Below are 139,468 nucleotides of genomic sequence, written 5' to 3' on the forward strand. Positions count from 1 at the left end.
CTTAGACTATGACACCAAAAGCACAAGCGGCAAAAGAGAAAAACAGATCAGCGGGACATCATTACGGAATTACTCTTATGCTTCAAAGGACACCATCAAGCCAGTGAAAAGACAGCCCACAGAATGGGAGAACATGAAAAGGTGCTCAATGTGAAAAGCCATCAAGAAGACGTAAATCAAAACCACCACGATTAGATCCCGACTCACACCCATGAGGATGGCTGCGATTGAGAAGTCAGTTAATAGCAAGTGTTGTTGGCCAGAAGGTGGAGAAATAGGAACGCTCGGACACGGTCAGTGGGAACGTCGATTGGCGAGCCACTCTGCCAAACTGTCGGGCCGTTCCTCCAAAAGCTAATTGTCGAGTTACCATTAGGCGGGCCGATTCCACTCCTGGGTGTACGTGCCAAAGAAATAAGAACGTGTCCATAGAAAAACGTGTATGCGCGCATTCACAGCCCGTAACACAGATGTCCATGAACTGATGAATGGATAAACAAAATGTTGCCTCTCCATCCAATCAACTATTACTCAGCAATTAAAGGGATGAGGCCCTGATACACAATGCAACATGGAGGAACCTGGAAAACATCGTCTAGGCGCACATTAAACGCGCGTGTGTATCTAACGCACGTATACACAAATGTCACATGTTACATGATTCCGTGTATATGAAATGTCCAGAATTGGCAAGTCACAGAGATAGAGAGTAGATTAGAGGCTGCCTAGGGCTGAGACAGTTGGGCAGAAACGGGGAATGAGTGCCAGGAGATATATGGTTTCTTGTCGGGGTGATAAAAATGTTCTAAATTGGTATTGGAGATGGTCGCATCACCCAGTGAACGCACTAAAAGCCAGTGAATTTTGCTCTGTGAATGGGTGAATTAGATAGTTGGTGAATTATATCTTAGTAAAGCTATTAGTAAAAAGTTCTCAAGATCCTGGACAGTCAGGAGGATTTGAGAGTCTGGAAAGTGATCGTTTGTGGTAGGCAGAATAATGACTCCCTGAGGATCTCCAGGCCCTAATGCCTGGGCCCTGGGAGAATGTCACCTTCCACGGTAATAGGGACTTTGCAGATGTGACTAAGGGTATGGACTCTGAAAATGGGATATTGTCCTGGATTATTCGAGTGTGCCCAGTCTAATCATGTGAGTTCTTAAAGGCAGAGGCCTTAAAAAAATGGGCACCTGGATGATGCAGTTGGTTAAGTGTCTGACTCTTAATTTCAACTTGGATCATGATCTCAGGGTCATGGGTTCAAGCCCCATGTTGACCTCCGTGCTCAGCAGGCAGTCTGCCTCTCTCTCTCTCTCTCCCCCTGTCCCCCTTCCTCTGCTCTCTCTCTCTCCCCAAAATAAATAAATAAATCTTAAAAAAAAAAAAAAGGCAGAAGTCCTTTCTCAGAAAGGTCAGAGAGATGAACCCAAAAAAGGAGAAATCAAAGCATTCAACCTTCTGCGGCTGGCTTTGAAGACGGAAGAATGGGACCATACGTCAGGGAATGTGATAGCTTCTAGAAGCTGGGAGTAGCTTCAGCTGACAGCCAACCAGGGGATAGGAATCTCAGTTGTAAGCCTCAAGGAGCTGACTTCTAGTAGCATCCACATGAGCAAGGAAAGTGCTGCCTTAGAAAGGAACACAGCCCTGGAGCCCCGGGGTGTTAGCCCCCTGACACCCTTGCCAGACTTCTTCTGATCTATAGGGCTGTGAGATAACACATTTGTGTTAAGTCACTAAATGGGGGTACACTGTCATGGCAGCAGCAGAAAAACCGTGTGAAGCTACCTCATGTGGACTTGACGAAGCACATCTTCAGGGGGAGAAAAGTGCTGAGCTTTTTCCTTCCTCCTGCCTGGGGATGAAAAGATCTACTTGTGGCTGAAAATCCACAACACCTGTTCTCCCCCTCCCCACCCGGTGCAAAACGCCGAGTGAACGGGCAGAGCTGACTTAGTGAGTGGTTCTGAAAATAGAAACTGCAACGTGATTTTATTTCTAACTCCACAGACATCTCTTGTGAGTCATTCATCTTTCTGGGTCTCACTTTCCATGCCTGAGAAGCAGGCTGAGTTAACCCTGACTTCTGCCTACTCCCCAGTTTAGGAAGAGGAAAAAATCAGCTTCACGAAGAGAGCCAGAGGGTGCTGCTGGAGAGGTGGGAAGCCACCGAGGCAGTCTGGGTTGCGGGAGGCCCCAGGGGGGCTTTGTTCCTTTCTTCTGGCTCCCTCTAGGGTGCTTGGGGCTCAGCTGGACCCCCATGATGTAGCTTAGAGTGTCTTGTAGCTGCTGGGAGTACAGAAATGAGAAAAGCTTCAGGGAGGCAAATGTCAGAGGCCCAAATGGACAAGGTTTTAGGTTTGTGTGTTTGGAGGGAGGCAATACTCTTGCACCTGAATGAGACCAAATTATTTGCATGATGGAAAGAAAGAGAAGCAATGGTCCGGATCAGACTAGAAGGTTACAGAGTCAGGACGAGCCTGAGATAAGGCCTTTGAAAGTGAGGGAGGAGGGTAGAGAAATGAAAACATCACAAGATCCCTGTGTGGGAGTGGAAGGACCAGTGGGGCGCACAGGAATGAACATCCGAGGTTCATTTCACGGCAGTCTTCAGACCCCGCCCCCCGACACCTAAGTGGGCGCACGCATTTTCTTAATAATCTGCTTGTAACTGGGGCACCCGGGTGGCTCAGTTGGTTAAGTGGATGACTTCTGCTTTCCGCTCGGGTCATGATCTTGGAATGCCTGAATCAAGCCCCCTGTGTGTGTGGCGGGGGGTGGTCTGGGCTCAGCCTGCAGTCTGCTTCAGAATTCTCTCTCCCTCTCCCACTGCTTGCGGGTGCCTGTGGTCTTTCTCCAAGATAAATTAATAAATCGTTTTAAAAAGGACTTGAGGGGGGCGCCTGGGTGGCTCAGTGCATTAAAGCCTCTGCCTTTGGCTCAGGTCATGATTTCAGGGTCCTGGTATCAAGCTCCGCATCGGGCTCTCTGCTCGGCAGGGAGCCTGCTTCCTCCTCTCTCTCTGCCGGCCTCTCTGCCTACTTGTGATCTCTGTCAAATAAATAAATAAATAAATCTTTAAAAAAAAAAAAAAGGACTTGAGGGGTGTCTGGGTGGCTCAGTCAGTTAAACGTCTGCCTTCGGTTCAGGTCATGACCTCGGGGTCCTGGGGTTGAGCCCCGCATCGGGCTCCCGTTTCAGTGGAGCCTGCTTCCTCCCTTTCCCACTCCCCTTGCTTGTGTGTTCCGTCTCTCGCTATCTCTCTCACCCTGTCAAATAAATAAATGAAGTCTTTAAAAAAATTAATTAAAAAAAAAGAATTTGACTTGGCTATGGGATATTTTCTTTATGATTTTATTTATTTATTTGACACAGAGAGAGAGAGAGTGAGCACAAGTAGGGAGAGTGGGAGAGGGAGAAGCAGGCTCCCCACTGAGCAGGAAGCCCAATGTGGGGCTTGATCCCAGGACCCTGGGAAGATTATGACCTGAGCTGAAGGCTGATGCTTAACCGACTGAGCCACCCAGTTGCCCCCATGGGATTTTTTAAAAAAAATGCCCTCAAGGTACCCACAAATCACCCTTGTGATGGTCGTATTAGGGACCTGGGAAACATCCCCTGGGCTCAACTCAGTTTGGGGCACCTGCCTTCTCCCATCTGTACCTCCCTTGGCCTCAGTTTACACCGCTGTGTGAGGTATGGCGCATGCAGGGTTACAGAACATGGGAAGGGCTCTTGGCCACGAGTCCCAGCATTATCCAGACTTGTTTGGCCCGCCCTGCCCCAGACCCTCTTGCCTCCTTCTAGCCCAGTGGGTACCAGGCTCCTTGACCCTCCACCCGGGTCCCACCCAGGATGGCCTTAATTCTTCCTGGAGCCTGGAAGCTCCCTGCAGGCTCCCAGATGGCCCCCTGGCCTTGGTTGCAGTGGGGCCCCACCCCCTTCAGCCTCCCGGCCTTCCTGGAACCCTCTTGCCCAATATCCTGTGTGGTAATCATGCCTGTTGGCCCCGCTCAGCTTTGCTGGCCACTGCCAAGTTCCCTCAGCTAGTTCTCGATGCTCTATCTCTAAAGGAACCTTCCTGAACTAAAAAGCTGCTACAGGCTTTTCCTCTCCGGTCAGAATCCCCCTCCTGGGTGGTCTGCACCCTTCAGCAGAAGTGACCCTGCATTCTCCTGTCCCTGTGTTGGGAAGAAGGTGGGTCTGGAGGAGGGACAGAAAGAAGATGCTCCAGGAGTAGGGATGAGGGGCTGGGGGGTGGGTGGTCTACATCCAGGAAGCGGTCCTGGGTGGCCCTGCCTTCATTAACCCGAGGTCACTCGGGATCTTCACTCGGGAAGGAGGAGCTGCCTCGCTCATGGCGGGGCGCCACGAGGGGCGCTGATAGCTCTATGGGGTTGGGAGAAAAGCAGGCACGAGGTGGCTGCGTGGTGAGGACAGGGGTAGAGCACTGGCGCACTGTCCACTGTGTGCTGAAAGACGCCGCTGACCATGTCATCTCACGTACACACCCCGCCACCACCCTGCAGAGAAGGCCGAGTCCCTTTTACTCTCTTGCAAATCAGGCCACCCAGGTGCAAGCGCCCATTTACTGAGTACTTGTCACAGGCCGGGTCCCCGCTGAGGCACACCGTCCCACTGCCCCCACTGTACAGGTTTGGGTCTTCAGGTCACATGGGTGTAAGCAGAGATGGCCCTAGCGTGCTCTGCGACCCCTGAATCACCACTTCGGTGAGTCAGAGGTGGGACGAGCCCAGCTACTCTGCGGATGGAGAAAGGCAAGGCCAGAGGAGGTCGGGGAACCGGGTCCACAGCTCACGCCAGGTCCCAGGGAGGACCCAGCCACCCGACCTCCCGGCGCCCTCCACGACACCACCACGCCCCGGGCGGTTGGGGTATCTCGGACGCACAGCGGAACCCAGCGCGCGGGGGGCAGGGCAGGAGGCCGGAGCGCAGGAGGCCCGCTTGCCCGCCCACGTGGCTCTGAAGTCCCGGCCTATCCACGCTCTACGAGAAATCCTTCGGGAGGCCCCGCCTCCCCCACCCCCGCTCCGGCGACCCAGAGGTGGGGGGCGTGGCTTCGCCTGCGCCTCCGCCCCTCGCCCCTCTCCGGGGACCCGACTGCGCGCGCGCTCCTGAGCCGCCCCACTGCGCGCGCGCGCGCGAGGCCACCGGGGTCTGGGGCCCAGGCCCACCGGGCCCCACGCGCTGCCCGGCCCGACGCGTCTCGGGTGCGGCAGGGAAGGGGCGGCCGGGCGGACTCGGTCCCGCGCCCCCCGCGCCCGTCGCCCCTCCTCCCCGGCTCCTCTCGGCGAAACCCGAGCGCGCGTCCGACGCGGGGCCGCGTGACGCGCACCTGTCGGGGCGGGCGGCGCTTGCGGAAGAGGATGCGCGGGGCCCCGGCCTGGCCCGAGCCCGGCCCGCCGAGCCCCGCGCCCAGCGCCGCCGCCGCCCACGTTTCCCGGAGAAGCGGCCGGCCGTGACGGGCGAGATGAAGTAAGCTGCCTCCCCCGCTTGGTCTCTGGCTCCTTCGGCCGCGGGCGTCGCCGGTGGCGGCCGGCGGCTGCGCGCTCGCGCGGGGCCGAGCCCGAGGTCGGTGGGCCCCGTGGCCCGGGAGGCTGGGCGCGCGCGGCGGGAGCTCCTGGGCTTCTGGCTGGGAAGCGTCTCGCGTCTGCCCGAGTTCCTTCCCAACCCCGCGCCCTCAAAATAAATCCTTCACTTCCCCCGGTGCAGACCCCTTGGCTGCAGGGGGCAGCCAGGTCCCTAGGCTTTCTGGAAAGCAGCTCGACCAGAGGAGGAACTCCGGTGCTTTTCCCCCTGGGATCCGCTTAATCTTGGGCATTAGTCCTCAGGTTTCAGTCAGCTTGGGCAAGACCCCATCCAGTGAATAGTTGCCCAGAAGTGAACCGATCTGCATCTCTGAAAACCAGCTCGCTTAAACTTGAATGTAGTCGGAAGTGAGAACTTCTGGAAAGATCATAAACCTAAATTCTTTGCCCACCCAACCCCCTGTCCTCCCAACAGGGCCCGTGGCTCATGAAAGGGAGCGGACTGGGGGAGACGGGTGTAGAGTGGGCATATTTTAAATTATTTTCTACATTCTTTGCGGTGATGGATGGTGGGCAGACTTTTTGAGCTTATGAGGCTAATCTTTTGGGAAGTTTTGGGAGCACCTGAGATGAAAATGCTCCCTGTTTGGCACGAACAGAGCTCATTTTTCCGAGAGTACTTTGTGTAACTTTTCTTTGAGGTACATGACCGCCCAACCAATAACCACTCTAGGCAAACCTTCAAGTTATTTTTATCCAAAGACTGGAGTTCACTAAGTCACTTTTACAGTCAAATGGTCTTAGGTCATCTAAAAGGGAAGCCAGGAGGCACCTGTGGTTATCAGTGGCTTAGCCACTTCTCACTTTTTTGGTGGAATTTGAACAAGGTAAGATGTCAGGTCGGATTCCAGATTTCCTTGTGGATTCTGCCAGACCCTGATCCAGGGGCAGAGCGGGAAGTCTGTTTTTTGCTTTTTGTTTTCCCTGAGTTGGGAGCCAGGTGGCTCTCTGTCTGGGAGAGCTCTTAACACCATTGCCCCCTAAAGTATTTTTCACAGCCATGATCTGAGCTTTTTTGGCCCAATGTGGAAATGCGGTGGATGGATCCCCATTTCACAGCCGGAGAAGAGGTCCTGGGGTCGTTAGGTGAAAGACCTGTGGCTACAGAGTGAAGGGGTTTGCCACCCCTATTCTTAAGGCCAGATTATAAATCCTTCGAGGGCTGGGGTGGGGATTTTGAACCTTTTTAACATAGTATGTCTTTGATTTTTTGTCAGTATGACTGGGAGGTCATGAAGCTGTTGATGAGCTGTTCCTTGGCATTTTTTTTTTTGTGTTGTGGGCTACTCACTTCATCTTGTAGCCGTTCCAAGAAGCTAGCAAGAAAAGTACCTTTACCCATGCTGCTGTGGGTTTAATCATAACAGAAGCTAACGTTTCTGGGGAGCTTACTGCATGCCAAGCATTGTGGCACGTGCTTTACAGGGACTGCCGGTTTCTGCTGCTTATCCGCTTGTTTTCCTACTCTGTGGTTGCAACACGCGAGACAAATAGACTCTGTACACCCCTGTTGGAGCAGAATCGGGTGTCGACGCCAATACAGTGTTTTAAATTTCACCACTGGGGGTTGTGGTCCCGCGTTTTCCTGCTAGGCGGGAGGTCTGTGCTGAGGCCAGAAGGCCTGTGTTCATATCCCATCACCTCTGAGCTGCCTGCCCTGCCAACAGTTCCTTTCCCCTCCATGCACTTTGGTTTCCTCTGTACTCCGTTCTAAAAATGGGCATAATAATGATACCTACCTCATAGGTTGTGGCAAGAATTTAACTCCAGTGATGGATGTGAAGCTCTCGTATCCGGCGTATGGGACATACTCTGTAAATGTTTCTCTTACTAGTAATAGTGTTGGTAGAGTTAGGAAGCTGCTGTGCCTGGGTGCCGGGTCACAGTGCTTGAAGTCAGCTGTAGACACGTTTTCCTTCGTGCCATCGTTTAGATGCAAATGGCTCCTACACGGGTGACAGGAACCTTCTACTGATGGGATTTTATTGGTTCATTCAGCACATCCTTAGAGTGTAACCTCTGTGTGTGCCGGGCCCCGTTTTGGATACTGAAGATAAACACAAAACCCCCTGCCCTTGTTGGCACTTACATTCTTGAGGGAAGGGGCAGCGGAGAATAAACCAAACAAATACACTTTCCACAGTCAGTATATTAGAGACCGATACGTACTGCGGAGAGAAAGCAGGGAGCGAGAGGGGGCTGGGAGGTTTGCAGTTTTCCGGAGTCGGCTGAGAAAGCCTCACGGAGAAGGTGACATTTCAACGAAGAATTCAAGTCAGTGAGGGAGTGAAGCGTGTGGACATCAGCAGGGAAAAGTAGGTCAGGGAGAGTGAATAGCAAGTACAAAGGCCCTGAGGCAGGAGGATGGGAAGCTGGAGCCTAGAGAGGGGCAAGGGGCAGAGGAGAGCGAGGAGGTAATATAATAGGTGGAAGGCACTGAAGAGGCCATTGAGTGTCATGTGGACAGAAACAGAAGGCCAGTTAGAGGTTCTACAGTAATCCAAACAGAGGTGATGGTGGCTGGGAGCAGAGTGCGGTGGCGGAAGGTGGTGAGTAGTTGTGTTCTGGGTAAATTTGGGTGACAGAAATTATAGGATGTGCTAACAGATCCCACGACACCCCCCCCCCCCGCCAAGTTTCTACTCTCAGCACCTGGAAGGATAGAGTTGTCATTCACCGAGGCTGGGGAAATTTGCATTTGGAGCAGGCTGGGGGAGAAGTCTGCTCAGTTTTGAACAGAGTTCAGTCTTGTAGGCACGCAGCTGTTGGTGTCGGAGTACCGGCTGATGGTGTGAGCCTGGAGTTGGGGGGGAGAAAGCCCAGAATGGAGATGAAGGCCTGGTGTTGTGTGCTGGTAAATGTGTAACGACTCAGCGCGGGCGGGGCTTGGTGATGGGGAAGGAGCCCGATTTACAGCATTTGCCGATATCTGTGGTGCAATATTCTTGCGCTGGCCACGGCAAGCCTCTCAGTATGGAGTATCTTCACCTTACAGATACCATAGCTGCCAATGATGTCAGGAGCACAGGTGGAGAGGAAAAAGCAGTCAAATCATTAGGAAATGATGAGCAGTAATAAGTATTTATTACTTTTGTTTTTAATACAGTTTATTTGCTTATAAGTTTGCGTGATTTGGTTTTTAATAATGGCTGTATTTAACACCTGGCTTGAAAAATTCCTGAAAATGCAGCATCTGAATCTTGTGTCCTGGTGCAGGGTGGCTTGAACACACCCCTGGGGTCACGGGAACCCAAGACAACGAAAACGAAAGAGGTGATAGGTGAAGGCTTCTCTGAGATCAGGGAGGGAAAAGGGTCCCAGAGCCTGGTCTTAAAACTCTTGTCCCCAGTCTCGCCCCAAGGGGGACAAGTAGGGAATGGTTACAGGTCTCACAGCAGCTGAAGGGCTTGACTCGCACCAAACGTGACTGTGTTTGGTGCCGATGGGCCCGAACAAGGCGGACACAGGAAAAACCCTGGAGTCAGTGACCCTAGAGGGGACTAGGCATGGGTCCCCTCACCCTCTTTGGTTAGAAATGATCTCCAGTTTGAAGTCTGGTTTTACTCCCATGCATTCTTTCAAAAAATTCCAAACTCCCAGGCTGTGATTGGGAGAAAACGTCCCTCCTTCCTGCTTGGCAGACAGAAGGTAGAGGTCAAAGGTATCCATCCGTGCGGCATTGGGAAAGAAGACGGGGCTGCGGCAGCCTCCGACCTTTACCTCCTCGCCCCTTTCTCCCGCCCCTTGTTGGCTGGGACTAGAGGACCAGAGCCGTTTCCTCCCGTGGTTCGCCAGAAACCACCCTGCCCTGGGAGCACCAGCACACGCTGTGTCCCTGCTCGGACGGGGCAGGCACGGCTGTGGGGGTGCTCCCCAGAAACAAAGGCGGGAACCCTGGTTCTAATCCAAACCTTCTGGCTGGCCAGGTCAGCGCTCACAGCTCTGGGAATGTTGGCCGAGCTGTACTTTAAAAGGTGAGTCTACCAGATGCCTGATGGGAGCCCCTCCGGCTGGGCTGGGGTGGGGTGGGGGGTTGCCTGGAATGTGCCCCGGACTGTGGCTGCAAGCCCCGTCAGGCCTGCTGCTAAGAGGAGCCTGTCCGAAGAAGGTCTTCCTCCGGCCCCACAGCCGCATGCCTGCGCTTCCTGGTGCAGTGTTTCCGGCAAGGACCTTGAATAGCAATTGTTATAAATGAAACTGCATCCTCCCTGAAGGTAAAGCTTCAGAGAGGTTTGTCTGAACTTCTGAATGACCCAAGTTAGCCACTCCTTGCTCCCCGCCGAGTGCTCTTTCCCTGGCCCTGCCGCGGGGCTGAGGTCTCAACCCCTGACCGCCCCGTGGACAGGCGTGGACAGGCGGAGCCGGCGTCTCCCTGATAGGAAGGGGCTTGTCTCCTTTCCGTGGAGAGCTCGGGATCCGGGGGCAGCCAGGTGGCGGTCCTCCAGCCAAGTGTCTTCCTGTCGTAGACGAGGAGCGGCGGCCGGGCCGGACCCGTGGTCCTTCCGGGCGGGAGCTCTTCCAGCAGCGGTTTTCTTACTGACTTGTTAATTAAAAATAGAAACCGCTCCGGGCAGTCTCGGCTGTTGGAACGCCACATCCATGCTTTGGGGCTCACTTCGAGTGTGTAACGTTAGGAGGCGTCCCCAGGCCTGTTCTCCCGGAGCAGGAGGCGGGAGGCAGGGCCGCAGAGGGACCTTCGAGAACCTCGCGGCACAGCAGAGGCGAGAGCAGCGCTGGGGGTCGGAGCCATCTGCCTACCCTGTGGCCTCTCCCCTGCTCCCAGGCTGGGACCCTGATCTTGACTTGGGTGGGCGGCTCCTCTGAGCCTGTTTATGTCCCTGTGGGGGCAGCAGGGGGGACAGCTGTACCCGTCGCTGGCCGCCCCTTCTCAGGGCCGGGCATCGGGATGGGGCTGGGCAGTGGGACGGGTCTGTCCCTCCACGCTGCCTTCTGCAGCCCCTGAGACGGGGGCCGTGCGTGGGTTCTTCTGACACTAGTGGCACTGTGTCCCTTAGGAGCCACGAGGGGCCTTCCATTTAGCTCAGGTAGTCAACATAGGGGTTTGTCACCTGTGTCACCTCAGCTCATCCTTCCAACCCCCCATTTAGTTTGGTGGTATTGGCTCTGTTCTGTAGTTAGGGCATGAGGGCCCAGACTGAGCAGGTGACTTAAGTAGATCCCACAGCTCAGAGGAGGTGGTCTTGAGCCTGATCCTCGGCCCGAAATGCCACATTCCTGCACTGGACTGCAGAAACTGCTGGGCACAGTGACTGGGGGCTCCGGCTTTGGGACATGCCAGTTCAGCAGTCTTCTGGGGTGGGGGGTAGAGGTCCTGGCCCCTGGGGCTCCCTCACCTGCCTGTCCAGGCTCTCTGAGGTTCCCGAGCTCCGCCTCTTGTCCCTGGCATGTCCAGGGTCCTGGCTGCCGGTGCCGGATCAGGAGCCCTGAGCCGCCGCCTGCCAACTGGAGGCTCCTCCTTCCCCAGGCTCTTCTCCGGGCTTCGGATTTCTGCCGCCTCTTTCCCGCACTGACCTTGCAGCTTTTTCTTCCCTCTGGATGGGGCGATTGCCAGTTCAGAAAGAAACGCATGAAGGGCCAAGGACAGGAATTGGGAAGCGGGAGAAGAGAGTAGAATGGTCTCGCGGCCCATCTGATTTGGGAGTGAGCATGCGGGGGTGGGGGGGAGAGTGGAAGGTGAGGCCCGGGAGGCCGCTCAGCTGGCCCCAGGAGCCTCTGCTTAGAGCCCCGGTGGTGGACATGTCCGGTGTGCGGACACTGCTGTGGCCCCCTCCCCTTGGTTCGGCCACTGACCCAGAGATGAGGAGACAGGGGAAGGTGGGCTGCGGGGTGCTGCTGTCAGAGGGCATCTCCGGTCCCTCGAGATGGAGGACAGCATAGGCGTGCAGGAAGGCAGGCTGGCCAGGTATCTCTTTAAACCTCAGTTTCCCTACCTGAACAACAGATTAGAGCCTCCGGGTCGAGGGTTGGGCTAGTCCTTCATCTGGGAATGCCTGCTGTCTGGGATCTTGAGTCCTCCAGCGCCGCTCCGGTGCCCCCCGCTGGGCCCCAGTGCCCCGTGATTTTGGAGAGCCAAGTCGCTGGCCACCATGACTTTCCCCGTCACCACTTCTCCCTTTCCGCCAAAGCATTGGCCTTGCTGGGAAACGAACAGGGGAGCTGAGGAGTAGGAATGGGGCACATTAAGCCCCACAGCCTTGGTCAGAGCAGAAAGCAACGGAAAGCAAATTCACTGGTGACTTTGTGGCAAGTCCGAGGCCTCTGGCCTTTCCTGTGTGTCAGCTGCTGTAAGCGAGGCTGGAAACCAGCCCAGGGGAGGCCCCCTCAGGGAGGTTACAGCAGGCATTTGCTGGGTGGCAGCTCAGGGGACAGAGAGCCCGGTGCCTGTCCCGCTGCCCCTTCCTCGCCCGGGCCCCTTCACCACCCAGGCCTTGGCTTTGCCGTCCGCGGAAGGGAAACTGTCACGGAATCCATGCCGCTGGTCCTTTTCCAGGGCTTTCCTCCGGATGCAGCAAGCTCTTCTGTGCACAAGGACGGAGCTGAGTGCTGCTGCTGTCACTGGCCGACCACCGTGACGGCCGCTGCTTCTCGAGTGCTTCCTGGGCCCTAGGCCGTGTCCTGAGCATTTGTAAATATCAGCTCATTTGTCCTTGTAATAACCATGTGGCGTAGGTCACTGTTACCCCACTGCAGATGAGGAAGCTGAGGCACGGAGAGGTTAAGTACTTGTTCAAGGTCCAACAGTAAGGAGTTGAGCTGGGATTCAACCTCAGCTGGTTCTAGAGATTGTGTTTTTGGTTTAGTGTTTTGTTTTAATTAAATTCATGCCCAGTGTGGAGCCCCGTGTTGGGCCTGAGCTCACGACCCTGAGATCAAGACCTGAGTTTATCCGACTGAGCCACCCAGGTGCCCCCAGTGTCTTTGTTTTTTATCACTGCACTGTAGCAGTGGCTGATGATCATTTTGTGCGCGGAGCCCAGAGAACGTGGGGAGAACAAAGGGAGGAGGGAGAGGGGGTGATCGTAGCTTCTCATAGTTCTGGCCCGTCTCGCCTGAAGGCCTGCTCCCTATTCCCCACGTGCCCCAGTGGTCCTGGCGCCCTGTGCTCACAGACGAGCCTGCCTGTGGTCGGAGAGTGGACAGCTCCAATCCCATGGCTACCCTGAGGGCCTCTCTGGTGCTTCCCGCTCACCGTGGCCCGTCTCTAGCAAGGAGCCTACCACCTTCGCAGGCATAGTCCCTGTTTACACAGGTAGGCTCCCGACCCACCAGCTTCCTGGCACAGAAGCCAGCCTGCTGCAGAGGGAGGGGCAGGCTGTGGGATTATAACATTTTCTGAGAAAACACGTGGTGGTTTTTTGCCAGGCAGGAAATGTTCGATGACCTAGAAATGTGTTTACCTCCAGATCCCAGCCACCTGACCCATGTCTGATCCTTCCTTGTTCCTTGTGTGTCTTAACTCTGCCCAGGCGGCCTGGCTGTTGGAAGATGCTCGCAGTGGCAGTGTGCATGGTCCTTCTGGCCGGCCTGCAGGCCCAGGATCTCCAGGGCCATGTCTCCATAATCCTGCTGGGAGCGACTGGAGACCTGGCCAAGAAATACTTATGGCAGGGACTGTTCCAGCTGTACCTGGATGAGGTGGGGAAGGGCTACAGTTTCAGCTTCCACGGGGCTGCTCTGACATCCACCAAGCAGGGCCAGGAGTTCGTTGCCAAGGTCCTGCAGTCCCTCTCCTGTCCTGAGGACGTGGCGCCTGAGCGCTGTGCTGAACTCAGGGGCCGGTTCCAGCAGCTGAGCCAGTACCGCCGCCTGAGGACGAGTGAGGACTATATGGCCCTGAGCAAGGACATCGAGGCACAGCTCCAACACGAAGGCCTCCAGGAGGCTGGCAGGATTTTCTACTTCTCGGTGCCCCCCTTCGCCTATGCAGACATTGCCCGCAGCATCAACAGCAGCTGCCGCCCAGGCCCTGGCGCCTGGCTGCGGGTTGTCCTGGAGAAGCCCTTTGGCCACGACCGCCTTTCAGCCCAGCAGCTGGCCACGGAACTTAGGAGCTTTTTCCAAGAGGAGGAGATGTACCGGGTGGACCACTACCTGGGCAAGCAGGTGAGCTTCAGCGGGAAGCGTGCCAGGGATGGCGTGAGCTGGGCATGGGAGACCCCACTGACACAGCCACGCTGCTGCTTGTGGGATGAAGCCCAGAGCCCTTGTGAAATCAGAGCTCCCGTGGCTGTCCCGCAGGTGGGCAGGTGGCGGGAGGCTGAAGGAAGAGCCGAGCAGCCAGGCCAGGATGCGTGGCCCTCATTCGCGTGGCCCTCGTCCACGTGGCCAGTGCTTTTTTTCTCGTTGCCCTGTGGCCTCTGCACAGGTGTCTGCCTGGCTTCCTGTGGGTCGTGGGGTGGGAATTAGAATGAACTTATTCCATACCCATCTACCTTTTCTTAGTGTCTCTGTCCTCCTGAGTTCTGTTTTGAGCCAGAAGGCTGGCGATGAGATCTTCCAGTGAGCAGGGACCCTACGGTTCCATGGCGGAGCCTGGGGCTGAGCTCCCGGGTGAGGGGGGCCGCGTGGTCACCTCGCTCTGAGCCTGCCCTGCCCTCCAGGTGCCAATGGTGCGTCTCTTTCTAGAAACCGCAGCAGAGAGCGCACAGCACAGTCTTCCTCAGTACTGACCAGGCTGGTGGGCCCGCGGCCATGTGGGGGGGACACCTCCCAGTCCTCCAGGACAGAGGTGTCGCCATCTAGCCAGCCCTGTCTGCAGCTGCAGCATTCCTGAAGAGCGCGCCTCAGACCAGGGTCTGACCTGGAGAGCTTTTCCCCTTGCTTCTGGGAAAACGAGAAAAGCGCACTTCCTGAATGCATCCAGTCCGAAGCTTTTCTTGCTCCTTTTTTGGCGTTAAAGTAGCTTTCTTTTATGAGAAGTTGACGGTGATAGAAGGTAAGTAATCTTAAATCTGCTTTTCCTTGCAAAATAAAATGCTGCTGACCCTGTGGAGGTCACTTAACAGTTCTTGGAGTCTGCACAGAGCGAGGACGTCCTGAGGCCCAGGGACGGGGTCTCCTGAGAGCGTCTGGGAGCAGGGGGTAGAGGAGTTGGGGCCCTTCCTTGGAGTCAGGATTCGTTCTTCATCTTGAAAACCGGCGGCATAACCGGTCTCCTTCCCTGGCAGGCCGTGGCTCAGATCCTGCCTTTCCGAGACCAGAACCGCAAGGCCTTGGACGGCCTCTGGAACCGGCACCACGTGGAGCGGGTGGAGATCATCATGAAGGAGACGGTGGACGCAGAAGGTGCGTGAGGGTCGCCCGCTCCGTGGCCTCCGCCGGCCCTGTGCCTGATGAGGTGGTGGGCTGAAGGCTCCCATGGCCAGTGCTTCTGGGAGGGAGGTTTTGCCTGGCGTGTGGTCTCAGCTCTGGACTGGGCTAAGCCCTGGGGTGCCTGCAGGTGAAGCCCTCGTGGTCCTCGCTGCCCTCCGGGAGCACATACCTGAGTTTCACGTGGACATGGTACAGACCCTCTGGGCGGCATGAGGGCCCCTCGGACTTTGAGGTCGTGCAGGGGGCGCCGGCTGTCTCGATGCTGCTCCTCACCTGCTCCTTTCCTCCCTGCTCCTGTTTGCCGGTTCCGGCTCAGCTGCCGCTCTCTTCGGGAGCTTTGCTCAGGGGCCTTCTCCACGAGGCCGGCTCCCATCGGGCTCTCCGATGGCCACGTGCCTCCCTTCTGTGCCCTCCAGGCTTTTCTGGGTCTTCTCCGGCGCGTGCGTGTCTTTGCAGACCCTGGGCGCCAGGGGCCTGGGGCCTCTCTCTGCCAGGTGACCCCGGCACATGTCGCTTCCCTGCTCGGTGAGGCGGTGCGGACACGGCTGTGGCTCCCGAGGCTGCCCGGAGCTCTGGCCTTCGGGGAGTTCTTCACCTGCTGGGAGCGTGTTGTTTCGTTCAAAGCATCTGTTCTTACCCAAGACTGTAGAAGCTGATTATTCTTGTGTCCGTCCCCCCAGGGGCCGAATGAGGTGGGTTCTCATTAGCCTCCACCTACAGGTGCGGTTTGAGGACGTGCCCGAGGTCACGGGGCAGGAGGTGGTGGACCAGGCCCTCGGGGCGCGGTCCGGCTCTGGCCCCCAGGTTGGGCACCGCTGCCTCCCGTTTGTCCCATGGTCTGCTCTCTGCAGCCCGAGCTGGAGGATCCGAGGCGGCTGACCCACCCAGGCCCAGGTTGGGGGATCCGGGAGGTCTGTGTCCTTCTATTAGCCTTTTCCTCTTCTTTCTCCTTCCCTTGGTTACTCTCTCCAGCTTCCCTCCCTTCTAGTGTGTCCAGTGCTAGAGGCTCTGTGTGAGGAAGGTGGCCGTGCGGAGGGTATGAGGCCTGGCTCTGCCCCCGCCACCGCGCAGGTTCACTGGGGGGAGGGTCTCTTGGGAGAGACTCCAAAATGAACCCCACAGGCAGGCAGTGGGAGGACTGGGGGCCTGGGGCCTGGGAGCCACGGCTCTGAGGGCATCGCTGTCTTTGAGAGGAGCTTGGTTTCTCCGGTTGGGAGCGCATACCGGAACAGAGGCCCTTTCTCCACTGCGCTGAGCCTTTGTGAGTCTCAGGAACCTGCCTCGACCCTCTCAGCTTTCCCTCCTGTCCTAGGCAGGGCTCAGGCTGAGCTTCCTTGTGCCTGTCCTTGTGGGGGCGAGTGCAGGGCATCATTCTTGCTTTATCTGCAGAGGGAGGAGCTTCAGACCCGGGGCTGAGAGCCTGGGGCAGGCTGGGAAGGTGCCGCTGTCACCCCTTCTGTAGGCCAGCACCAGTTCCTGCAGGGCTGGGACACTGGGTCCCCGCCCCCGTTTCTGGCAAGTCCTTCCTGGGCCCACGCTGGGCTGGGGAGGGGCTGTGGTGTCCGGGTTACCAGTTGTGCTGTTGCCCCTTATTCCTTCCAACCCTCTTGCCCCTTTCTTTTCCTTTTGGTTTCTCACATCATTTGTAGGTTTGGGTTTTGTTTTCTTTTTTTTTTTGCGGGAACCCTGCAGAGCCAGGGGCCAGGCAAACTGCACGCCGGCTCATCCTAGCAAAGGTACTTTGGGATTTTGGAAAAAGGAAAGGAGAAAGTAAGACCGAAAGGCAGGCAGAGGCCTGGGCAGGTCTGTTTGCCAAGGCCTGGCCCGAGGCAGGGAGAATCTCCGGTTTGGAGAGCAGCGCACAGCGGTGCTCCAGGAGGGAGGGGACAGTGGCTCTGCCTTCCAGACTGCCGTGTGGGACCCAGGCAGAGGCCCAACTGCCTGCAGGGTGTGGGGTCTGAGGGGAAGGTCTCCCTGCTGCCATGCCCCAGAGCACAAGGCTTTTTCACTTGGTGGGCCCTGTGCTTTCAGCCCAGAGGCACAGAGAGACCCAGAGCAAGCAGGCAGCAGGGGACCCACTAGCCCCGGAGGGGCTTAGGACCAGTAAGGGCGTGGCCAGCGGGCTCCTTCAGCTGCTTGTGCTTGTCGAAGATGGCCCGTGGGACTGCAGCTGTCCTGGGGGTTGGCTCTCCTTGGTCGGGCTGTTCGCCTGCGGGTCGCATACTTGGGCCCAGACCAGGTTCATGGGGGCTGACTTCCCACTACTGTGCTCGTCCCCATAGCAAGTGAGGCCTCTGGCAACTGTGTGCCCTCCCTGATTCCTGAGCACTGGGGACCCAGAAGGACAAGCGTTCTCTGCATGCTGGGAAAGTGGCCCGGTGCCGCTCTGGGGCCTTAAACACTAATCCTCGCTGTCCCCTCTGGGTCCTGCTTTGGAGCCCGTCCCTCGGGGGCCCCTTACGGACAGACTTTAGTTGAGGCCGGAGGGAGAGGGCAGGAGATGTGGGCCCTGCACTCACCTTCCATGCCCAGGGAGCCCCGTGACCAGCACATCCGGGCCTGGGCTGGGCCTTCTGCTGGGGTTGGGGCTGGGAAGGGCAGGAGGAAGGACTGCGCTCCTGCTGGAGGTCACCATGCCTTGCTGCGGTTCAGTGTGCTTAGCAGGCCAGCTGCTGCAGTGACACTGAGCGTGGTCTGGAAGTTTCGGAGGCGGGCTTTAGAGCCCAGTATTCTGATGTGAAGCTGCAGAAGGGCAGAGCGCAGTGGCCGTCTCCCTTCTCCGGATTCCCCACCCCTGCCCGGGGCCTGCGCAGCCCTTGCTGACTCCTGGGCAGGGAGGCTCCAGGGTGGCCCGGCTGTTGGGGACACGCCAGGCCTGGGAACAGGAGGACTCCGGTTCCAAGCTTCTGCAGGCCCTGGGAAGGGGACTTCCGAGTGGCAAGGTCGTTTGGATGTCTCCTCTCACCCCCTAAACATCCGAGCGGGTGAGGCTGGCTGCCCCCCCTTCTTGGGGCTGTGTGAGCAGCTCTCTCCTTCCCTGCCGCAGCCTGGAGCTGGAGTCGCCTGTCTGCCTTGTCACTGCACAGCAGGAGGGGGAGAGCAGGAAGGGGGGAAGGAAGGGAAGAGCATCCTTCCCGGTCCCAGGTCCCTGCTCCTCTCAGTCTCTCAGAGCCACAGAAACCCTGGGGGGCTGGGCTGGCCTGAAGCTGCAGCACCCTGGGCGGTAGGAGGAGTGACCTTGGCTGGGCCGCTCAGCTGCCGAGGCGTGGAGAGGACCCCTGCTGGCCCTCCCTGTGGCCACCGGGGGGCCCCGTGGGAAGGAGGGCTGCGTTGCGAGTGGCCCGAGGAACAGCCGTCCAGGCTGGGCTGCCCTCTCTTCTGGGGGCGCAGGAATGTGATCCAAGGTCTCTGGCCCCTCAGAACCCCAGTTTCTGACCATTATGCCTGTGGCCACAGGATCTGCCCAGGCCCTTGGCAGTTGGCCTTCCTGCCGGGATGTGCTCGGAGCATCTCTGCGTCTCTTTGCTGCCCTACTTTCTCCTTTGCGTGGAAGGCTTTTTTTTTTTTTTTTTTTTTTTTTGGCAGGAAGAAAGAGGGAGACTTCGTGAGGATGGTGTAGCTGTCCTGCCTGAGAGGGTCCCTGTTCCCATGGGGGGGAAGGAGCGTGGTGCATGCTGACCTCTGAGGGTCAGAGGGGCTGCATCGTGCCTCTCACACAGGGACCAAGGCGGCCTGGGTCCTCCCAGCTGCGTGCCCGCTGTCCCGCCGTCCAGCCTGGTGCGTGTCCTCCTGCAGGGCTGTCTTCAGGGTGAGCTCAGGGAGCTGCCAGGCCTCCTGACTGGAGAGAACCCCGGCCAGCCCGCAGACCTGCTCTCTCTCCTTGGCCCTCCCCACTTTTTATTCTTAGTTACCTCAAAGGTCCTGGGAGGGATCACAGCGAGCTTTCAGTTTTGTTGTTCTTAACTCCGTGTTTTCCTGGGACGATCCAGATCTCCACAGCATGGAGGCAATGGGGGGGTGGTTCTGGTCCCGGTTCTGAAGCGTGTGTTCCGCAGCACATCTCTGTATGATGACGGTAACCCCCTTACCTCTCTTGGGGTTGTTTTAAGGATGAAATGAAATCACATACATAGAAATACTTGACAAAGGAGAATGCTGTTCTTCCAAGCCGACAAGGGGAGGGAGTGGCAGTGTTCTTCACAGTTCCCCGTGACCTCACCGTGACCCGTGCTGGCTGATGTATAGACCCTCGCTGGTCTTTAATGCTCCATTGTGTCCGACCTTCACCTGACAGTGTCTCTCTGTCTCATGTATGTATGTGAATGTGTATTTAAACTTCCATGTTTCGACAGTCTGTACAGTGTATAAGCTCTGTGTTTCTGTTCTGTTTGTGTCACAGAAAATGAATTGCCCCATTATGAGGTGTTTTGGCTGTTTTCACTTTTTGTTATTTTAAATAGGACGTTGCAAGCTTCTAAAAAATTAGGATCTAATTCACGTGTCATAAAATGTACCCTTTTAGGGGCTCCTGGGTGGCTCAGTGGGTTAAAGCCTCTGCCTTCAGCTCAGGTCATGATCCCAGGGTCCAGGGATCGAGCCCTGCATCGGGCTCTCTGCTCAGTGGGGAGCTTGTTTTTCCCTCTCTCTCTCTCTGCCTACTTGTAATCTTTATCTGTCAAATAAATAAATAAAATCTTAAAAATAGAAAAAGAAAATGTACCCTCTTAAAGTGTACAGTTCAGTAGTTGACATATTCACAAAGTTGTTCAACCACTGTCGTTCTAGAACATTTATGAGCATTAAAAAAAATATTTTCCATTTGAGTATGAAGTGGAATTACTGGGCCACACGGTGGAAATGACTTTGTAGCTCCTGTTGCATCTTATTAGACTGATTTCTAGAACATCTGCAACAGTGTGTCTGTGTCTAGTTTTCCTATAGCTTTGCCTGCATGGGTGCTCCTGTCCTTCCTGTCCTTGCCAGTTTGGTGGGTTTGTGGGAATCTTCTTCTTCTTCTTTTTTTTTTTTAAGATTTTTATTTATTTATTTGACAGCAAGAGAGGGACTACAAGAAGGGGGATAGGAGAGAGAGAGAGGCAGATTGCCCGCTGAGCAGGGAGCCCAGAGCGGCCCCTCACTTTTTCTAAGCTTGTATTTTTTTTTTAAGATTTTATTTGTTTATTTGACAGAGATCACAAGTAGGTAGAGAGGCAGGCAGAGAGAGAGGAGGAAGCAGGCTCCCCGCTGAGCAGAGAGCCCGATGTGGGGCTCGATCCCAGGACCCTGGGATCATGACCTGAGCCGAAGGCAGAGTCTTTAACCCCCTGAGCCACCCAGGCGCCCCTCTAAGCTCCCATTTTTAAGTAATCTCTACATCCAACGTGGGGCTCAGACTCCTAACCCCGAGATAAGGAGTTGTGCGCTCTACCAGCTGGGCCAGCCAGGCGCCCCTTGGAAGTCGTCTTTAAGAGAAGTCTGCTTCTCTTGCCTTCGATGGGATGCTAACCCACAAAGGTTTGAGCGGCAGCACAGCGGAGGGGCAAAGCGGGTCTCCCATGCTGGCGATGTTGCAATCTTGTGATCGTGGACGGTGCTGGACTTGAGCCGTGGGGAAGCCGGGATGTTGGAGGGCTTGCTTCCACTTTTCCGATGTGGTCGGGACTTTTTCTGTCCTTATCCATCCATCAGTGGGTTTTTCACCCTCAGCTTTCAGTCTAGGAAAGGCTAGCAGGAGTCAGTATAGATCATTTTCAGGAAAAATCAGCCACAGTAATTGGTGCTCACTAGGGAATAAACCAGAGCAGTTGGCGTTGTCAGGAGAGCGGGGGCCCCTGGCTTGACTTCCTGTCCTGTGGTTGTCTCTCCGGCAGAGGCGAGGCGAAAAGGCCGAAGGACCCAGGAAGGGACGGGAGGCTGTGCTAATCACGGGTGCCCCCCCAAGCTTGAAATTAAGGAGTAAAGGAAGCTCTCTTTTACCCAGCGGGTGGCAAACCTGTGACGTGCGTTCTCCTCTCCCTGTGGATGGAGAGAGGATAAAAACAGGAAGAGGGCTACTAAGGGGTTTGCTACGCTAACGAGTAGTAAACAGATACAGGGCTTTTAAGGATCCTGCTGTGTTCCTCTATCCAAAATTCATCTGTTCTCGAAGCTTTAAATATCCCATTTATACTTTTAACCATGCAATTCACTGATTCCAGGACACTTCTTCTTTTTTTTTTTTTTTTTTACACTTGACCATCTCTGAAGTCGTATGTACCACTGATGGGGCGCCGTGGTTGACGTGGCCAGCGGCCCATCTGTTCCTTAGCGGTTGTAAAACAGTGATGCCTTTGCCATCGGGGGCATTTGGGATTTCATGAAATCCAGGATATCTCTAGCCCTCGTGGCCTGCGGCCTTCTCGATACGGTCACCACTGCACATTCAGTAGATGTCGAATGTAAACGGTCGTTGAATTTCTCTCAGGAAACACCAGCTGCGTTTTCAGACTTCTTTATTTCCAGGTGGTGACGGTCCCCTGTGTCGCCTGGCCGGTAGCCCCTCTCTTGCAGCTCCTGTAATAACACAGATCCTAGCCGGGACCTCCCAGCACCTCCTGTGTGCCAGGCACCGTTCCCAGCCCCATACATGGGTTAACTCATTACTGCTCAGGGCAGCCCGACTCAGGGGAATGCCACTGTTCCCCACTTACGAGGGAGTGAGGACCGCTCATGTGGGGTCGCAGAGCTGAAAGGCGACAGAGCGGGTACGTGAACCCGTACCTCCCGCTTCCGGAGACCACACTCCAGGTCACGGCCTGGATCGGCCTCCGCACAGCCTGTATTCATCTCCTGATGCCTTGCGTTTTGCTGTCACTTCATTTTCTGTGGCCCTAGTTACGTCCCGGATGTGCCCCAAGTGCTGCCTTGCTGGTTGCATCACTACCAGGCCCCTCGCAGGAAGGTCGTCCGGCAGGTGGGTGGGAGAGGGCGGTGGCCCACGGCACCTCCGTCGGGGTTTCCCTTCCTGCTCTAACACTTGCTTGAAAAAGTCTTATTTGAGATACAAGCCACATATCAGACAATTTACCCGTTAAAACATACAGTGCAGTGGATTTTAATATACTCTCAGCTGTGCAGCCACCACAGGCAACCCTAGAACGTTCGTATTGTCTTCAGAAGAAGCCCCTCACCCTCATCCGCATTCCCTCATCCGCATTCCCTCCCAGCCCCGCGCAGCCGCCGACCCACTGTGTCTGTGGATCTGCCTGTTCCTGCCACATCCCGTCCAGGCGACCTCACACCGCGGGTGGCCTCTGGGTTTGGCTTCTCTCGCCGAGCGCACGGCGTCCGGCACGGTGTCTGGGTGTGTCTGCATGGCAGCGGGCACCGGGACTTCTGTCGTTCGTGGGAATAATGTCCAACAGACTATGGGACAGGCCACATTTTATCCACCCGTCAGCAGGTGATGGACATTTGAGTTCTTTCCAGTCCTCGGCCGTTGTGAATAGTTTGTGTACCCATGTCTGCGTGCGTCTACATTTTCATTTCTCTCGGGTGCGCACGCAGGAGTGAAATTGCTGGACCACATGGTAATTCTGTTTAACTGGTGGAAGTAAAGAGCTTTTAATAGCCCTGGAGACTTCTCAGCCCCGCTTACAAGTCCCTTTCCGTCTGTTCTGGATTTCTGCTATTTTGAATCACAGACCACTGCTCCTGCCAGGCCGGGCTTCCCGCTGTCGGACACACTCTGTGTGTTGGGGCCTCTGTCCTCTGGTTCGTGATGTGTACCCCAGCTAGGGTGTGGCCCAGGGCAGAGTCCACGCACATATGTATTGCTTTGAGATATACAGCATTAAAAAAAATCAGTTATTTGTGCACACTTAAAAATCACGAGATTCTGAAGCACCTGGGTGGCTCCGTCGGTTAAGTGTCCAGCTTACGGTTTGGCTCAGGTCATGATCTCACCGTTGTGGGGTTGAGCCTTCCGTTGAGCTCTGTGCTCAGTGTGGAGTCTGCTTCAGATTCTCTTTCCCTCTCCCTCGCGCTCTCACTCTCAAATAAATAAATAGGATCTTTAAAAAAAAATCATGAGATTCAACTTAATCCAAACCTTTATATTCTCCTAAAAATCTGGAAGATTTGGTCACGCAGGGCCCATCATCCTGTGAGGCACCACTGGACTGCAGCTGAGGCATTTAACAGTCCTGAGGGACACCATCCCTGCCGTGTCCTCCTCCCACTGTGACTTGCTTCACTAGGATTTTGGGGTCCCTGACCTTTGACCTAGGTCTATCCTTCCAGCAAAGCTCTGCCAGCCTCTTCCTGCTACTCCCACCAGCCGCTGGTACTTGTGCCATTCAGCTCCCCTCCTGAGTTTAATGTTCACTTGTGTGGTGGTTTAGGTGGGAGTAGTGGGACATTGAAGGGGGGGATCTTTGGGTGGTAAGAATGGCAGGCTCTGCGTTCAGTCTCATTTTTACTCCTTTGTCAGCTGTGTGGCCCTCGGCAAATTACCTAACTTCTCTGAATCCCAGTTTCCTTGTATTTTTACAATTAAAATTTGTGTTTTAAAATTAAGACCTTCTGGGGCACCTGGGTGAGTCAGTCGTTGGGTGTCTGCCTTCGGCTCAGGTCATGGTCCCAGGGTCCTGGGATGGAGCCCCACTTTGGGCTCCCTGCTCAGTGGAAAGTCTACTTCTCCCTCTCTGACTTCCCCTGCTTGTGTTCCCTCTTCTGCTGTGTCTCCACCTGTCAAATAAATAGATAAATAAATCTTGAAAAAAAGAAATAAAAGTAAGACCTCCTTACAGATCATGATTGTTAGGAGTAAACGGACCGATAGACACTGTTCCTGGAATTACTGGCCTATTGGGCTGCATTCAGGGCACGTTCTGCCAGTCATGGCTGGTCCTGCTCGCCGTCCAGCTGGCGGTGAGCGAGCACCATGGGCCGGGCTGGGGCAGGTGGCTCAGCGCTGGTGCCGAGGACCCCGGGTGGCCCCTGTAAGGGAGTGTGCGGGACCAGGCAGGTCTAAACCGGGGGCCGCTGCTTCTTGCTTATTTGAATTAAACATTGACTAGATAAAAAAGAATTCCTATTAAATGTGCATAGCATGAAGAAGTACGGTAGCGCAGACCCCAGTGTACCCACCAAGCCACTTTTTAAAAGGAGCCTTATTGTGCCCTTCCCCAAATCCTGTCCTTTTTTTCTCTCCTTGACTATTCCGGATTTGGGGTAGCTCATTCCTTTGCTTCTCTTTATTGTTTCTATGTAGGTCAGAGTCTCTAGACAGTTTGTTGTTTAGTTTTGAGGGAGATGCATGCTGTGTGTGGGGGGTTTCTTTTTGTCCCTTTATCCTGCGTTCAGGATGACCTCTTCAGATCTGTCTTCTAATGACTCTTTCCACCTGTTTTTAATTCATAAAACCTACCCACTGAATTTCTAATATCCAGTGTCGTTTTTCATTTATTGAAGTTCTAAATACACCGGTCGTTTTATATCCTGTTTTCAAAATTGGTTTTCATGTTATCAGAGTGAGCATGTTTCTTCCTCTCGACATCAGGATCTTGTGAGTGTGGATGCTCCGGCTCTCTCCATTTACCCCATTTAATGGTAGGGTGCAGAAGCAGACCCAGATGTCAGGAAATGCCTGGGATCACACATTCCTAAGCAACACAGACCCCAGAGCAGTGATGCCACCGCCCCCAGCAGTACCACACCTGCAGACGGATGCCGGGGGTGGGACACGGGGCGCAGGAGTCCGGCCTCACATCTGCCAATAAACGCCCTCTGGCCTCTGCTGGCGCCAGACCCTTCTCCACGCAGATTCCTGGGAAGGCCCAAGGAGTTGGACAGCTTCACTTAGAATGCTCAGAGACACCCTCCTTCCTTCTCTCGCTGAGGTTGGCTCTGGCTTAAGTCGTTTTTGTAAGCTCTCTGGCCCAGGGTCTAAGGTCACCGGCTGCAGAGTGGGTACACAGGGCTGGGGTGCAGGGTAGGGGGTCCCCGTGTGCCTCGGGGTGGTCTTGCACCTTGCTGATTCTTCACAGCCCCTGCTTCCCCACCCCCTCCCGTGTAGGCCGCACTGGCTTCTACGAGGAGTACGGCGTCATCCGCGATGTGCTCCAGAACCACCTGACGGAGGTCCTCACCCTCGTGGCCATGGAGCTGCCCTACAACGTCAGCAGCTCAGAGGCTGTGCTGCGGCACAAGCTCCAGGCCTTCCAGGCTCTGCGGGGCCTGCACAAGGGCAGTGCCGTCCTGGGCCAGTACCAGGCGTACAGCGGACAGGTGCGCCGAGAGCAGCAGAAGCCAGACAGCTTCCACAGCCTGACGCCGACCTTCGCAGGTGGGCCCCGGGGCTGCCCCCTACTGGAAGCAGCTTCCTGAGTCCAGACGCCCTTTGGTTGGGTTGGAAGAGACCTCAGGTGGCACATTCACCAGGGGGCTCGTCGCCAAGGAGCAAGGGCCTTTGCTTCTCTGGCCTTCCGGCGTCTTTCGGCAGCAGCTTACCTGTTGGGTCGTTCTGGGTGACGGGCACCCCGGCGGTGGTCTCAGTTTGGTCCGCATCCACACACGCTTCTGGAGCTCTCTGAGCTGGGGACAGACCCAGCTTCCGCCTATAACCAGCCCCCCAGGGAGGCTACAGATTGGTCCGGCCACAGCCCAAGGCACCTCCAGCAGGCAGTCTCCCTGCTGCTCAGACAGACGTCCTCCTGAGCCGTGCTATGGACCATTCCCGGGCCCAGAGTGCCCCTGGAGAGGCCTGCCCCCCTAAGGCTGCAGGTAATAAGCTCCTCCCCAGGAGCGGCGGCTGTCCGTGGGGCACTGAGGACGTGCCAGGCCCTGGCTAGAGGCCACCTCCTAGATATCTGAGGGCACAGACCCGGGATGCAGGCAGCATCACTGCTCCCATTCCAAGGTCAGGAAACCAGAGGCTCCATGAACTTCAGACACTTGCTCAGGGTCACGTGGAGGCAGTATGTAGGAAAACCAGGCTGGGGACCCGAGTCAGGAGGGCACTGAGCTCTTGGCTCCCACTGCCATGTTCCTGTCCCTGCACGCCCCCCTTACCTGCTCACCACCCTGCTGTGGGCTCAGAGCTCTGGCCCTGCCCCTTCTCCCCTGTCTGGCCTTGGCTCAGGCACATCCAGGTGCTCTGCAAGTGGGAGGGAAGCATCCCCACCCCCCACCGTGAGACTTCAGTTCTCTTTGCTGGGGCAGGGAGGCTAGGACCATAAGGCGCCTCACGGAGGGGTGGCTGAGGTGGTCCAGAGGCTGCATTTCGAGCACTGACTGGGCATTGAGTAGATGCTAGAAAGACTGAGCATGACAAGGCCTGGGGTGCTTCAAAGGCACCTGCCTAGAGGAAGGGCTCAGAGACAAGAAGTGCTGATGGGGAGGGAGGGTAGGGAAGGTGGGTGTGCTGGGAAGTCCTGGGCTCTCTGTGCCCAAGGGTCACCTCCGCTGTCCCCTGTCACCTCAGGCATCCTTGTTCACATGGACAACCTTCGCTGGGAGGGCGTCCCTTTCATCCTGATGTCTGGCAAAGCCTTGGATGAGAGAGTGGGCTACGTGCGGATCTTGTTCCGGAACCAGGCTTACTGCGCCCAGACTGAGACGCGCTGGGTGGCGGACCAGAGCCAGTGCCTGCCACGGCAGATCGTCTTCTACATCGGACACGGGGAGCTGGGCAGTCCCGCCGTGCTGGTCAGTCGGAACCTGTTCAGGCCCTTCCTGCCCTCTGGGAGCTGGAAGGAAGTGGAGGACCGGCCCGGGCTCCGCCTTTTTGGGCGCCCCCTGTCGGATTTCTATGCGTACAGCCCCGTGAGGGAGCAGGACGCCTATTCTGTCCTCATATCTCACATCTTCCACGGCCGCAAGGACTCGTTTATCACCACAGAGAACTTGCTGGCCTCCTGGGCCTTCTGGACCCCCTTGCTGGACAGCCTGGCCCACGAGGCCCCGCGCCTCTACCCAGGAGGAGCTGAGAACGGGCACCTGTTGGACTTCGAGTTTACTGGCACCCAGTTGCGCTTTTCCCGGCAGCAGCCGGAGCAGCTGGTGCCAGGGCCAGGCTCCGCTCCGAGTCCCAGCGACTTCCAGGTTCTCCAGTCTAAGTACCGGGACAGCCTGCTGATCTCGGCCTGGCCGGAGGAGCTGATCGCGAAGCTGGCCGATGACATCGAGGCCACGGCTATGCGGGCGGTGAGGCGCTTCGGCGAGTTCCACCTGGCGCTGTCAGGCGGCTCCAGCCCCGTGCCCCTGTTCCAGCAGCTGGCCACCCAGCACTACGGCTTCCCCTGGGCCCACACGCACCTGTGGCTGGTGGATGAGCGCTGCGTCCCGCTTCGCGACCCGGAGTCGAACTTCCAGGGGCTGCAGGTGCACCTGCTGCAGCACGTGAGGGTCCCCTACTACAACGTCCACCCCATGCCGGTGCACCTGCACCAGCGCCTCTGTGCCGAGGAGGACCAGGGCGCCCAGATGTATGCCAGTGAGATCTCGGCCCTGGTGACCAACAGCAGCTTCGACCTGGTGCTGCTGGGCATGGGCACGGATGGGCACACGGCCTCCCTGTTCCCACAGTCGCCCGCCGGCCTGGAGGGCCCACAGCCAGTGGTGCTGACCAGGAGCCCCTCCAAGCCGCACCAGCGCATGAGCCTCAGCCTGCCGCTCATCAACCGTGCCCGCAAGGTGGCCATCCTGGTCATGGGCAGGATGAAGCGGGAGATCACCTTGCTGGTGAGCCGTGTGGGCCATCAGCCTAAGAAGTGGCCCATTTCGGGGGTCCTGCCTAGTTCTGGCCAGCTGGTTTGGTATATGGACTATGAGGCTTTCCTGGGATGATGGTGCCTCTGGCCTTTGCTCACTCCCACGCTTGCTTCCCCCTGTCCTGTCCCCGTCCTTAGTCCTGCCACCTGCCCTGGCCCTCTGGAATCTGATGCCTCAGGGTTAAGTCCCCAGAGAGGAAAGGACTAGGCCTTATCCCAATCCCTTTGACAGTCTCTATCCAGTTGTGGTGGGTAGACACAGACATGGAAGAAATGGAGGCTCTGCTCTTGAGAAGCTTCCAGTCCAAGTCAGGAGAGGAATAGCCACGCTAAGAACATACCAGCAGCAGTTACACGATAACACCAGCCAGCACAAAATAAGATTGGTGTGGAAGCTCCCAACTTCAACAGTAATGCAACAGCTAAGGTTAATCAGGGAAGGCTTCCTGGAGGAGGTGATCCTTGAACTGGCTCCTGGGGAAAAGAAGACTGGATAGTAGTGAGACGGGGGCACAGGTGTCCGTCAGGTATAGTGCCCATGCCAACCAGGTGCTAGAAACCGTCTGGAGACCTCGAGTTGGCCATTTCTTTATCCCTCCCTTTCTTCCCAAGCCTCTGGCATTTAGCCTACTGTCCTGGCCTCTCTGTGGCTGCTTCCTCCTGCTCTGTCTCTCTGGGTTCCCTTCCCCTCTGTCTTCCTGCTGTCCCGCAGACAGATGAAGGGCGGTAGCAGTGATACAGCTGCAAACAGTGGGAGGTTTCTTGCAAGTGGTGTTTGGAGCTCCCTTTGTCCGTAGGTGAACTTCTTTGTGTGGGGGAGGCCCCCTGCCCACTCTCCATTCTCTGGCCAACCCCCTTCGTGATACGCAGTCGGCGTAGATGACTCGGCCATTCCAGGGGTCCCTCACTCCAGAGGGTCCTTTACACATCAGGAGACTTCCTATGGGCGTTTCCACTCTCAGTGCACTCTCTTGCTTTACCACGCAAGATCCGGTTAAGTCTTTCTGTGATGGGGACACGTTGTTTGTGGGGAGAGATGTGAGGGAAATCGTCCGGACCACCCAGGGGCTCTGATCTGACCAGACAGGGGCTGGGCCTCCACCCAGGGGGGCTGCGGTTCCCAGGCGGCGCTGGCTGCCCACGGGCTTCTCAGGGACTTGACCAGTTTGCAGCCCCCCCTTCACACTACCTCTCAGGGGCACGGAGTCTGTCTGCTTGCTGTCTGCTGGCCCCTCCTGCTGCATCTCCTGGCACCGCCACACACTGACCGCCTGGGGAGACAGACGGGAAGCCCCTGTGGAGAGGAGGTGGGTGCTCTGTTCTCCGTTAGCGCCGGCCGGTAACGGTGGCGGGGGATGGGGTGTCTCTAAATTCCTTTAAGAAATATTCTCACACATTTAGTTGGTATTTCAGCTGCCCACATGCTCATGCTCCCAAGGCAGGACTGGGAGGGAATGAGCTCGATTTTTCCCTGGTGGCTGCTCTCTTGTTTTACAGTCACACCTTGTGTCAGTTGTTGGTGTCACCCTGAGGGCTTTCCTTGGTGAGGAAATACGTCATCGTCATCGGCAGACGTATTTCTCTGCTTTTGATTGTTTATACTTTCTTCAAGGCTATGGATTGAAAAGCCTTGAAGAAAAAAAAGCCTGAGCTGGGGGTTCTCCATGGGAAAGGCTCTCGTGTTCAAAGCCCCGTGGCCTCGCACGACCCTCCGACAGGACAGTTCTCCTTACACCGGGAGAGCTGACCTTGGCAAAGCTCTCCCCACTGCTGGGTCGCCAAGTCTCTGTGTCTGGGGGTCTGCGGTTTAGCGGTTTTCTTTTGCCTCCAGGGCTCCTGCTCCTGAGGGGACACGGACGGTTGCAGGCCCGGTGCCGCCTGTGGCCACGTGGGGGCGCTCTTGCACCGTCCCTGCCCTGCCCTGCCCTCCCCTCCCGGCAGCCCAGGAGCCCTTGGCCTTGAACACGCCATGTGTTCGTCAGGAACTTCATCCTCTGTGGTTGTAACACCGCTACAGCATAGGCCAGCAGGCTCTTGATGTCACCACTGCTGACTAATAGTGAGTCCGTGTGGGCCTGAGCCCAGGACCTCCCGTCCGAGAGGAGGGTCCTGCCTTCATCTGTGGATGGGGCAGGGGCGGGGGCCAGGGCAGGGGGGCCAAGTGGTGTCCTGAGATCACAGCAGGAAAGTCCACCAGAAGACCCTGCCGGTGTTCCCCTGCGTCCGCTTGCTCCCTTGTCCTGTACTGGGCCACCTAGACTCGTGGTGTTCCGCCTTTCCGGACCATGACCCACGGTGGGAAGCACACCTTACCCCGGGCGTCCGTGATCACATTTGTGTGCGAGTCTGCCTCACGCACAAGTTCCATGAAGGGATTCTTACCTTAGGACATGAGACGCTTTCCAGTTTCTATTTTTCGTTTTTGAGAAAAGCTGCTTAGAGCCTGTTAGACTGAGCTGATACATAGTTCGGAAAATGCTGCTCTGATCCAACTGCACGCTGTCCGTGAGCTGGGGCCCCGAGGTGCAGAAGGGAGCCTGCGTGTCGAGCTCACCCGGGGACCACGAGGGAGCACGCAGGGGCGGGAGCCCGGGCTGTTCCCAGGTTCGTGCTGCGGGCCCGTATGCTGCAGCGAGGCTGCTGTGGCCCCAGTGTGGGTGCCGCTCTGCCCCCCCACTTCCTCGAGCGGTTGACGAGGACCGGGGCGGCATGACACACGGTGCTCAGTGGCCTCCACTCTCTCATGTGCCCAGTGAGGAACGTGAGGGGGTCCTTGTTTGCAGAGACTTGGACACCAGAGCAGCAGTTGTCTGATGCCACAGGCCAGGGTGCCCCGAGGGGTGGGCGGGAGCCTGCCTATCCTCCGGACCTGGGGGGCTGGTATTAGCATCTCTAGAGCGAGCCCCTTGCCATGTGCTGTGGGGAGAGAAGGGAGGGGCTTTCCAGGTGGTCGTGAGCCAGACTCCGAGTTTGCTCTGGGAGCACCGTTCTCTGCTGACCGCAAGTCACAACAGTCGTGTCGTGCTGGCCGCTGCTGCTCGCTTCTCTGCAGACAGAGCTCTAGTCCCACCCTGGGCCTGGCGGGCCAGAGTGTCCCCCTCCCCGGGTCGTCCCCCCGGAGGACCAGGCCTGCTGTCCCCGGGGCCCAGAGCTCGCTGCTGCTCTGCCTCGCTCCCTCGCTTCCCCGTTTGCCCAGAGAGCTGGGGACCGTGTGGCAGAGAAAGGAGTGGGGGGACGCTTCCATAGGCCCTTGAGGGGTAGTTTCCCGCTGTTTAGTTTTCCAGGGACAAAAAAAATTTTATTTTCAACAAAAACACATGCGGCCTCACATAAGCAGCATAGACTCAGTCTGTGTCGGTTTTATCTGGTTAGGTTTTTCTCCTAAGGAGACAGGAGCCTGCAGACCTCAGGCCGCTTGTAGAGAAGCTGCCTGGCGGCGTGTTCAAGAACGCACGAGGCCCATGGTGGCCGGCCTGTGCCATCCACGGCCGCCCGCCCCTTGAAAGACAAACCCAGAGGGCCGAGGGCCGTGAGAGGGCAGCTGCCACCCAGTGTCACCCCGCCGTCCCCTGCCGTCAGCCTCGCTGCTTGTACTACCCCCAGCCCCCGCCCCGGGACCTCCTGCCACCCTCTGCTGGGCCCACAGCTGCAGCCCGTGCTGGGGGCGCTCGAGGGGCTGCTCGCTTCATTCCGGGGTCCCCTCCTCCAGCCACACCAGCATCGGCCGCTAACAGGAGCCCAAGGGGGCGTCTGGCCAGATCACAGGGGCGAGCGGCTCAGTTGGTCCACCGGGTGCTCAGAGGCTCTGGGAATGTTTGTTCCAGCAACGAGTGTCGCCTGGTTGGAAGTGTCGCTGGCTTCCCCCGTGGGCCCTGCCGGCCCTCTGCCCACCGCAGCTCACCCGAGCCACCGGCTCTGTCCAGCTTCCGTCTGGTGCTGGGGGCCTGTGGGGGGTGCTGGCGGGCCATGGGCCCCTCTCACACCCTGTGGCGTCTCCGTGGAAGTGAGGGTCCCTTCGTTCTGGGGACTTGCAGTGGCAGATGTCTTCTCCAGAGGCGGGCTCCCTGGCCCCCAGTCAGCAGCCCCGGTGAGGTGTGAGCACGGCATCCACGGCTCGTTGCTAAGCGAGGCACAAGCTCACCAGTGCTGTCGCCAGCACAGGACTGGAGGAGGCATTTCTGAAATCCTAGCGAGCTGGGGAGAGTGATCTCTCTGGGGAATCATCCTCCCTGGAGAGCTTCTGTTTGCAAAGCGGACCCCCAGGGGCTGTGTCTGTGCGTGACCTGAAGGCGGACGGGGCGGGGGGCTAGATGAATTATGCTTCTGCTTGTGTGTTCGTTCCCTAGGATGGTCTTTGTCTACACCCCTTGCCCCGCTCTCGGATGTTTTGCAGGAAGTCTCTGCATCTTTTCACCCCTCTGCTGCAGGCCGGGTAAACAGACACATTTTTGGTTGCTGAGAGCCCAGGGAGCACATTTGAAAGGCTAGTAGTTCGCTGTGAAAGTGGAAGTGCAAACAGATGCTGCATAAACTCGTCAGTGTGGTGTTTAGCTGTACCGCTACGGAAGTCTAGAGAGGTCGGTCATAAAACATCATGAGATACCTAACTAGGAAAGGACGGGTTGCTGGGTGAGCTCCGGTCGAGGGCCCAGAGTGCATCAGCTCTCCGAGGTGGGACCTGTACAGCCTCCTCCTCCCAGTCCCCCAACCAAGGGCTGAGTGCGGGGTCTTGTCTCCAGCCAGGAAGGCTGAGCTGATCCCGGGCCGGCAAGAGACCTAGATGGGGCGCGGGGCCAGCATGGAAACCAGTGGGTGTCGCGGTCAAGACTGTGTCTGACCGTCCTGTGCTGGGACACTCCGTACTGGGCTTCTGCCTGGCAAGCAGAGAGGCGAGAACCTCCTTTCTCAGAGGGACCGTGTCCTTGTGCGGTGGGGAGACCCAAGACTCGAAGCCCTCCCTGGCGAGTGGCAGGGATGCGCCTTGTCTTCGTTCACGAGGAGACCGACCGCCCCTGGTTTCTGTGGAAGCGGCGGACACTTAGAGATGTTTTAGACAGTGAGACACATTCAGAACAGGGTTTTTAAAATGACTTTTTGTATGTCAAATGGATCATGTATTTTTTAAACAATAAAATTGTTTTGCCAAAAGCTGTGCTCTCCTTTTTCCTGCGGGAGACGGGGTGTGTGGGTGACAGACCTGGTCGCTGTGCTGTGAGTGGGACTTGGTGGAGGGGAGGGGAGAGTCTGGTCCCCAAGGGAGGACCTGCGTACGTCCCTTCTTCACACGCAGGTGTGTCGCCGCAAAGTGGCTGCATCCCATTTGCTCGAAGCCCATAGGCCTCCGGGGAGAGACCTCGGTGGGCCAGGTGACCGGGCTTCATGGGTCCCTCAGCTGTCCCCCCCCAACACTGCTGGCAGCCCACCAGCTGGGGAAGCCCTGGGCCAGAGGGAGACGCCAGGAGGGAGCATCTCTGAAAGCCACGGGGCCTGATACCATCGTTGGTCTTTTCTGTGTGCTCTGCCTGATTCTCACCTTCCACCTGTGTCATGTTCCCAGAAACATAAAGATTTTGGGGGGGGGTAGTTCAGTAAAACTGCAGAACCACTGGGGACAGAGGAGCCAGAGACTTACTGGTTGTGGGACCCGAGCAGAGTGGTGACTTCACAAGGCAGCGACAGGAACCACGGGCTTAATCCAGAAGGGGAGATGTCCCTAGGGATCAAGAGGCCCGGGGAACAGACACATGCCCAGAGTCCCCAGGGGAAGAAGGGGGGACCGTGGTCGGTAATGAAGGCGGAAACCAGAGGCTGCAGGCGGCCCATGACTGTGCCTCCGCCTGGGAAGCACACGGAGAACAGGCTTCCTGGAGGAGATGGCCCAGAGCTGGGGGAAAAACCAGAGTCGGTTTCCCACTCCCTGCTGGGGAGGGGGTGCTGTCCTGCAGAAACCCAGGGAGACAGGCTCCCCGCCTACCGGCCCTCGTGATGACGGGGCCCAGCTAGCAGCCGTGAAGGCAGCCCTGAGAGTCACAGGTACCTGCTCCCCCCCACTTTGGGGAGCCTCTGCGTGCTTGTATTCAGGGTCCTGGCAGGTCAAGACCCCCAACACCCACAGCTGCAGCGACTGGTTCCGGGTGACCTGTGGCCCAGGTTGGTCAAACCAGAGTGATTCGAGGATGGGGGGCCAAAGCTCCTCCGGGTCCCTGGCCGCCCACCTGAGGGCCAGTTGCCCTGGAGCTGCTGGCGACCCTCTGCCCACCACGGGGAGCCTGAGAGGGAGGGACACGGCAGAGAGCAGAGCCAAGCAGCCCTCCCCAGCCCCCGAGTGCGGTCATGCCGGGATTCTGCCTGCTGACCATTTGCAGGGTTAGAAGAGGACTGTCACCCGTGCCGGGGGTGCACAAGAGACACCACAGCTGGGGGCTGCTGGGTGTCTCAGGAAGCCCAGCGGAAACCCCTGCTGGCCCGAGAGGAGGCTGGGGCCTATTGCGAGGGCAGAGCTCCCCGTCTGGGGCCAGGCTTTGGTCAGTCCGGGGAGGCCCCCCGCTGCTGGCTGGCGCCGTGCTAGACCACGTTGGCTGCTGGTTATTGCTTCATCTGAACCATTTTTCCTGACTGAAGTTCTGGCCCAGCCAGCCGGAGGGCGGAAGGCAGGGACGTGCAGATAGTCGAAGGCGCTCTCGGTGGACAAGCTCGGGAAGCGCTGGCCTTTTCCAGAATCTCCTCCGAGCTCTGTGCAGCCACAGCCAGAGCCCTGGAGGGCGTCTGCTTGCCTGCCGGGCCCCCAACAGAAGGGGACAGCATGGCTGGGCGCCCCTGGCTGCCCTCTGTCCACTCCCCCACCTGCTCACCGGCCTGCCGGGGACCAAGACTGCAGAGGCCGGGCGGTAAACGTGTGCGCGAGTGGCTGGAGGGCGATCGTGAAAACGGGACGAATCGTCAGCTACGGCTTCGGGGGTTCAGGGATGGTCCAGATGTCCCTGTTCACACGACACCCGGACATGTGTGCCTCCTGCGGGGGTAGCTACTGAGCAGGGCCGTCTCAGTAACACAGGGAGGCCACCCCAGCGGGGGTGAGTCCCCAAGGGAGGCTCAGGAAGGTCTGCTCTGGGCCCCGAGGCAGGTGTCTGTGGGTGAGGAGAGAACTGGGCTGTCGCCGGGGACCTGAAGGCCTCCTCAGGGCTCGGTCCACAGAGCTTCTCGAAGCCGGGGCAGCCGACGCCAGGGGCTGATGGGTGGGGGACAAGGCGGGTGTGGCCCCGGGAAGACGGAATCTCCCACGTTCACAGTGGCCTGGAGTGGCGACAACGGGGCCAGCACTCGTGTTGGGGTGACGGGGTGGGGGCATGGTAAGGGGAGCGAGCTCGGCCCCCGCACCTGGGACCTTGCACTCTGCTCACGCCACCCGCCTGTGGACACCGTCATCATGGTTTTTGGGTGAAGGAGCCTCGTTGGAAAGAAAGATCATAGAACCGGGGGTGGGGGGGATTGACCGCTGAACTTGAGAGCAACGTGGGGGCTGGGCGGGAGGGTGACCCCGATTTTCACTGTCACTGCCTCCTCATTTGGTCCCTCCATTAACTACAAGGGCTGCAAAGCTGAGGTCTGTTTCCCTTCCCTCTTCCAACCAAGAGGGAAAGCGACTTCCTAAAGGTAAATTTTCTAGTCGTGTATTAAGAATACCGTAAAAACTGCGAAATGCGAAAAATTATCCGCCATGCCTACCTATTGTTTTTGTGTTCAGGGGTCCCCCTCCGGGCACTTGATCTTTGCCAGGCCAGGCTTCTGTATGCTGCTTTACGGTACGCCTGTATTTTCACGAACATTCTCTGTTTCCTCATGTCTTCACACTTGGGTTTCCACGCGTGCGTTATATCCCAGGAAGAGTAGCGTCCTGATGAAGTTCCTGTCCCTGTCACTGAACACGTATGTTTTTTCTAGCATGTGTCCGCTGGAGATCATGCTCTAACGAAAGGGTTTTATACTGCAAAATTCTTTTTTTTTTTTTTAAAGATTTTATTTATTTATTTGACAGAGAGAAATCACAAGTAGATGGAGAGGCAGGCAGAGAGAGAGAGGGAGGGAAGCAGGCTCCCTGCCGAGCAGAGAGCCCGATGCGGGACTCGATCCCAGGACCCTGAGATCATGACCTGAGTCGAAGGCATCGGCTTAACCCACTGAGCCACCCAGGCGCCCCTGCAAAATTCTTTTAAATCTATGGAAGTGTGGGGTTTAAAATGACCCAGTAAACATGAATTACCTTGCAGTGGGACAACAGACTCTGGTAGGACAGCAATGACCACACCAATCATCAGCGGCCCAGGAAGAAAAAGAGGGGACAGTTTGAAGACAGAAGGAGGCGGGAAGGCTCCAGGTCAGCGGGGGTCACCTGCCTGCCGGACTGCAGGCCAGAGCGCCAGCCCCAGAAATGCTCCTTTAAGAGTTCTCAAGCCCTTGGTGCTACTCTCTGGATTTTCAAGCCCTTGGATTCCCAGGTTGCTTTTTTTCCCCAGTTGTGGCCGTCACTGGCTATTCCGATCTCGACTCCTTTGCTCGCAAGTGACAGAAACCCAACTCAGAGCAGACCCGGAAGAACAAGGAAGCGCCCGGCTCCTGTCCGTAGATGGCCTGGAATTCAGGGAGGTCAGGCTGTGTTGCCGAGAAGCTGACCTAGTTCAGCTTGCTTTCATTAAGGTCATCGGATTTAGCAGGGACATCTACAGGACATGAAGGCAAATTGGAATTTCAGATAAAGAACAAAAATACAGTTTTAGTAGACATTTGGCCCATGCAACATTTGGGACATAGTATACTCGAGCATTATTTGTTGTTTATTTGAAATTCCAGTTGACCTGGGGGTCTTAGGTGTGTGTAGACAGGCTTTCCCACAAGGGAAGCCACAGCTCACAGCTTCTGGATGGCCCGAGACTCCAGAGGAAGAAAGAGTGTGCGGTCACGACTCTGCCTGGGAGCCCACAGAGGACTTTGGTCTGTCCAGAGTGGGTCATTGCCATGGCCACACCAGCAGGTGCCCGGAGAACCGTCTCGCTCCCCCAACCCATTATCAGCCTCCCCCTGCCCCCCATCTCGGATGTGGTTGAGTTAAGATGTTCTCAGTCTTTGTCAAGTCTTGTGTGGATGTAGCTTCAAGGCAAGCCCCTCTCCTGGTCAGATCCCTGCCCCGTCTCTCCTCTTGGGGCTTTGTGTAGGGCCCATCTCTGAGCAGATGGCTGGATTCGGATGGGGGGTATGATCCGTCCAACCGGCGGGCCGCTCCCCCAGGAGACCGTGCTGGCCCCAGACCCACATGGATCTGTCACGTGCTGGAAAGTTTCACACGTCTTACTCGGTGCCTGTCGGTCCTTAGAGATCAGGGCAATCTAGTTAATAGAAATAATAGTTTCAGCAGGTATTCCGTGTTCCAGAGACAGAAACAGCCACCCGAAAGGTTTTCTAGTTGTAAAGTTACTTCAGGAGCCATCATCCCCTGAGACACCCAAACCAGGGCTGTGTTCACAGGCCCAGTTCCTCGGGTGGCCTGCCCTGATGCCCCCCGCACCGAGAGGAGTTCCAGGGGAGACACCCAGAGTGGCTTCTGGTCTCCAACACGGACTCGGCCCCCCATCTCCCGACATCCCTCAACAAATGGTTAAAATTATCCTCAGGGCCTCCCACCCAAGGCCTCCGCACCCTTTCCTTCTCGGCCACGTTCGGGTCCTCGCAGATGCTGGGGGATTGTCGCAAACCGCAGGATGCAGCGGAGGGGGGCCCAGACTGAGGAGGCGCCGCTGCTGTCTCGAGTGGGGTGACCTTCCCGGCTCGGAGGGCTGGTCCCCTGAGGTGGGAAGCCCCGGGGCTGGACGTCAGGGGGCACGGAGGCCGCCGTGGGCTGGGCTGGGGCTGCGGCCTGTCTTCTGAGAGCCACGGCGGAGGGTCCCCGGTGGAGAGCTTCCCGAGAACGAGAGCTCAGGTGACTCTTCCAGAAACAGGCCTCCTTCGTCCCGACAAGGGGCTCCTTTGATGTCCTTCCTTCTCCCTCAGCCGGCTCCAGGCCACTCTGTCGTCCTGCCCCCACCCCAGAATTCGCCCAGCAGCTCCCCTCCGGCAGGCGGGTTGCCCAGATGACTCAGCCCAGCCCATCCCAGCAGAGTGACCCCAGGCCCCTTTGCAGGGCCTGATTTCAGGACACCTCGGCCTGCCCCCCAACACCCTGCGGAAAGGGTCCCCGCGAGACAAGCAGACCTGTCCGGGCTCAGCGCTGCCCCCCGTTGCCGGCGGGCCTCATCCGCGGTCCTAAACGCTGAAGAGAGGAGCCCCTGCCGTAGGCCCCGACCCCAGTGGTCCAGTGTGTGCTGACGGGATGTAGGACTACGGCGCCGACCTTTCCAACACCCCTTCACCCCCTCCCCCAGAAGGAGGGCCGATGCCCGAGGCTGGGTCCATCAGAGGGGAGGCTGATGCAGGGGTGTCTTCAGCTCGCCCACCCTCCTCTCTGCTCCGGCCTCATCGGCCTCCTGGCCTCCCCCCACCCAATCTGGGCCGCACAGGCTCCCACCGGGTGCATTCGTAGGCCAAGAGTGGGGTGGGCCATTTATCACCCCAGCTGGGAAGGGTGCCCTCGTCCTTGAAGGAAGGTCTGGGGGCTGGTGCAGCATCGCCTCCCCATGGGTCTCTCCCCTTCAGGCCCCGGGGGTGGGAACGGCACTCCTCCCTGACCCACAGCCCTGGCCTGCCCCAGCCCCCTGAGGTTTCCACTATGGGTCCAGACCTTTCCACCGAGCTGCTTACACAGCTCGGCTCAAATTACCCCAATGCACGTGCACCCAAAGCCTGGGCCCCAGGCTGAGACACCGTCCCTGGGATTTTCCTAGCTGGAGCTGGTGGGAACAGGGTTCTCTCCTGTGACTGAGGAGTGGTTGTGGGTTTGCCTGGGGTGCAGGCAGCCAGGGCTCCCGGCCCAGAGAAAGAACCCAGGTAGACAAGGGGTTCCGAGGGGTCCTGACGTCCCTGTCCCGCAAGGCTTGCTTCTCCCATGCCTTCACCAGTTTTGTGAGCCACCCAATCTCACCTTTTTCTCCAGCTTAAACTAATCGGGTTGCATTTTTGTCATTTGCCATTGAAGAGTCCTGGGTAATACGGTGTGGACAGATAGGAAACATTCTGAAAAGAAATCAGAAGCTCAATACTAGGGAAGTTTCACTACCCTAACGTTGCCCCAAAGCCCAGAACCCTCTGGGGGGTGCATCACGGAGGGCACAGGCAGTGCACTGAGCCCTACCTGGGGCTTGGGAGGGCTTCCTGGAGGAGGAGGTGCTGAGTTGAGTCTTGAAGGATGAGGAGACATGGGCCTGGAGAGGGGGTGGGGGCCCACCCAGGCAATCCCAGGCAGCCCGAATGGGATAGGTGGCTGCATGCGGTCCTGGACTGCAGAGAGGAACCATCCTGGCAGTGCATGTGGATAGCAGAGGTGACAGAAGCCGGACCCTCAGGCCTTGAAGCCAGCCAAGGAGCATGGATGTTTTCCCAGATTGGTCCCAGCTTCTTGGACTGGGTCACCACCAGATTTGGGGAGACTTGAAGACACAGGACCAAAGATACACCAAGTCCTGGGGAGAGGGGGGAACCCCTGCTGCAAGAGTTGAACGAAAATATTATTTTTATGCTAAAACAACCAACCCTGGGCAAAAAGCAAAATTCCATCCCTTTCCAATATAACACACAAGACTTGCAAAATAGTCCCACTGGAGGTGGGTGAGGGTGGTTTGGGGGGCAAGTTCGAGCATCACTTCCCCGGTGGTGGGGGTCATCGAGATGCTTCTCACACAGGAGGGGTCCTGCCGGGTCTGGCCGTGGTGTGCGGGGCCCGGCGGCCAAACCAGCTCACCCCGGAGTCACACATGCCCCAAATAGCGATGCATGTCAGGGGCTCGGCCACGAAGGAGGTAGCGGGGCCTCCGTCTCCACACCAAGCTATGACCTGTCGTCCGGCCTTCCCCCCACCAGCCCAGCAAGGGCGGACTCCTCATCACTGTGCCTGTCCGCCCCGCCCCCGCCTGGTACACACTTGGTGCCAAATAGGTGCTTGCTGACTCTGTCACTGACTGGATCAGCAGCAGGTCATCGGGCCATGTAGCCGCGTGTTCTGTATCAGCGGCAGAGGCCGGGGTTTGCCGGCTCTGCCCACACCTCCCTCTCCCAGTCTCAGGGGGGCTGCTGCCAACAACGGCTTCCTTTCTGGCCTGAGGCCAGGCCCCGCAGCCCGTAACACTGCACGCCACCTGCGGCACATTTCTGTCCCCTCATTAGAATGCTGGGAGTGAGGACACGGGATTCTCAATGACACTGCCCTTTCCAGGATGACGGGGAGGAGACTGCACGTTGGGAGGGGAAGAGTTGGCCCCTGGAGTCAGAAAGATTGGGGTTCAAATCTGGGCCCTACTGTTCGGCTGCCGACCAGTGGGGATGATTGGACCCCCGTGAGCCCAGTTCCCCCTTATGAACCAGGACGACAAACCCTGCTTTCTGGGAAGGAGAGTCAGAGCGGGGGTTCAAAGAGGCCTTCAGCACCAGACCGCCACAGTATGTCTGTGGGGCCAGAGGCACAGTGACGGTGAAAGCGGGGGCCACGAGCCCACCCACCAAGCCTGTTCCTCTAACACTTGCAGATGCCCTGTGAGCCGGGATCCGTCTCCCACGGGGGTGACTGAGACGCAGCCCCCATGCTCAGCGACTCAAACCCGGGAACAGAGGATCCTCCCTCTGCGTGTGGGGCAGGTGGCCACAGGGCTCCAGGGACAGGTGGCCCGGAGGCCACCAATCAGCAGTTTGGATCTCACATTACCCACAGGTGTGTGTTGGTCCCTTGGAGGACACAGAGTCGTCTTCTCAGTGTCCCCGTAACGGCCACAACGGTAGCCACGGACCCGGTTCACCAACCAAGTTGTCCATCTGGCAGCCCAGCCCAGACAGGCTGCTCAGCCTCTCCCCTGCCCTCGCTTTGCCCAGAACAACTGAGGTTTCACCTCCCTAACATTGCCCCAAAGCCCAGAACCCTCTGGGGGGGAGCTGGGGGGTAAGGGTGGTGCAGAGCTTCTTGCTGGGTCTCTGCTGGTCCCTGGGTCATTCCCAGCCGCCCTGGGAGACAGAGCTGATCCCCGCTCCCCACCATGAACATCTTCTTACAGCCCGGCCCACGGGGCGCAGAAAAACACAGGTTGACAGTCCTGCAGATGGCCCTGGATTTCGGCGTCCGCCGTGGAGTGTCTCCCAGATGTGGCTTCCAGACAGGGCTCAGCCCACGCTCGCTAAGTGCCAGCCGCCTGGGTGGTCTGGTGTCTGAACCAAATCCAGAGGCGAGAAGGAGCCCGGGTTCGAAACTGCCACCAATTTCCTGAAGGTTTCTTCTGGAGCTCCAGGCAAACCCACTGGTTGAATGAGGAGAAAAACAGGCCCCTCACTTAAAACCAGATGTCAGCATGTGTCCCGAAACAGCTCAGGGAGACAGACCACCCCCCTCCCTGGGCTTCTGCCTCCCCTTACCGCCCCCACCCCGGCAGGTTGGGTCAGCTACCACCCAGCCACACCACAGAGGAGGACCCTGGGCAAAGGAGGCTACGTCTTAGCCGGCAACTAAAAATATTGACTTGGGTTTTTTCTTTAAATAGAAAGGAAATTCAGCTCACTCCACCCCAGTCGCCCTCCTTCTGGGTTCTGAGTGGGCGCCCTGAGGACCTCACCCAGACTCAGCTTCTTGGACACGGAGCTGATGCAGCTCTCTCTCTCTCTTCGGGGGGATGGAGCCATGACCTGGGGGTGGGGGACACTCCTGAGGGGATTCCTGGGGCAGCTGGGGGACCAGGCTGGCACTTGGCTGACCCGGGATCCCAGGGCACCACTCATCCAGACAGACACTGGGCATCCGTGGAGCACAGAAGTCCCAGGACAAGGGCAACCAGATGGCCCATAGAACAAGAAGTGGGCGGGGAGGCTCTGATGCTCAGGGCCACGGGCTTACTGACTTAGATCCCTCCGCAGGCCTGTGCCAAAAGTGGCCAGTGGCCGGGACAGCAGCTCTCACTCTGGGTCTGAACTCTGCCTGGGACGAAAGGTCACTGGGCTTGCTGGCTCTGCTCCCGAGTTGGTGGCCGAGTCCATATGGGGCCACAGGCACCTGGGGATGAGCTCACCCAGGGCCCCCTGCGGCCGGCAGACCAGGCCAGGTGTGCAGCCACAACCACAGTGCAACACTCGAGAGACACTTGACGCTTGTGCCTGGATGGGAGCCGTCTCCACGACAGACAATGCAAGAGATGCACGAGGGGGACCCAGGTGGGTGGGGTGTGCCTGCCCCGTGGTAGCAAAGGGGTCTGGAGGACACACAGGAAGCCACCCAGATCTGGGCTTGTCTCTGGGGGAAGGCTGTGGGGCGGGGTGGGGTCAGTGGGGGGAGACTGGAGATCCCTTGTGTATCCTTGAAGCTCCTTTTCGTGATTTGTATTTGAATCAAAATAATACATGCAAATAGTTTTTAAAATACCAGAGGGCTACAAGCAAAACCAAACACCCCAGCAATTTCCTGCCCCACCCCCCACGCCCAGTGGTAACACCCAAGAGGTGACTGCTTGCAACTCTTTTTAGCCATTATTTTGAATACTTATTGCCATATTTCTCAATAGCCTGCCTCTACTCCTTTCTCTTTCTTTTTTCCTTTCTTTCTTCCTTTTTTTTTTTTTTTCCTCATGTTTGACCTTAGCGAGCTGTCTCAGGTCTAAGAAACTACACAGAATACTGGTGTGGACTTTTGAGCCAAACCCCTCTGGGGCAAAACCAGTCTCTGTCACTCTGTCCCTTAGGACAGTGCAACCCCCGGCCAAGTTCTTTTCTCCATCGGATCTTGGTTTTCCCATCTGTAGTGTGGGGTCGTCATCTTCACCCCTCACCCCAGGCTCACGGGAGCAGGCAGTGTCCCAGCCTGTGCCTGTTGGGCCTGGCACGTAAGCTCTCAGCAAGTGCTGACCATTATTATTATTATATTCGACATCATGTCGATGGGCACCCACACTCTCCTCCCAGCTTCAGAACAGGGTTAAACTGGGGTGAGTCAGGTAGTCACCATTCAATAAATGGTCGCTCTAAAAAAATATATAGTATATATTATATATATATGTATATGTGTGTGTGTATGTGTATATATATACACACAATGGCTACATATATATATATATGCCCCGTGGTAGCAAAGGGGTCTGGAGGACACACAGGAAGCCACCCAGATCTGGGCTTGTCTCTGGGGAAGGCTGTGGGGCGGGGTGGGGTCAGTGGGGGGAGACTGGAGACTGTATATGTATATATACAAATATATATATATATGTAGCCATTGTATGGGTTTGGATGCCTTAATTCTTCCTTCTTCCAACTTGCTATCCCCTGGAGCGAAAGATTCAGGACATCCCTGATGAGGGAACAGCCCAGCCAGACCGGGCATCAGCAATCCCAGCCAGAATTGGCCAGGCTCTGTGCAGAAGCGGGGCAGGCCCCATGTTCCTCGCTCGTGGAGATGCTTGTCTAGGAGTGAAGCAGAATGGGAACTGGTCCATCCTCTCTCTTCGTACTGGTCCCCGTGGGATCAGTACTAACCTCACAAGCTCCTGGCCCAGAGGAGCACACAGCTTCTTCCCAGGAAGTGCTTGCTGAGTGGGTGGGGGGTGGGGGCTGACCCCCTGGCTGGGCACCGGGACACGCTGAGCTGAGGATGGAACAGAGGCTAGACCCGGCGGTTTGGACTCATTTTCAAGGTGTCTACCAATCACAGCAAGCCCTGATGTCGGGGACAGGAAGGAAAAACGAGTCCCCGACTATTGGAGGTCTCTGCTCTGTCATTTGGGAACAGAAGGATGAACTTTCTAGAATCTTCAGGCAGAGTCTGAAAGTATGAACCGAGGCCACTGACTACAGGTCTCTGTCTAAAGAAAATAGACCACGGAGCAAATTTACATGGAGTGATTATTTATGATCACGTGTTACTATCCGAAATGATCTTGCTTGCTGCTCATTGTCTCTCCCCCTTAGCCTGAAATTCTCTAAGGCCAGGAACCTGGTCTGTTTTGTTTACTATTCTCCCTCCAGCATGCAGAATAGTGCTGTTCAATATTTGTTCATTCAGTCCCTCACTATTTAAGTTTTTAAAAAGCACTGAAGGAATTATGAATAAATGAATGGAAGGAAATGGAAGGAATGGAAAGGAAAATGAATAAATTCTCGGAGGGCACTTCACTTCTACTATGGGTTTTGTAATTCTGTAGTATTGAAGACGTTGTCCAAAAAAACACACCAAAAGACTGGTAAAGAGTTAAGACAGGCAGCGAGATCCCCGCTGCTCACTTTTACTTCTCTGGAAGTGTATTTGAAGAACTTTGCGATACGTAGTGTCACAAGCCCAAGATCATCTCTTCTCAAGGTCACAGGAAGTCTCCTCAATCTTGGTTATCACCTAGTGTCTCATTTAAAGCTACAGAAACTCCCCTTTGCCTCCCTTCCTCCATTCTAGATCATTAATAATGTCTGATAGAGCTACACTGCAATACCACACTCTGCCAGCAGGTGTCGCTGTCTAACAATACATGACCTCGTGGGAGCCCCACAACCTTTTAAGGGTGAGAGTCTATGAAATGAACCAGGTCGTGAATGCTGTAAGATCAAAATTCTGTGAAATAAGGTCCCCTCTATTTCAGTTACATTTCATGAGATATGTTGGGGGTTCAGAATAGGCCTACATTAATATGCTTCGGTGTTCTTTCATTTCTGGTGGATCTTGCCATGTTTTGGTGTTATAGATCCATGCTTTTACAAGAAAAGTTTTTTTTTTTTTAATTGTCAATAATAATAGTTTCTAAAATGCATCTGTTATTTTGAAATTCCTCAAAGATCTCTGATTTCATTCTAACACATTGCCCCACACATGGTGCTCTCAGTATTTGTAGGAGGATTGCCCCTCTCCTTCCCAGCAAATCCTGGGGCACACATAGAGCTGTCCTACAGATGGAGAAACTGAGTCTCAGAAAGGTTAAGTAACTTGCTCTACGTCCTACAGGCAGTGCTGGGGTTTGTCTAATTCCAAATTCTTTGTCCGTCCATTTACTCCAGGCAGCAAAAGGGACCCAGAGAAGATGGGTGCCCCAGGAGACAAGATCTTGTGAGGACAGCAGATTCTGCTCAGAGGGCTCAAAGGTGTCCAAGCCATCTCTGGACAGATTTCCCATCATCTGAAAAAGCAGCTGATAGTAATTTGCTACCTACTAATTTCTTCCCGTCATTTTCCTGAAACAGATTACAGAAGGGAACAAACTGTGTGTGCTGATGCCAGTGATGAAATGTGTGTGGGGGCTGGAGGGGTGGAGTCAGGGGATGGCATCACCAGGAGCCCAGAGCCACCCCCCTCCCTACTCACCCCTGTGAAGCACAGATACTTAGTTTAAGACATGAGTCAGTCTTCAAATTCCTAGATGTTTATCAGCTGATGTCACAATGTTTCAAGATTTTGTATCTTTTTAGCAAATAACAGTATCAACATTGATAGGGTGAGTATACACCCCTTTCCCACAATCTGGCCCCAGTGCACAACAATGCTCCATCCATGCTGCAGTGGGTCACTGCTGGATGGCCAGCTCTCCAGCCTGGTCCTACCTACCTGCCCAGAGTCCTGGCAGAGAGGAAGGTTCACTCCCCAGAGATTCCTTTGGGAAATTTAGGTCAGCAGGATCTAATTATCTGACTGGCTCAGAGCTGAGATTTCGAGATTAATGCTGAAGGAGGGGGGAGTGGGAGTGCTGAGGACTCCTAATTGGGAACCATCTGTTTCAGGGCCCTCACATCAAAGGTGGGGTCTCCAGCCCTCACTCAACAGATGCCGCCACTTGAATTACACGCAGTCTGCCCCAGTCTGCCCCAGTTGGTCTCGTCCAGAGTAAGAGGTAAAGCCTGGAGGAATCCTATGCAGGAGGCTGACAGCGGCATGCCCCAGGACTACCAGGCCACACCCCCAGCCCCAGGAGAGGACAGCACCAGACAAGGGGCACACACTTCCTATATAGCCCAGCCCACCATGCTTACTCCTCCAAGGGAGAGATCCCAAGCACAGAGGTGGCTGTACTTTTTAGGAATTAGTCAACTCCAAGGTATACCAGTAACTTGGAAAGATACCCTTACCATCCCGGATGTTTTCACCGTTTTCCCACGTGCCATCGCATCCTGGGACAGCTAACAGTCCTCACATTACGAAGTGGCTGAAGGGAGTCCTGGGCTCTCTTTAAATCCCAACCGCACCTGGGTTGTTGACAGGGGCTGCCCAGTTGGGCTTCTAGACAACTGGAACCAGGAGTTGCTGACTGAGCCACCAGAAGGACCAGTGAAGCTCACTCTGCCTGGAGAGAGAGAGCGAGAGCGAGCGAGCGCACAAGCAGGAGGAGTAGCAGAGGGAGAGGGAGAAGCAGGCTCTCTGCTGAGCAGGGAGCCTGAGATCATGACCTGAGCCCCAGGCAGATGCCCAAGCAACTGAGCCACCCAGGAACTCCAGCCTTGGTCATTTTTTTTTTTTAAAGATTTTATTTATTTATTTGACAGAGAGAAATCACAAGTAGGCAGAGAGGCAGGCAGAGAGAGAGAGAGAGGAGGAAGCAGGCTCCCTGCCGAGCAGAGAGCCCGATGCGGGACTCGATCCCAGGACCCTGAGATCATGACCTGAGCTGAAGGCAGCGGCTTAACCACTGAGCCACCCAGGCGCCCAGCCTTGGTCATTTTTAAATTCAAAACAAAACAGAACTGATTTTCGGCATGGGGATGCGAGAAACTTGGAACCATAACAGGGTCCATTTGGGCTTGAGGCTCTGATCCAACAGGACCCTTGCACCAGGTAGGGCTCCTTCACTTTAGGAGTGTGACAACTGTCCTGCCCTATAGAGTTATGGTAAAGATGAAATAACAGGAAACCACATTAGGCATCACAGCTCCAATAATGCTAACTCCCATCCCCTTCAGTGGACACCACACATGGGGTGGAGAAATACAGGGAGATTTTGCTCTTAAAACACTAATTTCTTTATTATTTCTTCATTTTTATTAGATATTTCTTTTTTAAATTTATTTGAGAGAGAAAGAGAACATGAGTGGAGGGAGGGGCAGAGAGGGAGAAGCAGACTCCCCACTGAGCAGGGAGCCCCCATGCGGGGCTCCATCCCAGGATCTGGGGATCATGACCTGAGCTGAAGGCGGAGGCTTTAACCGACTGAGCCACCCAGACGCCCCAAAGCAGATTTCTTTACTACGTGCCTGTTCTAGGGCTGCAGAGGAAAATTCCTTTGAGGAGCCAAGCAAGAGCCACAAGATACTATGTAAGCAGTCCTGGGGCTGGAGGACCTGCCAGGCAATCGCTCACTCATTCATTCAACAAACATTCATGGAGGCCCCGTGTGCTGTATGCTCTGAGCTGAGGGGCCAGGGCCGGGCGGTCCGGGAGTTCAGAGAGCCCTCTCCCCGCTCCCCCGTCAGTCCCTGTGGGTACCAAATGGGAAAGGCATGGGGGCAGGGGCAGGGCGGAGAGTCCCCGGATTATCTTGCCGGCCTACAGCCTCCTCTCCTGTGCCTTCGAATTAAGGAACCGTAAACTTCTGGGAATTCCAGATGAGGCAAACAAGGCCTTGCTCCCAAGGTTCTTGAAACAAACCCCACCCTCCCAAGAGATTTTTTAAAAATTATTATTAGGAAGCCCCCTTCCCCCGCACGATCGCGGCCCTCCGGGTGTTGCAACTCCGGCCTCTCGCCCGACGGAGGCCGCCCGGCGTTTCCCAAAGACGCCTCCGGAGGGACCCAAGCTCCGGTGCCGTCCCGCGGGCCCCAGAGGCCTCCAGGTGGGGCGGCGGCGCGGGAGGAGGACGGGGCGGCCGAGGGAGCGCCCAGCGCAGGGGGGCGCCCCCGCCACCCCGCGTCCGGTGCCCCGCGCCCTGCAGCCGCCCCTGGGGCGCACCGCACCAGCGCGCGGGAGCCTGACCCGGAGCCTGAACCCCAGCGGGAGTCGGAGCCGCGGCCGAGGGGCGGGGCGGGGCGGGGCGGGGCGGGACATCGGGCCCCGCCCCCGGCGCTCGCCGCTCCCCGCACTTTAAAGCCTTCGCCTGCTTTTTCTTCTTCGCACAGAAGTCGCGCTCGGGCCGCCCGCGCGCTCGCAGCAGGATCCAGGCTCCAGGCGCTGGCGCCGGGGCCGCGGGAGGAGGCGAGTGCGCTCCCTGCGGCGGGCGCGGCCCGGGCGCCCCGGCCTCCTCGGCCCCGGAGAGCGGCGGCGGCGGCGGCGGCGGCCTCCCTGGCGCGGTAGGCATCGCGGGGCACCGGCACCGGGCGGGCGGGGGTCCGGGCGGGGGATCGCGGCGCTCGGGGGCCGAGTGGTGGGCGCGGGGGACCTGTTTGGTGAGGGTCCCGCTGGGGACCGGCTGGGGGCCGCGGGGAGCCTTCCCTCGCCACAGGTCCCGGCCGAGGGGGGCGAGGGCGCCGCCCAGCGTCTCTGCGGCTGCGGGCGCCTGCGGGTCGCGGGGGCCCGGGGTCCCACCTGCGAGGGCTAGTCAGGGAGGGAGTCCCGGCGGCCGCGACCACCGTCGCGCCCGGGGTTGAGCTTCGGCCGCTGCAGACCCGGGGAGGGGACCCTAGGCGCGCGGCGGCGCCCACCGACGTCCAGGTGCCCCGGCGCCCCCTGGCCTCGGTGTTCGCGGCTTGTCCCTGCGGCCGAGCCGGGGGCGCTGACCCGCCCCTCCCACACGGGGGCAGCGCGACCCCGCTCTGCGAAGTTAGTTTCGCTTTTCCCGCCAGTCGGGACCCGGATCTGCTGCGCGGCCCTACTGGCCCCCTCGGGGCTCCCCCGCCCTGCCCGCAGCGCCTCCCCCGGGGAGCCCGCCGGGGCGACACCCCGGGCGGCGCCTCCCTCTCCGCCGTCCCGGAGCCGCCGCAGCTTCTCCCGGCAACCAGGGGGGAGCCGAGTGTTGTGTCAGCGGATCGATTGAAACAGAGAAACCACAGCAGCCTGGGTCGGTCGGTGGCACCGCGGCATGGCTCAGCGCGCGGCTGGGGTGCGTGGGGACTGGGTAACTGTCCTGCTCCCGTTCAAGGCAGAGGCTCCTGGAATGCTCACTGGTCCCTGGCGGGGTGGGTTGCCCAGCGGGGAGACTGGAAGTGAGTGTGTGAGTGAGTGTGCGTGTGTGTGCGCGTGAGGTCTGGTGACCCTGTGTCTGTCTGTGTGTCTCTGAGCCTGCCTGTGTGGGTGTGTCTGAGCCAGTCGAAGTGGTGTATCTGCGTGTGTGTCTGTGTGAGATTAAGTGTGCATGTAGTGTGTGTTTGTGTTTGTGTGTCTCTGAGTGTTTCTGTGTGTCTGTGGGCATGAGTGAGTGTGTGCCTAGGGTGAGTGTGTGTGTGTATGTGTGTGTGCCATCGACGGTAACCCAGCAGTGGGGCTGCTGGTGACCAGAGCTGCTTAGCTTGGCTTTCCTTGCTTGGTTCTTTCTGGTAAGTGGGCCGTGCAGACCTGTCGCCCCTCCGGTGTTGGCTGAGGAGAACACAGGCTCCTTCTCCTTCCCTCTTTTTCTCTGAAAATGAACCAGGCGGTTTGGGGGTGAGTTGGCAGGGGCTGCTTCCTGAGTGAGTAATATTTAATTAAACACTCTAGCCGGTAGCATCAGAAACTGGTCATGAGCTGAGTTTTAACAGGTGGTGATGGTGAAAAACGCCGTCCCCGGGGACCGCAGTTCATTGTCCTTGGCAGAATTCTCTCCTGGGGTAGGGCAGCTGGGGAGGGGGCCCAGAATCTCATTCCTGGTTGTTGGGTGTGAGGACAGCAAACATCCCTTCTCGGCCCTATACCTTTTTGATACTTCCCCTCTGGGTGGTGGAAAGTGCTAGATGAGGGGCAGAGACTGGCTTCTCTCTGCTGAGGCATCCATCCCGGAGCTAGGGAAGCCCTGTTTGACTTACAGGGCATCGACGTCGGCCAAACTTTCCCTCCCGGCAGAGGCCCAGAGAGGGTGGCTGACTTGCACGCACCGCAGAGCTGGGGCCATGGACGGTCTCCGGAGCCCCAGGTGCTGCCCCACATTACTGCCTCTGGTGCTGAGCTCATGGGCCAGACATCTCGGGTCTCCGCAGCTGTGAGGTGATGGACTGGATTAGATCATTTTAAGCATTTCTTGTTTTCTTACTGCTTTTTCTTCTGCACAGAGTGCTTTACGCAGGAAAGAGAGAGAAAGAGAGAGTTTGCAGGTGGGGAGGTGCGGAGTGGCCCGATGCAATGATTTTACCAATCCTTTCTTTCCCAGCCTGGCTACCACCAGGGAAGTAGAAAGAATCAACCACAGTGGTTCTGACAATTATGAGCCAAGTGGGGGCCGACCTGGCTTCAGGGAGATCAGGGCTGTGGGGAGATCGTGGGTTCTGGGGGTTGCACGGCTCTTAGGAAGGAGTGGTCCTGCCTGGGGGCCCTGGGTGATGTCACTGTGTTGCTGGGTGAGGCTGCCTTCCTTGGTCTACTCCAGCAAGACTGAAACCGCCCCAGTGGGCTCCTGGGGCTGCCTCCTGAAACGCTTCAGCGTAGAGGCTTTGTTTCTCCTATGGAGCCTGGGAACAGGACACGGCTAGCTGGCAAAGGCCAGCGCTGCCCCTCCTCACTAGGGACCATGGAAACTGTGCTCTCCTGGCTGGGCCTGGGCCCCTTCTTGGACCTTCCCCCTCCTGGGATGAGCAGAGTCTTGCCTACCGATGCGTTTTCACATTTAGCAAAGCCTCCGATGCTACAACGTTGAGAGTTTTGTCCAGGAATTTCACACTGGTTCTTTTCAAGAAATAGGCTGTGGCTCATGGCCATAATCAGTTTATTTTTTGGTGCCTGAGGAGTTTGGGAACGAGGATCTTCATCACACAGGAGCCCAGGGCAGGTGTCGGTGTGCCTCTGCTGGAGTGAGTCCCTCCTGATCTAAAAGTCCAGCTCTTGGTCAAGTGCAGGGCGTGTCCTGCCATGTGCTTCCGAGGCCTGCCGTTGTTGGATGATGAAGGTGGCGATGATGCTGGTGTGATAGCAGGAAACGGTTTTCTAGCCCGTGCTAGTGCCGGGCTCTGACCTGAGTCCTCGACACATTAACCCTCGTACTTTTCCTAAGAACCCTGGGGCAGCGAGCAGGTTCTCCTTCTATCCACCTCGTCCTGGGGTCGGAACGGCCGGCCACATGACTTGGCCAACGTCTTGCTGCTACCGTGTAGTGGAGTAAAACCCTACCCCTGACTTTGGTGCTCAAGCTGTCTTAATCAGTACAGGGTGCTTCCCTTAATCAGTACAGGTGACCTTCTCTTCAAGAAGCACGTGCTGACTTTTCTTTAATGAAAAGCTTTATTATTATGGAAAATTGCAAATATATAGCAGAGCTGGGGGAAGGGTGTAAGGTTTCCCAGCAGCTTCAAGTGTCAATGCATACACACACCCCCACACTCACACACCTCCGTGTACACCCACACACGTGTCCGTGTACACGTGCACACACTCATGCCTGACTCTTCGGAAGCAAACCTCAGACGAGCTATCAGGCTGTGAGTGCTTGCTAAGCATTCAAGCGAGATCTCAAGCCTGGAAGAGGTAGACTGACACGCAGGGGACAGGTGGGGGTAAGCACACTCTGCCTGGCTGGGACTTGAGGGTCCTTCCTGGCTGTGGCAAGGGGAGGACAGCTCATTGGGACGCCACACCCTCCCCCAGAGTCTTCAGGGAAGCTTCTTGCTTATTTTGTGTTTTAAAAGCCCCATTCATTGCTCAGCATTACAAATAAATGAGCCCGTTGGTTGGTCGGGAGACAGCCCACAAAACAACAGACCTCGGCTCCCCATGGGCCTCCCTTGGAGATGGGGAGAGGGACCTGAAAGGCACAGCCCTGTCTCACGCCCCCATCGAGGCTGGGCCTTGGGTGGGCACGGGCATCCGAGATAGGGCCTGGGCTGCAGGGGATGTGTAAGTGGTTCGTTAACAAGCGTGGTCCTCAACCCAAGCTTAGACCCAAGCTTAACCGTCTTGATTGAAGTCCCCACCATGTGGGTAGCCAATGGAGGAGGGCACAGGTGCCCCCCACCCTGGGGAGGGGGTGGGTGATTTAGGCCCAAGACTCAGGGCATGGGGACATAAATGCCACAGGGTGGGGGCTCCAGGATCTAGCTGGTGACAGGGTCCTGACAATGGCCACAGCTGCAAACAGCCTTTGCCAGAGAGGCTGCCTGTGGCCAAACAGCTTCTGGCTCTGCCTTCGGGCCCGTGATGACTAAACCGTGTCCCTGCGTCCCTGTATCTGTTTCCCGGTGGTTGGGGCGGAGGCTGGCGGTGTTTTCAAGGTGGAGTCCCCAGGCCGGGTAACTATTTGGACGCGGGGTGTGAAGACGTGTGAAGACCCGCAGATGTCTGGGAGCCTCCGGGCCAGTTGAGGGTCAGTCTGGATGGTGACCCTAGAGAGAGGGCTGGGGGCCAGGCTCGTGGAGCCGCCTGGAGCCTCTCCCAGGTGGAAAGGGTCTGTGGGTGTGTCCAGATGGCAGCTAGGCCTGGGGCTCTAGAGAGAAGCCTGGGCTGGAGACAGAGACTGTGGAACCTTCTTTCCAAGGGGGGTTAGCTGAGGGGCCTCTGGCATGTGAGGAGGCGTGCCCAGGAATAGAACCCTGGTTCTGGCCTTTTCCTCTAGAACCGGGGGAGACCCTCGTCGTGGGCCGTGTGCTCCTTCTTGTTCTGAGAGCGAGGGTGTGTAGGATCCCCACGGTGGGTGCCCGGCTGCCCAAGGGCCCTGTGGGAAGGTCCCTCTAGGGTCAGGGGTTTCATACCTAAATCTTGTTCTATGGTAAAATGCACATGACCTCACACTTCCCGTCATAGCCACCGCTCATGCCCATTGGCTGAAGCACACATGTGGTGTGTGGCCTTCACCATGTCTTCACCATGCTGACTCTTCCCAGCAGATGAAAACTCCACTGTGCGGAGTTACCACATTCATCGTGGAGGAACACGGCCTCTCTGTTTATGGCACTGCCTGGGAGCACCAGCTCCCGGGAGGGGCTTCGTGGGCCTTTGGGGTGGGAGAGGGAGAGTGCGGGTCCAGGGGGCCCTGATCCCTGCCCCTCCTGGATGCAACCGGCCCAGCCCCACAGGCTGCTGCCCCCTCCTGCTGGTCAGACACAAGGTGAGGCTGCCTGTGGGAGCTCACGGGGCCTGGGGAGCCTAGGGTGTGTGGGGGGCGGGGGGAGCCCCAGGGCTCTGGATCCCCTTGGTCACAGCCCCCAGAGCTGCCCCGGGGCAAGAGGGGGGCAGCTCCTTCAGCCACTGCCTGCCGGCCTGCCTCCCACTCCCAGCTCAGTACAAAGGGTCTCTACTTCCTCACTTCCCTGGCACTTCTGGATCTTTCCAGGAGATCTTGGATGTCACTGTCCCAACTGCTGCTCCTCACTGACCCTGCTGCTTTGGGGCCATCACCCCTCCTTCCTGCCTAGAGAATACTCGGCACCAGTCGCCCGCGTCCTGCCCTCCCAGCGCGGCCCTCTCTCTGCTCCCCACCTCCCCAGCGCCCATCCCTGTCCTTAGAGGTCTCCCGCATACCCGCCTCCTCATGTCCCTGGTAGCCTCCATCCCCTGCATCTATGTCTCGCTGACCCCCCAGCCTTGCCCTCCTGCCCCCACCCTGCCTCATTCCCATGCTCACCAGCCCAGCACATTCCTACCTCGATGCTACGCAAACTCGTCTCACTTAATTTTAAAAACCTGATTTCCACACGTCTCCCTCCTCCCTGGCCTCCTGGCTCATGTGGCGTTCCTGCGGCAGGCGGCGGGGCCTCCAGCTTCCACCCAGAAACCCAAACCAGACACACACTCCCCCTGCACAAGACACCACAGGGAGGCTGACCAGTGCCCCGCTGGACTGGGGGATGGGGGGCGGGCACGGCTGGTGGTGCTTCTGGGCAGGGGGCTTGGGGAGACCTGAATCTCCCCAGCCTTTGCTGTCCAGGTAGCCCAGACCCGGGCTTTCCCTCAGAGCCTCCGACACTCTGATCATTCAGGGTGACAGCCCCTTTGTGGGGCGGCCGTGAGGTCTTAGGGAGGTGACGCGCTCCAGCACTGGCCACGACATGCTAGTGGGTGGTGGCATCGCCCCCCACGGACCCGCCTGTCTGAGAACCCGAGTGCCGAGTTTACAGTTTGAAGACCAGAACTCCCCCCGTCCAAAACAAGCCCCCTCTCCTGGGTGTTTTTGGACTGCTCGTCATTTATTCTTCCATTCACACATTTATTGAGCACCTACAGTATGCAGCCAGTCTGAGGATACAAAGGATGGAGGGGAGGCGTGTCGCTCTTAGAGACCTCTCCGTCTAGCGGGTGAGACCGGCCAGACTCTGGTGATGACCTTCCCAGGGTGTGCTGGAGAGGCTGACGGGGGGCTGGGGGGTCGGTGGGCGGTCCAGGTGGAAGGGCGGTGGGTGTGGGAGGTGAGCATGGCCTGGCGTGTGGCCAGGTGGGGGCTGAGGGAGAACAGAGGGGCCAGAGGACACTGGGAGGCGGCCTGTGGGGAGAGGGGCCGAGGCACAGGATGCTCTCTGGGAGGGTGAGCTCTGATGTGGGTTCCTCAAGGCAGTGGCTGAGGGGTGACTCTGGGGTGACCACATGTTTGGCTCTGTCATCTTTACCCTCTCGGCCATGGGTCCCTATGGCGGGATAGCCTCCTCGTGGTGGACGCAGCTTCCTGCGCTAGTTTGCCCAGCACGTGTTCCCCATAAATAGCCCGGTTCCGACAAGGGAGAACATTCTGGGCACTGCAGAGCTGGGGGCGGGGGGCTGGGAAGAACTCATCTTCCTGCGGGAGGCCCCTCGCCCTCCAGCCCAGGGAGGGGAGGTGGAGCTGGATGGAGTCTTGGGGACCTGGGGGGAGGCTGATGGGCCGGGACCCTGGAAGGGCGGACTGGGTGGTTTGGCCGTAATGGAGGACACAGGGCACGTGCAGAGCTCAGGTGGAGAAGAGGCAGCTTTGAGGGGCCGGTCGCAGAAATTCAGGCTGGGGATCCCAGTGACAGCGGTGACCACCCGGAGGCTGGCGGGTCCCAGTCGGTCTTCATATTGTCGGTGAGGTCCAGAGTGCGGTGCTGCCCCGTTTTACAGATGAGAAGACAGAGGCTTGGAAGGGGAGGCCAGAAGGGGAGGAGCAGGGAGCCCGGCCCTGTGGTCTGCACCCGGGTCTGCACCCACACCCACACCACCAAACTCTGCCACCAAGAAGGAGAGCAGCGGCAGCGAGTGGCTTGAGAGGCTAGACCAGCCGTCGGCGCGGCCCACACCCTGGACGCGAGGAGTCACTGAGAGTCAGAGGGGCCCCGGTTTGTGGGGATACGACAGTACCCCCAGCAGAAATGGGATTGGGGGCTCCGTGGAGAGGCCTCTTAACACGCTCTGTGCTACTGACTCCTTTTTTTTTTTTTAATTGAGGTGAATTCCATATTCCCTACAGCAGTCCATTCTGAAGTGAGTGGTTCCGTTGTGTCTAGAACATTCACAATCTATGCGGCCGCCTCTGCCTGCTTCCCTGCATGATCGTCCCTCAGACGGAAACCTGGGGCCCGCTAGCGGTCACTGCGCCTGCCCCTCCCCCAGCCTCTGGCAGCCACCGGTCTGCCGTCTGTCTCTATGGATTTGCCTATTCCGGACATTTCCTATAAATGGAACCATCCACTCTGGGACCTTTTGTGTCTGGCTTCTGGCTAATTACGTTTGGCGTGGAAGATTGCAGTGTTTCCTGAATAGAAGCTGGGTTTCCCTTCCTGGCTCGCTTGGGGGCCCCTGGGAGGTGGGGACAGCTCCATTCAGACGGCTGGTCTGAAACGCTCGCCTAGAGCCGTGTAAACACCTGCTTCCCTCTCTGCATCCATCCCCACCCAAGACCCAGCCGCTGTCCTGCTGACTTTCTCATTGTTCTAAACTTTTTTTTCCAGTGATCTTTTAAAAACACCTGATGAGGTCCACGCCTGTCTTGAAGCCCATCAACAGCAATGCTGCTCTTAGGGAAAATTCTCATTCCCAAACCCGTGACATGGCCTCAGACGTGGCATGACCTCGTCTCAGGTCCGCTTGGTGCCACCACCCCCCTACCTAGAGCAGCAAGGCCCCATGTGTCCCCATGTGTCCCCCGTGTCCCCCCAGGACCGGCTCTGGGGCTGGGGGTCAGTAACTCATGGAGCTTCTTGCTCTGTGTCCACCCTTGCCAGGGTCAGCGGCACCCCAGCCACGGGTCCTGCCTCGGCGGTCCCTGCAGAGTCACAGTGCCATCATCATGGCTGGGGTGGGGGACCGTTTGTAGAGGCAGCACTGCTGGGTTGCCCCCCAGCACGGGAGAAGACCTGACCTGTCACACTTCAGGGCATGTTGGCTCTTTCGTTGTTGGAGCCCTTGACAACTTGCCCCCCCCCCGCCGTTTCTAGTCCATTCTCTGGCTACTGTTTCCGTGAGGCTGTCTCTACTCCTGTATGCTCCGAGTCGGAAATAGCTTGGACCGTGATGCGACGCCTGCTGGATGTGAGGCACTGTGCGTGCTGTTGTCGATGGGTTTCAAAAAAGGAGGGTCCTTTGTCCCCCCCTTTCCAGATGAGGGAAGTGAGCCTCAGAGACCTTTCCCGAGTCGCAAGAGGGGACACGGCCGCGTGGCTGATGGAAGGCTGGCCTGATTCCACACACCGGGCTCATTTAGCCCTTCTTAGCACCAGGCCTGACGCCGGAGGCGTGCGAAGCTGCCTGAGGCCTCGAGCGTCCGTGTTGCAGCAGGTGGAGATGACAGGTGTGGGCAGGAAGCACTAGCTCACTGTCAGGTGTGCTGGGCAGGCCAGAGAGCCTCCATGCTAAGCTGGGGGGCGGGGTCTCATGTTGGGGGCGGGGAGGTAGAGTGACCCCAAGGAGGAGGAGGATCATGGGAAGGCTGCTGGGGAGCAGGGAGGCCTTGAATGCCAGGCCTAAGTGTGGATAGGAGGTGTCCTTGCGTCCCTTCCTGGCCCCAGGCACCCCAAAAGCGAGGAGGCACTGATAAACTAGGAACGTGTGTCTCCACCTGCCTCTGCCTCCTTCATGGAACACTCTGGCCAGGTCCTCTTAGTCCAAATCAAGCCCCTGGTCCTTTTCCTGGACGCTCTGGGGGGCTCTCCCAGCAGATCATTAACCATCGGTCATTTGGCTGCAGGTCTGACCAAGGCTGGGGTTTTTGGCCGGGGTGGTGCTGCACCCGTGACCTCAACCTCTCCTGGGATGAGAGCATGGGGAGGCTCCCCTGCACCCGCCGGGGCTGATTTCCCACCCTTGGAAGGCCACACGGGCCACGGGCCACATTGGTGGGATCTGTGGGCTAGGTTGATCCCAGGGAGCCTCATGAGATCCTGGATATAAAACACGGGATTCGGAGGATGGCTGTTTTGGGGGCAGGATGAGGGGCCCTGTGCCACGTTCTTGGGGTCACCTACATGGACTTCTGGGGGACGAGCCCCGGGATAGATCCGGAAGATCTGGGAATCAGAAGACCTTTGCTTAATTACTCTGGAGTTTGGGGTAGGGGGAGACCTGTGAGGGTTTTTACTTGTCCGAGGGTCTTTGCAGCTTGGAGATTTCGAGAAGCTCCAATTTCAAGAAGCTTTAATGAGAAAGGTCACCTTGCATTTGTGAAGCTTGAAAGAATCATCTTAAGGGGCAACAGCAGTGTGGAATGTGTTTCATGATGCGTAAATCATCTATAAATGTCCGGGTCTCTTTGAACCAACTTTCATCATCTCTGGAGAAACGTGGTGTTCGAAAAGATACTGATGTCCCCCCCCCCCCCCCGCCCCTTTCAGTTCTATCTATTGGGCCAAATTTGAGCTGTTTTGTATTTTGTCTGTTTTATCCCCCCTCCCCCCACCCCATACCTACCCACCCCCCAGGGTTCCAGCAAGCCTGTCTTCCTCACCACTGTGTCACACTTGGGGGTGTCTAGACAGCTCAGGATAAAGGTGTTTGTTTGTTTGCTTTAAATTCCCTCATCATTCAGCCAGCATTCGCTGAATGGCTGAGCTGTCCAGGCTGTCGCGGTGCCTACGCCGAGGGAGAGGTCCAGACAGCACCGGCCCAGGGGACCGTGTCTGAGCCGAGTCCTGAACGGAGACGGGCTGCCTCCCTCTGTCAGGTGTTCTCACCACCCCTGCTTTCTGCTGTCTGTGTTTCTGTGCATTTTTTTAAATGGAAGATTTGGAACACGTGCAAGGGGGTCTCATGAGCCCCACGTGTCCATGACCAAGTGCGACGTTACCACAGTCCCTGTGTCTCTGCACTGTGCACGAGACACCCATCTGTCTGGAAAGACGCTGCTCAGGGAATAAACGTGAAGCCCCAGAAACGGCCAGACGGGACTCGGATGCCACATCACCTGGCCCTGGTTCTGTGCAGTCTTAGGCTTCCAGCCCCCAGTGGGAAGATGGGTCACTTGAACCAGAGCAGTCTGACTCTGATCCTTTTTTTTTTTTTTTTTTTTTTTGGTGGGGAGTAGGGTTCTGTGCAACACTTAACTCTTGGAGGAAATTAAACTGCTGAATATATGTTTGGGGGCCACTGTCCTAGAAGCAGACTAGGGGGTGGTCTTCTGTCTCCTCCTCCTGCCTCTGCCCTTCCCCCAAAACATTTTGCATAAACTGGCAGGAGTAGATTAAGGTCAATGTCGGGGCCAGGCAGAATGGTTCTGCCCTGACTGGCTGGGTGTTGGGTGTGAGCTGTGGCTTGATCTGCCATGTTTTGGATGTTAGGGATGTGACCTCTGTTTTCCTTCTGGAAATGGGTTTGGAGCCTCCATGGGGAACCAGATAAAAGAGCTGTGTTTGGGCAAAGTAGAAAAATGGAGTTGGTTTTCGCTCCTTAAGCCAGAGAATAAGCAATCACTGAGATACGGGGGCCCTTGCGATGGCCAAGTTTTTGCCTTCATGTCCTTGTTTTGCCTGAATTTTTAAAAAGACAAAGCAGGTGGAACCCGACTTTGCTGGCTATTATAGTGGGATGCTGTCTCTTCGGGGCTCAGAGTGTATACAGCAGGAGCTAATCCAGGATTCGTACTGAGATCCAATTCACACGCCATGCTGCTTACCCATTGTAAATGTCCACTCCGATGATTGCTAGTGACTGTGCAGTGGGGCGGCCAGCAGCGCCAGCCCCGAGTTCATGACTACCCTAGCGCAATCTGCAGGTGGGAGCCGGGAGGTGGGGGGTGGGGGTTGCAGTTGCGGCTCTTGCGAGCGCCTGTACCGGTAGAGACAGTGTCGTCCTGAAGTTTCTTGGGTCAGCAGCTCACGGGCTGCTCTCCTCAAGGACCTCCTCAAGCTCTCCCCTGTCATCTCCCTGATGGGCACAGTTCCAGAAAGCACCTGTTGAAGGCTGCCCAGGGAAGGGTTTGGGTCTGTGTAGAGGTTATCAAGGGGAGGGGTGACTGGCAGTAGTGCGTGCCGATTGTCCAAAGCTGGACCCAAGCTGTGTGTGTGTTTCCCAGTGGACTGTACACACTGACCACCTTTTCCTCCTGGGTTTAGACCCATTTGCTCATTGTTATAGTGAGCCGTCGCTATGTGCCAGGAATCATGCTCGGCACTTCCCGTACAAGTTATGTACTGTTCCCAAGAGCCCTGTGAATGGAGTTGGTTATGCCCATTTTACAGATGGGAAAACTGACCCAAAAGTCAAATACCTTGCCTGGCATCACACTGCCAAGAAGTCAGGCTGGGTGCAGCCCCTGTCTGTGCTCTTGAATCACGCCCCCACGAGGCCTCTGAGTGTGTAGAAGCCCCTGATCTGGGATGGGAGGGGATCAAAAGGCAGGAGCCATTGGGTCACCACACGGTGTTACATTATGTGATACGGGTGTGCCTGGAGCGCTCCAGGGGATGAGAGCTTTCTGGAGGAGAGAAGCCTTAGCCAGACAAAGGGGAGGGCACAGGAGGGGTCCCCAGGGGAAAGAGGTGCCAGAGCACAGACCAGGTGAGAACTCATTCCCCTTGGCCTGTCCCCTCTGTGTCTTGCTGGCTAACCCTTAGCAGGTACTGAGATCCTGAATCTTGTGTTTTCCCCTTCAGGAGTGACCAAGACAACTTGAAAATGCCCTCAAATGTTCTCTTGACATTTCAACATCTCTGCTGGGCTGTGACTAGATCCGGCTGTGTCCATGCAATCCTACCTCCCCTGGCCCCTCCAATAAACAAAACAAGCTGGCCAGCTGGGGGAGCGGGGGGGGGGGGTGCTGGGCGGGGGCTTCCGGTTCTGCAAGCAGCCCTCCTAGGGGGCCCGCACCCCAGCACCTTGACCCCCACCCCCACCTTCTGCATGCCTATAGCGGGGAGGAGATGCAGAGCGATGCCCTCTTTTGGTTCATAAGCAAAAGGAGAGGGAAGAAATTAGGGAAGTGAGGGCAGGACCCCCAACACTTGGTTCTGCTCATTGTCTATTAAATCCCATAAAGAATTTCAGAACAGGGGCGCCTGAGTGGCTCAGTGGGTTAAGCCTCTGCCTTCGGCTCAGGTCATGATCCCAGGGTCCTGGGATCAAGCCCCGCATCAGGCTCTCTGCTCAGCAGGGAGCCTGCTTCCTCCTCTCTCTGCCTGCCTCTCTGCTTGGTTGTGATCTCTCTCTCTCTGTCAAATAAAAAAATACAATTTTAAAAAAGAAAAAAAAAAAAAAGAAGAATTTCAGAACATTACTATCTCATCCCCGAGCTCCCCTTGGCCAGGCTGGAGCAGTGGTCTTCTTACATCACCTTGTTTTTCTCCAAGAAAAATCAGCCTGCAGCATCAGACTTTAATTACCTTCCCGAGGGACACTTCCTGTGGATATTTCTACTGACAAGTGGCTGAGGTCGTGCTCCTACATAAAATTAGGGTTTTAAACTGGGTCACAAACTCAGATGCCCCCAGGGGCCGGGAAAGAGGCAGAAACGAAACATCACCACCTGAGTCAGGTGGAAGGCTATAGGGAGGGGGCAGGACTGTGGCAAAGCAGAGTACGTCTGTCCTCTGTCCAGGAGTGGCCTCTCCTACCCAGGACAGTGGGGTCCAATGCACTGAAGTGTCCATTTCTTTGTCCCCCTAAGAGAAGCCAGGAATCCAGGCATTTTTTGTGTTTTAATGTAGGCAGAAAACGTAGAGGGTTTTTTGTTTTTTAAAGAAATGGCACAGCATACAATGTCTGAGCCTTCCCTGTGCAGGTGAGGAGGACAAGGCCACGGAGGCCAGTGGGTCACGGAGCTTCAGGGTTCAGGAATCTGGGACTGGACTTGTGGGCGCCTGGCCTGGCCCCTCTCCACCTCCCCAGGGCCGCCTCCTGGGTAAGGCAGCAGGGCTGGAAACCAAGTCAGCCAATTGCCCTGCAGCAAGCAGGACAGGACCCAGAGAGACCGAGCCCTGCAACAGTCCTTCCGCCACCGTAGCTCGCAGCAAAAGACACCTGCCTACTGCAGAGTCCCCGCCTTGCTGCCTGTCGGCGGCATGACCCGAAGCACCTCACCGAGATGGTCTCTGTGATCCGGCAGTGCTCCTGGTAGGTTCTGTTGCCCCCACTGCACAGATGAGGAAACTGAGACCCGCAGGGGTTCAACTGACTGGATGGGGTGGGAGCTGACGCCTGAGCCAGGGCTTCTCATCGCCGAGTTTCCCAAAGTGGGGTTCGGGCACAGAGCAAGGAGTGCGTTTCACCCTTTTGGACCTGGTGCGAGCAGACCCGCCCTCACGTTCGGCCCTGGCCGGGGCATCCCCTGCAGCGTGAGGGACCTTGCCCGCTCCGCCCCCCCCCCCCCAACTCTGGATGGGAACCTCGAGAGCCCCGGCGGCCCCACCTACTGCAGGACCCACTGCGCTGCTGCTCACGAGCTTGCTGACTAATTCCTTTTGCAAACGGTTCAGTTTCACATGCTTCAGTTTCCAGTAACTACGTGGGTGGATTTGTTTCATTTAAGGGGAAAACAAAACAAAACAAAACATGGAGGGGGTTTTCTTTCCCAAGAAGAGGACTCGCCAATTATGGGTTTAGTGTGTGTGGCCCCGGGGCGGCCCGGTGCGGTTCCACCGCCCGCAGGGCCACTTGGCAGGCGGACTCCGAGGGAGAAATTGCTTAGTCATGTACAAGCGGGGGACCAGGTGCGGGCGGTCAGGGAGGTGCCCTGGCCCTGTGCTCTTCCCCACTCGGCCCTGCAGGCAGGGGAGGTGGGGGGCGGTGGTGCCAGGTGGGACAGCCGGCCTCGCCCACTGTGGGGCTCGCGGCACCCCCCAGGGGGAACTGGCCTGGAAGGAGACGCTCCCCAGCTGGCCTGCCCCCAGCTTCAGGTGAGTTGGGGAGCATGCACGTTAGAGGCGGTCCCCAGGGGACAAAGGAGGGGTGCTGTGGGCGGGCGTGGGTGTGTCTTCCCGCAGAGGCTTGACCAGATAATATCAGCTTGCTGATTTGGCGTGGGCACCGGCCATGCGTTTGTGTCAACCTTGGGCAGAATCCTGGGTGTGACCCCTTTAGCTGCTGGAGATGGAGGTTACTGCAAAGGGGCTGATTGGTGAAGGGGATGCCTGGGGGTTCAGGGCAGTCGCTTTTCACCAAGAGATCAGGGATTGTTGGGGCATCTGGGAGCCCATATGCATTCCACAGGCCCAGGGCACCAACGCAGCCCTGTGTGAGGTCTCTGGGGCATGGTTCTCTCCTCCGGAGGAAACCACCTTGGGAAGCTGTGTATAGTCTGGCTGTGGGAGCTGGAGCAGTTAGGAGCCTGGCTCAGGAATCAGGTGGAGGTGGCTGGAGTCCTGCTGTGGTACCTGCCCCTGTGATCTGGGCCTCAGTTTCCCATCTGTGAAATGGGGATGTAAGAGTACCCCATGGATGGGGACGTTGACTTGGGTGAACTTAGGTGCTGTCCTTCCCATAACTGGGATTCAAGGCCTGAGGTGGCACGGGGCCTTCCCTCCCATGTGCCTTCCTGCTCTGAGGGAACGTATCTTGGAATTTATAATCTTTAGTCCTGGCCTTTGAGAACTTGCCTAGTGTGCTCTCTGGAAGGGAAGAGGGCAAATCGACAGTTAACTCTCCAACAATATTATCCTAGGCAGAGGGTCATAAAGGCAATGAGCGGTGAGAGGAGTTCTGGAGGACTTAGTTGGGATTCAGAGTTTACTCTTAGCAGGCAAATCTAGGAGGGCTTCCTGGAGGAAGTGATGTTGACGCTGAACCTTAGGATGTGTAAGAACTGGAGAGAAGGAGGGGAAAGATCTGTCACTGGTGGAAGAGGCTGTCCATATGCCACTCCGCTAGGAGCACAGAGGGTACCCAGTGTGGCGTAAGTGCTTAATAAATATCCTCAAAATCAAGGACTCTGGGATTTTTAGTTTATCTGGGAACCTATTTTTGTAGTTTTATCTGTTTTTATAGATGTGGAAACTGAGGCTCCCAGAGGCCAAGTAATGTGTCTGGGATTCAGGGTGGAAGCTAGAATCAACACTCATGGCCTTCCTAGGGTGAGGGGTGAGGGGTGAGGGGTGAGGGGCTGCCTGCCGCAGGGCTGCACTTCCAGAGGCTTCTTGAATGGGTGTATCTCATTCTTCATCCGCACTCCCTTCACCCCACAGGTTGGCCAAAAGCCTCTGTGTGCCGGGCTCTGCCCTGGTTTGCCCAGCGGGGCATACAGACAGACACACGGACATGGGCCAAGACCGAAAGGGAAGCCCTGCCTCCGTGTCCTTGCCTGTGTTGGGTTTTTAAGCCCGTGCTGTTCTGGAACTGCCCAGTACCCTGGGCCTGCCCTGGCGAGCCCAGGCTGGGTGAGATGGGGTGACTGGGCGTCCCCCAGGAGCCAGGGGAAGCGCGGTGGCCAGGCTCGGCCCCTGACAGCCAGGTGGGGACCACAGGAAGCCGGTGCGCTCACTCCCTTTCCGGGCAGGTTGGGGAGACGTGGCGTGTGTTCTGGGAAGCTGCAGTGTGGGGAGGGAGGGGTGGTGTTTCCTGCGGCCTGGCCGGGGACGGGGTGTGGGCCGGGGCCGCGGGCGGGTGGGGGTGAAGGCGGGCGAGAGCACCGGGGCCACGGCTGCCCTGCAGAGCCATGGCTCTGCCACCCCCGCTCCGGTCCCTCTCCAGCTGCCCGGCCTGAGGCGTAGACAGCACCTGTCTACAGGGGGGACGGGGGCGGGAAGGAGGCCAGCATCCCACACCTGCGGCCCACGGGGCGGTCCTGCTACGTTCCTTTGTTCCTGAGCACGGCCCTTCCGGCTGCCGCTCTCGGGGTCCCCGCGTCCTGAAGAGACCACGAGGATTGGACTCTGGCTTCTGGCCTGGATCCCAGACCAGTCAGCCTTTTTGAGTCGCACGTTCCACTCCCGTGAGAGCTCACCTTGTGGAATCATCACAGGGGCTCCACGAGGGTCGTGTGGGCCGTGGCCAGTTGCCTGCTTCATTCAGACAGTCGGTCCCCGGCCCGTGCAGCCATCCGGCGGCTCACCCGTTCGGTGCGGGCTGGGGATGCAGCCGCACGAGGCAGGCACCTGTCCCGGAGGGTTTGCCGTCCGTGGTGGGGACGGTCACTTGAGCTGTAATTACAACACCGTGTGACCGGTGCAGGGAAAGCTAACAGGAGGGAACCCAGGAACGCAATCTGGGGAGGGTCGTCCTGTAGCAAGCCCTGAGGAGTAGGCAGGGACTGGAGAGGTGGGAGCCCCGGGGGAGGGGGTGGTATGGGGAGCCCAGGAACAGCATGCAGGCTGCAGTTCTGTGTGGACCCAGCAGGCCGGCCAGAGAGGAGGTGGGCAGAGGCCCAGCCTCATGTCGTTCACCGTGCCCGTGGAACATGCCCCCCTGCCCCCCACCCAGATCAGGGCTTCACCTCACACGCTACCCCCTATCTGGAGCCTTGAAGTGCAAAGACAGAAGGAGAGGCCAGCAGGAGGGATGAAGACAGTCCCCGGGGCCCTCTGGCTGTGACCCCTCCCTGGGAGTTGAGGAGGAGGTGGGACCATCTTGGGTTAGAGGCTGGGTGAGGTTGCCTGGCCTCCAGGCCTCATGGGGCGTGGGGCGACAGGGCAGGGGGGAATTGGATTGGGGTGGCAGGGGGTGATGAGTTTAGTGTGGCTTTGAGGCATGAGATCCTTCCAGACCCAGGTGTGGCTAGCGTGGTTTGGGGGGGGGGGGCATGGATAGGGCCCCCTCTCATAGAGAGGGGGACTTCAAAATATGTCCAGCCTGGTGGTTAGAGACAGGTTAGCCCATTTGAAGAGCACTCCAAAGTCCATACCCACTGGTCCTGCGGCTGCTTGAACTGTTGGCCTTGGGTGGGAAGCCTGTCCCCAAGCCTCCAGCCCTAGACTTCCTGGGAGGACCCTGGCTAGGTCTGGCTCTGGGCTGGCCACCTGCCTGCCTGCTCCTGGGGTCAGAGGCAGGGTACTCTCCTTTTCCAAAAGGTGAAGAGGAATCTGTGCTCTCAGTTCCCACTGGGTCAAGTGACTTCTGTTGTGGCACGCAGATACTGCTCAGGACAGGGCCAGAGCCCCCTGCCAGGGATCCCAGATATCCAGCTGGTGTCTCTTTCTCGCTCTTTCTGGGCTCGTCCTACCCCCCCCCCCCACTTTGGTTTCTTTTTGCCTCCCTCTGAAATTTTCATAGCAGAAACTCCCTTCTGCAAATATTTACTGAGCACCCGCTATGTGCCAGCCATTGTTTTAGGCAGGGGGTCAGAGCAGAAACAAAACAGACCCGAGGGTGATAATTAACCTTCATTGTGTCTGGGGCATCTCTATGTTGTGGGTCTACCTGCAACACCTCCTCCCTCCCTCCTTCCCCCTGGTGGGCTTTAAGCCCCTCTCACGGGTCCTCCCCACTGCCGTTTACAGATGTGGTGTGCCTGTTTCCTGTTTAGCAGGTCTTGGAAGGTTCTAGAGAGCCAGGAAACCCCTTTGTATCTTATTGTCCCAGAGCACTCCATTGATGGGGCATCTTGTACCCACAGTGGACTTGCTCAGGGTTCCTGATTTATTCCTTGATACTCAGAGGAAGCCTGTACCCAGCCCCCTTCTGCTCTTGTGTTTCAGGCAGTGGAGCAGGAGAAATGGTTCACCTGGTGACAGGAGCTGGGGCCGGTCTCCCTGCTCAGTGCCTGTGCGTGGGGCTTGTGAGGAAGACAGGAGGCACCATGGGGTCTTGAGAGATGTGGTGGGAGTTGCTGAAACACCCGCCAGGGCAGACCCCTTGGTCCTAGCACTGTGGCTGGGACACTGTGAGGCTCGGTGGGAATTTGCCGAATGAACCTCACTCCTGCTGATCATGACTTTCCTTTTGAAGGTGCCCCCGTGGAGGGCTCTGGGTCTCTTTATTTCCTTGGTGGGGGGAGGAGGGTTTTCAATTATGTCACTGGAGGTTTTGAGGCCATACCTGCTCCTGTGGCTGTTGAGGTGGGGTGGAATTATGGGATGTTCTGCTTCATGAAAGGTTGGTGTGACTGGGAGGGGTCACCCCCAAGACGCCAGTGGAGAAACCTCTCCCCCTTTTTAAACAAGCATCTTTGCCTCTGCTCCATACATATCTCGGACTCCCCGAGTCTCTGACCCACTCCCTAGACTGGACAAGGGACACACTTTGGCTGAAAAAGCCATCAGTGTGCTTATAGGTGTTGGAGATAGTCCTGTCCCCCCTCAAACCTTCTCCTCCGACCCCACCCCCCCCCACACGTGACAAAAGCCCTTAAACCTTTCTAGTTCAGTCTGCAGAGGCATCCCAGGTGCTGGGCCTGAAGCATTTGCATTCCTAGGACTTAGCCCGATGCTTTGAGTGTCAAGTTTCTGGGTTAGTGGAACAGGGAGCGGGAAGCCAGAGCTCTTTACAAAGAAAGCATGTGTGCGGTGGAATTCCAAGTATCCGGGATGGCACAGGGTGGCCTCCAAGCCTCAGAGAGAGTTCTTGGGGGGAGAGCAGACCCTGTGTGACCTTTGTATGCAGGCCCTGACCTTGGTACCTGCTGGGGAGGTGTCTGGGCAGCTCCGAACACTTACTATTCAGCCAGATGTGGATGAGAGTTCCGCCGGGGCCGCGTAGGCAGTGGCGAGGGAGGCAGACACGGCAGCTCAGTGCTGTACATGATCGCCTCTGAGACCCACGGAGAGAAAGGGTCACCATTTTTTTTTTTTTAAATAAGCTGCCGAGGGTCACCGGACCATGTCATGGATGCCAGGACCAGCCTGATTTCAGCGATGTGAACCGTGAGTCATCCTGAGTCATGAGAGGCAGAATGGGGGCATTGGACTGGCCAGAGGCATGGTCAAGTTCATGGGGACGTTCGTTCAGCTGCGGGGTGGGGTAACCCGGGTGGCAGGTCATGGGCAGAGTGGGGTAGGGGCCGTGAGCATCAGCAGCAAGGTCCAGGCTCACTGGGCTTGTTTGCAGCTGGGATCTGTAGCCTCTAACCCAATCGGGGAGCAGCCGCGACGTGTCTGTTGTGCAGAAAGGCAGAGGCCATCCTGGGTAACGCGCACCTGGGACTAGCAATGGGCAGGGGCTTCCAGCACCTGCTCCCCTGAGCTCCCATCCTTTAGTAATGACTCAGATCCCCAGGGCTTAGTCCCTAGGGCCGGAGCTCCTTCTTTGCCTTGGATCTGTCTCTGTGCCTTCCTTTTCAGGAGCACTTAGTACAAAGCCGGCACCGGGATGCATGTGCGCCAGCCTTGCCTAACCCTGAAGCCACCCCTATGGACACAGATATGGTTCTTGTCCTCATTTTGCAGATGGGGAAACAGAGGACCCGAACATCTCAGGTCTTCGCTGGGGAAGGGTCAGAGCTGGGAATTGAACCCATCTCTGATGTTCACTGGTTTTGGGGGGATTAGTGTTGGTTGTTCCCCTGTTCATAGGGTGACCTGACTAATGGTTGATTGAGAGCAGGTGTCTGTGAATAAGGCCCAGAGTGACGAGTGTTCCTCAAAGCTACGAGAGGTGGTGTAATTCTTGGGGAGATGTGTGTGTACGGGCTCCTGGGCCAACATTCTGGGGAGGCCAGGACCACCTCTGGTTCTACGAAGGCTGAAAATTGGCAGAATATTCCAGAAGGCCAGAAGAACCAGAGCAAGGTGGCAAGTTGTTGAGCTGATCAGCCCCACTCTGGCCACTCCGACAGTCAGCAGGGGTGGAGGTGCAGCTGTGGGGGCCCCTGGGATGGGGGGGGAGTGCCATATTGGACCACCAGACACCTCCGCCCCCCCCCCCAGCCTCCCTTTCCTTTGTCGTCCGGCTGCGTCCGACGTCTAGGCTTGCAGGGAGGTCCCTGAATGGGCCTTGGAAAGAGGTCACTCCCTTCCCGTGCTGCTGGCACTGACCCACATGTGACCTTCCCCGTGGTGACTGTGTCTGGCTGTCCCTCTTTGATGCTGTCTGTGGAGGGGCTGCAAATGTCTGGGGGCAAGGCGCCCCGGCCCGCCCCACCTCTGCTCTGGCCTCCCTGGACCTCTGCGTTCTGCGGCCCCTCCTCCCCTCGGCCACGCTGGGAAGGGGAAATCCACAGTCCTGACCCTCTGAGCATCAGACTTTTCCTCTCCACGAAGCGCCCCGGCTGGGCTGGTGGCTCGGACTGTCTAGATAGAACAGACCAGTTCCTGCTGGGCTGGAGCCGAGGCGGATGGGCGGCCCCACCGGGCCCCTCTCTGGCCCTCCGGCCCCTCTGCCTGGTGCTCAGCAGTGGACCTTCCTTCCGAAAAATCCCTGGGGTTTTTCTGTCTCTCCCCGGCTGGCTGGGGGAGCCCGTCCCTCGGGACCTGCAGGTGGAGGTCATGGTGAGTCTTGGGAGACGTTCCCGTGTAGCCTGGGTGCCAAGGCTGACCCCAAAGGTCCCCGCTCCTCGTGTCCTGATGCCCAGAGGGCCGTGCTGGGCTGCGTTGCCGCCTCACCTGGGCCTGGAGCTCTGTCTGCCACGGAGGGCTGAACTCGGGCTTAACTTTTAGTCTTGGCGTCCAGAAGTGCACGCAGCGGAGGATGGAGAACGTGAGGCCTACCTCCCCTCAGGAGCCGTTTTCTTCTCACAGTTGACTGCCCCTGTGTCTTTGGGCGCCTGGAGCCCCACTGGGCAGATTCTGGGGAAGTGGCTTTTGCAGATCCCTAGGGCTCCTCGGCCTCCAGGGAACCAGGCCATCTCCTCGTCACTGACGCTCCTGCTGGGTGTCCGGAGAGGGGGTGAGTCGTCAGGGTCCGCTGTGATGCTCACAGGTGGGAGGGCCCTGCCGCTTGGGGCCTCAGAGCCACGGGCTACGTGCCTTTTCCCTTCCTTCCTCCCTGTAGCCAGTGGAAAGTTCGGGGGGATCTTTTTCTGTAGGAAGGAGAACCAGGATACAGACCCCAAGGGGCAGGGGGTCACGTGCAGGCTCGATGCACACCAGCCATGGGGAAGGCACCTGAAATCCAGCTCCAGAACTCCTGCTCGGGGCACCCTGGTTACTGCATTCAGTCACGGTTCCTGGCGGCTTTTTCTCTTTCTTCTTCCTACGCTTTTTAGGGCGTATCTTTGATGCGCGCCAAAATAGGGGACCAAATCCCAGGGGAGGACCACTGCGTTCGTGCTTCTCTTAGCAAGCTGCGAGTCGATGAGTCAGATGCAGCTGGCACGGGCTCGGGCGGGCAAGCACTGGCGTCTTTTCACCACGTGGACCCACTGCGGGCTCTGCGCCGGCACACAGTGGGGCCGCACGTTTCCTCATGTCAGCGCATTGCCTCCCGATGCGCCATGGTCACACCTGCCGCCCTCCTCTGGGGCGGGCTCCCCCGCCACCCCGAGCTCGCCGCATAGTAGGTCCTCAGCGAGGTCTTGGTGGGGAACGTGGGTTGCGTCCGGTGCTGTTGGCATGTCCCTTGACGTCCTCTGTGGTGTCTCTGGGCCCAGCCTCGGAAGGGTCCGCTTGGAAGGGCTTGGGTCTGGACACTGTGTCCCCGACAGGGAGGCCAGACGGCTGGGGATGCAGCAGCGTCAAGACAAAGGCCTAGTTGTGCCCTCGGAGAAAACCCAAACCTGGTTTCCCTGTGGCTGAAGCTGCCAGTGCCCAGCCCGCCGTGTTCCCATAAAGGGAACTTTGTGTGTGGCTGCCGGCGGGGAGGAGGGGGTAGCCGGCGCCTCCCAGCACCCAGCCTCTCCCCGGGAGCGGGTGTGCCGCCTGGGAGCCGCCGCCCGCTGTGATGATAACTCCTGTGATCCCTGACCTCTCGGAGCCGACACTGGCCAGACGGTCGCATTTGGGACAATCAGTCTGTTCTCCGTGTCACGGGGCCAGCACTGTCGGATCCAGACCAGACACATTCTTTCTTGGAAACCCGAGTGGGGGCGGGTGGTAGGGACAAGGCTGGCGTGGGAGGTGCCCTGTGAGCGGGTCCGTGCCAGGCGGGCAGCGGGGGGCTGCGGGAGTCCCATCTGGAAGCCCAGCTGCTGCCCCTGAATGGGGGGCTTGTGTGCACCCTTGAAGTTAGGACCCCAGGGCTCAGTGTGTGGCAGCTGACGGAGCCCTGCTTCTGCTCCCACTGCTGACTCGGGGTTTTCCACCAAAGGGCAGACGGCACAGGCAGAGAGGAAAGGGGCCAAGACTGTCTCCTGCTGTCTGGGCTCGTCTGCCCTGCCCACTAGGGATGGTTTGGGCTGTTTAGGGGTGAGCTCTTGCCGTGTTTGGAAACCGGGTTCTCAAGGAATGAGGGGGCGGGAAGGCAAGTGGAGGCAGAAAGTCTGCAGATCCATTGGGGGAAGTTTCTAGAGCAGATAGGGGACATAGAGGGGGGTGCCTGACTCTACCTTCCAGAAGCGGTCCATGCAGGTAGCATTTCCATGGAGCTTGGCAGTGTGGACGGTGGCACTGTGGAATGGAAAGAGCTACTCACTCATTCTACAAGTATTCATTGAGCACCTACTGTGTACCGGGACTGTTCCAGGCCCTGGAACATAGAGGTAAACAAGACACCTGCCTTTATGAAGCAGATGTTCTCAGTGGGGAGCAGATCTTAAGCAGATAACCAAGAATGTCATCAGAAAGTGCTGTGGGGAAGAGCTGAGTGGGGTCCAGGGATGGGTGTGCTGGGGGCAGAGAATGTTTGCCATGTAAAGTAGTAGCTGGGAAAGGCCTCTGTGATGACGCGACCTTTGAGCAGACGTCTGGTGGAAGTGAGGGGCTAGCCATCCGGGTATCCAGGGCCAGTGCACCTGGTACCATGCAGAGGGTGTAGGACGTGCAAAAACCCAGAGGTAGGGGCTTATTAGCATGTGCTGGGAACAGCCAGAAGTCCAGGGAGGCAGGACAGAGTGTGGAAGGGGAGAAGGGAGAGGGGGTGCACGGGGCTGGGCTGTGGGGGCCTGCGGGCCACTTGGAGACACCTACTCTTCAGTGAGTGGAACCACTGGAGAGTCTGGGCAGAGGAGACTGGTGTTGAGGCCCAGGAGGGGCCAGTGAGGTGGGGAAGATGGCTGTGGTCTGGATGCATGGAAGGTAGGCCTGGTAGGGTTTGCTCCTGGACAGACTTGGATTTCTGCCTTGTCACTTGTATATACCATGTCGATGGATAAGGTGCACTGCTCTGAGGCAGGGTTTTCCTTCCACCTTCGGCAAACATTTATTTGGTGCCCGCTGTGTGCCAAGCTCTGGGCTGGGTACTAGAGCAGCCTGGTGCCTGCTTCAAGGAGGGGGAGGCAGGAAAGAAAACCAGCCACGGTGTCTCTCACTGGAGTGAGCCGACCAAGGGGCAGGGCTCGGGTGCTCAGCACGTGTTCGAGAGACCAGTTAATGAATGTAAACAATACACAGGTGCTGAGAGGCACAGAGTGGGGGCATCTATGTGACATGGGGAGGAGGCCAGAAGGCTTTCCAGAGGGAACATGTCTGTTCAAAGTCTCCATGAAAAGAAGTCGGGTAACCCCAGGATGCTTGGGTGGAAGAAACAGTATGAGCAAAAAAGTAGTCTTCAAAAAGCTTGTCTTGTGAGTCCATTTGGACTTTCCCATTTGCAAAGGACAGACAACCCAGTACAAATAGCCTTAAGCAAAAAGAAGCTGGTTTGCTGAACTGGATGAAGCCGCTAGAAAGTCAAGCGGTTTCAGGCATGGCTGGATCCAAGGGCTCAAACCTCAGCATCAGCTAGTGCCTCTTGGTCTTTAAGCACCTGCCTTCTTTGTTTTTGCCCTTGTTCTCAGAAGGTATTTAAGCCAAGGTCCCAGGACTGGTTCTGAGTGGTCTCACGGTCACAGGGGTGGGTGATGTCCTGATACAGTCGCCTGAGCCCGGGTGCCCACCCCTAGAGCCTAGGGTAGAGCAGGACCTACCCCGGCCCAGGGCAGGGGGTGGGGAGGGGGAGCCCTCCTTGACAGAATCAAGCCGCATCACCGGAACATGAAGACCCCCACCCCAACTTGTTAGGGACCCCGTGCTTGTTTTCAGCGGGTGGTTATTTGTGTCTGGTGGGCAAGGCTGGTGGCAGGGAAGGATTGGGAAGGAGGCTAGAGAGGTAGTCAGAACCAGGGCACGTGAGAGTTTGACCATTGTTTCTGAGGTGGCCCCGTGCCGGGGACATCGTGGCCGCTCAGCGAACTTAGCTGCGATGACCTGTTTCATGGGCGCCTCCAGATGGTTCCAAGCAGGGAAGCGGCACAGGGAGAGGAGTGCATGAAGGGGTCCCGTGCAGGGCCCGGGCCGGGCTGGTGACCCCCTGGGAGGACACGAGCGGTCAGGACCTCGGGGGCAGACGCCGCGCACGGCCGGGGGCAGGGGAGGCCCATCCTGCCCCCGCCTCCTCGGAGGTGGGCCCTCGTGCTGGCTCTCATGCTCCTGTCCCTCGGAGGCCATCTAGACCCACTCGGGTGGCAGACTTGAAGCCCGGCATCCTCATCCTCACGGCCCTTTCCGCACTGGGGAGCCGTGACCTCCACGTGAAGTTTGTGGCGGTTGAGCTGGTGTGTTTCTCGAAAAGCAGCCTGTGGTCCAGTGAGGCCGGGCCCCCTTTTCCCTTGGGCAGCTCTGCCTCCTGGACTGGCACTAAGCTCCCTGCGGCTGAATGTTTTTGCTTCAGAAACCTCGAGGGAAGATGTGTTTGTGTCCGTGCGTCTGCCCCACTCCTCCTGGGAGAGAGAAGATGCTACAAGGGGTCAGGAGTCCCTGAGGTCAGAGTGCATTCTGTGTGTCCCTGGGGGTGTGGCTGGGCTAGTCCCTGGCATTGGAGAGGTCACACAGAATGTTCTCTGCGGGGCCAAGTTTGTCCTTCCCTGCCTTTGGTCGGTGGGGCCGTTGGTATCCTGAGATTTCTTAGGGAGTGAGGTGTCACCCCGCGGGCCTGTTGGGGAAGGCCTGGGTTTGGTCCTAGCACTCCCCCAGGGTTGCTCAGGTCACTTGTCTGAGCTTGCACCAAGGGGCCACCAGATGACCCTGTGGGACCCCCTGGAGCCCCCTAAAGTGTCTACAGAAGGTTAGTGGGTGGCATCTGGTCAGGACCCCAAAGTGCCCCTTGAGCAGCTCCCCTGGGGTCACTGCCTATGGCCCAGTGTTTCCCTGGTGGGTGGCCTGGCCTGGGAGGACTACAGCGGGGGCTGCTGGAGGCCCAGTGTGGGAACTAGGGGTTAGGCCTGAGAACCCCTCAAGGCTGCTGGGCCAGAGGAAACACCTCCCAGAAGGGAGCCACAGGTCGCTCCCCGCCCCCGTGCCCCCGCCATCTTCCTTCCCGGCCTGGCAGAGGCACGAACCCCGAGCTGGCTGTGTCCAAGGGGCTTTCCTCATTACTGCAGTTCGGTCTGCGTTGGCTTAATTTGAAAGACTTATTGCCTCTGAGTCAAAACACAAAAATCCCCCTGGATGTGCCACGGAGTTTGCCGTTGAAGGAGGAACTGGCGCCTTCTCTGGGGTGGGGGTGGGGGCGGGGGGTGCGGTCCCTAATCCTCTGCTTCCTGCCTGCAGCCAGGAGGCTTCTGGGTTCGGAGACCCCAGCCTCTCCCAACCCAGGGCTCCCCTGGGACGGGTGCTCAGGGCTGGGTAGACAGTGGCATGATTGCCCTGTGATCCAACTGGGAAGAAGCCTAGACCCCCGCCCGACCTCGAGGCCCGAGCCCCTGCTGGTGCCGCCTGATGCTGGGAACCCGAGGCCTCCCGGGCACTCTCCTGAGATGGTCTGCCTGGGTGGGGGAAGAAATTCGTAGTTTGATTTTTTTTTTTTAACCTCTTCCTGTTTGATTTCTATTTTTTTGATGTGTGTTTCATAATGTACGTCATCTCTCGATACAAAAACAGGTGAGTATCATGTACGCACAATGTATCTTTCGGGGGATACGTAATGAAAAGTTCGCTAATCCCGTGCATGACCAAAAAAGGCTGGTACGTAGTGCTACGTGCAGGGCTATGGTTCGTGAAGGCAGGAGACACCCCGAGGTCTGGGGAAGGAAGGTGTGGGTAGGCGGGGCGCAGCGGATAGCAGCATCCTGGCCCCACCCTGGGCTCGGGCATCATGTCGCATCCTGGGCACGTGGATGTGGGGCTCTGGGCCTGGTGGGACGGGCTCTTGGAGGAATTTGAGGGGAGAGGTTTGGCCCATTTTTTCCAGGGTAGACACCATTTCCTAAGGTCTAGACCAAGGGTCATTGAACTCTAAGAGCCGGAGAGTAAATATTCAGGGATTTTGTGGACCATGGGATCTCTGGATTTTGTGGACCATGGGATCTTTCTAGCAAGCAGGAAAGCAGCCAGGAGATGGTATGGCCACAGAAGGGCATGGCTGTGTACCGATACAACTTTATGGACAAAAACTGACAGTGGTCCAGACTGGCCCATGGGGCATCGTTGGCCAAGCCCTGGTCTGGATTAAGAGGATGGGGCCCAGCACAGCTGAGAGCCAGCTGCTGTCACCCACCAAAAAGCAAGCCCCTGACCTTGCCGTCACAGATGAGTGCTCCAGCCAGATGCACGCATGGGCTTGGGGGGGTGGTGTGGACCCTACAGAGAGTTTGCTAAGCTGGGGCAGGTCAATGTCCCCTTTCCCCGACATAGCAGAGCACCCCCAACTCCAGCACTTTCTTGTTCTGGTCCTCTCAAACCAGATAGTCATGGCAGCGGGAGGAGGTAGGGCCCCTGGTCATGGTAGAATCACAAAGAAACAGAAACGTAAGGCCCATGGCAGTCGAAATGTGGTTGAAATGTCTCACTTAGAGTGACACAGAGGGCTAGGGACAGTGTTGGGATGGAGTTTCTGCTCGGTCACTTCCCTCCTGGCTCAGGAGAGCCACGGAGTTGGGGTGCCCCCCTCCCTGCCCTGATAGAGTCCCAGATGCTGGTGTCCTAGGTTGGCCTTTTGTCCACGGCGACACAAAGACAGTTTTGTCCAGGAGCGCACTGCATCCGTTCCCGTCTGGCTTTGCAGTTGGGGCACTGGTGACATTACCAGCAGGATCTTTTTTTGATGTAGGGGCTGTCCTTGCTCTGGATGAAATTTAGGGTACACACCACTAGAAGGTAGACACCTTCTACCCTAGGTCACAGCCACTGAAAATGTCTGCAGGTGTGGCCTAACGTACCCTTGGCGGGGGGGGGGGGGTGTGTGTAAAATCACCCCCGTTGAGAATCACTGCTGTGTCTTAGTTAAGCTAGGAAGCGTGGACCCTGTGTTTTCTGGGATCGCTGATCGTGGTAGAAAGTTGGGCTGACGCTCTGACCGATTATAGAGACTCCCCGGGGGACGCAGGGCAATGAGGGAGGCAGCCCAGGCAGGAAGCTTAAAGAGTCCCGAAGGCATGAGAAAGTACTACGGTGGTTCTGTGCTGCATCATGGTTGGTGGCCACCTGTTGAGGGGTTCCTGGATGGGGAGACACAGCAGAAGAGGGGGACAGAGGTGAAATCTGGAGTGGATGGAGGGCATGCGCCCCGGGCAGAGGACTTCATGCGAGGGCAGGAGGGGAATGAACTTGTAGGCAGGGGGTGATGGAATGTTCAGGAGTGCTGATGCAGGGTAGTGGGCGGCATGTATGAGGAGGGCACGTAACCGTGGGATGGAGAATCTTCTGGAAGGTGAACCTCACAGCCGACCGAGAAGGCGGTGCTGGAGTCTGGGAGACCTTGGACAATCAGCTGGAATGACAGTGAGCTTAGGTGTGGACAAGAGGGTTGTAGGCAATGTTCTGTGGGTGGTGTCATGCTACAGACATTTTCTTCTCGAAGCTTTGGTGGTATGAAGCTTTTGGAGCCTTCTCTCGGACTGCTTTCCAGAGTCTAGGGAGGAAAGTTGCACTGAGTGACACACAGCTGGTTTGGAGTGGCCAGCGGGCAGGTGGTCATGTCTGTGCCAAGAGAGAGAAACCAGACGGTCTGCGTGGGTCTCACAGCACCGTTCTGTGTAGGCAGGGTGTCCTTTCTCACCGAAGGTTGTGGAACAATTGTTAGGTGTCTGAGTTAGGGAGGGGCATACACCAGGGTTTCTTCCCAGACTAACAAGTTCATGGAGAGGAATGGGACAGCACCTTACAGTTGGTGGGTGGGCGGATTAGTTAGTTGGTTAGTTAGTTGTCATTCAAGGTGATGTGGAACTTGCAGGGGCTTCCGGAGGGCCACCTGGCTCTGTAGTGACAGCCTCCCAGGTCGGTGAGTAGGGTGACCTGACATTGGCAGTTGTGTGAGCCGAATGGAGGGCAGTGGGGCCGGGAGGAGCTGGTCGGAGCGAGCAAAGGGGTAGAGTGAGCCTTTCCATGACAAAGGGGGCTGAGATGCGTGTAGGAGCAGCCTGGGGTGCCCAGCTTAGAAGTCTGGACTTGATCCTAGAGGGAGGATGGAGCCACCGACGGCTTTAGGGCGAGGATATCATGGTGAATGCCACACGTGGCGTGTGAAGGAGATGACCTGTGCACGGTGCTGGGGCTTTTTTCACCAGGCGCTCCCAGACTCGATCTGAATCGGCATGGCTTGTAGTCGTCAGTTCTGCACAGGAAAAATACAGGGTTCGGTGCTCTCAACCCTCGTGCTTTTCTGTATGTAACTTTTTTCCACCACGAAAATACCTTTACTGTGCCTGCTTACAGTGTGCACGCATCGTGGGGACTCTGAGTGATGCGTGATGTGTAAATACAAAGAAGCATGCACCACCCGATCCCGAGGTCCCCGCACGAGCCCTCTGACCCCAACCGTGCCGGGCTGATGCGACTCACACATTCGCATCTTCAGGCAGACACGCTGGGAGCATTATTTCGCGTCTGCCTATGACCCGCTTCCCTTTTGTCCCTCTCGTCCCCACCCCAAACTGATGGCAACGCAGAGCTGGTCTTTCCAGCCTTCTTTTTCTTGAATTGCAGTGAAATCCACGTAATAAGCTTTACCATCTGTGTTAGTTGTCTCAGCTTGCTGTAAGACAGTACTGCAGGCGGCGAGCTTAACCACTGGACATGTCTCACGGTTCCGGAGGCTGGACGTCCAAGGTCAGGGTGCTGGCAGGTGTGGTGTGCGGCAAGACCCTCTTCCTGGCCGGCATGCAGCTGTCTTACTGTGTACTCACCTGGTGGAGAGAGAGATCATCTCTCCAGGCTTTCTTCTTGGAAGAGCACTAACCCCATTCATCGGGGTTCTGCCCTCTTGACCTCAGCACCTCCCAAAGGCCTGATCTCCTCATAGGTTCACATTGGGGGTTAGGATTTCAACATATGCATTTCTGGGGGACACACCCTGCGAGTACGGAGCGCATCTTAACCACTTTTAAATGTACGGTTCGGTAGTGTTGCACACATTTATGGGGTTTTATGTCCACTGCCAACATCCGTCTTTAGAACACTTCATCTTATAAAACGGAAACTCTGTCCTCATTAAACAACAGTGTTCCCTCTCTCTCTCTCTCTCTCTTTCACACACACACACACACACACACACACACCAGATTCAGGCAGCCACCATTCCGATTTCTTTTTCTTTAAAAAATTCAATTTTATTTCTCATTTTTTAAAAAAGATTTATTTATTTATTTGAGAGAGAGAGAAAGAGCGAGTATGGCGGGGTTGGGGGACAGAGGGAGAGACGCTCCAAGCAGGCTCCCGCCGAGCGTGGAGCCCGACGCCGGGTTCGATCTCACGGCCCATGAGATCGTGACCTGAGCTGAAACCAAGAGTCCGATGCTTAACCAACGGAGCCACCCAGCTGCCCCTATTTCTGATTTTTCATATGAACAAAAATTGTAACATTTTGAACCGTTTGTAGGGTGCAGAATTCCAAAGGTATAATTCAATTGTGAAAAGTCTCCCCCCATCGACTCCTGTTCCACAGACACCCCAGTCCCCTCCATGGAGCATCAGATGGAGTCATTTCCTTGGGGAGGGTCCATCCAGACCCGCTGTGCTTACGGGACCGTGCGTGTGTGGGCCATGTGATGTGTTACAGTACATAACGACAACATATTACATGTAATACACTCTTTTTCTCTTTTTCCCTGAAATGGTGACACCCTATATTCTACTGTATTGTACTTTGCTTTAGAGAAACAGTTCTGGGCTTATGTCGGGGCTCCCACACCCTTCCAGATCACTCCCTGCCGTGCCCCGTGCTGCCCCCGGCCCTGGGGGCACCCGTGGAGCACCTCACAGGGTTCCCTTTCCGTCTGGCTTCTGACTGGGATCAGCCCGTGGGGAAGCTCAGAGAGAAGGAGGGAGAAGAGCGCAGTCGAGAGGGACCCCGTGAGGTCCCTGTGAGGTCCCTTGCTCTGGCCGTGTCCAGCCACGGGCCTCTGCTGCTTTCCAGTGTACCACCAGATTCTTCTGGAAGACCTGTGCTTAGGTTGGAAGTTTGCCCTTTGGGCAGGGGGTAGGTGAGAACCCGCTGTCCTAAGCCCCGGTGGCTGGTGGCCACAGTCCCCCCTCCCAGCCTCCTTCGTGCCTGTTGACACTTTTTTTTTTTTTTCAAACAGAACAGCATTTTAAAAAGTCATTTTTTAAAAATTACATATTTTTCATCATGGTAAGTGTACTCGGTTATGTACCCCCCCCCATGCCACTCTCCTTTCTGTCCCTAAGAATCCGACTCCTCGTGAAAGAAACCTTGGGTAAGTGGAATCCTGAAGTCCTCGTCTTTTTATGACTGTTTTTTTCACTTAGCATCATGTCTTCAAGGGCCCTACATGCTATGGCATGTCACGGGGTTTCCTTCCCGTTTAAGGCTGAATAGTGCCCCGCTGGGTGGGTGTCCCACGTCTCGCTCACCCGTCCATCCATCAAGGGACGCTCTAGTTGCTTCTACTTTTTGGCTCTGCGAACGAGGCTGCCGTTAACACGGGTAGTACCTGCTGTCGTCTCTTTTGGGTACATCACCAGAAGTGGAGTGGCTGGGTCTCCCGGTAAATCTATTTTTAGTTTTCTGGAGGAAACGCCCTGCTGTTTTCTACGACGGCTTCATCACGATCACGTTCCCCCTGAGACAGCACAGGGCTTCCAAGCCTCCCCATCCTTTCCAACATCTGTTATCATCTCACTGTTCTTACTGTAACATAACCCTTATTGAAGGTTAATGCACCCCGAAGACCTCCTTAGCTCCCTGCCTGCCCGGTGATATCTATGCACGTATCTTTAGGGACAACATTATTTTATGAAGACGATCGCCTTTTGTATCCCCCATCGCCTTTCTCTCTAAATGCACGTGGAAATACCTCCAGGGTCACTGGTGGGGCTTTACCTTGTTTTTTATTTTTATTTTTTATTTAAATTCAATGTAGTTAACGTAGTTAATTAATAACGTATCATTAGTGCTGGGGTAGAGTTCGGTGGCTTATCAGCTGCATATAAGACGCAGCGCTCATTGTCACGTCCTCCTCCACGCCTGTCACCCCGTTACCCCATCTTCTCCTCCCGTGCAGCAACCCTCAGTTTATTTCCTGTGGCTTGTCTCCCTCTCTATTTTCATCTCCTTTTAGTTTTCCTTCCTTTCCGCTACGTTCATTTGTTTCTTTCTTAAATTCTACCTGTGAGTGAAATCGTCTGATAATTGTTTTTCTCTGATGGACTTACTTCACTTAGCGCTAATACCCTCTAGTTCCATCCACGTCGTTGCAAATGGCAAGAGTTCACTCTTGTTGATGGCTGCGTAGTATTCCATTGTATGTATAGACCACCTCTTCTTTATCCATTCATCTGTCGATGGCCATCTGGGCTCTTTCCCTGGTTTGGCGACTGTGGATATGGCTGCTATGAACCCTGGGGTGCAGGTGCCCCTTTGAATCACTATTTTCATAACCTTTGGATAAATGCCTAGCGGTACAAACGCTACGTCGTAGGGTCAGCAGTATAGTGTAGTGGTTCATGGTACCGATGTGCCAGAGCTGTCCACTTGATGGCTCTTCCATCCGTGACAATACACTTAGCCTGGAGTAGCAGACAATGGCTGGGTCTCTAATAACGTTACGCAGCCATCCTGAGGACGGGCGCTTTGATCCTTGTGAGCCAGCACCGCAGGAGTGCAACCGCTCAGATGATTTCCGTTCGGATTTCGTCTCCCCAAAGCTGTGCCCAGGCCACGTGGGTGCGCGCTCCTCTCTCCCCACCAGCAGCGGGCATGATTTCTGCATTGACTGTGTAGAAACCCGGGGGTACAAACCGGTAGCTCATTGTCACTTCAGTTCCGTGGGTCTCTGGCCACCAGGGGGGTCGGGCATCTTTTCATACAAGTTTCTTTGCCCTTCGCTTGTTTACCTTCCCCACCACTCCCCGCCCCCCGCCCCGCCACCGAATTGCCTATGCAGGGCCTCTGGCGGTTTGACCTTTGTGCAGGAAAAGGACCAGAAGCAAATGTGACAGACTGTTGACAGCTGTTCACTTTAGGTGTTGAAAGTACGTGTCCCTTGGGGTGCCTGGGTGGCTCAGTTGTTAAGCGTCTGCCTTCAGCTCAGGTCATGATCCCAGGTTCCTGGGATCGAGCTCGGCATCGGGCTCCCTATTCGGTGGGGAGTCTGCTTCTCCCTCTCCCACTCCCCCTGCTCGTGTTCCCTCTCTCTCTCTCTCTCTCTGTCAAATAAATAAATAAATCTTTGAAAATAAATTAATTTAAAAAAGAAAATACACATCCCTTTTATACATTTTTGAGCTACAAATTTTCAGAAAGAAGAAAGCCATCCAAATGAGAGTGTTTTAGGGAGACGGATTGTGTGGGCTGGGTCGGAGAGACGCTGTGGGCGGGCAGGCCGGTCTGGGAACTCTTGTGGTCGCCTTGCCGGTGATGGTGACTTAACCGTGAGAGTGGGGACAGATTGGAGCAATGGTGGGGGAGAAGGTGTTTATACCATTTGGTGCCAGTGAAGCCAAGAAGAGTAGTCCAGGGAAGCGAGGGGTGTGAATCTGGTGACCGATGGAGAGGATGAGGACAGAAATGGGGTGAGACGTGGAGGCTGGGCTGGGGTGGGGGCAGCTGTGTGAGTGGGGGGGGGCAGGGTTGCCATTAGAGCGATGCTCTTTGCTGGACGGGTCATGGTCAAGGGGAGTTGCTCCCCAGAGCCGGGAGAGCAGAGAACTCCAGGGAGGGAGGGGCCGTCAAGAATCCGTGTTGAAGGGGCAGGAGGCAGAGCCTGCGGGGGACCTGGGGTGGGAGCCTCGCCAAGCAGGAAACCAGTGTTTCAAGGTCAAGGCCATGGTCGGTATTTTCACACACAGCTGAGAGACAGAGAAGATGCTGTTTGGGGCCATTCAGTCTATTGATGAGGAGGTCACGACTTGAGAGGCGGCGGAGGCCTGAAAGCTCGTTCGATTCTGCAGTCTGAGGGCGTGGAGGGTGACAGAGGCCACAGGAAGTGTGGGTGGTGGCAGGAGAGGGCAGCGAGTCCACGGGGCACCCTGGGCCGGTGGCTTCTGTGCCCTCAAGCCGGGAGTGAGGACCGAGCTGCCCTCATGGGGTGTGCATGGTGCCAGCCACCCCATGTGTCTTAGAGGTCCCTAGTCCAGGGCAGACTCTGCCAGAAGCTGCCTTCCTGTGAGAACCCCGAGAACCGTAGTCTCCTCACTGTGGTGTCTGTTCCCAGAGCAGCCCCGAGGGACCAGGGGAGACATGAGTCATTTCCTGGACAGCAACCTGTCCCAGCTTCTTAGCCATTTTGGGCTCGGCCTTCCATAAATTATCTTCCTTTTCAAGCGCACCTGTAGCTCCTGCCCCTGCTGCCCCCCCGTCAGGTTTGTGAGGCACCCACGGTGTGAAAAGCAGGTGGGCCTCCCCGGTTCCCTGCTTCCCACACAGACTGCGCCCGGAAGCTACCTGCCAATAGCCAAGGCCTCGTTTTTCTTATTCTGAGGGAAAGGGAGGTTGGCAAAGAGAGCTAAGGAGCCCGTTAGCCAAAGAAATGGTGACATATTATCTCTGCTTGGGCCGACTTCCCCCTCCAGCTTGGCTCCTGGGAAAAATGTGTGGACGGCCATGGCCATGGTTGGCTGAGGGGGGCTGGCCAAACCTTATTCAGCATTTCCTCTCGTAGCTTGGCGTAGAGGGACCCCCGCTTTCCTCACTTAATTTTTCTGTGCCTCAGGTTTTTCTTCCTTATTTTTATATAAAACAAAGCATTTTTTAAAATATTTATTTTATTATTTGAGAGTGCACACACACAGGGGAGCGGCCGAGGGAGAGGGAGAGCGAGAACCCCAAGCAGACGCCCCACCCAGAAAGGAGCCCGCAGCGGGGCTCGATCCCAGGACCCCGAGATCATGACCTGAGCCAAAAATCCAGAGCCGGACACTTAACCAACTGAGCCACCCAGGTGCTTCTAAAACATACCCAACATGCAATTTATTGTTTTTACTACTTTTAGGTGCTCAGTTCAGTGGCACCGAGCCCATTCGCACTCACCACCATCCACCTGCCGAACTGTCTCGAATTCCCCAACTGAAACTCTGTCCCCATGAAACACTAACGCCCCTTCCCATCCCGCGGCCCCTGCGTCCACCATCGTGCTCACCACTGCATGTGCCACCCACGAATTCGATGACTCTAGAAGCCTCCTAGTTACAGAGCCGTCGCTCGTTGTCTTTTTGCGACTGGCTTCTCTCATCGGGCATCCTGTCCTCGTGCTGTCGGAATGCCCTTCCTTTTTAAGGCTAAATTCTGTTCCCTTGTGGGGGATCGTCCACACTTGGCTTATCTGTTCATTTGTCCGTGGACGCTCGGCGGGCTTCGGCCGTGTAGCTGTGGTGAGATGCTTCCGTGAACGTGGGGGTAACAAAATTCTGTTCGAGAACCTGCTTCCGGTTCTCCTGAGTATATGCCCGGCCATGGATCAGATGTTACCGGGAATTCTCTGTTTTCCTTTTTTGGGGACGCACCATTCCGTCTCCCACAGCAGCTGCGCTTTTTTACAAAACGAAGCATTTTGGCTGGGTGGGCTTTAAGATCTCTTGGCGCTTTCAAAGAAGGCGGCGGTTCTCTGGTGTCGTGGTCAGTGGCTAGGAGATGACCTTGGGGTTCGGATTTGACCGCGGATCGTGCGATTAGTAATTATCATGCCACCTAATACGTTAGTATGTGTCAGGTGCAAAGTGCCCCAGAGTGTCCCCCTCACGGTGAGGTCCTTGGGAACATCGGTACAGTTTGCGTTGAGGACCCGCTCTGTGCCTGGAAAAGGGTTTTCCTCTTCCCGTGTATTCCTGTCTTCCCTTCTCTCCGCCCTCCTGCAGACGACGTATTCGTTACTCTCGCTTTCCTGGGTGAAAAAATCAGCAATGCTTTCTCACGCTGCTGGCTGGAAGTGGTATTTCTTGGGTCGATAACGTGCTTTTGTCTACCTAAAAGAAAAATTCGAATCCTTCCTTCTGGTTCTTAATCTGCCTCCTCCCAAGGACAGGAAAGCAAGCAAGAAGCATTGATGGAAGGGTTCGGGGCAGTGGCACCCAGGAAGGTCCCCTCCTCTACCACGGCCCCCCAACCTTCCTGCTCCAGACCCGGTCTCGCACGCGTGCTCTCTCATTAATGCTCCAAATGCTCCTGCCGCTCTCATCACTTGACCTTCCTCGGGGTCCCAAATAGGCCATCGCCATTGGCCGGGCTCTTTGCCCAGAGTGTCTCTCCGGCCTGCCTCCCTCGGCTCAGCTCTGCTATTCGAACCTCAGCGCTCTGTCGGGGCCGCTCAAAAGGCACAGCCGGGCGAATCCCACTGTCCTCCACCCACACCCTTCTCCGCAGCCCTCCGCGGGCCATGCACCTGCTTCTGCTGTGACTCTCCCTTGAGGCCGCAGACAGCCGTGGCTTGTTGGCCTCCGTCTCCTCACCCCAGCAGACCGTCGCCTTTGCTGGGCGATCATTTGTGGTTAGAAAAGAGCAAGACAGTGTCAAGCTTTTTTTACGTTTTCCTGATGGTTTACGTTTTCCCTTCACCATGTGAGGAGAAAGACTACTATGGGAAAGGCGGTTTATGGGTTTTTAAACAGAAGACACCGCTCAGTGACATCTTCCCTAGCTGGTCTCCTGCTGGGGAAAGCTGCAATGGTGCCTTGCCCAGGGGGGAGTCCTCAAGGGAGGAAGGGGAAGGGGGTGCTCCTGGGGTTTTTGGGGTCTTAGTCCAGTGATTCTTGGCCCCTTCCCCTCCCCCTGTCAGAACAAAGTCAACACCTGAGGATCTGGAAGAAACCACATTAGCTTAAGGGAGTAGGGAAGGAGCTTTCTGGTAGTTTCTGTCTGGTTGTCCTAGAAATGCTCCATTTCAATTCCCAGCATGTCAGAGTGGGGATCCGAGACTCCATCCTCCATCCCGAGAGAACCGCTCTGGGACGGGGCAGGGAGGTGGTGGAAAGTGGCCCCTGGTCCCTCTAGGACAAGCAGGGACTTGGCCAGGTGGGGCAGGGACAAGGGGAGATTGGCTCCTGGTACCTGGGGGAACCAGGCCCTCACTTTGAAAGGTACTGGTTTCTTTTCAAAGGAGAGGGGGCACCCCGCAAGGTGCAGGCCTTCCCCGTGGAGCTGCCGCAGCTGCTGCTACGCCCTCTCTGCCCAGAGCACGGCCCAGGGGACCTGGGGACCCATGACCAGGGGACCCCTCGCTGGCCCTGGAGCCCCTGGCCTGCCTGGTCCATGAGGTCCTTGGCTTGTTTTAACTTTAAGACCTCCCTGGTTTGGGGACAAAAAACCCTCTCTGTGGGGTGACAGAGCAGGGCGAGGCTGGGGGTGGGTGGAGGTGCACCTGCTGTCTGCTGCCCTCCCCCCCCCCGCCCCCCCGAGCACTCACCCACCTGCCTGGCTTGGGCAGGGTCCTCTGGTCAGCAGCCACTCTGTAGGCCACTCCCACACACAGCCTCAGCCCTGCCCTCCTGGTGGGGACACTCTGGCCACTTGGGGCCCCACATGGACATAGGCTAAGGGTTTGGGGCCTCCAACCTCCTGCCTCCTGTCCCTTGTGCTTCCTTTCCAGCGTCATCCTGTCTTTCTGTCCCTCTGTCTATCTGTCTCTGTCTCTGTGTCTGTTTTTCTCTCACTGTTTCTATGTGTCTCTCTATCTCTGTCTCTGACTCTGCGTCTCTGCCAGTCTGTGTGTTTCATGTCTTCTGTCTCTGTGCCCCTGAAACCAGGGTTGGCTCTTCTAGCCTGAGACCAGCATGACTAAACTAAGACGGCAGAACACCTGCCCCGAGTGCCCTGTGGGGTAAGGGATCCCAGAGTAAGACAGATATTCTAGGGGTCTCTTCTTTGGCTGGGGATCTGGACCTGCTGCCACTTTCCTTGTCCAGAGCTAACAGTCTGTCCCTTGTGAGGAAATGGGGGATGCTCCCTCCTTCTCATTGCGGCAGAGGGGAGAAAGAGCCTGGCTTGAATCAGTGCCGGAAAAAAAGGCTCCAGTATAAATCCGCGGTGGTGGATGGTGGGGGGCAGAAAACCCTCTCCTTACCTGTGCCCCTTCCCCTGCCACCTGAGGGACCCCTAGAGATGGGCTGGAGGAGTGTCCCTCAGGTCTTCCCCTACCCTGTCCCCACCGTAGTGCCCCTATGGTTTCTGCTCACGGGCACCTGGAACGTAGCCGAAGCCCTGGCCCGGAGGTGCCTCCGTCTGGGGGACAGCCACGGCCTGGGCTTCCGGGTCAGCTCTGACAGGAGGCAGGTGGTGATCAGTGCCCAGACTGGGCCTGAAGCACCCCTCCCCCCCCCACCCAGAGGATAGCCTTAGTGGGGATAGCCGTGGCCTGGGTGTGATCCTGGCCCGTCGCCCGCCAGCCCCACCAGGAGCCCCCAGTAAGCTGTTGAGTTTCTGTTCATTTCTTGACAAGTTGTTTGGGGACAAGAGAGCTGGTCATTGCCAGAGGGGACTGGGAAGGGGGCGAAGGGAGCAGAGCTGTTGATGAGGCTGCCCCTGCGGGCTGGGCTGAGGTCTACAGGGACGTCACCTCCACCGCTGCCAAGCGGGGCCCACCTGTCATTTTGAAACCTTGACTTACTGGCTGCTGAGATGGGTACAGCGTCCGCGTAAGGTTCTGCCTTGGCCCCGCTTCCTCTGTGACTTCCAGCCTTGCCTTTCTGGGCTTCCCTGAAGGGGGCGGAGGGAGGGTCCCCGGGTCCTGGAGCAGCGGTAGCAGCGGCAGCAGGAAGGGAACGGGTTACAAAGTGGCCTCCCCTTGGGCCCACAGCCTCCCTTCTGGAGGGCTTTTAAAAACTGGCCTATTACCTTGTAATTGTTCCCAGCAGCGAGGAGTGAGTCTGTGGAGGAGCCTTTCCAGTGTTTGTTTGGCCTTCTGTGTTCTCCAGGCCGGTGGTAACCAAGGGCCGCTTCCCCTTGGTGACCGTGGAGCTCACTCAGGCCAGGGCTGATCCAGCCCCGGCAAAGGAGGCCTGGGGGACCCGCGGGCCTGGCTGCTGGCAGGGAGGGCACCCTGCTCCCGGAGCTCCGAGGGCCGCCTCCCCTCCTCAGTTCTACCCCCAACCTGAGGGCCCACGGGCTTCTCTCCTCTGACGCGTTCCCCAGACACCGGCCCGAAACCTTCCAGAACTCTGGATCTGCCGGTAGGTGTCCGGGAGACTGAGGCCCCTTGCTGGCGGGCCGTGTGGGGTGGGTCTCCGGCAGGGCTGTGGGACTCAGCCAGGATGCTCCCCGGGGCCACAGGGGACCCGCATTCTGGGTTCTGGCAGGACCCAGGGTCCCGAGGTGACTCGGCAGGGAGGGTTTTGCGGGAGAAGGAGAAGTGTGTGAGGCTGACCGGGGAGGCTCCGGGACGGAGAGTGCCAGGACAGACAGAGGGACAGGATTCCAGGGGGTGGGGTTGTCTGAAGTGAAAGGGTCGGGCCCACAGCAGGTGTGGCCGTAAGACCGAGGGAGGCTCCCAGAGAGCGCCGAGGCTGGCGCGGCTCGCTGCTGAGGGGAGATGTGGAGAGCTGCGGAGGCCTCGGAGGGCGGGCGGACGGGAGCCCCTGAAGAACTGTGAGACCAGGAGAGCCTGCAGCAGGGGCTCCAAAACCTTGGTCTTCTCAGACCGCGCGTGGCAGGGGCTTCTAGAAGGTGTGGGCCAGAGACTCTACAGCCTGTTTTATGGGCCCCTGCTCCCTGACAGGCTGTGCCCATTACTTCTGTGAACCTTGTCAGCTTCTAGATTTGGTCTCTGAGGAGCCAGTGATGTTTCAAGACTGCTTCCTGGAGAGGGCCGGGCGCATGTTCTGTCCAGGCCACTGCCTTGGGGAGGGCCCGCTCCGTGGCCCGCCTGGGACCTGGGCCCAGAGCACCTGGGCAGGGCCCGGGACTCTGCATTTCCAGCCGGCTCCAGGCGTTGCCAGATGCGGGGCGCAGTAGGTGGCGGGGTGGGGGTGACTGTTCCCTGGCCCCGGAAGGGTGTTCTCGGGGAGGGAGTTGGACGGCTCCCCGTGCAGGACCGCAGTCGTGTCTGGTTTTCCGTTTGGGGGCCCGGAGAGAGGCCGCTGTCAATCAGAGAGGTGGGCTCTGTGGGTGGGGGCTGGGGCAGGGCGCGTGGGGACCGGCTCGGGCTGCGCCGTCTGCCTTTCACACGGATTCCTTCCCCCGGCCCGGCTGCCGATACCATTAAACCTCAGTGATTCACTGCAGCACGTTTCAAGGGAGGGCGTTGTGTTACGAAAACGCGGGTCCCGGCCGCTTGTTTTGTTGGCAGGTCTTGCTGCCTCAGCAGAAAAGAGGCGCTCTTGATATGGGAACGGAAACTTGGGACGGTCTTAGAAACATCCAGTGTGTTCGGCGGGAGAGAAGAGCTTGTGGTCTTCCTCCAGCTGTGGAAACTCACCGCCCAGCCAGGAAGGCGGTCCCTGGGGCCGGCCACAGCGGGAGGGGGGCAGCAGAGGGGCTCCCGCACCTGGGGCTGTGGTCTGAGCTGCCCCGCGTCCGTGACCTTGAGGGGTGTGGGGCACGTCCTCTGCCCCTCATTTCCCTCCTGCCGGTTGTATTTTATGGCAAGTCCTGCTTGCAGAGGAAGTACTCTTCTGATATTGGTCTGGCTAATGTTGCCGAGGCCAGCACGGAAGGCGTGCACCTGCAGCCCTCACGGGGCCCTAGGACCAGGGGGACCGAGCCCAGCCCAAATGGCCGATCTGGGACTTGCTTACTTGCATTTCCAAAGTTGTTGCCAACACGCTTGCTGGAGAAGCAAACACTTTCACTCTGGCTGCTTCTTCCTCTGCCCTGACTGCCCTCCAGGACTAACCCATTAAATGGTTATCAGGCCAATTTCCCTTTTTCCCCACTTCCTGTTTCTTCCTTTTGCATTCTCAGATGTGTTAAGTGGGATAGACTCAGCCCAGATCGAAGTTGCTTTCCCAAGTGGGATAGACATCAGCCCAGGTCCAAATGGCTTTCCCAAGAAACTTCTCCAGATGTGTGTGTCCCAGCCACTTGGCCTCAGCAGAGCCCAGGACACCACCGGCCCACCCCCGCAGGTGCCACCGTGTCCTGGGGCAGGCACCACCACAGGGGGCGATGGGGAGGCACCAGGGAGCATCAGTAGAGGCAGACTTCGGCTGGCCTTACAGCGTTGGCACCTGAGCGCTTCCTCAGGAGGCCTGAGGTGGCGAGAGGCAGCCACGGAGCTGAGTCACCGACACCCCCTGCCGATCTCTGAGGCTGTGCTATGGCCGCATTCCACCACTGGAGAGCTACCAGAGACACTCTTTCCAGAAACCCTCCCGGTGTCCCTCCCCCCATTCCTCCCTTCTCCTCAGACCCCTAAATTACAAACGCATGGCCAGTGTTGGGTCTTTACTCAGTCCAGGCTTTCCACCAGCTCCTCATTTAACCCTCAAGTCAAACCCATGACATCGAACAGTCGTCCCCCCTGTCCAGTGGTGGAGGAACCTGAGGGTCAGAGAGGGCGGAGAACTTGCCCAGAGTCTCCCAGCTCCTGGAGCTGAAGCCCGAAGAGCCCAACTTCAGACAGCCTGGGTCTTCTCCATCTCTGTAGGCACTTGGTAAATAAGCTGCCCTTGACTGATCCTGTTTCGGTTCCAAGAAGTCTTGGATAGAGGGAGTGGGGCTGCTCAGATGACAATCCCAAGGGGGCCAGCTGGGCCCTTGGGGTCACTGTGGTCTACCCACATTCTGTAGATTCAGGAACCGGGTTATTTCCCCCAGTGTCTCCAATTTTGATACAGGTTAGAGATAGCCACCAAACTTACAAGAGACTGAGGTATAAGCCTGAGGTAATTTGCTCACATACAGTAAAGAGAAGGACAGTCAAGGGTGCTGAAGATGTGTGTTTGCCTCTAGACGTGGCTCATGGGAACCACAGAACCACAGCTCAAGGCTGAATGGCCTTCCTGTTTTGTAACCGGGTATCTCCGCTGTCGTCAGACAGAGAACTCACAAGAGTCCTTGGGTCCATGGGTTAGGCCACTATCTTCCTGGGTGCTGGGTCTGTGTTCTCACTCACCACCAGCTTTTTTAAACAATCCCTCTCTTCAGCAAGCCCTTCCGTTGGACAAGGCCTAATGTCACCTATTGGGTGGTAGTGCATTCTGGTTACATTCTGGAGCCTGGCGCTTCTACCGCCCTTAGGTTCAAGCTGCATTCTTGCACTGATGCCTCAGACGGTCCCCCACAGTCACTCGGGCTGCCGGCAGCCCCTTCTCCCCACAGCAGCCTGAAAGGATTCCAGGAGAGCAGAAGTCAGGCTGGGTCCTCTGCCGGCTCCGAGGCCTCTGCTGGTTTCTCATCACACTGGAGACAGAGTCCAGAGTCCTGACTCTGGAGAGTCAGCAAGGCCCGTGTGCCTGCCCTCTGCACAGCCCTTACCTGGCCTCCTTCCACAGCCTTCCCCCTGCCCTCCAGCCCTACGGCCCCTCTGTCATTCTCCCAGCATGCCAAGTGTGCTGACACCCCAGGGCCTTAGTGCCTCCCGTTCCCTCTGCCCAGAAGGCGCACGCTTTCGTCCTCTCCTTCTTCCAGGTCTCCGTCCATGTCTCGGTATCCGGGAAACCTTCCCTCACCCCATGCTCCCATCTCTGGCTCCGTCTTTACTACTGTGCCTTATTTTTCTTCGACACATATTGCTTGACCCTGCATTAGATATTTGGTCATTCAACACTTACTTATTGAGCACCTACTATGCCCCAGGCACTGTCCGAGGCCTGGGGGCTGCCACAGTGAACACAACAGACACCAACCTCTGCCCTTGAAGTTTGCGTTAATTGTTCACAGGATCGCTAGCTAGCCGTCTCCCCTACTAGACCAAGCTCCGTGAAGGCGATGATTTCTACCTGTGTGTACACAGGAGGTGCCTAATAAATATTTTTGGAATGAATGCCGACCCTAAGGCGCCTTATTTGGACTTAGGTGTTTTCCAAGGGTTCTTCAGCTGAACAGGTGCGTTCCACCTCTGAGGTTGGATCACTTCTGCGGGCAACTGTCTTGCTGATTTTGCCCGTACTTACCACTTTGCACCTGCAGAAGATGCTCTCTGCCCGCCAAGGTGAGACACTGTCGCACTCACCTGGACACCGACCACATGTGGCCCACACTTTCACATCATCCACTTAGTTGGGATCCTCAGGGACTAGGGAACAAGGAAAGGGTCTTGGGAAGCCCGTGCTTCCCCACCCCCACCCCAGGGTTCAGCAGGTGCTTCTGGGATGGGGTGAGTATGCAACCCGGATACTCTGTAAGCACCTGCTCTATGCACATAGGCCTTGAGCATGGTCCCGTTTTCCCAACTTCCCATGTTTTTCATGAGTGAGTCCAGCCAGAGAGGGTCGTGGGAGAGCATGGTGCCCAGCCCACGAGGCTTAGGTCTCCCCAGGCCTGTGAGCAAGAATCCTCTTGAGAGCCCAGAAAATCAACCCATGGGAGCAGGTTTTCGTGTGGCGACAGGTCCCGTCCAACTGCGCACCAGCCCGGGCCTTGCCGCTGGCCGGTGGGCACCAACATCGTCGACAGAGTGAGCAGGGTCTGCACCGTGGGATGGTTTCCTGGTATCGCAGCGTGCGGCCTCGGCCAGCTCGGAGTGGCCTTGGGGTGTGGACTGGCTCTGTGCCCAAGCAGGGACCTGGGAGCTCTGGCCCTCCTGAGCCCGCCTCAGTCCCCCATCGGAGAGGGTGCAAATAGTGATCGCTGGGCCGTGGGGGGGTCCTTCCATGACCTCGTCCTCGGACTGGGGAGCTTCTGTGTCTGTCGTCCGCCCCGCCCCCCAGCACATTGCTGGTGCAGCGCGGAGATGCAGGCACGCTCTCCAGATTCCTCCGGAGAAACTCGATCTGCAGGTGCCGGGTCCAGGCTGCGGGCGTGCCAAACCACAGCTCTGCGCTCTTTCTCGTGGAGGAAAGAAAGGGGGGTGGGGTGGGGAGCCCTGAGCGCCAACTGCCCAGCTCTAGAAGACTCCTTACGCCCTGCCTGGGGATGCCGTTGTCCGTGGCCCTGCGTGGAACCCTGGCTTATGGGACTCCTTCCCCCAGCCCGACCTCTTCAAGCTCCGGGTGGACGCTTGTCATCCGTGTGTGGTTTTTGTGTTTGTCGAGGTGAGATGCACGCGGTATAACCACGGTTTAAAACAGTACCATCCAGAGGCTTTTAGTATGTTCGTGATGCTGTGCGGCCACCGCTTCTGGCTAGTTCCAGAAGAGACCGTGACTCGTTAACAGTCATTCCCACTTCCTCCCCACCTTCCCCGGCCGTGGGCAACCGCCAGGATGCCTCCTGTCTATGGAGTCACACATTCTGACTTTATCGTATCGTGACCTTGAATTATATCTGGTTTCAGCATCAGTGTTTCGTTTGAGGTTTGTCTAGGTTGTAGCATGTGTCAGTCCTCGATTCTTCTTTATGGCTGAATAACGTTCCATTGTGTGTGTGGCCCACAGCTGGCTTACCCGTTCATCCGCCGGTGGGCCTGGGGGTCCGTCCACGTATGTTTTTGCCAAAGTAATAAAACAACAGTAAGGAAATTCGAAAGAAAGCGCGTCACCTGAAACACAGACACATTTTCAATTTTCTGGGTTCCTTTTCCTCCCTTTTCCCGCGCATGCCTGTATAGTATGTTCTAGATTCAGTGTTAGGGCAGATAGGGTTGGTGGTCTTCATTTCCGTTGCCATCACAGACCTTTTTCCTTGCCTGTCCTGCCGTGGTCCTCCTGGCCAGCATCTCTGATGGCTGCATAGTTCTCCCCAGGAGCCGCAGCGGGGGAGACCGCGTCCTGCCTCCTTGCCTTACCCACACCCTCCCGTGACAGGCTGGTGCTGTGGGGAAATGCAGCTGGGCCCTTGGGCCAGCCTGGAAGTTCAGGAGTGATTGATTCGCTGCCTTTGGACTTGCAGAGACTCCTCTTAGCCAGGGGTGGCCCGGGGTTTCAGGACTTTTCAAGTGGACAGGAGACGAGGAGGAGGTCCAGCAACATAGGACAGGAAGTCTGCGAGCCATTGTGGCTTTAGAAATAGGGCTAAGTTCTTTTGTCAGCTGGCCTGTGAGGCGTGGGGATTTACCTCTCCCTCGGCATCCGGTTCAGTTCCGTGAAATTGCACACAGGGAATGGTGATTAGGTTGCACTAGGAGACACAAGCCCTGATTCCTTTTAGAATCCTTTCCAAGTTCCTTGGCTGCACTCCAGTCGAGGTCCAGGTGACAAGTCTTCAGCCCGGTGGGGCCGTGCAGAAATCTGAGCCCCTTTCAGCCCCCATAACCAGTTCAAAGACCAGGAAGTCCGGTGGGAGGTTGCTTTGACATTTGATCTTCTTCTGAAAATCGACAGTGGGGTAGGGGCCCTGAGGTCCAAGACTTTGAGAGTGATGTGGGAAGAGGGGGCCACCAACTTGTGAGAGGAAGCTGTCTACGGCCAGCCTGCTGTGGGAAATCCCTTATCCCACACGGGACCGCCACTACAAGCAACTTTGACGTTCATCTCTACAGACAAGTGACAGAGATGGTCGTACACAGGGACTAATATATTATGACCTGGGATAAACAAACTGGGGACTGGCACGTGGGTGTGATCCTTGGCTCCAAGTGGACTTGGATGTCTTCTTAATGTCTTCTGTATACGCTTCTGGATTGCGATTTCTTACGAGCCTGTATAACATTTGAAATATTTCAAATCGAGATGGAACAAGCCGTGCTTAAAAAATGGTTGCTGAAAATCTGAGCCCAGAAGTTCATTCGTATGGATTCGAGATTCCAAAATGTTGAGCTGTGATGCCCTTGAACACACACACAGCATCCCAACCTGGCGGAGGGCTCCGTGGAACGCAGACCACTGGGCCCCAGACCCAGAATTTCTGATTCAGGGGTCAGGGGCGGGGCCCAAGCAGTCGCTTCTCCAGCAGGTGATGCTGACCTCCTAGTCCGGAGGACCCCCCCCCCCCACTTTGAGAACCACTCCTGTGACCATAATCATTGGAGACCACCCCTGCCACCTCTTCCTTCTGGAGAAAGTTCTTGGGACTTCTGCCCTGCTCTTGACCCAAGAAGCTCACATTATTTCATTTGCAGCATTGGAAGTTGTTCATCCCCACACGGAGCTTCCTGCCATGCCGGGGAGGATGCCTGCTGTTTGGCCCCCTCTGGGGGACTGGGCTCCTCAGGCTGCCCCACAAGGCCATAACCGGTGCCTACCATGGTATTCCCTGGCTCACTGCTTTTTTGCACTAGACACTCAAGATTCCCATCCGTGTCCTCTGGTGTTAAAAAGGGGTTGGAGAAGGCCAGGTGCAGAGTGTCTTAAGCACCTACTGTGTGTCTTAAGCACCTACTATGTGTGCCCAGTGCCGTATCGATTGCTTTAGCATCTCAATTCCACACTGGAGTCCTGAACCTTACCTTTCTCCTCCTTCTCCACCCCCGGGTGCTTTGAGAGCATCACTTCTATCTGCAGGGTGGGAGAGGCAGACCAGACCAGCCTTCTCACCCCCCTGGTGGCCAGCCCATTGAGTCTTGGGGTGACCTTTCCTGGCTCCCACATCCCCCTGGAGGAGGCCAGAGTATAACCCGCTCCCACTCAGGCCTCTGGGCCCTAAAGCCTGGGTTCAGTCAGATTTCTGCTCCTGGGGATGATCGAGGCAGGCGGCAGGGGGAGTTGCTCCAGGCCAGTGGGCTCCAGAGCGAGCGGGCCAGCGAGTGTCTTGCAGGGACACCAGGGCTCCTGGGAGGACACTTATTTCTCTGTGGAGGCCCCTCTGGGCACCTGCCTCAGGGAGGGGAGGCTTCACTGCTAAGACCCCCCAGTTCTCCTGGAGGCCCCAGCCAGGTTGGGGCAAGAAGGGTCCAATGTCCCCAAGCCTTTCCCCTGGGATCCCGTGAATGGTCCCCATGGACCTGGCCGAGGGCGACTCTCTGCTCTGCCTTTCTGGTCCTGTCTCTGGGGTACCAGGCGGGCCCAGTCTGATGGGTGCCCAGCCCCCAATGTAGGCTCCTCGGCCGCTCTCTGTCTTGGTAGACTTTTGGTTAGATCTCCGTGTGTCACTGTGTGTCACCGTGTGTCACTGCATGTCACTGAGGCCCTCTGAGAATAGGGCTTCTCATCCGAACGAGGCACAGGTAGTTGCCGTCACCGCCTTGCCTGGGGCTGCGGCATGACTCTTTATTTTAATTTTTAGTCTCTGTATGAATGTAATGCTGATTTCCCAGGGGCAAGGTTCAACTGATTCGAGTGCTTTCTGAAAGTGCCATGAGTAATTTGGGTCCTTCCGTAGGTGTTTACAACAGGTGCCTTCTTGGTCTTTTGAGGTCAGAGGCTAGGGCTCTGGACCGTGCGGGATTTTCTCTCCAAAATCACTCGTCAGAACTTCCCAGAAGGGACCAACGCTTTCTGTTGGTTCTAGGAGCAGAGCCTTACTTCGAACACAGCCCTCCTGGGTGTCCCCAGACATCTCTCCTCAAGCGGGCATGTGGGACACGGTGGGGGACACGCGTCCTGGCAGCGGTGGCACCCCCTGTCAGGGTCTCCGTGGCCAGGCTCGCCGGGAGCACTCCCCGAGGGCGCCCCCTGCCAAAGCGTGTTCCCGAGGAGCCGGGACCCCTAATGAGCAGGCAGAGCCGGTCAGCCACGTGGCCAGGCTGCAGAGGTTGTGTTGACGTAGTACCAGACCGCTCCGGGGGTGCTTCTCTTGCAAAATTCTGGGCTGCAACCACGACGTGTGAGGTGGGGGAGGTGGGAGGAGGGAGTTTATTTGATCTTCAGGTGAAAGGAAGCTTTATAAATAGGTCACCTTGTTCCGCATCCTGAATTTCATTCTTTCCCCATCTTGGGTCAAAACAATGGTTTTACTGTTCTGGGGTCAGTCGGACACACGGAGGGGGACTTGGACTAAAAGGAGGTGAGTGTGTGTCTGCCACTCTCTGGTGGCCCCCTCGGCGCGTGCCCGTACCCTCCCCCCCCACCACGTCCGTCTGCCACCCGTCACCTTGGATGTGTCTCTGTCAGACAGGACTACTCCTTCGACAGATTTTTTTTTCTTAAACAACAAGATAAAAGGATGCTTTTTAGTAGAGGTGGGCTCCAGGACTGAGGGCTTTTGGGAAGATGGCTTTAACTGAAGGACTAGTAGGTCCTGCCCGTGCCAAGGGTGGTAGCACCAAGGTCCTCCTTCCTCGTCCGGCCTCCCCTGAGCACAGAACCACTGTGGTTCGGGACAGAGCAGTTCTGTTCTTATTTGGGGCCAGCGGAGACCGTAGCTACCCTGTTTTTTTTACCGGGCAAAATAAAATTGTGACTTAGAGACAGTGCAATTGGACGTCTTGGGAGAAATCATTGTAGAAATAACTTCCCTCTTTGGGATGGCCCCAGGGCTGTACGCAGGGATTCCCATCCTTTATTTTAAATGCCCTCCTGCCAACTCTGGGTCCTTCCAGTGTATGTCCCCGGGTAAACCAAACATCTGTCCTGTGCTTGCGTTAGAAGAGGGGACACGAGTGGAGAGCCTTTAGGGATTGTTTTGGGAACAGCTTGTTTGTGGAAGGGTGAAGTCGGTATTTTTTCAGTCTTTATTCTTTTCGGTGTGTGCTTAAAAATCATTTCATGACCAAAGTAAGACGTGCATTTTAAAAAATTTTCAATTCAAAAAACGTTCAAAGTCAGGACACCTGGGTGGCTCAGTCGGCTAACGTCTGACTCTTGATCTCAAGTCAGGTCACAGTCTCAGGCTCGTGAGTTCAAGCCCCACTTTGGGCTCCATGCTGGGCATAGAGCCTTAAAAAAAAAAAAAATTCAGGGGCACCTAGGTAGCTCAGATGGTTAAGTGTTCGCCTTCTGCTCAGGTCATGATCTCCAGGTCCTGGGATGGAGCCCCATGTCGGGCTCCTTGCTCAGCGGGGAGTCTGTTTCTCCCTCTCCCTCTGCATCTCCCCGGGCCTGTGTTCTCTCTGTCTCTGTCTCTTTAAAAAAAAAAAAAAAAAAGTTCGAAGTGAACGCATCTTTCCTCGCACCCCACCCTCCAAGGTTAACCATTGGGGAAGGTTAGCTGTTTATTACTTTAACCTTTCTCTATGCCTACAAACAGGTAAATGCGCACAGATAGAATCTTCTTAAATTCTGTTCTTACAGAAATGGGAGCCCGTATTGTTCTCCAAATTACTTTTAAAAATATAACGCATCACGTTGCATTTGATAAGTCAGGAGCAGTCTGAAGGGCCCCCTCTTTCCCTCCAAGGCTGGGGTGGTTACAGGGCAGTGAACACATCCCTGTGCCGGGCTCTTGGGTTTCCTAGACAGGATCCTGCAGGGATGGGTTGCTGGGTGTTTTACACTTGGGGGTGTATCTTGGACACCCCCCCCACACCTGTGCATGAGTGACTTTCTCCCACATTCTCTTGAGATCCCCCCAACCTTTTTAGCCCTGAGCATCCCGCATGGCTCTCTGTCCTCTGTCACAGATGGTCCTCTGACCGCGTCCCTTGACTGTGTGATTCACAGAGGGAGACTAGAACACGGCACATCCGAAGAACTGCTGTCTGTAGCAGCGGTGGGAGCAGGAGGCTTTGGAAAGCTCATCGGCTTCCAGCCCATCTGGAATGCCATCATGCACAGGTGGCTCCGATGGGTCTTGGAGCCACGGGTTATCCCACCCCATGGTGGCTGCAGAGTGGACTAGGTGGGATGCTTTTGCCCCCTAGAGGGTCTCAGAGGCATCCCCTTTTGCAGTGACCCATGAATTGACTTTTGACCCTTTGAAGATGAGGCATATTAGCGTTAGTGAGGGAGAGATAAGGGGTGTTCAGTTGAAGGAAAGGGGCCCCACTGGCTCAAACCATAGGGCTTAGTGGCATCTGGGCTGATAGCAAACCCCTGTGAGTCCTCACCGCTAGTCCCAGAGCTTTTCATCTTATCCACACACAAAGTAAATGCCAAATCTTAAAGCTTCTAGAGTGTGTTTGCTCACGTCTCTCTATGTCCCTCTTCTGGGTCAAACAAGTCCGTTTACAGGGCAAGGGTGTGACATGCAGGTGTCCCTGCCCTGTGGCTGTGAGTCCTCCTTCCCTGGCCCCGTGTGCTCCCCCACCGCTCCCACCCAGCCCTCCAGTGCTGGAGACACACACTCACACCACGTGCTTGGCTTTGACCTTGGGGGTGGGTGCTCCCCTCGCTGTCCTTGGGGCACACGGGGGTGCTGTGCCGGCTTGGCGGGGGGGAGGGGTGAGTAGGAGGAGGGACCCGGCTGAGCCGGGAGCAGAAGGGAGTAGAGACTCGGGGGCACACTCAGTGTCAGTGACCCCCCACCCCAGCTGCTCCTCCCTGGGGGCAGACAACCGCGTGGCCCAGCTGACCAAGGAGAAGCCAAGGCCGTGTCCACATGGCATTTCCGGAACCGCCTCAGGCGACTTTGACTGCACAGAGCCCTGCGCCAGCACTGGCCCTAGAACTTGACCCTAAACAAGGCACTGTTCTGTGTTAGGACTCACGCACTCTCAGTTGTGTCAGGAGCGTCCTTTCTCTCGGGCCCTTTCCAACGCACCCTCTTACAGTTCTTTTTCTCCTTGGACTCTTTTTGGTCTTTAATCTGATTTTACCTGTAGAAAAATGTTGCTGGGAGCTTCCAACCCAGAACGGCGTGTAAGAAGAGTCCTGGGGCGCCTGGGTGGCTCAGTCGGTTGAGCTGCTCCCTTTGGCTCGGGTCATGATCTCAGGGTCCTGGGATGGAGTCCTGCATCGGGCTCCTTGCTCAGCGGGGAGCCTGCTTCTCCCTCTGCTTCTGCCTGCCTCTCTACCTGCTTGTGCTCTCTCTCTGACAAATAAATAAATAAAATCTTACCAAAAAAAAAAAAAAAAGAGTCCTACAGTTCGAGCTCCTTTGAACATTGCTTTGGTTCCATTCAGTGCCTGTGCACACAGGGGTGTATGTGTGTGTGTTTGTGTGCACGCGTGTGTCTGTAAGTATACAGTGCATTGTTACTCCTGGTGGCAGCACCCATCCTGCTGCCTTGGTGCCTGTCCGGGAGGGCAGTGATCCTCCCACTACCCAGTGGGCAGATCCCTGCCTGCCCCCGCACCCAGGCCTCGGGTCACGCTGGAGCCCTTCTCACCCCTGCTCCAGGTGTGGCTTTGGTCTTCGGGGTGCCCCAGGGACTGAGGACAGGCGGAACAGTGTGTTCTTTGGGCAATCAGAGGTGGGCGGGGCGGGAGGGGTACAAGAAACTGTCTTGAGGGCTGGCTTGGGATGGCCGTGGTAGGGACAGGCAGAGCTGGTCTTGGGGGCCCTGCGGCGGATGTGTCTGAGCTTTCGGCACGAGAGCTCCGGCGGGGGGAATGAGGGAGCTGCTGCCGGCACTGCCTGGACTTGCATGGGGCGCCCGTCCTGCTCATTAGCCCTGGCTCTGCAGCTGCCGGGGCTCTGGGCGTGCGTATGGCTGCGTGTGACTCGTAGGAGGTGGGGGTGGCGGCAGGGCCATCTCGGTCCTCCGCCTCTCCTGTTCTAGGCCCGTGGGTCACTCCACGGCCACACAGCCACACCCCTGCAGCTTTGTTTCTCCTGAAGGGACAAGGTCTGGGTCCTCCTGATTCATGGGGACACACTAAGGACTTGCAGAGTCATCCTGGGCCCCGATGCTCCCAGGACAACCCTAGGCCCTGAAAGGCCCAGACGTCTGCATTTGCCTCTCAGAAGGCAAGAGCTGGGGCCTGTGCTGCTGCTTCTGGTGCCTCCCTGAAATTTGGTATCCACTGGGGACTCTCTCCTCGGCCCAGTGTTGACAGGAGCTGCACAGGCCAAACCAGTATTTCTGTGACTCCACACCTGGGGGGGTGGCGCAACATGTCTGGGCAGCTTTGGAGATGGCGTCAACCGATGTGCCTGGGGTTAGGACAGGGGTCAGCAAACTATGGACCCTGGGCCAAATCTGGCCCACTGTCTGTTTTTCGTAAAGAAAGTTTTATTGGAACATAACCATGCCCATTCGTTTCTATATTGTCAGAAAAGCCTAGAATATTTACTGTCTGGCCCCTGATAGAACACATTTGCCAGCCCCTGGCTTGGAAGGGACCTTAAATTTGATCTGCTCAGATACTTGGGTCTTGGCTCAAAAACAGCGTCCATCACAGGGCCAAGTGCAGTGACCAAGAAGACGGATAACAGTGATCTTTGTTCAGTGTACAGAACACAGCCTAGAAAATAAAAATAAAAACAAAACAGAAGGGAAAATGCCAGCTGTACTAGGTCCTTCTGGAACGTTGTCTCAGTGGAGCCTTAGGAAGCATGGGACACCCGTCTTAATGGAGTAGCAGACGGAGCTTCGGGAAAGCTAAGGCAGAGTCCTAGGCAGTGGCCCGAGGTGCTGTTTGGATGAACAGGTTCCCCCCAGGACTGGAAGCCCCAGCAGCCGTGCCAGTGGTGTTGGACAAAGTAGGGAGGTGCAAATTGGGGGGAAGAACCCTACTGGTCATCCCCAAGACGGGGCTAGCGGAGCTGCAGGAGACCCCACAGAAGGGCGGATCTCTGCGGCCACATTTAAAAACAGAAGGAAGGAGAGAGCAGCCGGATGGCTTCACAGCCTTGCATGGCAAGGAGGTGGCTCGGTGTGGACAACAGGAGGTCTACGAGAAGGAAGCGTCGGCTCTGACCATAGCCTGAACGCAGGGTGGGAACAGGCAGGTGACAGGTGTGTCGAGAGTGGCTCCAGGGTTGCTACAGTGCTTGGCCTGTGGGGGCGATTCTGAAGGCAGGATGGCCCAGAAGCAGCAGAGTGGCCCGGCCCCGGCCCCTGGCCAGGCCCTGGGGTGCCCATGCACGGGAGCCTCCCACGGGGCTGCACACGCTCTTTCCTGTCCCCCTTCCTCCCAGGGACTCCTGCAAGACTTTGTCCTCAGTGGGGATGACGTTGCGGGGCCCCTAATCTAGCTCAGGGGAGGCCCCTAGTCTAGACCAGGGAGCAGCCTATTCTTACAAATAAAGTTTTATTGGAACTCAGCCATGCTCACTGATTTACGCACTGTCCGTGGCTGCTTGCAGAATTGAGTAGTTGGCAGAGTCTGCCTGGCCGCAGACGCAGAACACTTACTGTCTGGCGCCGTGCACAAGACCTTTGCTGGTCACCGCGTCGCTGCAGTAGGAGTTCACGTACTCCTACTGTGTGTATGGATGTACACATGCAGGTCCCGGCTCAGGGCCCTGAGAGCTCCCTCCCTCTCTCCCCTTCTCACCCCCATCACCCTTCCCCCACTCCACCCTCGACCTGCCCCGGCTCTCCCCACCTTCCCAGTTCTTCTCCATTCCCACCCCTTTCTCTCCAAGTAGATAAATTAACGTGTTGGAAGGACTTCTCCGCGCCACCTCCCTCTCCCACACAGCTGCCTGCCCAGTGTCCCCCCCGACCCCCAGCCTCCTCCTCACTCCTCACCTGGGCCCATGGTGGGGTTGGGATCTCCTGCGCCGAGATGCTGGGACAGAGCCCACCGAAGGGCAGTGACCGCTTTGCTCCAGAAACAGGGCTTCCCACAGGGCCCTACAGGGAGGTCGCTGGGCACCTGCCGGAGTGAGATGTCCGGGCAAGGAGGGTATGGATGCTTCCGACTCTGGGATCTGACCTGCCCAGCTCAGGAGGCTACTGGAATGGAGTCTAGGGAGGCATAGGAGAGAGGAGTCAGGGAAGGCTGCAGCCACGCGGCCCCCAGACTTATAGTTATGAGGACCATGTTTGCACACCAAAACCCCGGCTCTCTCCACCCCCATGCAGCCTGGCAAGCAGGTTCCGATGCCATGGGGGCCCCCTCTGCAGGGCCACAGGCAAGTCCTGAAGAGTTTGATGGCTCTCAGGAGTCAACGGACCTGAAGGCTTGAAATTGGGAATGTCCTGGGGCTTCAGGATGTGAGGTCACAATATCCACAGTAATTTTCAGAACCGGGGGAAGGGGGTCCCTCTAGCCGCAGAGGCACACTTCTGCTCTGTAGCAACTTTGCATACATTGGACACAAGAGGTCCTAGCCTGGATCTGAAGAAATAACCGTGCCTCAGGCAGGCTTCCATTCCATAGCAGAGAGGGGACGATGAGAAGCTTGATGTGCTCAGTGAGGGCGGGGGAGGGACACACACAGGAACATTCACCCTCCTGAGAGCCAGCCTCCTAGAGGCCTGGCCACCCTGAAGATGCGGTCCCAGAGGTCAGAGGCAGCTTGGGTCCGCTAGAAGACTGGCGATGAGAGGCAGCAAGCCCACTGCAGATCCCTCCCCTCCTCCCGGCTCCTGCTGGCCCCCAGCCCAGATTCCCCTGCACAGCCTGCCCCCCTCTCCCAGCAGGTGCCCTGTCCCTGCCACCCACAGAGGGGCCTCCCGCAGCACCCCCCCAGCGGGCTCCTTTGGACTCTCTTCATCACAGGCTCCCAGGCCCCTCGCCCCCGCATGCACATTCAGTTCCAGTTTTTCAGCCTGGAGCCTACCTTCTCCCTTGTCTGCTTGGTCCCAGGAGCCCGTCCCCCAGACCAGACAGCCAAGAGTCCCACAGGCCAGGGAGGTTTGTGATGGCCGCAAGAAGCTCTTCCCCAGTGAGGCTCAGGAAACCCAAATAGCGTGTTCTCTTCCCTTATCCAAGACTGGACACTGAGGACAGGCATGGCAGGGGTGGTCGGTTGGCTCCACATTCCAGGCCCCCCTCCTTGGCACTGCCGATGGAGACACCGGGACAGACAGGGAGATCTCTCTGACTTCCGACCCAGATGGGCTCTTGGGACCCAAGGGGCCAAATGTTGGCTGCTGGTTGAAGGGTGTGGCTGGGGAAAGTGGCAGTCCTTGAAGCGTTGGTCCAGCACTACGTGAGGGCAGGGGGTGAGAGCCTCTGTCCTCACCTGACCAGGGGCCAGCCTGAGGGCCATGAGAAGAGTGTCACTGGTGGCCTGGGCCAGGAGGGACATAGGACTTGCTGGAGAGGCCGCGGTAGCCTTGGGGACCAGCAAGCCAGGGGACCCCTAGGGCCTCCCAGCCGAACACCCATGCAGACCCCCAGGTGAGCTTTCTGGCTACACTGGGTCCCCTTCCCTAGCATGAGCCCCCAGAAGCAGCTGTGCTAGAAAAGAGGAGCTGGGAAATGGGGCCCTGCCCCTTCTGCTGCCTCTCACGGCCTCACTTCCCCCCAGACTGTAGACAAGGGAAATACGTTTTCCCTTCCTTTGACCAAGGAGGATACCCACTGCCTCAGGCCTGATTCAGGACCCGTGCCAACTTGGCCTTCCGCCCTGAGAGACCATGGTGGGGTATTTGGTGAGGGTCGTGCAGCCGACACCATTGAGCATGTTGCCCACTCCCAGGCCCCCCTCTCCACGCCAACTCTTTCCTCGCGGTAGTCTCAGGGACAGAGCCACGGCCGCAGCGTGTCCCGCCTCGGGTGTGCCCGGAGCCCCAAAGCCGGGTTGCTGGGACGTGTCTGCGCAGGCTGCCTCATACTCCCAACTTGCCCATTCTTCCCGCACCTCTACTCACCCAGCCTCCTGTTTCTCTCTCCATCCATCAGGCAACACTGAGGGCTCCGCTGTCTCCAGAGGCCGCCCACCACCCTTCCTTGGGACCGCTGTCTGGGCCTCATCAGCAAACCGGACGGGAGGCCCCACGGTTCATGAGTTTGCCCCAGGAGTCCATGCAAAGGTGAAACCAAGGGCAAACATGGGTCAGAAGGTCACTGGAGGGATCAAGACCGTGGACATGAGGGACCCCACGTACCGGCCCCTGAAGCAGGAGCTCCAGGGTCTGGACTACTGCAAGCCCACCCGCCTAGACCTGCTGCTGGACATGCCCCCCGTGTCCTACGACGTCCAGCTGCTCCACTCGTGGAACAACAACGACCGGTCGCTCAACGTCTTTGTAAAGGAGGACGACCAGCTGATCTTTCACCGGCATCCGGTGGCCCAGAGCACGGACGCCATCAGGGGCAAGGTCGGGTACACGCGCGGGCTGCACGTGTGGCAGATCACGTGGGCCATGAGGCAGCGGGGCACACACGCTGTGGTGGGGGTGGCGACAGCAGATGCCCCCCTGCACTCTGTGGGGTACACGACCCTCGTGGGGAATAACCACGAGTCCTGGGGCTGGGACTTGGGGCGCAACCGGCTCTATCACGATGGCAAAAACCAACCGAGCAAAACTTACCCGGCCTTTTTGGAGCCGGATGAAACATTTATTGTCCCTGACTCATTCCTCGTGGCCCTGGACATGGATGATGGCACCCTGAGCTTCATTGTGGACGGACAGTACATGGGAGTGGCTTTTCGAGGACTCAAGGGCAAAAAACTGTATCCTGTAGTGAGTGCCGTGTGGGGCCACTGTGAGATCCGCATGCGCTACTTGAATGGACTCGATCGTAAGTGTCCTGTGTTTTGTCCAGTGTGAGGGTTCCTGGACTCCCTGTGGCCCTGGGGTCCTAGCTGCGCCTGCCCAAAAATTTACAGTCACTGGAACTAGAAAGTCTTTAAGTAGCTATCCCAGCGTATTCAGACCCTCAGAGGCTGTTTTTGCATGCCTCTGCTTCAATGAAGAATTCTAACTGGAGTCTGGCAGATTACCTGATAGCTTCTCGTGGATGGGTGAATGAATGGGTGGCTGGATGAGTGGATGGATGGATGGATGGTTGGATGGTTGGATGGTTGGATGGTTGGATGGTTGGATGGATGGCTGTGTGGGTGGATGAATGGGAAGGTGGATGGATGGGTACATGGTTAGATGCTCTTTGTTTCTGGTTGACCTGCCTCCAGTTTTGATCTGCAGTTGACCAAATTCTGTCACAATAGCCAACATACTACTGAACTGGGATTTGCCATTTTGGGGTTATGAGGACTTCTTACATAAATGAAAGCCAGTGACCTCTCTTGCTCATTAGATAGGTTTAGGGTCTCTCTCTTCTGGTGCCAGAGGCTTCTGAGTTGGTTCCTTTAGACCAGGTCCCCTGGGAGGAGCTTGTTTAGTCATGATGTCAGGAGGCCTTTGGAGAAGAACATGTGGATTAGAAACAGGCTGAATCAGCAATGATTTCCACCAATCCTTTGGAAAAGGGAGTGGCCTTTCTCAGACCACACGTGAAAATAGGACATGTGGTGACATGTCCTAGTTTAGGAGGTAGAGAACTCTGTGGCTTCATGGCTGGGACCCATGGTGACAGGAGATCCCAGAGTTCCAGAATTATCCATCCCCATGTTTGACCCTTAGTCTTCCATAGGTCCTTTCTACCATCTTCAGACCTCAACCTGGAAAGGGGGTGGGGCAGAAAGCTTTGCCCATCTACCTCTTGACTATCCCTACAGGACAGGTTTGGCCTGGCACCCAGTAGGCCAGGTGAGCAGTCAGGGACCCCCTGCCAGGGTCTGAAGCACAGATGCTTACTGTGGTCTTGCAACGTCCAAATCGTCAGCTCCTCCCACACCTCTTCCCTGCTTCAGCCTTGGAGAATATCGGAGAAAATATCCAGGACATAAGGCAGAGGGACCTCTTAAACGCTTCTCTTTGGAAGCTGCCACTACCCGTCTTTCCCTTGCTCCTTGCCTCTGCCTTTGGCCTGGTGATGGCAATGACCTCACCAGTGCAGTCTAGTATCCCTGGGTCATCAGACTCGCGGCAGGGGCAATGAGCTGTGCCTCTGGCAGGTAGCCTCCCCGAGGAGGTAACTTCAGATCTGGTCTCAGGAACCAGCAGAGCAAGTTCCGTGAGTCTGTCTCCCCAGGTGATGGTAGTAGAAAGTCCATAGTCAAATCTGCCCGAGGCCAGGATGGGCAGGGTTTGGGAGAACCAGACACCTCCTGCCCAGAACCTAGGATCTCAGGAGCCCTAGCCCTGGCAAAGGAGTGACCATAGCCCTCGGTAACTTACTGCCCATTCTGTGCAGATGGAGGAATGGATTGCTGGGCTGCCCGTGCTGTCACTGATCTGCTGGTCTCCACAAGAGCAGTGCAGCCGTCTCCCCCCCCCAGCAACAGGTGCATCAGCGTTCCCCGTTCACAGAGCCAGCTCTAATACAGAACACAGACTGCCCAGGGGCCCAGGGGGACACTAGCCTGTTCACTGTGGCAAGTCGGGGCACACCCCAGCAGAATTGTTCCTCTGCTGAATCAAGGCAAGCCTCAGCAAAGGTTCTGCCACAACAGTCCTGGAGGCCTAGATGGGCATCTTATAAAGAGACAGAGGCCCGTCGTCAGCTCTGCATCAGATGGGAGGGGGAGTGATTTTGTAATTTTTCTTGTCGGGAGGAAACGGAAAGGGATTCAGGGGAGTGGGAATGGGCGTGGGAACGTGTTGCTGAGGGTTGCATCTGGTTCTGGGTCTTGGGTGGAGACTCCAAGTGCCAGGTGGCTTGAGCCTACCTTGGATTGTCTTGATTAATGATGAGGACCCCCCCCCCCGAAATGTCATGCTATAACCCAGCGGAGTCTGCCTTCCTGCTGGGCGGCCAAGAGAATTGCTGGGAGGCAGCAAGGGAAGGATTCACTCAAGAGGCAGTCAGACGAGGGAGCAGGAGGCAAGCCTCAAATCCAGCTCCCTGAAGGGAGAGCCAGGGTAACTTAAAGGCAAAAGGAAAAGGTGTGGGTAAAAAGTCGCACAGGGAGTCTGCCACTGCGATCAGTCCCGTGAACTCTCTGGTTACTGGTTTCGATGAAAGGGAGATGAGGCAGAGTGGCCATGAGACTTGGGGGAGAGGAGTGGCCTGGACAACAGATGAAGAAGGACTTCTAGAAAGACGAGGCGGTGCCAGGTCGAGCACCGGGAGGGCTGAGAGGTGTCCATCAGCTGTGGCAACAAGGCCATCGCTGGTGACCTTGACTGAAGTTGTCAGGGTTGGGTGGGGTCAGACGCCTGACAGAGCACTGGGTCTGCAGAGGAGCGAGAAGGCTGGTGTGTTCGATTCGGGGGGCTGCTGGAACAGATGACTGCCGCTGGGTGCTTAAACCAACAGAATGCGTTCTCTTACTGCTCCGGAGCCCAGACTACAAAGTCGGGTGTCAACAGGATTGGTTTCTTCTGAGGGCCTCCGTCCTGGCTCCTGCTGGTTGCCGGCAGTCTTGCCTGTGGACGCGTTCCCCCGTCTCTGCCTCCATCTCTACATGGCCTCCTGTGTCTGTCCTCATCTTACCAGGACACCAGCCGTTGGATTCTGGGCCCGGCCCAGCCCAGTCATACTCCAACATGACCTCACCTTAAGTAATGACATCTGCAAAGATACTATTTTCAAGAGGGCCACATTCTGAGGCTCCAGGTGCTTCTGAATTTAGAAGAGGGGGATGCTATTCCTCCATTGTATATATACAGAGAGAGAGATGTGGAGACAGTGACTCTAGACCATTCCCATGAGACCCCCCAGGCCACCCCCTTAGGGGAAGGTGAGACGGTAGTCAGATGGGGTATCCATTGGGTGAGGTTGAAGGGCACCTAAGTCTTCTGCCCATGAGAGTTTGCCTTACTTTCCAAGGTCACTGAGGAAGGGGGAATATGATGGTGAGACGGGGTCTGTGGTCCACTGGGAGCGGAGTGTGAAAAGCAGAAAATCCGGCCAGGGCTGGCTAGAGACATCATCTCGGGGTCACGGCCTTGGAGGCATTCTGACTTGTTAGCTCTCCCTGGGCTGTCTGGGAAGTCATCCTCACCCTCCTTCCCCACCCCGCCCCGCCCCACCCCTCCCTGCCCCAGACACCAGGTCCTGACCTCTACAGGGAGCAGCAGTTTGCAGAGCTGGTCAGCCAGACTTGCTAAGCAGGGCCTCCCCCGTGCTGCAGGGCTCGCCGCAGTGAGCAGTCCGTAGTGCCTTTCCCTGGGCACCAGGCCGACACTCTCCAGCACTGCCCCGTCCCCTGCCCCTGTGCACCAAGCCCACCCTCCCCAGCAGAGTCCCTGTCCCCTTCCCCCTAGACCCTCCTAGCAGAGTCCCTGTCCCTGTACTGAGGCCAGAGCCAGAGCAAAAGCAGAGCTAGTGATCAGTGTGTCCCTATGTGACACCCCCCCATTGTCCAGCCAGCTCTGACCACAGGCCACTTGTTCTGACCACCTCAGGCCTTGAGACCTTCTGGGGCTGAAGCCACAGCCAGAGGGACTATGGTGTCACTTTCCTCTTGCCTAGGGTGAAGGGGTGGACATGACCATTGTAGCGAGGAGACAGGGCCCACGGTGGCCTTCGGGCCTGCCTGCCCCCTCCCTGAGACGCAAAAAGCAAAGACCTACTTGCAAGCCGTAGGCTGGCCACCACCCAAGGGAGGGTCCCTGCCCCATGGGTCTTCCCTGCCTCTGCCACTTGTGACCGCGTCTCCCGCTAAGGAAAGTTTTCCCCTGCGTTCCTCCATTTTCAAATTCTCCCTTTTATAGCTCCCAGATAAGTTTGGTGAGGTTTTTTATGATTGTGGGTTCAGAGAGGGCTCCGCTCTTTTCCTCAGGAGACTTTCGACTTGGTGGCCTCCTCCTGGGGTCCTCCTGGCCTCCCTAGATGACCTCCCGGGGTGCCTCACCCAGTGGTGGATCCTACCTGCACCTGTTCCCCCTGCGCTCCAGGAAGCCCCTAGTCAGGGACGCTAATCACTCGCACCTGCAGGGGCTTCCTTCCGGGGGAGAGAGGCCACTGAGGAGGGAGGGGGTCTTTCTAGGCCCCCTGTCCCCCGAAAGGCTGGCATATGAGGACAGTAGGCTCTCAGAGTGGGGGGAGCAGGGACCCAGAGTTGCCAAGCCACCCAGCCGGGCGTCAGGCGTTGTTTCCTGGCTGCCAAGAACAAGGGGTCGTGTTTTGTTTTGCTGCTTTTTTGTAAGAACCGCTTCATGTCGAGGGGAAACGCGCGCAGAGGCTGATGGTCCTCCGCGATGGCCGACCTCCACCCAGGACTTCCTAGAATCCATTTCACGGAGCATTTTCAGTGCAAGCAGGAGTGAGCGGGAGGTCAGTCTCGGGACCAGTGAAGGCGACGGGTGGGAACGGGAACGTGGCTGGATCAGGAGTGCGTCTTGACGTGAGTGAGACTCCTGTCCTTGACCTCACAGACCTGAAGTTCATTCCCTGAGCTCGTGAGCTAGTGCAGGGGCAGGCCCTGGAGGTGTGAGTGGGGTTGTAGCCTCTCTGAGGAGTGTGGACAGGTCGGGTCGGCATGCTGGGCCACGCACAGTCAGACAGGCCACCTGGTAATCATTCCTCCTAGAAACCTAGAAACGTGGAAATTAGCACAGAGACCCTTCCTCGACCTTCCGCTCCCATAAACAGCACTGATTCACTCTCCAAAGAAACCTTGGCCTTCCCTGTTTGGGAACTTCAGGGTGTGGAACTCCAGTGGGCTCCTGGCTTTGTGGATGGAGCTGGATACAGAGTCAGGAGGCCCCCGTCCAAGGCATTGAGGTGGGGAGGCCTTCTTGGGTTCCATCAGTGACCAACTGAAATCAGGACAGACATTTTCCATGGCCCGGTACCCAAGTCCGGTTGCATTCCTGCTCTCTGCCCGGCCTTTGGAAAGCAGCCAGACCATGACCCCGTGCATCACTTGCCCCCTACAAGATCCAGGAGGGAGGGGGATGACCTGTGCACGTGTTTGCGTCCCCCAGGAACAGACCCATCCATGGGATGCTTGTGTGACTGGTCGTATTTTCAGCTTGTGGTGCGTCACTGTATCTGCCAGCTGCGGCTTCTGCAGCTCATCCTGTTGGGACTGGGGCCTCTGAAAGACACATCCCTTCCGGGCTCACAACCGCTCTCCACCTGGATTGCTCAGTGTGGTCCTAAGATGGTCAGGCTTTTTGGGGGAGCGGAAGGAGGTAGCCACAGGTCCTCACCCCTTGGGGTCAACCGCAGGGGCTCTCGGGAGCTTCCTCCGCATGCCCGACTATGGAATTGGCTGAATGTGGGTGCATGTCCATGTTCTCGCCCTTGGCTCCCCACTCCCCAAGCCATTTCCCCATCTGTAGATTGCAGGGGCCACAGTCCCTGCCAGGCACCCCATTCATGGTCCGCAAGTTGCTGCTGGTGATGTTCTAAACATATAATTTATTTATTTGACAGAGAGAAATCACAAGTAGGCAGAGAAGCAGGCAGGGGAGGGGGGGAATGCAGGCTCCCTGCTGAGCAGAGATCCCGATATGGGGCTCCATCCCAGGACCCTGGGATTGTGACCTGAGCTGAAGGCAGAGGCTTTGACCCACTGAGGCACCCAGGCGCCCCTGCTGCTGCTGATGTTAATTTCAGGTCGGTTGTCACCAAAAATAAGGGAGCTGGAGCAGGGGGTGTGCAGGGCTCTGCCGCTTAGAAGCATTTCTTAGTGAGGGTCCCCATGGGATGCCTGGAAACCATTAAGCTAAGAGGGATAATGGGAACTCTGTCTCAGCCTTCCCTCCACAGCCCTGCTCGGCACTCTGGCCACAGTCAGTGGTTCTTGATACTTTCTTAAGGGTCCCCAACTGACCAGGGGAAAGCCCCTCTGCCTCCCCATGGGCGTCCAAACCACATTCTGGAGGGAGAAGGGGCTGGCCCAAGGTGGCAGAGGGAGAGAGCTCCGAGTGGAGGAGAGCAAGGAGCACGCGCAGGACCCCACCGTGGGGGAGACCCAGGGCTCCGTGGGCTTGGGGAGAAGCCCGCCCCTGCTCCCCAGGCGTCTGGAATGCTCACCACCTCAAAGGTGGTGACAGACAGAAGATAATTTAGCTCATCCTCCTGCCTCTGACGGAGGCTCCCCTCGATCATCCTGGGCTGTCCAGGAATGGCCCCAATTCAAAGCTTTTCATGAAAAACACTGATCATTTCAGTTCCCTTTCCGGTCTCGCTGTGGCTGACGGCCCATGGGAGATGAAGAGTAGCTGCCTGCCTTCTCGGAGAGCCGGGAATGTAGTAAATGCGTTACCAAGCCTGAGCCCGAGTCTGTGGATAGCAGCTGGTCAGGATGTGATTCACAGGCTGTACCAGTCCCGTGTTTAAAGAGCGCGACCACTAGGCCACCCTCTGTGTGATGGGCTTTAGAACACCTTCATGGCCCCTCCAAAACCTCAACCGCCCTCACTCCCCCATTTCCTCCCAGAGCCTCCAGCTGTAACATTTGTTCCTCAACACTTGAGTTTTTTCAATGTTATTTTTAATATTCTGAGACACACTTTGATCCCCTTCTCATTGAAGACCTGGGGTCTCGAGGGAAATTCTGGGGTTTTTTTTTTCTCAGTTTTTTGGCCACAGGGGAGTCTCAGTGTCAAGGGGAAACCCTGGCCGAAGCCACAGATGCCCGTCTCTTTAGCTCTTTCCGGATCTCTTTTCCGGATCTCAGGGTGGGCCAGCCCTGAGCAGCTGCAGGTGTGCTCGCCAGGAAGAGTCACCTGCAGGGAGGCAGGGAGAGCGAGGCCCCCTCTGCCCCCCCCCCCAGAGGAGAGTTCATCTGAGACATGGGCTGCATGGAGCCTCTCTTGGGGGAAGACAGGTCCAGGCTGTCTGGGGACATAAGGACTGAAGTGCTTTTACAGGCTGTGGCTAGAAATTCCTCTCAAATCCAGGTGCCCGAGGCAGCACCATGAGCCCTGCCTCAGTTTCCCTGGCTGTGAGATGCTCTGGCGGTGCCGGGGGCAGCCTCGAGGGTCCCGGCTGTGGAGGCTGGGCTGGCATTGTCACCTGCCCTGGCCTGGGCCCCGACCTTCACCCTGTCAGATGCAAAGAAGTGCAAGGACTTCGGGTTTCTGCGGACTCTGCCCCTTCAGGCCGTGGGATGGCCGGGCCTGCCTCCCGGGCATTTCTTCCATCTTCCTTGGCAGCACGGTTTGGTGGCCAAGGATGTGGTTGCGGAGCCGGGCTGCCTGGATTCGGACCCCAGCACGTAACCTGGACGCGTGGGGCCCCCTCTGCTTCAGCGCCCTCACCAGTGTGGTGGGGACCGCTGCGGGACCCGCAAGCACCAGGCTAACGCAGATTCCCTTCCCGAGTGCCTGTGTGGGGTCTGGACCTGGGGCCCGTGCTGGGACCGGCTGGCTTCCATGCGCTGCGGTCGGACACGCAGTGAAGGCTTGTCGGCTGGGTAAGAGGAGGGGCCGCCTGGGCTCGAACCCGGCTCCTTCTCCTTCCAGCGCCGTGACCCTGGGCAAGTTATTGGGGCTCTCTGTCCCTCAGTGTCATCTGTTTAGTGGGGACGATAATAGTGATGTGTCCCTGCGATTGTTAAGTCCCTCCTAACGAACCACTCTTCAATGAGTTTGCGTCTTCAGGGGGCTCACAGGGGGCCTGGCCCAGAGCAGGTTCTCTCCGTGTTTGCCATTAACAGTTGATTGAAAATGTGAGGTTGCCTCGTTGCTGATTGTATAGTGACACATCATAGTACCGCTAGGGTGGCTGTCGCTGTTCGTGTTGTTCCTTCTAGAGCCTTCTAGAGCCATCCAGAGCCATGCTAACCTGTTCTCGCTCTCTCCTCCGTCCCCCCAGCTGAGCCCCTGCCACTCATGGATCTGTGCCGCCGCTCGGTGCGCCTGGCCCTGGGGAAGGAGCGTCTGGCTGACATCCACACGCTACCACTGCCGGCCTCCCTCAAGGCCTACCTCCTCTACCAGTGATGCTCCACCCCTGCACCGCCAGCACGCCAGCCACCTGGTGCCACCATGCCGGCCTGCCGCCGTGCCCCGCACCTCGGACCGGCCCCCGGCCCCCTGTCCATCCGCCCCCGCTGCCCCTGCTGGCTACCGACAGCTCGACGCAGGCTCCTCCATTCCCCGTCCCGACCTTGGCAGAAGCCCCCTGCACTCCGTTTCCACAGTCCCTCTGCGGAAGTCTGCGGACAACAGACTCCTAGGAAGCCCTCCACGGAGCTCCAGCCCACCCTCGGGGTGTCACGAGGATCTCCATGCCCCCTGCCCTGACCTGGCAGGGCCCAGGAGGAGGCACCCCGGCCTTCTCCAAGAGCAGATCCCAGGGCCACTAAGAGGTGCTCGGATGAGGGCTGGTGCTGAGGCCAGCGGGGCCATGCCGCAGCAGACCACACTCAGGACGTCAGAGACTCTTCACGGACACTGAGGCAGAAGCCAAAATGGGACCTTCCACAGGCACACAAGCACCCAGCATCAGCCCCGGCTGTCAGCCCCCTGGTACCCTGTATTTATTCTTTTAACAATAACAAAAGCCATTTATTTATTCCATTTAGAAAGGAAACCTGTTTCGTTCCCCTCTCTCCGGAGTGTTCTATAGCTTCCCTTCTACCCGCCCCTCCCCGGGATGTGTGCGTCTCCCCTGTCCCTCTTGTTGGGCTGTGGCTGTGGTGTGTCCTTACCTGGGTACAACAGTGTCTCCCTGTGGGTCCCCGGACCCACAGTTCCCAAGGGGCTCTGCTTGGGGTTCCTGAGCCCATGCAATATGAGGGTCTTGGGGGACCCGTCGACAAGGGCTGTGGCACGCCCCTTGTCTCCAGCCAGGAGACATCCATCTTTGCACGTGATTTCCCTTCTTTAGTCTTCTGTCGGGGGTTTGCTTTTGCTTTCCCAGCGGAGACCTGCCATGCACATCCTCAGAAACTCTGGCCTCCCAGAGCCGGAGCTAAGCAGGGAGGATGAGCAGGTCTCCAGCCCCAGGGAAGCCAGGGGCGCGGCGGGGCGGGGAGCCCAGAGTAAGGTCGAGGCCCCCCGGAAGCCAGTGCAGGCCTCCGCCTAGTGTCCCCGTCCGGGCTCTGTGCCCAGGGGGAGCAGCCTCAGCTCATCGCGACCCCCCAGAGCCATACGAGGAGCAGGGCAGGGTGGGGCGGGGCAACAAGCGGAGCAGGAGGACTCCTGGTTCCCTGCCGCAGCCCCCGCCAGGTAGCAGACCCCAACCCTGCAGCCGCGCTTACCGCTTCTTTGATCTCCAAGTCAGCTCGCTTCGAATCTGACTTCTGCTCATTTCTGTACAGGTACAATAGATGACTTTATTTGTCTAAATGTTTAATATATATACATATATATTTGTCTGTAAGAATTATGTTTTAAACAGCTGCTGTAGGGTACCTTTCAAAAAGAAAAAGTCTTCCAGTGGAGTATATTTTTTAAAGCACAAAATTGGTGCCAAGTCTGGGTGAGGAATGTAAATTAACCCCCTTATTATTTTGAATTTTTTTTTCCAAGTCGGGGGAGAAACCTTACCTGTAAGACTTTTAAAGACTTTTCCTCACTTCTGTTTCAGGGTGGGTCATGTTCTCATGAATGTTGCACACAAGAGAGTTTTACTTCCTTGGGAGCCTTGACCCAGTGTCCTCCCGCCGGCGCTGGATGAATCGTGGGCTGTTGGTCCTTTCTCTGCCCCTCTGTCCCCCGGCTTCCCAGACCTCAGCCCCACCCTTCTCTCCTCTCCGCCCAGAACCTTGTGACCTGTACAGTTTTGAAACTCCCGTTCCATTTTATGATGATTAATAATAGTAACCTAATAAAGGAAAGTTTATTAAAATACCAAACCACTTTGAGTCCCTCTTTGTGCCTTGGGGGGAAGGGAAAGGGGTGTGGCCAAGCCCTCCCTGGGTCCAATTTTCAATAGATAATGAGGGACCTTGGGACCCAATGGCCGAGGATGGGAGGCCAGCGAGAGCCCCCATGAGGAGGAGAATCCTAGAGAGGTGATCCTAAAATGTCTCCATCCCTTTTCAGAAGTTCGTGAGCCTGCAGCCCAGACTGAGCCTTTCTGAGGGATTCTGCCCATCGGTGAGACCTCTGGCTCATCAGTGTCCTACAGCTTGAGTTGACAGTGGGCTTTTTAGGGGCAGAGTAGAAGCCCGAGGGGGCATTCTCTAAGTCCAAGCTCTGCACATGCAGTAGAAGGAGCTGGTCCTTTACTCACTTCTGTGTCCCCAGTGCCAAGCGCACAGTGACGCTGACAAGCTTTCTCAGGGAACCTATTCTCCCCGCTGCTGTGGGCAGGATCCCCCCAACCCCATGACCTAGCAGAGGAGACGGGAAAATCCGGCTTCTTCAGCGGACTGGTGAGCGATACGTGAATAGTCAAGACATTTACTAGATACGATCGCATGTCATGACTAGTCTGCAAAGAATTGGCAAGAATGCAGTTCAGCTCCCTGTGGACCCATCAGGATCTCCTGGTGCTGTGAAAAGCGGCGTGGTCTGGGGGCCTGGGAGCCCTTGGACCAAAGTCCCCTGTCCTTTTCTCTGCCCGCCTCCTAGCCAGCTTTCCTCAGACCACCTGCCCTGGCATGCCCCTGGGAGGTATTGGCTAAAATGCACATTTTCTCAGAGCTCTGCCCGACCTGAACCGAATCAGCGTTTCTGGGGCCAGGCCAGGGATCTGCAGTTTTCTCAAACTCCCCAAGTGACCTTGCCTAAGAGTTTGGAGACCACTGATTGTGACTGTGTCAGCTCTTTTTCCGGACAAGTTGCTGAGGGAAGGGAAATTCTTTCAGTGTGTTGGTGGGTTGGCCCAGCGACGAACAACAGGGACCCCTGAGTCAGACCTGGGTTCAGATGTTGGCTCTGACCCCTCCCTCGCTGTGGGCTCTCGGATGAGCCTCCGTCGAATGGCAGTCCTCACGGTGCTCATCTCGTAGGAGGGTAGCAAGGGTGAAATGAGGCTTTCAAACAGGGCCTGGCATACCAGCAAATGTGCAAACAGATGCTTTTAAAGCTCATGCACTTCTGTTCTGGAAAATGGTCCAAACATCCCTAAACCAACTTTCCGATAAATGTTCCTTCTTCTTGGGTAAAGTCTCCAAAGATCAAGGTGGGTACAGGGGAAAAGGGAGCCCTAGATGCCTTCCCCAGATGCGTTTGGAGGAAAGGGGTGGCCTGGAATTATTTTTCGGTTGGAGTTCATGTCTGGGTTGCAGTTGGCACTCTGTTGGCTTTGAAGGAGGTGCCGGGGGGAGGAAGGGGGTCCGGCAGGGTGGGGTTTGGGGGGGGGGTTGGAAACCCCGGGAAAATAAGGCCCTTTGTACTGCCCGGAGACTTCTCGGGGAGCAGGGTTTCGAGTTGGAGGGAGCAGCCTTCATAAAACCATTCTGCAGACCAGCCCGTGTGGTTGTAATTAATACCCTGCCTTCGAGCAGGTAGCCGGCCTGGGGCTTGGCCAGAGATGCGAAGAGGCCTTCCTCCCTCTCCTGCCCAGGCTTCCCTCCCGCCCTTCCTCCCGCGCCTCCTCGGCGGCGAGATGAGGAATGTGGACTCTACTGAACCATAAAGTATGCTGGGGGAGCTGGGGAGGGGGCTGAAGACAGAGCAATTAGTTCATGCTCCAGTCCAGACACCCAAACATGGTTGGAGTCCAGCTGCAAGGAATATTTGAAATAAATGAGCTGCCCGGGGCCAGGAGTTTGCTGTGTTTTCTGTACGGGGCCATGGCAACCGGGGAGGAAATCATGAGCTAGGGATTGGGCTCTAGAATCAACAAATGATGTCCCGGCCGAGCAAGCCCAGAGGAAGCCGCTCATGGCTCTCCGAGGGCTTCTTAGGGCTCAGCTGCCGGCGGAGAGGCCGGCCTTACGGTCCTCCGGCTTCCTCCGTGCTGTCCTGCCCCAGCCTCGAACCTTCGTGTCCTCTGTGGGGCTCTGACCTTCTCTTTTTTTCCCTTTTCTGCCTTTCTTCTTCTTCTTCTTCCTTCTTCCTTCTTCCTTCTTCCTTCTTTCTTCTTCTTCTAGAAAACCAAAAGCTAACACTTCTTTGGAACCTTTCTTCCTGGGCCAGAGCACAGCTGCCGCTGCCGGTCCGATAATGGTTTTGCTGAGCGGAGGGAATGTTCCCGGGGGAAAAGCCCAGGCCGAGGGCAGCTGGCTGGATGGAAGGTGGCATGACTTACCCTGGCTCTGTCTTCCCCAACCCAACCCAGCGGCCGCCCCTTCAGGGTCTCCCTCATAGGCAGGAAGGGCAAAGGTCTCCTTTATCCCTCCCTTGACTCTTCTGAGGATGGGTCTTACAGGTGTCCCCGAGATTGTGTCTTCTAGAAACACGCAGTGAGCAGGACCTGGCCTGGGGGCCCTTGGCTGGAGTTCACAGGTACCTCCTGCGTTGGAATCATGAGGGCACCTTGGGAACAAAGCAAAATTCCAGAAACTTTGATGCAGTAAATGGAGCCCAGGCATCTGTGTTGTGCAACCCTGGAGCTGAGTCAGATGTGTTTGTTGCCCCGGGGTGGATGCGGGGCTGGACCCCTGCACCCCGCTGGCCTTTCCTATTCCCCTCAGAGGCTCACAGGGGCCGTGACTCAGAGAAGCCTGGAGATTCCGTGAAAATCAGCTCTCCCTGTCCTGTGTTTCAGTGCATGTGCTGAGGTGTTGCAGAGCTGGGCCCACACCGCCAGCCTCTTCCCGGGCAAGGAAGCACTTGTCTCAGAAGAGTGAGCTGTACAGTCTGAGAAAAATACCAGACTGAGGGCACCTGGGTGGCTAGGTTGGTAAAGTGTCTGCTTTTGGCTCAGGTCATGATCCTGGAGTCCCGGGATCCAGCCCCTCGTCAGGCTGCCTGTTCAGTGGGGAGTCTGCTTCTCCCTCTCCCTCTGCCCCCCCACCGACTGCTTGTGCTCACTCTCTCTCTCAAATTAAAAAAGAAAATTAAAAAAAATATATACCCAAGTGGAGGCAGGAAACTTCAGCCTTGGGCTCGTCCCCCGTGCCTCAGTTTCCCCAAGGAAATTAGCCCTGGAAAGCTGAACCAGCAGCTCGTAGCCTGCATGGAGGTCTTGGAACCACAGCATAAGTGCCATCCAGAGGGGCTGTGCCCTGGGAGGTGCCCTGGGTCTGCCCCATGACCTCAGCACCACCCAGGACCACGTCTCTCCCTACTCGTGTCTCCCCTCTTTAAGTCATGAAGAGCAGAGGAGCCATTTCTTCCTTCCACCTGTACCCCTGGGCCCCACCTTTTGAGAGATTTTTCAACCAAAGCACTTTGGGAAGCTCCTTCCCATTGATTCTGTTGAACAAAGCCCCCGTCGGGGTAGCAATGACCCCAGGTAGAAGAAGCCTCAGCCGAAAAACAAAGGACTTGACCCTCGAGCTGGCCTGTGTGTCGAGTCTGTGAGACCCCAGAGAGGGCCCGGGCTCTGGGGCCAGGACAGCCTGGGGTTCCCACCCAGCTCCCCAGCCCACCCAGGACAGTCCCCTCCAACAAGGATCTCAGGAGGCTTGCCATGCCCGTCTGGGACATGGTGGCCGCACTTGCTTCCCCAGGCCCTCTGAGACACTGGAAGCCTACAGTGAGACGCATCGAGGTCCTGGGTGCAAGGACCTCCCACCTCACCCTTTTCCAACCGGCTTTTTAAAAAACTGTGGTGAAACTCATAGGACATCACATTCACCACTTTCAAGAGTGCGCTTCAGTGCCATTAGCCCATTCCGGATGACGGGCACCCCCCCATCTGCTTCCAGAACATTTTGATCCCCACAGGGGAGTCCCTCCCCCTCACCTCTCCCCAGCCTCCAGCAACCGCCCAGCCACACTTGGACTCTAGCTGTCCTTGTGCCGTTCCGATCAGCGCATCACACACCACGAGACCCTGTATGTCCCACTTCTCTCACCTCCAACTGGCTTTCCAAGGGGGTGTTCCCCGACGCCCGCCCCCTGCTTTGGCTTCCCTTTGTCTTGCTTCCCTCTTTGGTAAAACAGAGAGAAAATGTCCTCCCTGGAGGTTCCCACGAGGATTCCAGGAACCCGTGTCCGGAAAGAACCTAGAACACAGCCTGGCCCACAGTAAGCGGTCAGTAGCAACGGCAGCTAGCAGGAAGCCTCGCGCACCACATGCGGCTCCCCCAGGCCCTCGTGTGCTCAGAGGTCGGCCGACAAGCCTTTCCTAGGAAGGCATCTTGCAAAGACATTGCCTGGGCCCCAGAGCCTCTGTCCTGCTGCATGGAAACGAGGTCAGTTTTCTAAAAAATCAGCCTCATAATCAGGGAGACAAAGAGCTAGGTGGCCCTGCTGCGTATCTCTGACCCCGGTTTCCATGTGGCATTGGGTTCCTGTGGCTGCTGGAATAAAGCACCACGCACTGGGTGGCTTAAAACAATACGCATTTATTTTCTTATGCTACTGGGGTCCAGACATCCAAAATCAAGGTGTGGACAGAGCCGTGCTCCCTCCCTCTGGAGGCTTCAGGGGAGAATCCTTCCTGCCTCTTCCAGCTTCTCGTGGTCCCGAGGCAGTCCTTGGCTTGCTGTCCTGTCACTCCAGCCTCTGCCTCTGTGGTCACATGGTCTTCTCTTCTGTGTCTCTGTGTCTGTCCCATAAGGACACCCGTCACTAGGTTTAGGGCCCATGCAGGATGAGATCATCTGGGGATCCTTAACTCAATGGCACCTGTGAAGACCCTTTTATCAAATAAGGTCATATTCACTAGTTCTGGGGTTAGAACATAGCCTATATCTTTCTGAGGGCCATCGTCCGACCCTCTACAGGTATCTTTAGAACAAAGCTCATAGAGGCGCCCGCCAGCTCAGCCGGTGGGGCACGTGACTCTTGATCTAGGGACTGTGTGTTCGAGCCCCACACGGGGTGTAGAGATTACATAAAAAATAAAAGTCTTAAAAAAAATAAAGTTCATAGGTGTACCCCCTCTTAGATTGAACATGAAGATATACAAAATGATGAGCGTGGAGAACTTACCCCGGGGCCAGGCGCTGTAAGGGTTAACGTCATTGGCTGCACCTGCATCTCCCTTTTGCCCCTGCCCCTCATGGCCAGTGCCACCAGAGCAGACCTGCTCTAAGACTGGTGGCTGTGCTTCCCTGGGCTGGGCAACCAGTGTGCGTGTGGGAGTCATGGGGCCCGGCTCGGGCCTGGATGTGAGGAGCCCTGTGGCTCCCCCTGGGTCTCCCTCTGGCCAGCCACGGCAAGGGGTCCGGGGTCTAGGAAGACGCCAGCCCCGCTCAGGGGTCATCAGGAACAGAGGCTGCACACTGGGGGCAGGAAGGCCTCTCGGTGGCCATGCACCCCCCCATCTCTCCTTGGGACTGAGGGTGCTAGCTCACATTCAGTAGCCTCTGCAGGCCAGGCCAGCTCCGAACTGATCGTACAAGGAAATGGAATGTGAGCCCCAGGCTATTTAAAGAGGGCCTGGAGGCATGGCTGGGGCCTGGCCAAGCAGGGTGCTTCAGGTCGGGGCGGGCTCCTCTGTGCACATGGTTTGATTTACTGGAGGGCCGCGAGCAACTCCGGCCTCAGACACAGAACTATTTGAAGCAGCTGCCAGATGTTGTGTCTGAGTTGGGTTTTTACAACTTGCTTACTGGTTAGCAGCCTGCCTCCCGCCGGGGTTCAGCCTGCCCCAGCGGGTTCAGGGCCCTGGCCGCAGCCCACAGGCCCTTGCAGAGCGGTGCTGCCCCTCCCTCCCACGCAGCCCGAGCCTGATCTCCTCTGAGCGGAGCCAGGGTAGGAGCCCAATTTCCCAAGCATCCGGCCTTCCTGGGGTGGCAGAGTGGCCCCGACTTCGGGGTGTCTTGCCAGCACCCTGAGCTGGTGGAATGTTCTGCCTGATGTTTACTGCTGGGCCCTCCGGGAGAGTCAGGGTCTAAAACAGAACTCACAACCTCGAGAACAGCTTTGCAATGAGGCATCCCTGGAGCAGGCCCTCCAAGCCAGGGCTGTCCCCCAAGCCCTGGGTGTGGCCTGGGAGGCCCGGACACGGACCTCTCCCTCTCTCTCCTGATCGTCCCTCCTGCTCCCACCCACTGATTTCACTGTGGCCACTTGAGGCCAGCCCCTTCCCATGGTGCGTAGAAGAACACGGGGGACCAGAGCTGGGACCAGAGTTCATCCAGGGGGTTCTGGAACATTCTCAAGCCTCTGGAAATTCGAATGAACCAGGGAAGTTCGGAGAGGCACCAGTAGGACCCAGCTTTGGATCCAGGCCACTGTGTCAGGTCAGAGACCAGGCCTGCCAGTCAGGATGGGATGTGCCCAACGTGACACGGTTGGGGTTCACTGGGCTCAGGGCGGCTGGGGGTGGGGGTGGGGGTGGGGGTGTTTCTCAGCTCCTCCCCCCCATGGAGGAGGCCTCCCGCAGGAGGCCCATGATTCAAGTGCTCACTTCCTGAGGCCACTTGGAATGACTTCTCAGAAGTTTGCTCTGGAGGGAGCGGGTGACAAGGGAAGGGGCGGGGCAGGTGAGAAGCCGGGAGGGCTGGGGGTTGTGTCATCAATCTCGCTGCACGGGAAAGCAAGCTTGTGTCCGTCCAGGAACCCGAACGCGGCCAAAGTGGACAGAGTGTTCAGTCCCCTCCTGAAAGCGCCAGAAATGTTTTGTCCACTGGGCAGGAAAACATCCTCTATGAGCACGCTGGGGTTTGGCTCTCCCACTAAGGAGACGTCCCGAGGGCTGCGCTGGGAGGAGCCGGGCCTGGTGGCTGTGGGGCAGAAGGAACAGCATGTGGGTCCCCGGCCCCTGCTCCTCTGGGGCCCCAGGGGACACCTCCAGCCCACCTTTCCCGGTGGACCTAAGGAGCCCAACTCCTCCCTGCCACCCTCCCCCGCCACCCAGCCCCTACACCCGCTCTCACTTCTGAGTCCTCCCAAGAACTGGGAAGAGAGAAGGTCACAAGCAGGGCGCCCTCACCGGAGAACCGGAAAGGCTGGTGGAATCCCGGCTGGCGGGACGCGGGGTGCATCTGCAAAGGGCCCCGTAGACCCAGGCGAGGGGACAGGAGGGCTGGGGTACGAGTCACCGATCCTGTGACTCTGGACGTCACCTTTGGGAGCCTCGATTTCCTTTCTGTGAGCTGGGACTAATGATACCTTCCATCCAGGCCCCTGGGGTTGCAAAGGCTGAGTGAGGACTGGGTGGGGGCAGCCTTACTGCCCACAGAGCGAGCGGGCAAAGCCCACACATGCCCGAGGTCTTCTAACTTCTGCCTGTGAGGAAGTGGGAGAGAGAAGCATCTTGGGTATGCTTGCCCCTCCGAGGGACACCCCTCCCTCTGGTCCTATGGCTTCTCCCCAGGCATCCTGCAGCTGACCCTGGAAGCTGATGCCCCCCCCTTTCTGGGGATCGCCCACCCCCAGTTTCCTGGAAAGATAAGCTGGGGATGAGCTGCCGACCAGCCCAGACTCACCGCCAGAGGACAGGCTTTCCAGGGCATCCTGGCCGCCTATGAGGGAGACTAGCCACCTTTTCCTCCAGGAAGCCCTGGGGAAATGAAGAGAAGATGGGCCGCCACCTCTGTTGTCCCATTTGGCAAAGGTGTCTTGACCCACCCCACCCCCCATCTGTGCCAGACACATGGAGACGCCAGGGATTCAGACTCAGAAAACAGGCTTCTGGGGTGCCTGGGTGGCTCAGTCAGTGAGTGACCCACTCTTGATGTGGGTTCAGGTCATGATCTCGGGGTGGTAAGATCAAGTCCCACGTCAGGCTCCCTGCCTGCTTCTCCCTCTGCCTACCGAGCCCCTGCTTGAACTCTCTCTCTCTCTCTCTCAAATAAATAAACAAAATCTTAAAAAAAAAAAATAAACGAATAAATAAATCTTTTTTTAAAAGGGGGTGGAAAGAAAAGCAGGCTTCTGAGCAAGGAGCTCCTTGGATGGGCAAAGCGGACCCCTGGGGAGAGTGGACGTCATCAGCGCCTGGAGGGCGCACGCACGCAGCACTGGGCTTGGGACGGACAAGCGAGGAGGCCGGATGCCGCCTCCCGCAGAAGCACAGAGTCAGTCGCTCTTTAACTGAGGCAGGGACAGCAGCAGGTCCGGGAGAGTCCCCAGCATGGAGCCCCCATGCCGTGAGCCTGTGTTTCCGTGCCCGTCTCCCCCGTGCCTGTCCGGAGACCTCTAGAAGACAAGACCCGAGTCACCGCCGAGCATGTGGAAGCGCTCAGGGCGAATGTGCACACGGGTCCCCTCTGTCAGTCACCCAGGGCTGGGGTCCCTGTGCAGGCAGATAACTGGGGGGGGGGCAGCACTGGCCTCTGGGCTGAAGCCAGAAGCCTCAGGAGAGGGGCTCTGGAGGCTTGGTGGCCCTGGGGATGGTGACATGTCCACAGAGTCCCACCTGTCCCAGAGCGCCTGTCCTGAGCAAGACGGCTTCTCCTTCATCGCTGCCCGCCCGAGGCTCCTCAGAGAGACTCTGGAGACCCAGCAGCCTCCCCGCGGGCATCTCTTCGAGGGCCCTCAGCGGAGCCTGCTGGCTCCCCCGGGGCCGCACCAATCTCGTTTTCTCTGAAAACAGCCCAGTGTCCAAGACCAACGCCGACAGTTGACCCAGCCGGTTACCTTTGTTTGCCTGGCCCAGTGTCGGGTCCTCGCTTATTTTTATGAGCTGTTTAATCTGCACACTCTTCTGTTCTCAATAAACGGGGCCGCGCATTCCAGGATGGCCTCGAACGATAACACCAGCTGTCTAGACGGAGGCCAGCCCACTGACGCGCTCATAAATAAAAATAGATCTGCGCTCCACTCTCTCATCGGTGCCCAGGGAGGGGCCGCAGCCTCCCCGAGGGCCGGCGGGGACAGAGCTGGCCCAGCTCCCTGCCCCTAGTCCCCAGCCCCATTCCCAGGGGGGCCGGCGAGCCCATGCTGCCTGTGGGAGGGAGGAAGGTGGCCCGCTGAGTCCCCGGTAAGGCATCTGCCCTATCTCTGAGGCTTCCCTTTGTCTGTGGCTTGCAGCAGCTGCCGGGGCCGCGGACACTGAGGTGGCAGGGTGCGGGTGTGGACTCCAAAAGCAGTGCTCCACCCACCGGTCCCAAGGCCCCAGTCTAGGCTGGGAGAGGCTGCAGACCCAGGCCCAGAGTGACTTGTCCGCTCCTTTCTCTCCCCGTCACTTTGCCCCTTCCTTCATTCCTTCGCTTACTTGGCCTGTACTCATTCCTTGAGCCCTGCCCCAGGACTGCCTCCGAGGAGCCCAGTGAGGGTGGGGACTGGGTGCAGGAGCAGCGCGCAGGTGGAGGGAGCTCAAGGCATCCTCCGGGCTCAGCAGGAGATGGCACAGCTGCACACACGTGTGTGTGTGTGTGTGTGTGTGTACGCGCCAGCAGGATACAGGAGCCTCCCTGAGCGGGACAATGCGGGATTCACATAAAGGAGGCTTGCCACAGCTACACAGAAACACAGGCCTGCATGCCCACATTTACCCACATACCTCCTACAGGTCAGTTTATGTTGACAATAGTGTCTGTATAAGTTGAGGCCCCCTTGTGCAGTACATAACCTGAACACCTGTACAAGGCAGCCCTGTGCCACCATTCTTCCCTTTCCCCAGATCCAGCTGGACTGAGTCTCTGGAACAGAAAACCTGGCTCCTCCTTGGTCTGTCAAATCTTTATTTCACCCTCTAGTAGGGGCTGAAAAATCCCAGGGGGGTCAGTGGTCAAGCTGAAGAAGGAGACTTACAAAGAACCAAGAGGCTGACACTTCGAGATGGACCTCTCAGGAGAGGAAGAGTCAAAGAGAGGTGGTGGGGCAGGGATGGGCCCCCCTGGGGTCAGACAAATGACACAAGAAGGGACAGGTCACCCTTTCTCATCCTACACCCAGGGAGGGGGTGAGGGATCAAAGGTGTCCCTCACCAGGGACAGGAGCAGAGGGCAAGGACAAGGGGAGAGGGCTCCCCCCCCACACCACCCCCGCCCAGGGGTTCCAGAGAGAGACAGCAAGGACCAGGATGACTGAGGCCGTACGCCCTGAATCTCGCTCCCCTCGGCCCCAACCCAACACAAAGGAGGAAGGGGGACAGAGCAGCGGCGAGAGTGACGGGGACACCAGAGAATCAGAACACCCAGGTCTCCGCTTGTTCAAACTGAAAGTGAAGGAAGCTCTGTGAGCCAAGGAGAGAACGGTGTGACTGAGCCCAGCTGGGGACCAAGGGACTGGAGTGAAGTCAAACCACACTGGGCTGTTCGATCAACAGGCCACCAAGCCTCCAACCCAGTGACCGGCCCCGGGCGAGGCGCGTGCTCCACCCGGCTCAGCTCCAGCAGCGCTGCTGGGGGATTGTCTGTCCCCCCTTCAGAGGCGGAGAGGGAGGCACCCAGGGGACAGGATGGCCCCAAGTGTGACTCCGGCTAGGAGGAGGCAGGGCCTGGGTTCAGCTAGAGATGCTCTGATACCTCGTCCTCCACGGTCTGCGCTGGCCTGACCCCAAGTTGGTACCAGACCTGGTTCTCCCAGCCGGCCTGGAGAAAGCAGGGCCCCTGCCCCCGTGGCCACACTCCCGTGCCTCTCATGACTCACACGAGCCGCCCGCAGTGACTGAGGGGGCGGAGGGCCGTAAGGACAGCAGGCCACTGGCAGCCAGCCTCCATGGGCCTCCGAGCCGCCTGGCCACACGAAGACCCGAGGGGACACGAAGGGGACCCGGGAGAGACACTCAGGCGCACTGTCCTGACTCCAGGGCCTGAAGATGAGTCTTGGAGGTCGGCTTCCGAGAACCACAGAGAGCGCCTGTCAGATGCTTGCTGAACCTCATCGGTTCTCTCGACAAGGGGGAGCAGGCCCGTCTATCCGGCATGGAAACGGAGGCCCGGAGGACGACGGTGCTTGTGCACAGGTCACACAGCAAGGATGTGGCAGAGGGGGCCGTCCTGCTCACTCAGCTTCCGGAGGCTTCCTGGAGAGCAGCTGGGGCCATCCGTGCCAGGGAGGACTCGGAGGGAGCACCCCCATCCCTAGGGAGGGTTTATGGTGCTGACGTCCTGGGGCCGAGTAGGGTGTCCTTCTGCACCCAAGCACCTTCATCCCCCTCCCCAGACTGACTGCCCACCTCCTCCTTCCCAGTCTCTGGCTAGGGTCAACCCCTCTGCTAAGGCAGAAGGAGCCCCCATCCCACATCTGCCCGACCCCGCCTTCCCCCCACCGAGGCAGGTGACAGACAAGAGCTCCGCCCACCTTCCCCACCTGCCCTTTCCAGAGTCTCAGCGGCAGCCTGATTTCCCTTGAGGAGCCACATGTGACCCAATCCACCAGCGTCTCCCCTGGGACTTCTGCAGCCACCACCGAGAGAGAAACTCCCTTTCTGCCGGGAACCTGAAGCTGGGCAGTCAGGAGCCGTCCTGCCCCCACCCACCCCTCCCAGGCACAGCCACCCAAGAGCGGAGTCGGCGCAGAGATCCGGAGCTGACAGGAGGGACACAGACCTTCTTCAGCCATCACTTGCACAGGTGAGGCTGTCACCCCAAACTTTTCAAGCACATGAGCCAATACATCCACGGGAGTGGGGGTACCATTCACCCAGAAAAGGTCCCATAGTCAGCCCCCACTCTTCCTACCTCTCCACGCCCCCAAAGGACGCCTCTCGGAGACAGAACTGGCTCCTCCCGGGGTGCTGCGAGAGGGAGGGCATTCCTGGGGGCAGGGAGCAGAGGTCTGGAGGCAGACCCGAGCCCCATCTCAGCTTCAGGAAGGAGCTCAGTCTTGCTGTGTCTCTCTTCATTCGGGAAGAAAAGACCCTGTTTGTGAGGGTGGAAGGAGATGGCCTAAGGGCCCAGAGCTGGTCAGTATGCCCATCAGCATCCCCGCGGGAAGCAGCTGGCACTTCAAGGTCATTCAAGGAGGGTCCCTTTGCAAGGTGGGGCGCAGGGGGACCTCGAGTAAAGAGAATGTAGACCCCCGGGCTGGTGTCAGCAGAGCCATTACCATCAGAGGCACCAAAAGATCCAAGTCCAGAATAAAAGGGTCAACCAGATCAGGACACCTTGAAGGGGACAATGACCTTTGATCAGGGGACACAGCCAGTCCCAAAGGGCTTTGCAGCAGGTCGAACAGTGTCCTCCAAAATTCATGTCCATCTGGGACCTCAGAACGTGATCTTTTTTGGAAATAGGATCATTTCGGGTGGAATTATTTAAGGATCCTGAGCTGAAAAGGTCAGGATTTAGGGTGCATCCTAAACGGACTGGTGACCCTCTAAGAGAAGGAGCAGAGACAGAGAGATACAGAGGAGACGCCCTTGTGAGTGGAGCGGTGTCGTCCCAAGCCGAGGATAGCCTGGAGCCACCTGGAGCTGGGAGAAGATGCTCTTGGAGCCTCCAGGGAGGCTGCGACCTTGCCCATAACTTGATTTCAGACTTAATGATCCCCCAAACTATACCAGAACAAATTTCTGTTGTTTAAGCCCTGCAGTCTGGGGTACTTTCTGATGGCAGCCCCAGGGAACTAACACAGGCACGGACTGGAAAGAGCCAGGACGAGTGGATCCCCTGTCCTCAGCCTCCCCCCTCTCTCTAGCTTGCTGGGGGACGTCCCAGCCAGAAGGCGGAGGGCACGGGAGCCCCTTGTGCGCACAGGGCAGCCTTGAGGACAGGAGCAGGGGAAGGCGGAGCCAGGATCTGAGGGGCCAGTGGAAGATACCGAGTCATTATGACAGCGGTATCACACCCGGACCCCAAAGCAAAAGCGGTTGCTCTTGTGTCACCAAGGCTGTGAGAACGGAAGCCACGGGGACCTCGACGGAGCCCAGCCCGCCCCGTTTCTGTGCTGCCGCCGATAAGTGATCGCCTGGGCCCGTGTACACATTTACTCTGCCGTGTCACATGTGCACCCACGCGATTGCTCTAGAGTCACGCGTGTTTTCTCCCCCACACCCCACATACTCTGTTCCCAGACCACCATGGAATAAAACACTGGAAAAGGGACGCCTGGGTGGCACAGTCGGTTAAGCATCTGACTCCTGATCTCAGCTCAGGTCTTGATCTTGGGGTCCTGAGTTCAAGACCTGGGAGCAGACACTTCATATGAATGAATGAATGAATGAATGAAAGAAAAACACTGGGACAGAGGGTTCCATGTGCGACCAGGGCCCAGGAGAACGGAAGCAGGTGCTCACCTGGGGAGAGGCTGCTCTCTCCCTCTCTCCATTCTGCTGCCCCGCGCGAAACCATAATGAGTAGAAGATATTCAAACAGGAAGGGCTCAGGTTTTCTTGGAAGCTCCCCGAATAAAATTTTATAAAATAAAACAATTTTATTTGGGGAGCAGTGCGGTCATTCCTAATTACCCGCCACAAACACTAAAGCGGCGGCTGTCAAGATAAGACAGGCCAGAGCGGGGACGAAGGCCATGCTGCTGGCTGTGACGCCGGCCCCTTCTTTCCCACCTGAGTAAAGGGAGCTTACGATGGATGGCGCGGACTCAGTGACATGACCCGAGGAGGCCTCAAGTTGCAAGGGACGGAATGCCTCCTTGAAGAGGGTTAAGCAAAACAGGGGATCTAGTGGCTCCTGTGCTGCAAAGTTCAAGTCACTCCCGGCTCGGCTGGGATGTCCTCCTCCACTCTCCATTCTGTGCTCCCCATTTCTGGGTGGCCTCCCCTTCGAGGCGGACTTTCACCCCGCAGAGGGCAGCAGTGGCTTCAGGCTCACGTTCATGCTCAGCCACCTTGGTGGAGACAGCGGTTCTCTTTAGTCCCCGGGGCCGGTTTCCGGGAGAATCCCAGAACTCCCTGGCCCGCAGCCACCCCGCACCCCCCGCCGGAGATGCACGGGGAGAGACGTGCGGTTCTGGCCTTTCCACACTCAGGTCACCGGTTCCACCCAAACGCAGGGAGAGGCTGGGGGCCGGGGGGAGGTGTCCTGAGGAAGGGCTGGGGGCTGTCACCAGGGGAAGGGGAAGCAAGGCCAGATGGCGCAAGCCAGATCTCATGTGTCCGCTGTGTTCCCTTCCCGCGGCGACTGTCCCAAACCGCCACAAAACGGCTGAAAACAACACACATTTATTATCTTACAGCTCTGGGGGCCAGGGGTCTTCCAGTCAAGGTGTCGGCAGGGCTGACTTCTGGAGGCTTCAGGCGTTTTCCAGGTCCGAGAAGCTAGCTGCCTGCATTCCTGGGTTCGTGGTTCATGGGCCCTCTTCCACCGCCACCCCCACCTCCCCCACTAGTGCTCGGGCTGCCACACAAAATATCGTTCACTGGATGACCTAAACAACAGAAGTTTATTTCTCACAGTTCTGGACGTTGGGAAGGAAAGATCAAGGACTGATCTGGCCCATTCAGTTCCTGGTAAAAGCCCTCTTCCTGGCTTGTAGCCAACCGGCCTCTTACTTGGGGCTGGGGCCTTGCTCTGTGTGTACACAGCCCTGGGGGAGGGGGAGAGAACAACTTCTCTGGTGTCCCTTCTTATAAAGACACGAACTGGGCACCTGGGTGGCTCAGTCAGTTGAGTGTCTGCCTTCGGCTCAGGTCATGATCTCGGGGTCCTGGGATCGAGCCCCGCATCAGGTTCCCCACTTGGCGGGGAGTCTGCGTCTCAGCTCTCTCTCTGCCCCTCCTCCCTGCTTGTGCATGTCTCTCTCTCAAATAAATGAATAAAATCTAAAAAAAAAGAAAAAGAAAAAAGCCGTGAACCCCACGGGATCCGGGCCCCACCCCGTGACCTCATTCTCCCTTCATTACGTTGTTAGAGGCTCTGTCTCCAGATACAGCCACACTGGGGTTTCAACACATGGATTTTGAGGGACACAAACATTCCTACATTCCTACCATCTCTGCCCTTTCTGACCCTCCTGCCTCCCTCTTGGAAGGACCTTTGTGATAAGCAGAGATAATCTCCCCACTACAAGATCCTTAATGTAATCACATCCATAAAGTCCCTTTTGCCTCACTAAGTATCATAGTCCCAGGCTCTGGGGCATGGGGGTCTCTGGGCAGCCTCCTTCTGTCTAGCGCGTCCCCTACCTGGATTCGCCTTCATCCTAATGCCCTTACCTCCCCACCCTAACTTAGGGCAGCAAGTCACTCACAGCTCTCAGCCCCCAGCGCCCGTGGAGAGCTTTCTCCAAAAAACACCTGGGCCTAGGGGGGGGTGTGTGCAGAGGAGCAGATGCCCGGTGGGTGGTGAGATCCCTGGGGAGTCACCGTCCCTGCAGGAAGTCCCCACAGGAGGGAGGCAGGGAACTCAGCCTCTGTCTACACTATCTCAAATCCACCTACCTGGGGCAGAACTTCGGACCCAGTAAAGACCTCCTCTAGGATTGACAAAAAGAAAAAAGGTAAATGATTTATGAGGGACGGAAGGGGTGGGTTCCAGCTCTTTTCCCCGGCTTGGCACCTATAGGGCTGCCTAGTGTAATGGGCGGACCCCAGCAGCCCCCGAGTGGCCAGGAGGACCTAGCCATGGTCTTGTTGGCAGGGAGCTGACCCCAATGGCGATGGCCTAGGAGGATCTCAGCCAACCCTGGTGGGGAGAAGGAAAGGAAGGTGCTTCTCTAGAATGTCCAGCAATCCCAGTGCCCCGAAGCCCACTGTCGTGCAAACTTCTGCGTCCTTAAGCGCCACACCATACAAGCCCAGGGTCTCCCTGGGTGCTGTCACACTGGACCCCAGGCGATCGCAGCATCTGGCAAGGCTCATCACCAGGCTTGGCCAGTGCCTGTGCCCCACATTTTCTCTGGGAGGAACAGGTCCTGGCCGGGGCCAGGAGCTGGAAGATGTCTCTCGGGCCCTGCGGCCTGGCCCCTGGATGGATTCCATAGCCTGGAATCCTCCATCCAGGCCTCAGTGGCCCAGCAACTGCGGAGGTTTTATTGTATTTGTTTTATATTTTTTGAAGATTTTATTTTTAACTACTTTCCACACCCAACAGGGGGCTTGAACCCACAACCCCGAAGTGAAGAGCCGCCCTCCCCACCGACGGAGCCAGCCGGGTGCCCCTGGAGCGATTTTCAGTGACTCTTTGGGTCAGTCAGGGTGTATGGGGTGTATGAGCCTGGGCCCGGCGGCGGCACAGCGGCTGGCACAGGGCCCCCGGCCAAGGCCAGCCAACCACACCCATGGGCAAGCCAGGTTTTTCCTGAGTGGAAACAGGGTTCAAATCCCATATGCTCCATGGGACTGAGGAGCTGAGCAGGCCATCCGGGTCTCATAGAAAAGGTGGGGAATTCTGGCCGCCTGCCGGGAGGAGATGGAAAAGGATGCTGAGTTGCATCCAGGCTGCTTCTCCACCCTCCTGAGTCACACGGGAACGCCTGAGACCAGGAGGCAGGTGGCTTGGGGAGGGGGGGACGGGAGGGCCCCCACAGCCTCTGCTACGATCACAGCAGGGACAGGAGGAGAGGGGGCCTGGAGCCTCCAGGGAAAGCTGGAAAGAGGTCTCCTCCTCCCCTCACTCCTTCCCAGGGCCACGGCCCACCGAAGACCTCATTCTCTGGGCGCAGGGACCGGCCTCCGCATTCCTTCCCTCCGTCTCCTGCCGTCAGGGGCTGCGTCTCCCCCTTCCATCCCGGGGTCGAGCGCGAAGCCAGGCATGCAGCTGGTACTTAAAAATGCTAGTTCCTTCTCCTCCTTATGTGTCATAACCAGAGTCTTTTGAGTCCCCTCCTGGTCCCAGTAGGGATCGCTCCCAAATGAGTAACTAATCATGAGCGTGAGCTGAGCGGCCTGCGCCCCGGGGAAAGAGGCCACCCGAGGACCAGCCAGCGTCCCCCACACTGAGAGAACGGGGATCCTGCCTACTCTGCCCGAGGGAAATGTCGCCTCTGCCTGCCGCCTGCGAAGCCAGCCCCATCCCCACTCCCGGGGAGGATCCTAGGTCACTCTGATTAGAAGGCTGCCTGGGAGCACAGCCTTGTTTGCTCATTGGGCTTCCAGAAAACAGAGCCGTGTTTTGCTCCCAGCCTGGCAGCTGGGCCCATCCTGCAGCTGGTGACCCAGGCAGGAAGTCCGGAGGAGCCCTCTCAAGTCCCTGTCGTGGCGGACAACCCTTCCCTCCGGCCTCCCACCAGGGAATCCCAATGGTGTGGACAGACACCCCCTTAGAGCACGGAGAAGAGCAGCCATCTTTCCAGAAAACCTGCAGCCGGGCTTGGCCCAGCTGGAAACCACTGTACACAGTTCTGGAAGGCTGGGACCATGGCCTTCTGCAAACTGACATGGGCTGTGGGGTGCAAAAGGGGGACACAGAAGACCTCTGGGTGCCAAGCCCAGGCCCGTTCCCCGCCACCCCTCACACGGGCAGGGCCGAGGAGAACCTAGGGGAGGAAGGCTCGTGCCAGCTGCTCCCCTGCACTCGGGGACTAGAGGTCGGACAGCTGGGATTAGTCAGAAATTCCGAACTGGGTCCTCCGCCAGCCCAACCATGGGCACCTTCTCCAAGTAGAAACCTCGGGCCCGGGCTTGGACAGAAGTTGCCTCTGCGTTGGAGCCAGTCCAATCCACCTGGCTGGAGACACGGATGGCCCGGGCTGCTTCAGCCTCTAGGGGTCTGGAGGGAGAAGAAGCTGAGCTCTGGTATCTTGAAGCCCTGGACGAGAGGGCTGGCTGGCTCCTTCCCGCCGTAGCCGGGACCCAAGAGGTGGGTGCTGGATGCGGTGATGGATGCAAGTTTGTCTCTTACTCTAAAGGAATTCCGGGCAACACGGTATGACCACACAGAGGCCGTGGAAGCCGGAGAAGAGCCTGGGAAGTGCCCCAGGGCCAACTCTTGAAGGACAGGGAGCAGGGCTGGAGCAGGTCGGAACCATGAAGATGCCGCACAGAGGCCTCTGCCCGGGGTTGGGGAGGGGGTGCTCATTAGTCCAGCAGTCCCTTGCCAGGGCCCACCAAGTGCCAGACCCTGCGAGGCATGGGCCAGCGTGCCAACCCCACCCCCGGGAGCCACAGCCTCCACCATCCGGGAAGCCAGAGGCCGCAGCTGCACCTGCCCCGTCCCGGGCCAGGGAAAGAGACTGGCCTCCAGAGCTCCTGCAGGCCGTATCCCGAGAGAGCACACAGGAAAGAGTTTGCAAGTTTTACGGCCACTGAAGTCAGCTCAGGCCTGGGGAGGGCGAGGGCCAAGCCGGCAGGTTCTAATTAGGGGCTGGGCTCCTTGTAGTGGCCTCGGGGCTGGGGGTGATGCCAGGTTTGCAGAACAGCCGGCACTGTTTTGCACGGTGTCTCCCAGCAACGGGGGCCACTCTGGTGAGAGCCGCAGCCAACCTGGCCGCACAGCCCTGTGAGCCGCCAACGAGCTATGCCCGTCCTGGACTGGAGCTGGGCCACCCACCCCTGCCGCCCCCTTGAGGGGCTGCCCCCCCAATCAGGGCTCAAGGATCCCCGCTGAGCGGAGGGAAAACTGCTTTCCCCCCAGCCCCAAGCAGCAGCATGGTCCAGACCCAAAGGAAGTGAGGGCAGGGCCTGGATCTGGGTCTTGAGTTGCCCCTGGTCAAGCATCCTGGTCCCACGCGGGGCACACACATAGTAGGTGCACCAAAAAAGGATCAATAACTAGAAGCCAGTATCTAGAGCATGCCTGGCACACAGTAGGGCTCAGAAAATGTAGACTGGATGATCCAGGGCTTAGAACCCTGCCGGGCATACAGTAGGCGCTGCATGGGATGTATTGAGCAAGCGAAGGCATGAAAGTCATCTTGGCATGGGGCAGGTGTCTATAGAAGCAGGCGCCCTGCTGTGTCCCGCCCCCAGGGGCAGTGCTTGAGTCTGGGCGGGACGGGCCCTAGCGAAGTTCCTGCCCCGAGGCTGGGGGCAAGGGTGAGGGAGGGACACAGCGGGCCGCTGGTCAGACAGTGTGAGTCTGGCCTTCGAGTGCTATTCCCGGCAGTTCCTCTGATTCACAGCTGTCCCAGGACCAGTCATGGCTGTGTCAATAAATATTGGTGACTCCGAATGACCTCTCCGTCTCGCAGGGCCATTAAAGCCTTCCTGCCCCTCCAAAGACCCGGTCCGGGCCATTGTTATTCTAGCCGGCGTGTCCCTCTCCCTGCCAGTTCGAGGGCCTTGGAGAGTGAGTGTGACCCAGGGAGTCCCTCATCCAGGATGCATTTTCTGTGACCTTGCTGTGCGTCTTCATTTCCCAAGAACTCCCAGGCCTCCGGGGCATTCATGGCCCTTGGTTGCCGATGAATGACTCTCGGAAAGATCCAGAAAACCTGTAGTCGTGGCCGAGTGGTTAAGGCGATGGATTAGAAAGAGCCAGAAAGATGTTCTGGTTGGCCCTTCTCCCCACATCCCCGACCGGGTGTCCGCTCTTGCCTCTCTCCGAGCCAGACCAGGACACCAAGGACACCGCGCCGAGGAAGACGGAGCTGCCCTTGCTCGCCTCGTGGCTTGCTCTACCCTCGGCGCAGGTGGCAAGAGTCTGAGTTCAAAGTGCTTCCTCAGCCACATCCCCCCTTTTTTAAAGATTTTATTTATTTATTTATTTATTGAGAGAGAGCGCAAGCCAGATAGTGACAGAGACAGCAAGAGAGATCACAAACGTGGAGGAGCGGGAGAAGGAGACGGCACGCGGAGGAGGGAGCGCGATGCGGGGCTCCATCCCAGGACCCTGGGATCCCAGCCTGAGCCGAAGGCAGACGCTAAACTACTGAGCCACCCAGGCACCCCTCAGCTGTGCCTCCTTTAGGGGGGGTGGTTTCCACAGGGACAGGATAGCTGTGAGCACCCAGGAAGTGTATCATCTCCTCGATTTAACTTCAGAAAGCATTGCCTGCGTGCTGTCTATAGGCCAGAAACTCTAGGGAACGGGAGGTTGGGGGGGACACTGCCAGACCCGAGCCAGGCTCAGTCCCATTTCCAGGAGCAAAGCTCCAGGGAGGGGGATAAATGCCTCGGTGGGCAGGTTCGGCTGCTGCCTGAGGGATGACGGAGCTAAGAGCAGTGCACGATCAGACATTGGGTGAAATTCTTGGTTGGGTCCTGGATCCGAGCAAAATAAGGACAGCAACCAATTTCAGGGACTATTGGAATTAAAACCTGGATTGCACCGTCTATACTCCCTCCCACACTGAAGTTAAATTCCTGGGTATGAAAATGGAATTTGACGGCACTGGCACTGCCTTCTGTTCAGGTCATGATCCCAGGGTCCTGGGATGGGGGGGCGCCCTGCTCAGCAGGGAGCCAGCTTCTCCCTCTCCCTCTGCTGCTCACCCTGCTTGTGCACTCTCTCTCCCTGAAATAAAGAAAGAAAATCTTTTTTAAAAAAGACAAGAAAACAGAATTTTGGTGGTACAGGACGCTGTCCTTGATCTTAGAAGGCACTTGTTGAAATATTCAGGAGTGAGGTGTCATTGTGTCTGTGATTGACTTGAATATTTTTAGGCGTTCCTCGAGGAGGCTGAGCGGGAAGCAGGGGAGAGGGGACACAGGACAGGGGCTCACAGTCAGGGACTGGTGCACGGAGGGCAAGCTGGGGCCAGGAGGTCTGGGGAGCCATGGCAGGAATACTGAGTGGGGCTGAGCCCTGGAGGGCAGGATGCAGCCGGCCAAGGATGGTGGCAGGGGGCGCGGAAAGAATCAGGAGATTCTTGGGAGGCAGAGCTCAGAGCGCTTGGTGCTGGCTCCGATGTAGGGAGAGACGGTGTGCAAGAGAGTGTCAAGAGAACTCTGGGTTTCTGGCATGAGATCCAAGAAAGTGGAGGGGCCACTGTCAGAGGCAGAGACTGGGGGAAAAGCAGGTTCCGAGTGGGAGGTCAGCAGCTCCGTTTCAGACATGCCAAGTTTGGAGCTTGTGGGGTGTCTCAGGGCTCCAGGAATTTGCAAGTGCCTTTGCCCAAATAACCGGGAGACCAGAACTCCGAGCTCAGGCCCGGACTGGGGGGCTGCTGTGTCCTTCGGCACTGCCGGCCAGGCATGCTGGGGTCCACAGAGCTGGGGCTCTGGTGAGGGCCAGAGCGGATGGAGACATCGGGAATAGAAACTATGGCTGTGTGTCCTGCATTTGTTTTCCCAGGTTCCTCTCCATCTGCCAGGAGGGCCGGGTAGGGCCAGGATCACAACATGCTCCGTTCCCACCGGGCCATGATGAGCCAGGATTCCCAGACCCACCGGGAGGCCACCCACCTTCTGTCCCAGGTCAGAAAGGTCTGATTTCCCAGAGCTCAGCGGAAATGAACCCACACGTTTCAACCTGGGTTTTCTACGCCCCCACATATCTAGTTTATTTATCATTTGGGCATTGCTGGGTGGCTAAGCCAGGTGGGATGCTGGATGCTGGGTCCCTTCCTGGCCACCTGGAGGCAAAGCTGTCACTCCCATGGTGTAGTCCTTCAGCACATAGTCACTGAGCACCCCCCATCATTCTAGGTGCTGGCCGTGTAACAATCCAATCTGGAACAATAATCACTTATTATGGTGGTAAATAATTATTGATAATGACATGATATGATATATACAGTAACGGGTAAGCCTATGGTCATGCCTACCATTTAGTGAACACTCGGGATACACCACACACGGTGCTCAGCGCCCTCCCCCACCCCCCGCAACCATCACGACCACCTGTGTGCAGTCTCATTCTCCCCATCTCACAGATGGGACCTCGAGGGCTCCGAGAAGCTAGGTACCAGCATGCCCATCAGCAGGCGAGAGTTGAAGAGTTCGAGCCCCCGGTCCTGGTTGAGGTCCCGCTCTGCCCCCACAGGTTCGGCCTGCCCCCGCTGCTTCTCTGTGTCTTCCAGATCCTGGGCTTCTCCTTGCATCTGGGTCTGACCCTGGCTCCCCGCTTTGGGGCTGGCTCAGCCCACCTCGCCGAGCAGCCGGCCTCCCCAGAGCGGGGAGGGCCGGGGGGACAGGGTGCTGGCCCAGGGACTGGTTCGGGTAGGCAGGGGAGGGACCCGACAATGTTGCCAAACCTTGCAGGGGACACGCTTAGATGAAAATGTGATTTGTTGTTTATATGAAGTTGAAGGGTAATTGGGAGTTCTATTCTACTTGCTAAATCTGGCTCCGTCAGGGGTGGGTGCGTGAAACAGTGACGGATTCCCCTTGGTTGCCCTGCTGACCTCGCCAGTACCCACACGCCAGGCCTGCCAGGCAGGAGGGGCACGGGTTTCGGGCAGGACCCCTCCCCCCGACCCGGGCACCAAACAGCCCACTGGGCAGCTCCGTCCTACTGAGGATATTGTCCTTTTAGCTTCTGCGAGGGTGGGTAGGCACCGTTGCAGACTTCGAAATTCCCACTTGGCCTACCCTCCCGGGATGGAGCTCGTGGAGCTTCCCAGACGTTAAAGAACCTTTCGTTCCTTCCCCCCCAGAAGTTCAAGTGTGAGCTTCCGTCTCCTGATGGCTTTCACTCCGCCAGCATTTGCTTCCAAGCTTGACTAGTTAAGCAGCAACACGCGAGCGGGGCTCAGAGTTTATTATAAACAATGGTCCCTGTGACACAGCTTCCCCATCTGGTCACGAGGCCACCACACCCCTAATTCCAGCTACGCTCTCCAGCCGCTGGGACCTGTCCTTCTTCTGCCTCAGAACACTTTCTCTCCCAGAGAAAGAAAGATGAATGAGCTGGACGACAGGATACTTTTTTTTTTTTTTAAGATTTTATTTATTTATTTATTTATTTGAGAGAGAGCACAGCAGAGGAAGGGGCAGAGGGAGAGGGAGAAGCAGACTCTGATGAGCAGGGAGCCTGACTCAGGGCTCGATCCCAGGACCCTGAGACCATGACCTGAGCCAAAGACAGATGTTTAACCAACTGAGCCCCCAGGTGCCCCGAGACAGGATACTTTTTGAATGCTGTCTGAATGACTGGCTCAGTGCAAATGGCCTGGTGCCCAACATTTTGCCAGCTAGACTGGACTAACTCTAAGTGTGTCCGTCAAGGCCTCCCACACCCCCATCTTACCCCCCAGAGGCCACCCACGCTCACACTCTCCCATTCCAACACGCTCCATCCAGGTGAATCTGGGGCTTCTGCACCATGTCCCAAAGTGGGCAGGTCTCGAACCTGTCCAAACCAGGAGGCTCCCACCTTGGGTTCTCTAACGCTCCCCTGTGCCCAGGACATAGCCTCTGTGTGTGCCACGTAGCCCCAGGGATGCCCACACTGGGGCGTCTTGGTGGGCAGGGAAAGTGGACCCTCCAGGCCAGGACTGCAAGAACCAGTTCACCTTCAGCTTAGACACACAGAGCCCCGGCTGCAGGGCTGTTGGCTGTGCTGACCCTACAGAGGCGTCTCCCTGCACGAAGAATGTCCCCACCCAGGCTCATGTCCCATGCTGTGCTGTTAGATGTCCAACCACCGGCCCTCTGGGCGGGGTGGGGGGGGATGACCCCATAAATATATGTGCCTAAGTTCATTACAGATCTTACTACAAATAGGGGCGCCTGGTGGCTCAGTCTGTCAAGCGCCTGACTCCTGGTCTCAGCTCAGGTCTCGGCCTCAGGGTCGTGAGTTCAAGCCCTGCTGGGCACAGAACCTACTTAAACAAATCTTACTACAAACAAATGCTGGATTACCATCCAGCTCAGCAAAAGAAATAGTTTGTGCGATTGAAGAGCGAGCGGGATTCTGACCTGAAGATTCCTGGATGCTTCCATGTCAATGAAAGACTAAGGAAAAGTGAGACAATGAAGACGGATTGGAACTTCACTTTCTGGCGGAACTGGATCACGGTGTTTGAATACTGGAAGAGGTTTCCCTTGGGTTTTTGTGTGTGCTCCTCGCGATGGAGGGACCAGAGACCCAACTCACATTCAGGTTTCATCTGCATTATTACCCTTTCTCTGTCACTGTCTTCAATCTAGACGCTCAGCAAAACAACGAAGAAGCACGTTCTGAGAGCACTGGTCAGCTTCCAAGCTGGGGATGCTTGCGCCGGTGCTGGTTCCAAGCCGCGGATGTGACATCGCAGCACAGGGGGGTGAGAAAGGGAGCAGAGCCGCCACCGTTAGATATTATTTCCAGTCGATATAAATATCCTTGAGAGCAGAGACAACAGTCAAGTATTCAGGAAGGGATGAGTTTTGAGCATTTATTAGCTTTGTTTTTAATAGAATTCATTTAATTGGTAAGTTTGTAGAACTGAGTTATTAATGATAGCTATATTTAGCAACTAGTTCACAAAATGCCTGGAAATCCAACCTTTGCTTTTCATGAGCCAGTATAAACCCGCTCCAACATTCCGGCGAACTCACGTTTCATTCCCCCGCAGCTCTAAATGATGGGTTTAACTATCTCTGTTTCAAGGATCAGGATGCTATAAAGCTCAGAGGCTCAGGACAAAGTCTTGTCCCCAGGAGGATCTTAACGCCGGGATGACTTCGGTTGGCACCAGTCACCTGAGCTGGGCTGAGATGAGCCCTGACTGAGCCACAGGTGTGCTTGGGGATTTGCTGCCAACCAGTGAAAACCCTCTCTCAGTGGAGGTGTGGCCTCCAGACTTCACAGCCTCAGCATGTAGAATCCTCCAGAACAGAGTTTGAACAGAAAGCCTTCGAAGGAAGATAACATGGTGGCAGATGGCACCTTGGCCAGGCCTCGGATGCTGGCAAGCAGTGAGAAAACTTGGCAAGTGAGAAAGACCCAGGGAACTCAGAGCCAGCAAAGCATGCCCCGACTGATTAGCCGGCCTTGAGACTCCAAGTCTGGACTTTTTCCAGAACAGCAGCCCTAGGGATTTGTGCGCGGGTGGGACCTGGAACGCTGGGCCTCTTTCGGACTAGGCACCCATTCCTCACACCACTGGGTCTGGGATCAGTTTAACAGCTGTGCATCCAGCAGGTGCCTGACGCTGCCAGGTGCCAGGGATACGTAGGGGAGAGAGGTGGAGACCCTGCCCTGTGTCCCCACGTCCCGCTCCCTGATTGGAACAACAGCTCCAAGAGGGCAAGAGCATTGGGTTTTGTGGGGCTGACACCAAGGGCTTAATATAAGCCTGTTGCTGGAGGAATGGGAGCCAGGTGTTTCGGGCCTGGCAGGGGTTTGGGGGAAGAGAGACGGATATATAAACGGAAGGTTTCACGAAACCAAGAGGAACTTCATGGAAACCTGAGCTGAATCATGAAGGCCTGGCAGGAGCTAGCCAGCTAAGAGTGCCAGGCAGAAGGTGCAGCATATGGGAAGTCAGAGCGTTGCAGACTGTCTGTGCAAGTGTCCTGTGGCTGCCGTAACCAATTAACACAAATTTCACGGCTTAAAACAACAGAGCTTCATTTTCTTTTTTCATAGTTCTAGAGGTCAGAAGTCTAGAATCAGTCTCACTGGGTGTTACGGGATGATTTATAGCCCTCCTCCCCAATTTCTGTATCAAAGCCCTAACCCCCAGTATGACTATATTTGGAGACAGGGCCTTTAAGGAGACAATTAAAGTGAAATGAGGTCATCACGGTGGGACCCTAATCTGATAAGACTAGAGTCCTTATAAAGAGAGGGAGAGACACCAG

General features: G+C 57.2%; 1 protein-coding gene and 1 long non-coding RNA gene across 9 annotated transcripts; one reads left to right on the top strand and one right to left on the bottom strand.

The window, feature by feature from the left end:
- The first annotated feature begins 4,044 nt into the window (after positions 1-4,044).
- Positions 4,045-112,632, top strand: LOC101678627 (SPRY domain-containing SOCS box protein 1). Of its 8 annotated transcripts, none has more exons than XM_045063687.1 (6): positions 5,102-5,496; positions 9,536-9,583; positions 13,097-13,733; positions 14,798-14,915; positions 25,000-25,269; positions 26,407-32,842. In XM_045063687.1, exons 1-6 carry the CDS (start codon positions 5,492-5,494, stop codon positions 27,768-27,770), a joined length of 2,442 nt encoding a protein of 813 aa, XP_044919622.1. In that variant the 5' UTR covers positions 5,102-5,491; the 3' UTR covers positions 27,771-32,842. The 8 variants fall into 8 exon arrangements, with proteins under 8 accessions (XP_004768671.1, XP_044919622.1, XP_044919624.1 ...); XM_045063689.1 differs by lacking the exon at positions 9,536-9,583 and adding an exon at positions 12,715-12,879 and having other exon boundaries at positions 5,103-5,496; XM_004768614.3 differs by lacking the exons at positions 5,102-5,496; positions 9,536-9,583 and adding an exon at positions 4,045-4,197.
- Positions 82,466-86,489, bottom strand: LOC123387295. Its single transcript, XR_006601654.1, has 2 exons — positions 86,346-86,489; positions 82,466-83,482 (listed from the first exon to the last, which is right to left on the bottom strand). It is a non-coding gene; the product is annotated as an uncharacterized LOC123387295 (long non-coding RNA).
- Positions 112,633-139,468: the final 26,836 nt, after the last annotated feature.

The sequence above is a fragment of the Mustela putorius genome, unplaced genomic scaffold, assembly GCF_011764305.1.
Source record: "Mustela putorius furo isolate JIRA1106 unplaced genomic scaffold, ASM1176430v1.1 tig00003853_pilon_pilon_pilon, whole genome shotgun sequence".
In the NCBI taxonomy this organism is placed as follows: domain Eukaryota; kingdom Metazoa; phylum Chordata; class Mammalia; order Carnivora; family Mustelidae; genus Mustela; species Mustela putorius.

Excerpts from the sequence above, each read along its gene's own strand:
- LOC101678627 (XM_045063687.1), top strand. Across the intron at positions 14,916-24,999 it reads GGAGACGGTGGACGCAGAAG|GCCGCACTGGCTTCTACGAG; the intron begins GTGCGTGAGGGT and ends CCTCCCGTGTAG. Across the intron at positions 25,270-26,406 it reads CCTGACGCCGACCTTCGCAG|GCATCCTTGTTCACATGGAC; the intron begins GTGGGCCCCGGG and ends CTGTCACCTCAG.